Below are 144,179 nucleotides of genomic sequence, written 5' to 3'. Positions count from 1 at the left end.
TTCTAGATCATCCATAGTAGATAACATGACAATCCCATCACTTTTTCTTTTCTCTGACCCAAGGTACAACAAAAATCATACCAGTATTTAAACCACACTAAGAAATTATCTGTCATACTAAAGTTTACAATTTTAATATTTAGATAACTGATAAACCATGTAGCTTTGGCATGATCACAAAGAACAAGGCATGCATACTAGATTCCATTGTTAGATTGCATATCGGACACAGATTTGAATATGAAATTCCTTTCTTTGCCTGATTTTCTTTTACAGGAAGTGCATTCCATCAACATTTCCAAATGAAAGACTTCACTTTGGGGTCTATTTTGAGGGCCCAAATTTGCTTTCAGTGTTTCTTTTCTAGCCTTTGATCAGTAGGTGGTTGGGGTTGAGTAATAGGCTTATCTTCTTTCAAAGACTTGGTTACATGATAAGCTGATTTGACAGAGAAAATGCAATTTCCAGTCAATGTCCAGTGCAATTTGTCCGACCAGCTATCAACTATTAGGGGGAATTTAGAATGCTCTCTACATACACACTTAGGAATGTCTGCCTAATTAGTGTTTCATTCCAACTTCTCCTACCTTCTAGCATTAGATTTTTGACCAACTAGAGATTTGGGTTGTTTGATTTTGGCCCCTGGATTCTAAATTCAGGAATCTTTGGAAGCTAAGAATCCTCCCATATTCTAACTTTGGCCCCAGCATTGACCACCCAACAGCAACCTTGTATCAAGATCTCTCTGGCGGCTAGGAGACTTTGCCATTCTCAAGAATACTTTTTTATAGACTTGTGCAGAATGAGGCACAATTTTCAAAGCATAATAAAGTGTAATCAAGAGACATATTTTGACAGGGGTAAATAATTAGGTTTGCAATTTGGCCAGGTTTGGATTGGGCTTTTTATCAAAATTTGAGTGGGCCCAGTTCGAAGTTGCACCCCTACAGATAATGTTCTCAAATACTGTCATTAAATCCACCTAGGAGCGTTAATTTTCATCCCTAAAATCAAATTTCACACGACAATGTACTCATTCTGTATGTGTTTGTTGGGTTTTCTGATTTTATTGAGTTGTATTTTCGTTTCTATCCAAAAAATGTTGGAAAATAATAATAAATAGAGCATAGTGGAATTTATCAGTGAACGCTTTTCAAACCAAACTTTGGCAATGTTGCAGAACTTTAAAGATGAGACTGAGAATTTCAAAGGAAGCGAGGGTTGAGTCATGCCACTTAGTCACTCTCCTTAAAACCGAATTTGCCCTCCTATGGTACAACCGGGTGATTGCAAATCGGTCGCCAAGATAAAACAGCCTACAAGCAACTGGAAGACGTGCACTCATTTACTAGACCTCCTTGAACCACAAAAGAGAACGTTAACGAAAGAAGACAGATAGAGGACTATGAATTTGTTGGTATGTAACACTGGGTTGACCACCACTCTATTTATAGAGTGTTCTCAGTCACCCGAATGGATACAGATGTGTCCTTTCAGAGAGAAATGTCTCTCTAGAACAGTGCAATAAAGCACTTGTTTGAAGAAACACCAAGACAAAAAAAAAAAAAACTAACAAGTAAAAGAAGACAGAAAATGTTTTAAACAGAATTTTGAAATTCAAATGTCAAAATAGTTGAAACCGGTCAAAGGCAAAAACATTTCGGTGTAGCGCATGTATACACGTACATGTACATGCACCGACACCGACACCCAGACATGCATCCTATCCCGGCCCTACTCAACACGCGCATTTGTGAAAATTACCCCCAAACCCCTTCACATGCAAGTAGAGATATATATTGCTCTCTTCTTGTGGGTCCCTACACATAAGGAGAGCAATCCTAGTAATATACTCCAAACCAATTCTTTTCCTAAGCAATGTGGGCCAAGAGTCTCTTACATGCAAGAAGAGGGAAAGAGAGAAGAGAAAACCAAAACAAAAAATGAAAGAGAGAGAGGAGATTCTTAAAATTTTGAATCTCCCTCCAACAATTCCCCACAAGATTCAAAATTACAAAAAGATCGAACACTTGAGCATCGTGGTGAGAAAAGTATTCATGATGATGTCTTTTAGACTTCAATCAACACTTAAGTATGACAAACTATGTTACAAAGTACGAGTGCAATTAGACTCCTTCGACCTTTTCCTCTTTGTCATAACTAGCTAATCTATCAACCAACTCAACTCACAAATTCCTTAGGTGGTTCTTTTGTTTTGGAACATTTTGACCTTGTTTCCCTCTTGGAATCATGAGTGTTTTAGTGTCATCACTTAAATCTTTCATAGAAGCGGCAACACTTCACACTCAATTAGGTCGGTTATTTAGTGTGCACTGCACACACTATTCTTAACTGATTAAGAGTCTTATACTCACCCTCAAACTATAGTAAGCACTATCTTACTTCGGCATCTGTAATGGAGTACAAATTGATAGTGCTTTCCCAACTCATTTAGCAACTTGTTTTTACCCATTCAACCTAATTCCAGGGATCCCCTTTCACATAGGTGTCTATCACCAATGACTTTATGTAATGGGCCTCAACCCCATTCTTACCGATGCCTCATAAACCACTTTTTAACAAATCTGCAAGGTTCTTTTTAGACCTTACAAAGTTTAACTCGATTGTGCCGTCACTGAGGTATTGTCTTACCAAGTTATGTCTTATGTGGATATTCATTCTTTTACCATGATACATTTTATTCTTGACTCTGGCTATTATTGTTTGACTATCACAGTGGAGAGATATATATGGAATTGGTTGTAGCCAAAGTGATATATCTACCAGTAGTTCCTTAGCCACTCTACCTCAGACCTTACCAATTCTAATGCAATGAATTAAACCTCCATTGTCAAACTTGAATTACAAGACTGCTTTAATGATTTCCAATAAACTAAGACCTCTTAGGGTAAAGACATGCCCACTAGTGGAACTACTATCCTTTGAATTTGAAATCTAATTTGCATCAATAATGCAAACCAAAGTTTATGATTTCCTTTAAATATTTTAATAATCTTACTAGAGCTTCCCAGTGTTCGTTCCTAGGATTATGAGTATGCTAACTTAGAGCTTGTTTGTTTCCTCTTAACTCCTATTTCTTAAGAGGAATCTTTTAAATTTAAGAGAAACTAGTTGTCTATTTTCTCTTATCTCTTAAAGTGCAATTGTACAATTTTTTTGTTTTTCAATGATACCCCCAAAAAGATAAACAAAAACACTCATATATAGGGTCAAAATGGATATTTAATAATTTTCAGAATTCAAAATTTAGAATAACATTCTCCACATTCAGAATTCAAAGGAAAGAAAAGATCACCAATACGAATATACTTCTTAATGCAATTATTGCAGTTTTAGATGTCAGACTTCAGAGCAAACGAACAGGCCCTTAGTTTTCCAACTGCTATTGATATATCCGGTCTTGTACAGTTCATTAAGTATGACACAAATCCAATTATACTTATATATTACTTTTGTGAAACATGTTCATCTACATGTTTTTTTTTTTAAATGGATACTACAATCAAGTGTTGGCTTAAATGGTTTACATCCATAGTGTCCAAACTTCTTAAGTATAGTTTCCACATAGTGTAGTTTGGACATTAAAAATTATTTTGTTTCTTTTACTACTTCTAGACTTGTACCCATTGTTAGTATATCATCAACATATAAGTAGATCATGACTCCTTTATCATCTACAAACTTGCTATAGATGCATCTTTTAGAATCATTTCTACTATATCCATTTGTTATAAACACATTATCAAACTTTTCATGCCATTATTTGGGAGCTTGTTTTAAGCCATACAAAGACTTAACCAGTTTACATGCTTTATTCTCTTGTCTTGGTACTATGAAGCCTAAGGTTGTTTAATATATTTTTCTTCCTATAGTTCCCTATTTAAGAAAGCTATTTTTACATCCATTTGATTGACTACCAGTTTGTAAATTGATGCTATAACAAATAAGACTCTAATGCTAGTTAACCTTACAACCGAAGAATATGTGTCAAAGAAATCTACATCTTTCTTTTCTTTGAAGCCTTTAGCAACTAGTTTTGCTTTGAATTTATCTATGGTACCATTTGGTTTTAGATTCTTCTTAAATATCTACTTACAGTCTAGTGCCTCAGTTTAAAGTGGGAGGCCTACAAGTTCCCAAGTGTGATTAGTGACTAAAGAGTCTATTTCACTTTTTATGGCTTCTTTCCAGAATATTGCATCAGGGGAGGTTACAACTTTCTAATAGGTTATTGGGTCTTTGTCCACTAGAAATGTGAACACTCCATCACCCAAGTTTGTTTCTTTTCTTTGTCTTTTACTTCTCCTTAAGTCTAGTTCTTGATTCGTAAAATCAATGTTTCTTTGACTAAATAAAGTAATGACTCATTTAGCATTTAACTCTTGTTCTTGGCTTCTATTATAGACTTTGGGAGGTTTCCTATTTATTGTTTCTTTTCTCCATGGAAAGATGTGCTCAAAAAATTCTTTGTCTCAGGACTCAATTATTGTGTTGTACTCTATAATATTATCAATAGTTTTAATTACAAGGAATCAATAAGCTGCACTATTTTGTGCATATCCAATAAATACATAGCCACAGGTTTTCATTCCCAATTTCTTTCTTTTAGGTGCAGGTATTCCAACCTTTGCTAAGCAATCCCAAACTTTTAAGTAGTTTAAACTGTGTTACCTGTTATGCCAAAGTGCAAATGGTATTTATCCTTTCTTCTAGGGAGGTATTCTATTGTGTAGGTAACAATCTATTAGGATTGCTTCCCCCCACAAGTTCAGAGGTGCACCTGAACTAATTAACATGGTATTTATCATTTCTTTTAATGTTCTATTAAGTCTTTTTGAAACTCCATTAGATTCAGGTTGGAAAGGGGTTGTAGTTTCATGTATAATTCCATTTTCTTGAAAGGATTTCCTGATGGTTTCTTTAACATACTCAAATGGCATTTGATAGCATTTTTCAAATTCTGAAGTCTAAAAATGTTGCTTTTCATATGCCACCTACGTTTGGATTTGAGTCTGATTGGCAGATCTAAAACTCACTTTCATATCTAAATAGAAAAGAGTCAAACCAGGTGCTTAATAGACTAAAAGGCATTTCAAATGTGCATGAAAGACAAAAATGCTCTCATACAATATTGAAATGACCTGTAATGTTGTTCATATAAACTAAAAAAATTAGGTCATTCAACTCCTCCCCTAGTTCGAGTAAGGAGATTTTTCACACGAGGTTCTATTCGTAGGTATGTTCTTCAACTCATCATGTTTCATTTTTCTTATATTTTTCTAGGGTTCTAACATTCGAACATTTTCTGCTTATTTGTTTTTTTCTCCATTTTCGTTGTGGTTTTAGGTAGCATTTGATTGGTCAACTCTAAGCAATGTTGAAGTAGCGGTGACAGTGAGTATTTTGGCATTATCTTTTTCTCTGTTGTTCCTTTTTCATTGTTGTTTCATATAGCATTCGATTGGAGGCTCTAGGGTTTCTGGGAACATGCTAAGTTTTAGGTATAAAAACAAATTCTAACATTGTTATGTGTAATTGATAGGGAAACTTTAGAAGATTTTTGTGTAAATTTTTCTCTGATTCATGATTTGGTTTTGGAAGGATTTATAGATTTTAGTCCATTTTACTCTCATAGAATCAATAATATTTTACCAAACCCTTGAAGAAAAGCTTCCTTTGTATCCATTTAAAGACCATTAAGTTGATGTCATTGTTATATGAAATAGTGATTTTAGCTACGGATGGTTGGATATATTCTATGAAACATTAATAGAAGACTTTCTCTTATTGCTAGTTAAAATTAAATTTTAATTGTAAAGAATTGTTAACTTGGGTTATTCAATCATCATTTGGAGTTTAACTCAATCCCTTTTTACTTGCTTCATGGTTCTTGTATCTCACTAGTTGAGCTTGATGATGAAAACATTTTCCATGCATGTTTAGGTGGGATGCTTTTGTATTTCTAGTTCACAGAGATGTGTAACTATCTCTAAATTGCTATGATTTTGAATGGCTTCTGACTTCTGAGGACATCAAAGCAATAGTAAACATGAGGTCTCTTGAATTTCAATGCAGGAAGCTTCCCTTTTGCTACATGTGTATGAGTAAAGAGTACTGCTATGAGGGCAAAATTTGTAGAGATCTAGTGCACTTTGAAAACTATTCTAATGGTATATTTGGATTAGCTAGGGTGTCATGAATTGTGAACATGATTGAAGTTGAGGGATCAATTCAACTCTGGCATTTTTTTATTCATGTCTTTTGAGATATTGCTTTGGGTTCACTATTGTTAAGATTAGGGCTGGGAGATGTGAACTTCAAAGTTAGAAAGAGTTATTTGTAATTGTTTTAGAGCAGGATTATGTAGCCCATAGGAGATGTGTACTTCAATGGTTAGCTTTAGTCAAATTGAGATGTCAGTGTTCCTCTTTTAGAAATCAAACAGGGTTAAAACTTGGAAAGAAGTAACTCACTCATTTTTAAATGAAAAGTTGGCACATTATAAAATATGCTCCCTAATTGTCTTATTGGCTAAACTAGATTTAGCTTGCATTAGCTTTCATTCAATATTTCAATCATGGTGCTTCAACACCATGTTTTGCTGCTAAAGCAGTAGATCTATAGGCTTTTTTTTTTCTTGTGATCAATCATAGTTGATAACTAAAAATATAATGGCTTTTCATTTGTTTTTGACATTTTCTTCTCTTATTTTTCTACTTTCCTTTATTCTACACCATCCATTGTTAGAAATTTGATCCTCCAATGGCATTCATACACCATGTGAGCTCATTTGGGAGGGCTAAGTTGAAGATTCAGCTAAGATGAATCAACTGCTTTGAGCTCTCCCAATAAGCAAGACCACTTTATTTATAAATGTTTAAAAGAATATATTATAAAATTTTCAAAGTTTCTACCAAAGTGGTATCCATCCTAACATGTTCTATGAAATGCTACAAAGCTAGATCAATATGTCTTGATCGTTCATTTTATAGATTGATATAAGAGGATCCCAATTTAGTATATTAATAGTTTAATATTGCATTATCTATAAAATGTTAGTGATTCTTGAGCTTTGTGCCACAAAATCTATCCTATAATCTTCTTCACACTCCTTATTATCCCTCAATTCTTTTGACTTGTATATAAAATTGATAAAAACTAAAGAATAACAAATGATTGAAGCTGGATAGGTAATGAAAGATGTTAAAAAAAAACATAATTCTGATTTTGTGCAAGGACCCCTTGTATGACATAGTTAATTTGATGCTTTGATTGATGAAGAGGAGCCCAAGAATGCAAGGGGAGATAATCTTCCAGCCACACACAACAGAGCAATTCCATGGGATACATATATAATCATTCAAGCCACAAAGGGAAAATCAAAAGAGGCATATTCTATCAATTTATACATTTAGTTACTATGCTAGACATAGAGGATAATAAAGAAATTGCATAGAGCTTAATAAAAATATTCATAAGATGAAGAAAACAGATGATGATAACCCGTTCCCCAATTTACTTATTTTTATAGCCTTTTTTCTTTTATCAATATTTCTTTTGGTTAGTCTTGTCTAGAAGTTGAAGTGAAGAGAAGAGAGGAAGAGAGAGGAGAGAAGAGAGATTTGAAAGCTCATAGGATGCTAGCGGCACCAGCTTTTTAGTATTTATATTATAGTGACTAAATCATAACATAAAGAGAGGGGGTGCACACTTTCCCTTTGACAACCTTTTCTTTGATAAAATGCTTGTCTACCTCAATGTGCTTGGTTCTATCATGCAGTACTGGGTTAGTAGCAATGTTTATAACTGCTTTGTTGTCACAATATAAAGTTATAGGTCCATCAATTGTAAATCCCAGTTCACTCAATAGATTTTTTAGCCACATTATTTCAACCACTCCATGAGACATTGCTCTATATTAAGCTTCATCACTAGATCTAGCCTTCACATTCTGCCTTTTGCTTCTCCAAGTGAATAGGCTTCCTCCCACAAAGGTATAGTAGCCACTGGTAGACTCTATCATCCAGTGATCCTGCCAAATCTACATCAATATACACTTCAACCTTCAAATGTCCATGCTTTTGGAAAAATAAACCTACACTTGGGAATTTCTTAAGATATATGAGAATGTTTTCAGCTGCATCATGGTGGGTGGTCTTAGGGGCATGCATGAATTGACTAAGAACACACACTGCATAAGCCTCTAAAATTGCTTCACATCTTTAATGAATTCACCTAGGTAATCACTTAATTTGTTATTAGGATCAATAGGAGAATCAACGGGTTTCACTCCCAATTTTTCTATATCCTGTAACAAATCTAGGACAAACTTTCTTTGAGAAATGAAGATACGCTTTTGTGAGTATACAACTTCAATTCCAAGAAAGTATCTCAAAGGACCTATATCTTTCACCTCAAACTGAGTAGTGAGAAATCCCTTCAATCTTTGAAATAAATCTTTCCAATCACCAATGATAACTATATCATCAACATACACTATTAGGGCTACAATTTTTCCTTCCCCTCTTTTCACAAACAATGTATGATCAAATTGACATTACTTGTATCCCTTTTGTTATACAACTACTTGAAATCTGCTGAACCAATCTCTTAGTGATTGTTTTAGGCCATATAATGACTTTTTTAACTTGTATACATTTTGTTCATTACCTTGAACCCTGAAACCAGGGGGTTGTACCATGTGCACATCTTCTTCTAAATAATCATTTAGAAATGCATTCTTGATGTCCAATTGGTGAAGGTCCCAACCAAAGTTAGTAGTTAAAGAGAAGAAAACCCTAATGAAGTTCATCTTAGCAACTGGTGCAAAAGTTTCTATATAATCCACCTTATACACTTGAATAAACCCTTTTACCACTAGACGAAATTTATACATTTCCATTGTGCCATTACCCCTATGTTTCACTATAAATACCCATTTACATCCAATTGGTTCTTTTTCCTTAGGAAGATCTATCAATTCCCATGCACCATTTTTTATGTAATGCATTAATTTCTTCCTTCATTGCATCTATCCATTTAGGCACTAAGAAAGCTTTTGCCACATTTTTAGTAGTAGGAACACTGTCAATGGAAAAGAGTAATGCTCAAAAGGAATGTGAAATGTTTTCATAGAAAACAAAATGGGAAATGGGGTGCTTGGTGGAACAAGATCTAAGACCCTTCCGGAGAGCAATAGGAAGGTTAAGATCATCAGCACTAGAGGTATCAATAGCAATAGGGTCAAAAATATCAATGGGAACTAAAGTACCTCGTTGGGTAGGATCCATCCCTAGAGAATTTGATGGCATTGGTGGTACAACTTCTAGATGCTCCACAACTCTTGAACTTGGTTGGCTTTTATGACGATGATAGAAAACATGGAAGGGAGGAGGATCAGGTAGAGGAGGGAGCTGAATATGAGGTAAAGGAGGATTTTGAACCTATTTATCCTCATGCCTACACTCCCCCTAAGGAGAAACAAGAAAGAAATGTTCACTCTCAAAATAGGAGACATCCATAGAAACATGATATTTTCGGAGATGGGATCAAAACACCAGTAACCCTTCTGATTTGTAGGTACCCCAAGAATATGCAAGGAATATCACAAGGATCCAATTTCGCATGAGTGGGTGACAGGTTGTGAACAAAGCAACGACAATAAAAAACACAGAGAGGAATAGACAAAAGAAGAGCCTTGGGAAACATAAGTTGATGTGGGGCTTTGTACTCTAACCATCGAGAGGGCATGCAATTAATGAGATAGGAAACACAAAGGATAGCTTTAAGCCAAAAATGTTTGGGGACATTCATATGAATCAATAATCCCCGAGCTATTTTAAGAAAATGACGGTTCTTTCTTTCAGCAATACCATTTTGTTGTGGTGTTCGAGCATAGAAGCTATGACGGAATGATCCATGTGAAACAAAGAACTCTATAAGATCATTATGGAAGTATTCTTTTGCATTATCAGATTAGAAGATTTATATTTTGGTTTGAAATTGTGTGAAAATCATTCTTTGAAAATCTTGGATAATTTTTGGTACTCCATCCCTAGTTCACATGGGATATACATGTGTACCTGGAATAATCATCAATAAAGGTAATAAAATATTTGTACCCACTTTAAAATGGTAAAGTAACTGGGCCCCAAACATCCGAATGAGCAATATGGAAAGGAAATTCAGATTTATTATTCTTTAAATAAAAATTAGTTCTAATTGTTTACTCAACTAACAAGTTTGACATATCAACTCTGACACTGACATTGACTTAAACAACTTTGGAAACACAATTTTTAAGGAATCAAAGGATAAATGACCAAGACGAATGTACCATAAATAGGCCAGACTCTTAATAGACTAACTCAGACTTTATGACTGCAAGGCCAGCCCTATTCTCCAGCAAGTAGACACCATCCACCATACGCCCTCTACCAATCATCTTCCCTGAGTCCAAATCCTGAATTACACAATAAGAAGGGAAGAAGGTTAATAAATAGTTTAAAAAATTGGTTATACTACTATCAAAAAACAAATTAATAGGGAATTAAGGAATATGTAAAACATTAGAAAGTGTACGACCAAAAGGAAGAGAAATAGTTCCTTGACCAGCTATGGTAGAGAATGAACCATCAGTTAGTCTCACTTTGTCTCTTCCAAAGAGAAAATGGTAGGTCTGAAAGTAGGTACACTTACTGGCCATACGTTTTAACTCTCTAAAATCATTTATCCAAGGAGAGTAAGAGGAATGAGATGCTATGGCAGAATTACTTGATGTAGATGCATGTGAAGTTGATGGAGGAGGGGCATCCATTTGACGAATTGCCCTACCATAAAATTATAAATGATCATGAAATGAATTAATGATATCCTCCCTAGGTTTAGAATCAGTTGTGTATGTATGAATTGCAATAGTAGTAGGGGGATAGTTCTCTTGAGTAGCCATGTTTGTTGTAATGAATTTTCTTGAACCTTGTTGTCCTAACTTCTTATTCAGATCTGAACTATGTTTCTTACTCAATTCCTGAGCCCATTCAGCTTCCCATAAAGGTCTCAACATGTGTCATGAGTGTATCGAGGCTTCTAGCAATGGGTGCACCATAATTTTTCTTTGTCATCCACCCTTTTTTTAGTCCCCCATCTTAAAGGGATTTCCTCCACTTATAACAGCACTTCCTTTTGCTGCCAACACAATTGCATCTCCCCCAGAATTATTCATCATATTTCTTCTACTTTCCTCTTACTGTACTAGAACATATACCTCTTGAACAAAACAGAGATCCTTGCTTCTAAGGATCTGCACTCTAATTGATTCATATATAGGGTTCAAGCTAAGGAAGAAGGCAAAGACCCTTTGCTGAGAAACAAGAGTCTTATATGCTTCCGCATCTTCATTACACTTTCAATATACACTCTAATAGTGATCCAACTCTTTCCGAATGGAAGAAAAGTCTGAGTAGTACATAGACAGACTCCTCTCCCCTTGTTTACAAGTAGAGGATTCTGCCTGTAACTGATAGATATTGCATAGTGTCTCAATTTTGAATAGGTTGACTTGGCTTGTTCCCAAATCTCATAAACTGTTTCAGTTCACACAAATTTTTTTCTCACTTGAGGTTGCATAGACACTAAGAGCCATGACATTACCATGTTGTTATTCCGGTTCCATCTGTCATGCTTAGCACTCTTAGAATTAGGTTCTTTAATTCTTTCATTTATATAGCCTATTTTCCCCCTTGCAGTAATGTATAGCCTAATTCCTTTCGATCACTCTAAGTATTTTAGACCATCAAGAGGTATGACAGCCATAAGAAAGGATAAATCCATACCCCCACTCAGTCTTCATTATTCATAATAGCTGGTTTAGATCACACTAAAAGTGGTTGAATCTTCACCAAACAAAAAACAGTCTGACATGTCCAACTTATTTTCCCTTTCGCACACTGTGTTATTTCTAAAAAAAAAAATCTGCATCAGGAATAAACTACAGGCACCTTCTAAATCAACTACAGTACTTCAATCACCAAAAAAAAAACACTTTTATTGTTGTTGCAACACCTATAGGTAATCAACGGCCTACAAACTATGAAACTACCCACTACACCGCTGTCACAACACACACAGGTCATCTCCGACCTATACACACTCCACAAAGTTGTTCTCGAAACACATACGGGTCACCTCCAACCTACAACCACTACAAGGATCACTTGATCCTACAAAAAAGGAAGGTACAAGTGTTGATCACCTCACATCCAATTGATTTTTACCCTTTTTTGGGGTGTGTCCTTATACACGACTAGGAAAAAAAATAAAAAGAGGAGAACAAAGATTCTAAGATCAGTCCAAAAAAAACCTTTGTTCTTCAAAGAAAAATAAAACAACACAATGAGGAAGAAGATAGAGGACTCAATCTCCTTTCAAATCAGATGAACCCACTCTGATACCATCTTGTCCAGAAGCTGAAGTGAAGAGAAGAGAGAAGAGAGGAAGAGAGAGGAGAGAAGAGAGATTTGAGAGCTCAAAGGATATTGGCGGTGCCAGCTTTTTAGTATTTATATTAGGGCGGCTAAATCATAACATAAAGAGAGGGGAATTACAATAGTACCCCTACGACACTAATAGAAATAAAAACACAGAAAAACAATGGAGAGATGCTTTAGAATGAAATAGATATCAAAGGATATCTAGAAAATCCTATTAAGAGGGGCAAAGGGGTTGCTAAAGGCCTGTGGAGATCAATTGGCATCTTCAATGAGATTCTGAAGCTCTTGAGAACCAAGTCATCCTAAAATGGGTTCCAAGAGAGTTAAGATGGAAAAGCTACTATAAATCAAACATTGGAAGGGATTTTTTTTTTGTATAGCAATGACATGATATCCAAATAAAGTTTAGGGCACGGCCTTAGGATGAATTTTTTCTACAGTTACACTGTCACATACATTTATTCTTTAATATGAGGGGAGTAATGCAGTACTGTTGAGATCTCCAATTCTTTAATGTTCTTGTGCCAATGCTAATGCTAATGGATATCCATTATTAAGTATGATGTGATCAATTGATTGTTGATTTGTGTTGTATATTTAGGTTACCTTGTGATAGATGGAATTAACCATCCTTCTCCCTCTTTGCACTGCTATGGCTGCAATAGGAAGGTTCTGATCAATACAACTTTTTGGTTTTATGGTGGTTCTACATGTGTAATGGATAACTAATAGGAATGGATCCGCACCTAGTACATTGGATAGGATGATAATGGATAGATGGCATATTTGACTATGCCTAGTACACACCATTGCTGCTAAATAGGAGCCTCAAGAAATTTTTGTTTGCCCTTGGACATCACAAACAACTTTGCTGCCATATTATAATTTGCACGATCTGTTTTGTTGCAAGCCATGAGCCATTTGCTATAATAGGTGGATCAAAATAATAACAATAGATAGTCATCATTGGCAATGGTTACATATAGATTTGGAAGCCATATTTTGGGTTCCCTCAATGTCTTAACTCCTACACAAGCAGCTTTTTCAAGTTCCTTTCCATTAGTTTGAGCTTCACTACTTAAAAGGAAGCATTGATTTTAATCTATTCCAAACAGACCCGACTTTCACCCTTAAAGCTTTCCCATGCTAGAAAGCAAAGTTTTTTATTTTTACTTTTATGAACATTAATTATTAAATATTCTATTTTTATTAATTATTAAATATTTTATTATGTTTTAAGATATTATTATTTCTAATTATTAAATATTTTTCATTGCTTCATGGAATTTATTAGTATTTTCCATATTATTAACATTTTTAATAATTTATTTTTAATTTTTAAGAATTGAAATTATAATTTTTATTTATATTAATTATATTGTTATTGATTAATTATTACATATTTTATTAATTTTTATTCATAGTAGTTATTAAACACTTTTTATTCATTATTAAATATTTCATTACTTTTTAAGATATTATTTTTCTAATTATTAAATATTTTTCATTGTTTCATAGAATTTATTAGTATTTTTGATATTTTTTAATAATTTTTTTTAAATTTTTATAATTTTTATTTGTATTAGATTTTAAACATTTTATGATTTATTAATTATTAAATAAGTTAATACTCTTTAAGATATTATTTTCTAATTATTAAATATTTTTTATTTCTTCATAGAATTTATTCATAATTTTTCAATATTATTTGAATCTTTTATAAATTATTTTTAATTTTTTATTTGTATTAATTATTAAATATATTATTATTTATTAATTACTACATATTACATATTTTATTACATTTTAATATATTATTTCACTAATTATTAAATATTCTTTCATTCTTTATGGAATTTATTCGTATTTTCAATATTATTTTAATTTTTAATAATGTATTTTTAGTTGTTATTTTTTATATTTTATAACATTTTATTGATTTTAATATTATTTATTGTTTAATGATTTTTTGAATGATAATGTATGAAATAGTGCTAACTACATTCAAAATTATAAAATGGCCTATTTTAGGGGTAAAATAGTAAAACAAAGTATCCAAATGTTGCATAATTGATCCAATACAAACAACATTATCTATTCAAACCCTCTAAAAAGTAGAAAAAACATCTATCATGCTTTTTAAATTGCAAACACAAATAATATCTTTTTAACTTTTCATACTTCAGATTTCATATTTATCAAATGCCACCTCAGTCCCTTTATGTGTTCTAAGTCTTTTTATTTTCTTTCCTAACTGATTTTCTACTTCAATCGTGTATGTTATAAAAATCTTATTCAACATCATCCTTTGATCTGAGTAAAACAACATTTGCATATCTAGAAAAGTCATCTATGAAGGCTATATTCCTCCTCTAACTTCATGAAACTTAAGATCCCCTAGCTCATTGTATATAAGTTGCAGTATTTTGGATATTCTTTCTACACCTTTATGAGGCTTTTTAGTAAATTTTGCTTCCACACATACTTCTCATTTTTCACTTGTAAAATTTATCAGAGCATTCAACACTTCTAACTTGCATAATTGTTTTAAATAAGGAGCACTATGATGTCCTAATCTAGCATGCCAAATATCAAATGATCTAACAATATAAGCAGAAGAAAATTCATTCTTATTCGCAATACTATCAGAAATATTCAATACAAAAAATCCACCAACATTATATCATTTCCAAATAAATACATTATTTTTAATTAACATGGCTTTGTTTGCTTCAATTGTGAGACTCAGTCCTACTTTGTTGAGGAGTGCACCCGATACCAAGTTTCTCCTAATTTCTGGCACATTCAACACATCATTCAGCATCAGGATCTATCTTGAAGTTAGTTTCAAAAGCAGATTTCCTTTGCCAATGACCTTCAAAGTCTATGTGTTTCCCATGAAGACTTGGTCTCCTTCAGTTTGAGTTGTGTACTCATAGAAGGAGCCATGGTCTCCACATATGTGCTTGTAGCACTAGTATCCAATACCCACTCCTTCGTTTTATCAACCAAGGTTGCCTCGATAACCATTATTGCAATGACATCTTCATTTAAATTGACATTTGCTTTCCCAAAGTCTTTCTTATTTTGATAACGACAATCCTTCCTGCAATGCCCGGGTTTGCCACATATATAGTACTTTCCTTTCTTTTGTTGCTTCTTGAATTTCTAATCATTTTTCACATTTACATTCTTTTTGAATTGTATAATCATTTCCTCTACCAGATTGGTTTTGGAAATATGATTTTTCCCATCTTCATCTTTCTTTCTATTTTGATTCAGACCACTACTTAGTCCAAATGTGTTCTTTCTCTTGTGCTCCATACTTGCTTTGAAATCATTCTATGTATGTGGCAATTTCTTTATGAGAGAACTGGTAACAAATTCATCTGGCAGCATCATGCCTTCCTTTGCTAATTCCCCCACAAGCACTTGAAACTCATCTATTTGGGTGGACACATCCATGTCTTCTTTCATAGTAAAATGCAGGAAATTGGGAATCACATGTTTTTTATTTCCACCATTTTCTAGAGCGTATTTGTTGTCTAAAGCATTCTAAATTTCATAGGTAAAGTTGTAAGACAAGTAAACATTGTACAATTCATTGGACAAGCAATTCAGGATATGGTTCTTGTAGAGGTGGTCAATCATGATCCAATATTCTGCAACAACAAAATAGGTTGGTTCCTCCATGTTCAATTGGTTCTGTTCAGTTAAAGTAGAGACTACCCTTAATTGTTCTAAAGCAAATAGAAGGCGTTATCTCCAACGCTTGTAGTTGGTTCCATTGAAAGGTTCAATCTTTGAGAAATCGGGAACTGTTGATAGTATTTGGTTTCTCGTGATGGGGTTAGTAGAGATAGGTTCTATAATACGGTTTTAAGATTGTTGGGAAATGATAATAAATAGGGCAAAATGGAACTTATTAGTGAATGCTTTCCAAACCAAACTTCAGTAGTGTTGTAGAACTGTGAAGACGAGACTGAGAATTGTAGAGGAAGGGAGGGCTGAGTCTTGCCACTTGGTCACTCTCCTTAAAACCGCATTTTCCCCTTACGGTACAGTCGAGTGATTGCAAATCGGTCACCAAGATAAAACAACCAACATGCCATTGGTAGATGTGCACTCATATAATAGTGTTCTCAGTCACCCAAACCACAAAAGAGAATGCTCAAGAAAAGCAATATAGATCTCTCTCTCTCTCTCTCTCTCTCTCTCTCTGGGCTGCACAATGGGGTAGCCCATCCCCATACCAAGACCCCCCACCCTGGTGGCAACGGAATTTGATCCCAAGTCTCCATTACAATTCGTGGCAACAATTGGTAGGCCCTTGCTTAAGGAGGGGTCTTATGTTTACATGTCAACTAAATGAACTGTTTAATACATCCTACTCAGCCTGTCCAAGCGAGATATTTTTCATTTTGAAATACATTGTGAAGTTTCCGGAACGTAATTGAGTTGTTTCAGCTGCACTTTGGCACTCCGAATTAAAGACCCATATTTGTGGCTTGTGAAAGTTTTGTTCAGGACTTAGGACTTTAGGAGCACTTTTGGAGCACCTCAAGGACTATCTCTTTTTGTGAACCAATCCAATAGTTTGATATTTATGGTGTATTGCTTTGAATATCATTTTTTAAGTACCCTTCCACCCAAGTAAAAAGAGTTTGGGCCTGGGCCTGGACCTGGTTGCATCTGGGCGGATTAGGCTTGTTGGATAAAATCCTACACCCAGGCTCAAAAGTTAGCGGGCTGGACAAGCAGGCCTTCTGGGCCGGGATAGCATTGATCACCCTTTTCATGCTTCTGTGAACTAGTTAGTACTTGGTAGTTCAACCAATGTTAGCTACAAACAACTGTAATTGGCATCTCCAAGAATACGAGAATACTGGCAGTGGCAACATACTTGAAATTGAAGTACCACTGTTATTTATTTTGTTTTAGTTTTGTTTAATTTTGGAGGGTCATCTTGGGTCTGGAAAGAAGATCCCATATCGGTCTAAGAAAAGATTAACTAAGGCTATGTTTGGGAAGAATTCATATACAAATATGTACGGTATAAGTTTTTGCACTGTCCATATTTGTATTTGCTCTCTTCTCACACAGAGCCTAAGCACTTCTGCACCCGCTAATAGTTTGTTTAAAGTTTAAACTTGAACAAAATCCAGCTTTCTTTCTTAAAGAAGAATTTGCTACGAGGTGGACTTGTTTGTTGTATCGTTTCTTTGCAATGCAATTTCACCTTACTATTATGATGCAAAAGAATGGTATGAAAACAAGTTTGATTACAAATTCTTATTTGCTTTTAAAAATAAACATGTCGCAGATCCATATTATTACTAGATGTGTGTCCACTGACCTGTTTATTTCTAATTGGGTGTTCCTAGTCCATGTTGCAGTCTTGTTTCTCATAGAGTAGGACCTTTGTTTACCTTGAGTTCAAACAAAATAAGACGTGAAAATAGGGGCAGAGTCAGGAATTTTTCATGAGGGGGGCCAAAACTTATGGAAGAGCCATAGAGGGGGCAATCATTGGATGAGAAGTGAGGGGAGAGAGAATTTACATAGAAAAATGTATTCAGTGTGCCGATTTCTGATCAATAGGGGGGCATGGCTCCTGTTAGCGTATTCTATCCACATATATGTACAGCTAATTTCGATAGGACTATCTCTCCTATAATTAAGGAGATAATGATAGGATACTAATTTCGATAGGACTATCTCTCATTAATTCTAGAATACTAATGTGGATAAAATACACTAACAGCTCCGTTGGATCCCCCCCTTAGCTTGGCCCTGAAAAGTAATATGAAGTAGAATCTTAAGCAAAAGCAAACCACAATTTGTGCTCTTCATATGTCTGTTTTCGTGCAAAATTGCAAATGAAAAAGAGAAAGAAGGAATAGAAAATCATACTTCAACTTAATATAGAAAACTAAAAAAGAGAAAGAAGGAATAGAAAATAAAATAAAAAAGATTGCCCTGCCCCACCCTCGTCATCCTTTTTTGCACATTTATTTTATTTTTCTATACCCACCTAGAACTATATTAGTGGGTGGGAAGGGTTCAGCGACTAGAACGGGACATGGTGGACAAATACCATCCCCACCCATCTTAGAGATTTGGGTTCCCCGCAATCCACCCCAAACCCGATCATTGGTCAAAAATATTGTGTCAGTCGGGGCAAGACAGGACAAAACCACATGGAACAGGTCAAATTACCATCTTCAAGAGGGATGGAGGGTGGAGATAGAATCCATCTTCACGATACTTGCAGCCATGGATTGGGAGTTCAGGTCAAGCATGGTGATGGTTCTTAACTTCTAGGTTGTATTTGATACCATGGTAGTTTTTTCATGAATCATTTTTACTTCTTGGTCAAGCATAAGAGTTGTATTATGCATATAATCCAAAACTCATTCATTCATTATTGCTTATTCCGGTTAGAGAAATGTTCACTTAGGGGTGCAATTTGGGTGGATCCAACCCAAGCCTAGAATGATCCAACCAGCAACACAGGCTAGCTTGGGCCCAAAAGTTTTTTCTTTTTTTTTTTTAGGGGGTGGGGGTGGGGGGGCTCAGGCTCCTTACCCAAGTGTTAAATTGATACATTTATAAATATTTATCTGTAAATAAATAAAGTGCATTATTCTTTCATGGTTATATTTGTATATTTTCTGTGTTATCCCTTAAATTGGACACTTATGAGACCTATGTTAGTTTACAATATTTTCAGGCATTGGATAAATTTGGGGAGTTTATACTAACAAGGCTAACACTAGTGTGCTGCCAAATAGTTGAAACAACTTGTCTCAACTAATAGGGTTAGACCCAAAGCATAGGCAGTGGGTGTCTGGAAGAAATACTAAGCCTTGACCAATTTCCAATTATTCCTTAGACCTTGGAGATAGATGGGCAAAATTAGAAAGCTACACTATGCCCCAAACTTGATTATAGTATTACAGTAGGTGTTGGACTAGGCTGTTTTTTATAAACCAAGTTCCAACCAATGAGATTCATTAAGGGTCAAATTAAGGTTCAAAGTATCAAAAATGCAAGGTGTATCGAAAAGGTAATTTTTAAGAGACGTATCAAAATATGCTTTGGAAATACATAAATACAAATGAAAAATCAAAATACGCATGGATATAGTAGAAAATCCTTAAAAAATATTAACAACAATAAAACTGAGTTTTATGTGATTATAACTAATTTATTTGAACATAAAAACCATTCTTTATTGATTTATATAAAGTATCGGGATATAATTAATAACTGTTGAAAAATAATAGAAGAACTAAAATGTATGTGTCTATATATATACTAATATTTATTAGTTAATATTTTTTTGAAGTCATTTATTAGTTAATATTTGTTATATATAGATTTAGATAATATTTATTATGTATACAAGCTAATATATACTTTAATTTTTAATAAATAAATAATTTGTATTCATCTTATTATTATATAAGTATTAACAATCAAATTTTAGCATTTGTTGGGAAACATCCACCAAGGCAAGACAGATTATTTTAAGTATAAAAAGCATGTTCTTTTAATAAGCAATTAAGATTGGCATAATGGTTAATTAATTATTGTTGTAAGCAAATGACTTGGGTTCGAAACTTGTTTCTTTGAGTTTTTAACAAGTTATTTGACTTGAATAACATTTAATGACGTATTAAATGACATAATTAAAGGTGATTCAAACGAACATTTAGTCATGTTTCCAAATTTAAAACCTTGGGTCAAATAGGATCGGCCCCTTTGTTGGACAAAAAGAATATCAGAGTTTATATTATCTCTAATGGAAACCTAAACTATTGGCATACAATATCAGACTTGTGTGAGACCTTTGCAGGGTCCCACGTGAGCCTTTAAAAAAAGTGGGCCTAAGGCCCATTACTAATATTATTAGTTAAACTATCACATAATAACTTAGTTGCCATGTAATTTGGGTCAAAACTAGGCATGGTTCAGGGTATGGAGCACCTATCCTCTTAAGAGGATATCTTAAAAGAGTCTATATCTAAATCAAATTTGGATAATCTCCTAATGAGATTAGGAAAGTGTTTTATATAAAGTGGTCAAAAGGAAGAGGGCAAATTGAACTTGTTCTTTTCACTCTCTTGCTCTCTCATCTTCTATCTTTTCTCTCAGAAACTCTATCACAACCTAGCCATTACAAGAATTGATTTTATTAGTTTTTCCTCTGAATTTTTACAAGAAAAGCATTGGGGAAATCAGGCTCACACAACTCCATTAGATTCAAACAAGTTGATTAGTAGTTTTGTTGAAAACAGTGGTGTTGAACCGGCTTCTCCTATACACTGTACCATCTTTAGTTGGAGGTGGTTTTGGGACTGATATTGAGTGCAAACATTCACTCTGGGAGCTGCGATTTCTAATCTCCATATCAGGTACAATCATCTTTAATTTTGGTTTCAAATCTAGTCCGATTTAATACAAAATTGATCCAGAAAATTCAATTTTTCAAAATCATTAGAAAGCTGGTTCCCAAAATAGGTTAGAAATTTTTTTTTAAATTTATCCAACCATTGTCCATCCAAATGATGAATTCTAACCCTTCCAAGGAAATATCTCCCATATTACACATGACTGTGCAACGGTGCAATGGTGAGAAGAAAAAGCCACAGACGAGAAGGCAAATAAGACCCTTATTGCACGCTTCCCAATGATCAGAAGAGATTTCCGCTACAACCCCTCCGCCTCTATTCTCTTTCTCATTTCTCTTCTTCTTCCTCTGTTCCCTTGTCTGCATCGTTCTCAGACCTTGGGAATCTTAGATTCTTCGTCGTCTTCGATTTGAAGAGGAACGCTTCCTCCTGTCTCTCAGATTCTCAAAAGAAATAAGATTTCTCAAACGTTTTCATCATCCAACTAGAAGAAGAACGCAAAGCGGGGTTTGCCTTCGTCATCGTTTTCTCAAAAATCTTCATCAGTCTTGCCGCTGACGATGATACCGCTGCAAACCATGGAGTGTTTGCACGACGCAGGTCCATTGTTCTTGAAGAAAACCTACAATCCTGCAATAGCTTCAATTTTTGGGATTCCCACAAATTCTCGACCAATTTCCTTCCCAAATATTTCAAGAACAGTACCTTCTTGAGCTTCATTCATTTGCTCAACACATGTAAGTAACCTATTATCTCTCTCGTTTCCCTTCCTCTGTAATTTCTTTCTTTTTTTTTTTTTTAATTTTATAATACTCGTAATTTTTGTTGTTTCAAGCTAACCTGTGAATGATTAATTAATTGGACATATGCCAACAATTTTGGTTAATGATGAGTCTCAATGCTGTAATTGCAACAGGGCTTTAGAAAAGTTGATCCAGATCACCGGGAGTTTGCAAATGAAGGGTTTGCAGGAGGGCAGAGGCATTTGTTTAAGAATATGAGAAAAAGAAGACATGTCTCTTAGCACATGCAACAACCACCGCTTTTTTACGATGAAAATTGTCAAACTGAGGAGAACCACTTATTCTTTCTTGCAAGGTCTCAAGAGGCCCTGACCTTAGCTCCGACATGGGTTTGACAGTCACGTCGGGCTCGAGCGACAGATTGTCATGTTGCTTAGAAGTGGGTTTTAGGGAATCGTTTTCCCTTTGGGGGGTGTAAGGAGAAAGGGGTGAAAGGGGTGTCAGTCTAGAGGAAGGAGACGAGGGTAATAATAAGTTTAAAAAAATTAAATGTCAGATGGTGTCATTTGTGTGCAGGTTTTGACAGAATAAATAAGGGTACAACTAATCAATTGTCCAAAATAATAATGGTATCCTTAGACAATAATTCTTATACAATAATCAAATAGTAAGGATATATTTAGTAAGGATAATTTAAAAAATTTATCCTATATTTATCAAGTTTACCCCAAAAACTAGTCTATTCGATTTCGAGTTTGAATCTTTGGTCCCGATTCGTTAATAGTGATAACTACCATCGTACCGAATCCAGATCACCTACCAACAAAACAAGTTTTATACCATACATCTTATTGACAAGTGAGCTCAATTCCACCATACCACTCCTTTATGCAAAATTTTATAGGGAAGAAATCCCTAGACCCTACCCTACCAAATACCATGCTCATATCCACTCAAATGACCAATTTTTTAATCGAGACTGGATCTACACATCTCACACCGACTTTACATGCACATCTTACCATGCATTGAACATCTCTTGTACTTATAAATTATTATTTATAGGAAATGTTATGCACAGTAAATGTATGAGGCGCCCATGTGTAATGAGCAAATCTTATTCCATCTATTCGTAGAGCGACCTCACAGACACACCTCACGAAAGATGTTCCCACTTCCCAAATCCCAATACACGGGGATGTAGGTCGATGTGAGGAACAGATCCCAATTTTACCCTGGACGGGATCTGCTGCTCACACCTGGCGCCTCACACACATGTGCATGTGAGGCGCCCATTTGTGATGAGCAGATCCCGTTACATTCGAACCATTGCCAGTTGGATCGCAACTGACAGCGACAGGTGAATTAAGAATTGACGGTACACGTGTACATACATTGATAGCTTGTATGTATTCTGGTTCAATGGAGAACATCATGTAAGGATCGCAAGGGTCATGGGCTCATGGCATCAATCTCGTAGAGCCAGCCTCGTCAATTTTCTCTCGCTCTTATTCCCGTGCTCTGCTCGTCGTCGACTACCTCTGGTCGGAGCTTTTTGCATGCGGAGTTTGGGGTCTCGCCGATTTCATCCCAGCACTCTCCTCTTTTTGCCGGCCTGGCTGCATACTGTCTCTGCCTTTCTCTTCTTTTGATCTTTTCTACGGTATTCTCTTGTTTCATTCTGTCATTTGCGCCCCTCTCTGCTTTCTAGGGTACCTCAACTTATTTTAGCTTTCATTTTCTTTACCTGATCATCTATACTCTACCCTCCGTCCCTTTGCTCTATTCTTTTTAGTCAATTATGACATTTTTTTCTTGTAATTCTCGACTGGTTTTCATCTAAAATTGGAACTGTAAAACTTCATCTTGGTAAAAGAAACGTCAGAACTAGAATTGAGTATTAGAACGTAAAGATGAAAATGATTCTTTGTATCCATTCTTCCTAAGTTACGATTCCTAAGAGTTCCATATCATCGCCCTTTTCTTGATTAATACTTTTATGCTTTATGAAATGCATTCTGTAGTATGAAATGTTAACTAGATTTGTACTTCGGTTCTAGGTGATCTGACCAATGCCTTATGATGTGATGTCTCCGTATTGTTGTAATCTGCAAAATAAGCGCAGCGCGCCTTGGAAACTTTCATTTCCAAATGGATTTCTACCCTCAGTTTGGTGTCTCATTCTTTTTTTTTTTTTTTTTTTGGGTAAAATTTTTGGTGTCTCATCCATATTCATTTCTGCGTTGTAATTATTTAGGTTGCGCGCTTTGTTGAAAAAGCATCTGCCAGAGGCATTCATTCTACCGGAATGGGAGAAAACACGATTGTTCCAAGTATTGTCGTTTATGTTACTGTACCAAATAGAGAAGCAGGTTTGTCATTCTTAAAAAGCTTATACCTTTGACTGAGGGAGTTTAACTTTGTTTCTGACTCACAACGCTCTCATTTTTCGGTTGTTTTATTATTGTCACGGTAAAATTCTGTAGGAATTGGTATCTCTTTAGACTTCTTGATAGTCTTTATTATCATTGCCACTGCAAAACTTCTGTTGTTTTACCATCGTCATAGCTTCCTATTCTGGCTTCCCTTGTTAGTTCCGTGATCTTCCTTCCATGCTTTTTTTTCAGCTTTGTATTGGATATTCGAGCAATGATCAGATGTCATGGATTTATGTCTATAGTAGGATGGAATAACATGGTATTGAACATTGCCATGAAGTTCCATGCACTACATGCTATGTTGCTTATTTTGCTGGAAACTAACCTGAATTTGGCAATTTACGCTACACACGTTCTGTGTTATATGGGATGTCTCGACATGACAATCATGTGTCAAGAAATGAAGTTTTGGTGCGATTACTATTTGTTAAAGTTTAGGAGGCAATTTTGGTATTTGAAAGAAAAAACAGGTTATGGCATGTGTTTTATCCACCTTGATCATTGATCATTCTCTTCCCATTTATAAATTGTGCAAGCAAGAGAACATTTCCCATCAAAACGGCTGCATGTGGTCTATTTTGTTCAAAGGTTGGCTAATATTCTATGTTAAGCATGCCTTTTTCTGAACTTCATGATTGGCTTTCTTTCAACATATAATCAGCAAAGTGCTCTAAAATGGCATGTTTCTGGTGTAGAAATCCTAATCAATATAATGTTTTGTGCAGGCAGGAAACTGGCAGAGAGCATAATAAAAGAAAAACTCGCAGCATGTGTCAACATAGTACCAGGCATGTAATTCAACTTCTTGATGCCTTGAAGAGTTCAAGGGATTTTTCTCTTTGCTTTTTACAATTTCATGTTGCTTGTCATTCACAGAGTGTAAGACATGCTTTTGTGCATCATAGAAACCTCCATAAATATTTCTTGTACCACTTTTGATTTTTCCCTGTGATTATGAATGTAGTTTTAAAATGTTTTCATATTAACAAAAATACAAAAATGAAAAAGGAACTTAAAAAGAATCACTCAATTATGTGACATGCACTGAAAGAACTATGTTGGTTTTGTTGCTAAAGTTGATCATAGAATCAATGGATATAATTTTAAGGGAGAAGGAAAGAATTAATAGTGTAGCCAGATTATGTGGTGTGCCCTCATAATTCTAATGGGTTTAAGCAAGATTTTAGGACAGAAGAGACTTAATAGGGATTAAAGAAGTTATTCATAAAAAAAAGGGTTAAAGAAGTTAAACATGATTGGTTTGATTTTGGTTGTTTAGAGATCCTGTGAAGGGGCATGCAATTGGAGTTAGAACTAAACCAAAAATAGATCTAAAATAAAGAATAAAGACATTCAGACTACAGGCACATGCTACACAAAATCACAAAAACTTGCAAAAGGATTAGAGGAGATCAGTTGCGGAAAAGATCAGATGGTCATGCTTGTTCACCATCCAATCTGATGGTACATTGGTATGTGTCCTTCATTCATTAACTATTCCCTCCCACACGGCAGGCAAGCCAACACTTGAGTCAGACCTGCCAACTGGCCTCAATGAAACTTCCCTTGCCACTTGCCTTCGTAGCCTGGTTACATTTGGTTTGGGTACATGCATCTTGCCCATGTTAACTTCTTAAATGGCAAAATAACTAGGTCCTGCTGGTTTATTTAAGTTTAGATCCGGTTTTTGAGGAGTTCTTAATATTGGATCTTCAGTTCGACTAAACCTTCTTAATCAGTTAAGTCTATCTTCATGGAGTCAAGCTAAACTAGCTACTGCCATCATAGTCGCTTGCTGTAAAGCCTTGACGTCAATATGGATTTCTCCTCCCCTTATTCCTCCTACAGCGCGCCCCACCAATGCCTTTCTAGCTATCTATATACCCTAGATACCAACTTTTTAAACTTATTCTGATAATCACAAACAGATCTGGTTTGTTTTGAGTTTAGAGAAGTCTCATTGAAGTCTTTGAAGCCAGATTGTCTAAACCGAGCACACAGGGCCTCAGTAAAGTCAGGTCAAGAGATCTAAGGGTGAGAACACCTATGCCACTGAAGCCACAGTACTAGCTTCTTCCTCCAGGTGCATCGAAGCCACCGGCATGCATTGATCCAGGATATTGGATTATCACCTAAGAATGAAGGAAAGTCCAATTTCGCAGTCCTGTTAAGCAAGAGTTGGAGTGCCAATTGCTACTTTGACAAGAACCTTTGTTCTCACTTTCTCAGTTGCTGGAGGTTTCAATCTTATTCATGTGTGCCTCCACCACTGATGATAGAATATTTGTTTTTGATGTGAGAAACTTCTTCTATTCACTGACCTGGCTCTAATACCAGTTTGTGAGATACTTCTCACCTCAGGGGTCTCTTCGAGGGAACCCTGCCTCTTCTTGCCCGCCAATTATCATTGCTTGATTTATATAGCCTTACAAGGACTCATGTATTATATGTTTGATTTCTCAACTAGCTGATGTCATGTCCTTGCATAGGTATATTTGATTGGTGCGCTTGGATTTCTAGAAGAGTCTATTGTTTCATGGGCCTTGGGCATCAACTGTCAAGCTATGCTACTTGGTCTGATTTCCTGGTTGGTGGTGGACCAGAGCCTTATCAGTAGTCAACAAATGAATTACCACCAGTACTTACCATTTTCACCTTAACAATAAATACTTAAAGATGATGATGATGATGGAAATAATAAAAGACGATATTCCTTTTGTTTTATTGGTAAAGACAACGTTCCTTGCTAACCAGAAAAGCTTTAGTGCTTGATATGGCTTCCTCACCTTTCATAAGTAACGAAGCCGAAAATAGTATTTGAGGTGACATCTACAAAAAATTCAAAGATGGGGCATCTTTCAGATATCTAAGCTATGATTGCTTGCAGCTATCAGTTTAACCAATTAGGGGCTGCATTGGCATTAGTACTAACCATCCACTTCCAACATGTACCAGGGTGATACCTGACATCTAGTTGGATGATAATCTATGTCATAGGCGTCATTAACCTTTTACCTTTTATGTATCACGTCAACTGAACCTATGTTCTATGGATATGGTTCTACCACTTGTAGATCATCCTATGCAGTAATTCATTTAATCTAAATCATGGACTTCACTGCATATGTTGAGAGCATCTTAGTGAATCTTAAACTGTGTTTGTGATTTACACTAATTTCAGTTTGACCATTGATGCATCATTGCATCTAAACTGAATGAATTTGCAGTTCATAATTTGTGATGGAAACAGCTATTACGACAATCTGGTGAAAATGATTTGTTATTTTACTTTTGTTCGTAGTGTTTCATTCTTGTAGTTCAGGGGAACTCTCCAAAGAAGCTCCTTCCAAGTGTTAATTTGATGCCCATTTTAACTGTGGTTTCCTTTGGTTTATTGACCTCTTATTTGTGTCATTCATTCTGTCCTTGGGTTGCCAGTGATTCTAGTCCACTCAGTTTCTCTTTCTATAATCGATGCAAGTTTCTAGCTGACTTTCTTGATTTTAATTTGAACAATGCAGGAATTGAGTCAGTTTATCGGTGGCAGGGTGAGGTACAGGATTCCATTCTCTCAAGTTCAAAGAAAAATCAGTAAATCAATTTATACTATACATAATTTAATTCTTAAGGTTTTCAGAAATTAGTACTAGGTAGAAGATTCAGGTTTGATCATTAAACCAACAAGCAGGGAAGGCATGTGCATTACACTTAATGAACAGAAAATATAAGAGGTCTGCTTAATGTGTAGATTCTGTACGCTCTTTCAGAAGTGGGATATTCACTTTATGTTAGTAAGGCATATAGGTTAAGTTAATTTCTTCCAAGGTTTGATAGTATTTTTTGTTTTATTCCAGATTCATCAGGATTCTGAGGAACTACTTATAATCAAGACCAGAGAACCCCTTTTGGAAGCTCTGACAGAGCATGTCAGAGCCAATCATGAATATGAGTACTCACTCTCTCTCTCTCTCTCTCTCTCTCTCTGTGTGTGTGTGTGTGAGTGCGCGTGCATGTGTTGTGCATTCATATGCGCATGAATTGAAAGGCTGAGCCCCAAAACAACCCCAAACTCTTGGGTCCGTTTGGATTCATTGTCTCCACCTTTTCACATATTTGGGTGGGAAAGAACTAATCTGAGGTTATGTGGAGTTAGAAAGAAGGTAGCAATTTGGGCCATTCAATGGCTGTTCTTGGTGTATGCAATTTGGCTACTATGCTCTTTGGGTTCTTCTTTGTTGCCTTCTGAGAAATGCTTTTGGGATTCTCTTCTTCTTGGACTACTACCCAGATGTACTGATGGTAAACCAATCCCTGAGTGTCATTCTTTTGCCCTGTTCCTAACAACTCCAAAACATGCATTGAGATGGGTGCTCCAAAAGCACAGGTTGCAAGGTATCGGCTAACAATATTCGGTCCTCAGGCCTAGCTTAGCATTTCCTTGATGGAAATGGATCATATCGTAGAACCCTCCCTACTCTGTACCATTCCTGTATCACTCCACTGCAATGTATCCGAGATGAAATTTCTATGGTGTCTTCTACGTGGGGCCCATAGATGGGTGGTCTTAGACTCAATTACATGTGTAACATGGCTGGCTGGCGTGCAATATGATATTTCAGAGTTCTCTTGACGTAAAGGCCTTGGATAAAATGAAATATCATCGTGTATGTGACTTTTTCTTCTTTGTGATTTCTTCAGGGTTCCTGAAGTCATTGCCTTGCCCATTAAGGGTGGCAGCCTCAAGTACCTGGAGTGGCTAAAGAACAGTACGAGGGACTGATATCCCTGGCAGAGGGACGTAACGTAACCTCCCGTATTTGAAGATGGCCATGTGATTAGTTACTGATTCAGTTTTTTGGTGCTTTCTACTCGCTGCTGCATCTGCATGTTCTCATGTTATGCAGGTTGTTTACAGTCACTAGTTTTTGGACTAGTATGCATATTTGTTTTTATGTTATTTCTCTCTCGCCCCCCATAATTCTATGACTGGTAGTTGTGAGCTGTGACTTGTAATTGACCCCCATAATGCTCTTTGCGTCTGGAAGGTATCTCCACTGAATAATCTATTTACGTGTAGCATATACACGGGTTCACCAGGATATCACCAGCCTAGGTAACAAAATCACTTGTCATCCCTCCTCGTAAACTTCCTTACATTTTTTTAGCCCCCGTATGGTGGTGCTAATTCTTATGTATTTATTGGAAAAAGTGCTTATTCCAAGTCGGGACCATGCCAATATATAGAGCAAATTTCTTAAACTATCCTTGGTATTTAATTAATTGACAAATTGTAATTTACTCTGTAACTATTGTCTTTGAGTATTCCCATTGTTTCTGACAATTGATTAATTCTATCCCTGTTGTTAGTATTCTGTACACATAGTGACACTACTAACGTTTAAAACATTTTTTAAATCCAATATTACCTTTGTCCCCTTCTCTCGGGGCAACCACAGAACGCTGGCACTCCCTTATTCCAATTTCTTTCCCTCTCTCTCCATCTTCCCAAGAACCCATCGTGGCCAACAGGAAGCACCTCTGTCCTTCAAGGCTTTAACCAAATGAAATGAAAGAAAAACCTTAAACATGAATATAGAGTTTGGTTTAAAGTTCAATTATTTTCCAGACAACAACAAAACGAAACCTAAAGGAGCACATCTTCTCAAAGTGATCAAACCTTCAGTAAAACGAACAACATTTAAAAAAATGAGGGAGATTTGACCCGATCCCTTGACCATGCGACATGTGGAAGCAATCGAGGGTGACTTGGCAGAAGTGCCAGTTCGGCACGGTAGTGGGCCCACAACCTGAGCTCTGAGAAAAGGATTCTCGAGTTCCCCAAAGGAAGAACTTACAACCCGAGCTCTGAGCTCCGAGCTAGAGTCTTAAGCTCCCCAAGGAAGAACCTGAGCTCTCCCTTCGAGGTCCTGAGTCTTATAAAGAGCACAAAAGGCAAAAAACCTGAACTGCCCACCCAGGGGTAGTTCGGGACATACTTCTGTCTGAACTCAAGATTTCACTTTGCACACCACTTCGGCTCCAAGTCGCTTGACTGAACCGTACCTGACGCCCAGGAAGCCCGTACACGGAGGTGGCGCACCTGATTGATTAGGGATCTGGCACATGACAGTCGCCCTCCAACGGCCACCTGCCACCGCCATCTCAGACGTGGCAGAAACGGCCTTGACAAGGAACAGTGGAGGTTATGACACTTGAACTGGCAACTGGTAGTGGAGGTTATGACACTCGAATTGGCAACTGGTAGTTGAGGTTATGACACCCGATCTGGCGGAGGTAATGATACCTGAACTGGCAGAGGTATGAAAGTAAGTGTACAGGGTGATTATAAAAGGGCCCCATCTCTCAAAGAAGAGGTAGGTGATTCTTGCGCTTTCTGGTCTTAGAATTCCCCATTTCTCTTGCCTCCTGAAAAGCACTAACTTGAGCTTCGGAGTGTTCCAACCGGGTTCCTCCCCGGAAGTCTCCATTTTCTTCCTTGTTTCAGGCACCTCCAATCTCGTCAAAAGCGAGGTAACCAACAGCTAGGACTGACTGGATTGTGCATCACCATTTGGCGCTGTCTGTGGGGAACTTTCAAAAAGCCTCCCCTATCCTTTAACTCTCTCTCTCAAAGAAACATTAGCTTCCATGGCTTCCTCCAGTAGCAACAGGCACAATGCCGACTTGAATGTTGTAGGGGAACACCCTCAGTTCGCCACTGTATGCATCGGACAATTCACCGTCCCCTTCTCAACGGACGAAATCCCTAGCCTCAATGCACCAAGCATGGTGGCACCTGTGAATGTTCCCCTTCCCCTCCCTATCGAGACAATTTTCGCTGAACCTACTGCTGTCTCTCTGGCGACTAGCCAAAACCAATTCAATGACTTGATGCAGTGCATACGAGCAATGCAAGTCCAAATGCAGCAATTCAAGCAACATCAGCTCCATTAGCAGCAAGTACTGCACCACATTTTTCAGTATCACTATCAACAGCAGTTTCCCCAACTGCCTCTGAACCAACCACAGCTCCCACCTTGACACCTTGCTCTAAAGCTGGCCAAGCCCTCCCCTCAGAGCGGGTGCCCTCACCAAGGAGGATCCTCCCAACTCCAGGACCCTTCCAAGAGCCAGGCATCATCCCCGGGCAGGAGGGAAAGACTAATCACCCCCGCCTTGCAGCTCGCCGGCAGATCGGGAACCTCCTTGCCAGTCAAGTCAGCACCTTGGTACTCTAAGTTCGAGCTCCCACTCACAAAGAACCAGTTCGTCGTCCTGGCAGCGGACTACCAACAGTCCAGGCCGATCAACCTCGACAACACCGTGGCAAGTAGCGCCAACACCAGGCTCTCTAAGCAGCAGCGAAGATGCTGACGAAGTCGTCGAACTACCGCCTGCATCCTGCCCGAGCTCCGAGGTAAAGAAGAAACAAGCTCGGATGAGGTAAAAGTTGCCCATATTCTTTCAGTCCCTTCCCCCCTGTCATCAGAACTCCTTGCAGTCCCCATGCCCAAGGATTTTAAACTCCCTCCTCTAGACAAATATGATGGGTCTTTTGACCCCAATGACCATGTCGATGCTTTCCAATCCCAAATGCACCTGGAAAGGGCCAATGAGTCTTGTATATGTGTGGTGTTCACTACAACCTTCAGGGGAATAGCCCGCACCTGGTACAGGAACTGACCCCCGGGTCGATAAGAAGTTGGACCCAATTCGTACAGGTCTTCACCACGCACTTTGTTACCAACAAGCGGTGCCCCCGCACCGAGGAGAGCCTCCTTGGAATAGTTCAAAGGAAAGGAGAGTCCATCTGGGGCTATATCAAACGGTTCAATGACGCATGTTTGTAGATATTCGGGGCGTGACACACAAGGAGTTCAGGTGGCACATGGTAGTCAACCAGCCCGCGACTATAGCCGAGTTCCTCAAGCTCACGGACAAATTCATAAGAACAGAGGAGGAGAACCAAAGGACTGAAGGCGGGATCAAAAAAAGGAAGAGGGAAGGTGAGCCCTCCAACTCAGATGACAGGAGAAAGAGAGACCCAGCTCGGGCGCCGAAGCCAAGCCAGCCGTTCCGAGCTCCCTTAGCAGGTTGGGTGGACTACACGCCCTTAAACGCGAAGTGGGCCGAGATCTTAATGACGATCAAAAATGCCCCGTATGTGAAGTGGCCACCTTGTCTGAAGGGAAACCCGAACGAGAGGAATAAAAACTTGTACTGCAGCTTCCATAGGGACCACGGTCATAGCACCGGGCATTGTAATAATCTCCGCGATGAGATAGAGAAGTTTATCCGTCGCGGGTACCTACGAAATTTTGTACAACATAATAATAATAATAATAGTAATAAGACAAGTCGGCAGGGAGAGCACAACAGAGATGCTCCTGAGTCCAGCAACCGACCAGGCGAACCACAGAAGCAGCCCCTGGAGGAAAGACCAGTTCGGGGAACAATCCACATGATCGTTGGGGGATCAATCGTAGCAGGATGCACCTCGGCAGCAGCTCGGGCATCAACCCAGGAGGCCGCCAGAGAAGAACAAAATCCCCCAAAGCGGCCTAGGATGAAAGACCCCATATTCTTCACCGAAGATGATGCGCGCGGGGTCCACTACTCCCACGATGACACACTTGTCATAAAGATGAAGATCAACGACTTCGAAGTCTGGCGGGTACTCATTGACTCTAGCAGTTCGGCAGACATCCTCTTTAAAGCGGCCTTTGACAAGCTCCAGTTCTGAGAGAGTGACTTGAAGCCTGCGAACACCCCGCTGGTCGGCTTCAGTCACGATTTCTTGGTGGTCGCAACCCCCTCCCCCTACAATGCCATAGTAGGTCGGCCGATCACCCACGCTTTAAAAGTCGTGGTGTCCACTTACTATTTGGCCATGAAGTTCCCAATGGACTTCGGCATCGGGGTAGTGCAGGGTGACCAGCTTGAGTCCCGCAAGTGCTACATTGCCGCTTTCAAGGGAAAGGCCAAGGTAACCAGCGACATCGAACTGAAGCGAGCTGCACCAACAGAGGAAATTGTTCCCATCTCTATCTCGGCATAAGACCCCGCTAGATTACTTCAGGTCGGAGCATCCCTAGAAGAGCCCCTACGATCTGAACTGGTACACTTCTTACTCAGTAACTTAGATGTTTTCGCTTGGTTCGCAGCAGAAATGCCCGGCATAGACCCTATGCTCATAACTCACAAGCTCAATACTGACCCTGTAGTCAGACCCATTAGATAGAAGAAACGCAACTTAGCCCCAAAACACTAGAGGGCAGTCGATGACGAGATCGAGAAGCTCCTCGCAACAGACTTCATAAGGGAGGATCATTACCTGAACTGGGTAGCCAACCCAGTTCTAGTAAAAAAGGAAAACGACAAGTGGCGCATGTGCGTCGAGTATACCGACCTGAACCGATCTTGCCCAAAAGATTGCTTCCCTCTCCCTAGGATCGACCGCCTAGTGGACGCAACCTTGGGACACAAGTTGCTAAGCTTCCTGGATGCCTACTCCGGCTACAACCAAATCAGGATGGACCCATTCGACGAGGAAAAAACCACCTTCATAACCGAGTTCGGCCTGTACTACTACAAGGTTATGCCCTTCGAACTGAAAAATGCTGGGGCGACCTTTCAAAGGCTTGTGAATAAGCTATTTCAGTCCTTAATTGGCACGAAGATAGAATGCTATGCAGACGACATGGTCGTCAAGACATAGTTTTCACATGAATTAATACAAGACTTGCATTCTGTCTTTCAAATTCTATGTCAATTTAGCATGAAACTAAATCCAAACAAGTGTGTATTCGGTGTCACCTCGGGTAAGTTCCTAGGGTACATCGTCAACCGGCACAATATTAAGGCCAACCTGGACAAAATAAAGGCCATCCTACATATGAGACCACCCCGAAAAGGAAAAGACGTTCAGAGGCTAAACGGCAGAATAGCCGCTCTGAGTCGTTTCATGTCTAAGTTAGTAGACCATTGCCTGCCCTTCTTCAAGGCAATAAAAGGCAAAAGGTTCGAGTGGAACCCGAACTGCCAGCTCGCATTTGACGAGCTCAAGAGATACCTCGCCAGCATCCCGGTGTTGACCCGGCCTGAAGAGAGCGATGTATTAGAATTGTACCTCTTGGTAAGCAACGAAGTGGTCAATTCGGTACTGATAAAGGAAGCAGATTGGGTCCAACGACCCATCTACTATGTTAGTAAGATATTGCAGGAAGTAGAAACAAGATATTCAAAGATAGAAAAGCTAGCATATGCGCTGGTCATTGCGGCCCACAAACTCCGCTTGTATTTCCAAGCTCATACCATCATCGTCCTTACCGACAAACCCTTGAGGCAAGTATTACTTAGGCCCGAGGTCTCTGGACGATTAACGAAGTGGGCCATCGAACTCAGTGAGTACAATATCCAGTACAAGCCCCGAACCGCTATCAAAGCTCAAGCCTTGGTAGATTTTGTTGCAGAATGCACGTTCAGCTCTGAGGTACTCAGCTCGGTTGAGCACGAGGCTCCCAGTTCGGGTGAGCTCGGTGCTCCCAGGCCAGTTGAGTCCGAGCCCCATGAGATCGCACCCAGTTTGGTATCTCTCCTGGTTAGGCCGATCGCGAACTAGGATGAAGAGCCCTGGATCCTTCACGTAGATGGCTCCTCAAATCAGCAGGGCAACGAAGCCGGTGTAGTTCTTCGCAGTCTGAGTGGCACGAAACAAGAATACGCACTATGCTTCGAGTTCGCGACATCCAACAATGAGGCAGAATACGAGGCGTTGATAACAGGGCTAGATCTAGCGCAAGAGGTAAAGGCAAAACACATAGTTATCTGTAGCGATTCCCAGCTTGTGGTCAACCAAGTTACAGGGGAATACGAAGCCCGCGAGCCAGCTATGATCGCCTACTTGGCAAAGGTAAAAGAGGCACTGCTTAGCTTCCAATCACACTTCATCAAGCAAATACCGAGGTTAGAGAACATTGAGGCCAACACCCTGTCCCGGCTAGCCAGCACTAGTGACAACACCACGAGAACTGTGTACATAGAGGAGTTACCTCGGCCTAGCATTCTCTGGGGGCAAAGGAGGTCGCTCCTGTCGCCCAAGCATAACCGAGCTGGATTGATCCACTCGCAAGCTTCCTGCTACATGGAACCCTCCTCGTAGAACGCAACGCCACCAGGAGGGTAGTGCGTCAGACAACCAAGTACATCATGATGAACGGACGGTTGTACCGAAGATCCTACACACTCCCCTACCTGCGCTGCTTGCGACCTCCCGAAGCCGAGCTCGTACTCCGCAACATTCATGAAGGCCTATGTGGCGAACACCTGGGGGGCAGGGCCGTCGCTCAAAAGGCACTACGACAAGGGTACCACTAGCCAACAATGAAAGCAGATGCCATCGGGCTAATCAGGAAGTGTAGAAGTGCCAAAAGCACACCAATATTCACCATCAGCCCGCCACCGACCTCAAGTACCTCACCAACCCATGGCCCTTCGCACAATGGGGTATCGACCTACTCGGACCATTCCCGCCAGCAACAGGAGGAAGGAAGTTCCTAGTAGTGGTAGTAGACTACTTCACCAAGTGGGTTGAAGCCGAAACTCTCGTAACCACCACAACTCGAAATGGTTCCAGAACTTCTTCTGGAAGAACATAGTGTGCCACTTCGGGCTACCTCGGGTGCTGATCTCCAACAACGACAAGCAATTCGAGGACATCAAATTCCAAGAGTGGTGCCAACGCATGGGGATCTAGAAAAATTTCACGTCGGTTGCGCACCCACAAGCAAACGGTCAGGCAGAAGTCATGAACAGAGCTATCCTCCGTAGGCTAAAAGCCAGGCTAGACCGAGCTAAAGGGTTATGGGCAGAGGAGTTGCCCAGCATCCTATGGGCATACTGAACTACAGAGAAGACCGCCACTAGAGAAACTCCCTTCAACCTCACCTACGGCATGGAGGTAGTCATCCCAGCCGAAATCGAAATCCCCTCACTTCGGTTGGAAGCATACAACGACAATACTAATAATGACGAACTACGTACCAACCTCGACCTACTTGACAAGGTGAGGGACCTCGCATACATCAGAATCGTAGCGTACCAGCAAAGGGTAGCTCGGTACTACAACGCCAGAGTTAAGAAACGAAACTTTCGCGTCGGCGACCTGATCCTCCGCAAGATCATGGTACCTGAGCCCGACGTTGGCAAACTCGGGTCGAACTGGGAAGGACCCTACCGAGTAAAGAGAGTATTCGGGGGAGCATACGAGCTCGAGACTTTGGAAGGTAAACAGATACCCCGGGCATGGAACATCGTCAATTTAAGACGATTTTACCTATAAATTATCAAACTAAACAGGCCATGAAGCCACTACCAGAGCCAAAGGACCAGAATGCCTAGCTAACAAGGACCTCGGCACCCCAAGGCCCAGAATGCCGAGCTAAAGATGACCTCAGCACAGTAAGCTCAGTGCATAGCCCAGGGCCCAATTCAGCCTATGTTAACTAACCCGGGCAGAGAACAGATCGGGCACATAGCCTTACTATGTTAACTCGCCTCGAGGCTTAAGTCTAACAGTTCGGGCATATAGTCACTTCGGCAAAAGAAGAATATTTGCACAACACTTGAACAGAAAAAGTACTTCATTGCTAAATGTTCGCTTTACAGTATTTAAAAAAAAAACAACAAACGAGCTCACAAGCCCAGAGGTCAATCTTCCTTGCCTTCAGAAGGGACTCCGACAATACCCGATGGTCCTGCTTCGTCTTCGGAATTCGCGTCATCATAAGCTACAGCAGCCATTTTCGGGGTGATGCGCAAAGTGGTTATGGCACTAATATCGAGCTCGGGGTACGTGTTCCTTATCATCCATCGGTTCAGCTTGAAACCCCTTCTGTACGAGCCCACCATCATATCATCAAAGCGCGGCGAAGTGATGTAATCCTCAACGGCTTTCACCTTCGCCTCCTCAACGGCCTGAGAAAAGATCTGAGTCTTCTCCCTAATATCTTCTTGGAGGTACTCAACCTGATGCTCCAGGTCCAACTTCAAGTCCGCCATGTGCCTCACCACCATTCCTAAGGCCTCTTTGTCCCTCCGAGACCTTGACAGCTCAACTTGCGCAGCATGAGAAGCCTCTTTGGCAGCTTGTGCTCGCTTCAAGCCCCTTTCCGCCTGGATTACCAAAGCGTGGATAGAGGAGTTTACCTGCCAAAACAAGGACAAATCAGCTCGGTAAAAAAAAAAGACACTACTTCAACTTACCACCATGGCGTGAGAGGCAGCCTGAGTGCCTATGAGATTTGTAGGAAGATCGGCCCACGCTACGACCTCCTTGGGGCAAGTAGCCTTCTTGCTTTTTCGGAGAGAGTAGCTCGGCGTCAGCACGCTCCAACATCATCGTGACTTCCCGAGTCCGAAGGCATAGCCCGAGAATAAGCAGTGTCGGCATAGGGGACCCTTGCCACTTCCTGAACTGGAGGGGGCACCTTGGGCTCCCCAAGAGGCTCCATTCTTGGTGCCTCAGACTCTGTAACCCGGGAAGGATCGGCATGGACCCGCTTAGCAGCTCGCTTCCTCCTTTTCATGCCAACAAACAAGTTCGCACTTCGAGTCTTCTTTGCCTCCATAACACCTACAAAAAGAAGCTCGGCGTCAGAAGACGAAAATAAGAACAAAAGCAAGAGTATCTTCATTTGAGCAAGAAACCTACCCAAACTCAGACCAGCCTGAATAAGCTTGTCCTTCGTCAGGTAGACTTCGCATTTGAGCCCTTGTCGGGCCCAGTCCTGGAGGCCCTTCACCGTATCTTCGTCTAATGCGACACTGGGGTCAGGAGCAGCCAAACCCCACTCAGTAGGAAACGGCCACCCCGTAGCACTTCGAACCACGAATTAGTCCCGCTTCCATGCCAGGACCTTATTTGGGATATCGTGTAAGAGCTTGAAGCTCGGGCGAGGTGACAAGTAGTACGCCCTCCTACACCCAGGCAGGGGACATGCTTGTTTCTTAAGCATGAGAATAGCGAAAAAATTTCCAAGTCCAAAAGAAGGCAGTGCTCACAGCAAAGGGAGATGGTCCCGACAATGTTGCAGATAGAGTTCGGGTGAAGCTGACCTATAGTGACGCCGAAGTGGTTCATGACCTCAACGATTAGGGGATGAAGGGAAGGTGTAGCCCGGCAACAAGCTGCTCCCGAAATATCACGATCTCATCCGGACCGTGCTCCCAAGGAAAGTCGCCCGAGGGTAAAAAGTAAGTATACTCCCCGGGCAGGTTGTACTGGACGATAAGGGACCAAAACCTCTCGGACGTCACAGTGGAAGGTCCGAACTTATCTGACACCCGACCTCGACGGGAGGTGGATGCCAAACTACCCGGGGTGACTCGGCCTACGAGCTCTTCCTCGAGCTCTACCTCAGGCCTCGCCTCAGACTCACTAAAGCTGTCGGGGGCAGCAGTTCGGTTCGTAGAACCAACATCGGACCTCCTCCCAGGAGACTACTTAAACTACCCGAACTAGACATTGGAACAAAGAGAAGGTCGAGGACTCACCAGGAAAAGCTACCGGACTACAGAAAGTGACGCGAGCTGATAGCCTGAGACGCGAGCTCAGGGAACGAACGCTGAAGGATGGCAACGGAAAGTGACCAGGGGCCCCCACTATTTATAGCCACTGTACTCACGCATCAACGGCCAAGATCGAAATCATCCAACGGCTCCCCATGAAACCAACCGCGTACCCCCCGAGGAAAAGACAGTTTGGCGCACATTTTTTACGTTCAAAAATTTGAAATCGTTCACGCGCGTGAACTACACGCAACCCGGGATTGACCCCTGGCCAAACCAAGCCGACCCTGGTTGAGCCAAAAACACAAGCAGGTCAGACCGGAGAAGTTCCAACCCAAGGCCAAGACATCCTGAGGCAAATCCACCTGTCATCTTGTGAACTCCCCACACCGGGTCAGGACCCCGAGCATGGGAGTGGGGGGCAATTGATGGAGGGAGATTTGACCCGACCCCTTGGCCATGCGACACGTGGAAGCAACCGAGGGTGACCTGGCAGAAGCGCTAGCTCGGCACAGCAGCGGGCCCACAACCCGAGCTCCGAGAAAAGGAGTCCCAAGCTCCCCCAAAGGAAGAACCTACAACCCGAGCTCCAAGCTAGAGTCCCGAGCTCCCCAAGGAGGAACTCGAGCTCTCCCTTCAAGGTCCTGAGCCTTACAAATAGCACAAAAGGCAAAAAACCCGAACTGCCCACCCAGGGGCAGTTTGGGCCATACTTCTGTCCGAACTCAAGACTTCATCTCGCACACCACTTCGGCTCCAAATCGCTTGACTAAGCCGTACCTGACACCCAGGAAGCCCGTACACGGAGGCGGCGCACCTGACTGATTAGGGGTCTAACACATGACAGTCGCCCTCCAACGGCCACCTGCCACTGCCATCTCAGACATGGCAGAAACAGCCCTAACAAGGAACAGTGGAGGTTATGACACCCGAACTGGCAACTGGCAACTAGCAGTGGAGGTTATGACATTCGATTTGGCAACTGGCAGTTGAGGTTATGACACCCGATCTTGCGGAGGTAATGATACCCGAACTAGCAGAGGTATGGAAGTAAGTGTGCAGGGTGATTATAAAAGGGCCCCATCTCTCAAAGAAGAGGTAGGTGATCCTTGCGCTTTCTGGTCTTAGAATTCCCCATTTCTCTTGACTTCTGAAGAGCACTAACTTGAGCTTTGGAGTATTCCAACCGGGTTCCTCCCCGGAAGTCTCCATTTTCTTCCTTGTTTCAGACACCTCCAATCTCATCAGAAGCGAGGTAACCGGCAGCTAGGACCGACCGAATTGCACATCATCGGTTATAATTTAACAATGATGACAATTGTTAGAAACGGTAGGTGTACTCTAAGACAACAGTTAAACAATAAGGGTATATTTTGTCAATTAATTAAACTGTGGGGATAGTTTATGAAATTTGCTCTAAAAACTTATATATTTGGGAAATAAACCTGAATAAGCACTTTTTTAATAAGGGCTCAAGTATGATACCAGAAAGACATGATATTTGAAAAACTTACAACCAAATCAACCGGTATCATAAGGAGGGTGACCTATCATGTGGTATTTAAGTACTTAATGGAATTTAGAAAAAGTGCTTATTTTAGGTTGGGATCATGCTAATAAACATTTATTTGTATTTGGGAAATAAGCCTGAATAAGCATTTTTAAATAAGGGTTCAACTATGATTTCAAAAAAGGCATGATATATGAAAAACTTACAGCCAATCAACTAGTATGATAAAGTGGCTGACTAATCAGGTGCTATTTTTCGATAAACCCGTTTTGATTAAGTTTAAATTTTTGGTTTTTTTAAAGTGCTTTTTTTAAAAAAAAAAAGTTAAATGTGTTTCTTTCCCATCATGTGGTTCTCAAAATACCAATTCTACTCTGTTTGAAAGAAGTGCTTTTTCGCTTAACACTTGTACTTCCTAATGTAAGCACTTATTTGATATTTGAAGCCCATTCCTACACCTACATCAGACACATTTTGCTCCCATTACGTAAACGCCGTTCGCATACCCCAACCAGATAAAGAAACGCATGGGCGGGCTTCCGTGTATTGCCATCAGTCTCCAAAATTAGAGATTTGGATACTGAAATACCAGTCTCTAACATTAGAGATCTGAATACGCCTAGAAACATCACAATTCTTACAAATTGTATAGGTACTTTGGTAACACTAAATCTAATAATGCATTGATCAAGAATTTTAGACACATTACATGGTATTTTACAAATTATTACATTAATTGGGATCAATGAATTTGATAAATCTTTATAGATCAAACTTATGGTTGTTTAATGAATAAATTATTTTTTTATGAATTTTGAATTTTCCCAAGCCATTGATCTACTAATGTAATCTAAGGTATCTCAAATCTAATTACATTATTAATATATCCTTACACTTCAAATCAATTTCAAAATATCACAACATCGTACATATCAATTATATATTTAGAGTTTCAGTATAGCAGCATATTGACCTTCATCTTTATCCTTTTCTGTCGACCAATGCGGGCTTGATACAATGCAATAAAGAATACAATGGTCAAATGGGTTCTACAAGGGGTGAGCATGAGTCGATTTGGTTTGGCTCCAGGGCAGAACTTAGAACCTACCTTTTAAGAATTCAAGTTTTTGGAACCAGAACCTATCTTGTAAAAAGTAAATACCAAGGTCATTTCTGGTCTTGGAGGTTCCAATGTCAATTATAGGGTCTACCCATAGAACCTGTTTTTTATTTAATGAAACATGTTCTTTAAAAACTTCATTTTTAATAAATACATTATATATTTTATAACTTATATTATTTTTATGGGAAAATCTATGATGTGGAAAAGATATGGTATGAAAAGTGTTTTGACCAATCAAAACCCACCCATGAATTTTGATAAATAACACTTTATTGGTTACCGCGTTTATGATTCCAGTTTGTTAGCCAATTGTTTTTTGGATATCTTTTTCATGTCATAGTCGGACCCTATTTTTATTGATGAAAATGAGTAATTTAACATGTAGATTATTTTAAAATATTAATGTATGGTTCAAAACTTATTATTATAATTTAAAAATTTTATAAATATTACCTTTTACAATACTTTATGCACATTCAATTATTAAAATGAAAACAAATGATCAAATTACTTAAGTAACCACGAGTACTTGGGTTCAAATCTTCACATCCTCAAAAGTATTTTGAGACAAGTTCGGTATAAGGTCGACTCCACCAAGGCTGATTCATCAGGTCAGTTCGGGTAGAATAAACCTTAAACCCAAGAATTGGCTTGGGTGGGGATCGATTCCAAGAATTTGGAAGCATACCCTACTCTATAAAAGATCGATTCATAAGGTCGATTTAAGTCCAATTCCAGGTTGGTTCCATTCAGTTCAAGGTAAAACCTACCCATTTGCTAACCCCTAGGTTCCACTATGATGCATCATAAAATTCACACTAGAGGAGGGGGGGTTAATGATTAGTCAAAGCCTTTCTAGTATCATGCCTTTCCATCATAGATTTTCCCATCGAAAATAGCATTCATATTTTAAACCTTGGTTCTATGCTCTTTGTTGCACACTTAGGGTCCATTTGGTTTGCATCCTCAATCGGAATGGTCTATTCTCATAGTCTATTCAGTTCAAACAAGAACCAGAATGAGAATTGGAATCAACTGGAATGGGATTTTCATTCCCAAGAAGGGGGAGGGAATGGCCCATTGCTCAAATTGAGAAATGTCATTCCACCATAACTGAGAATGGGATACTAATTCCACCCAACCAAATAGATGAATAGTTGGAATTGGAATAACCTATTATGGTTCTGATTCTGATTCCTGACCCCTACTCCCACGAACCAAATGGAGCATCTATAGGAAGTAAACCAAAGCAACACCTAGGCTATGTTTGTTTGCAATGTAAATCGGTATCAATGTAAAACTCCACCATTGCTTCGTTTTTGTCAATATGTATTTGCAATATAAATCAAGATCGATGTAAAATTCCACTACCAATTCAGATTTGTCAACGTTTTGATGGAGTAGAGTTTTACATTATAAATCAATGTAAAACTCCCCTTACATCAATAACCAATGTAAATAGATTTTAAACCATCGACTATCACGTTTTTCAAAGCACAACAATTTATAGATTTTAAACCATGAGTTTTTAACTTTATCGGTAGAGTTTTACATCACTTTCAGACACAGCTCTAAAATTTCACCACCTCGGATGAGGAATCCCTCCATGATTCATATTACTTGTGAATCATGGACAAGTCGTCATATATGCAAACATTTTCTCCAAATGATGCTATTGATTTTTTACAGGATCTGAAGATTCAATCAGATCTAATAGGACTCTATTTGAATCTGAATCCTATCAGTAAATCAAATATTTGAATCTAATCCGATTTGACTTGTTTTCTTTAAAATTTAATAAATTATTAAAAGAAAAATAAAATATACTAATTTAAATAAAGTAAAAACAAAATAATACAAGTATCTTTAATTATTTTCATCATATATATACATGTTTTTATAAAAAATAAATAATATAACAAATTTATAAAAATATAATATAAAAAATATATTTATAAATAAATAAATAACATATATATATATATATATATCAGATAGCGGGTGATCCAAATCCAATCTAAAGGTCAAAACAGGGATGACCCGAATTCGACCAAATAGGATCAGATCGGATCAGTCATTTGCACCCCTACCAGCAACATGCATTTTCACCTTTTTCCGTTTGGGTGGGGGAAAAGATCAAACTACTGAAAGACTATGCCCTCAAAAAATGCATGAAGCTTGATTCAAACCTATTTTAGGAAACTAAAAATAAAATTTCTTGCCTTTTTTGTCTTGTCTTCACGTAAAAAAATGCACATCCAATCAAACGGTCTATGGGCTGTCGAGATGTTATGTAAAAGCTCACTAAGTCTTTTAACTGTCAAATCTTTAAAAAAGACTTGACAAAGGGTACCTAAGTGTTTTTAAATTTTGAAAAAGTAAATCTAATTCGAATATTAGAAACTGCATCAATTGATGTCTCTGTTGAGTTTAGATTACACATTAATCAGTCGTATATGCAGATTACAGAGAAAATGACATTTGCGCCCACCTCCTCAAGGAGAACAATGAATCACCAGCACCCTGTAACATCTTTCTATGCCTCATCCAACTGATCCTGCATATACAAATATTGCAATTTGATTAAAACTCATATGAATATGGTAACAGTGCTGGCCCTATACTACTCAATTGTCATCTGATTATCTGACATATTTATTTTTACCTGAGCATCAGAAGTCCAGAGGGTGAGATTGTCCCTTAGGAGCTGCATGATAAGAGTGCTGTCCTTGTATGACTCCTCGCCCAAGGTATCGAGTTCGGCAATGGCTTCCTCGAAAGCCTGCATATAAAAAGATAATAATAATTGAAAAATGCAAGGAACAGAAAAAGGAAATAGATTCACATGTATAATAGAAAATAATATGGGCTAAAAAAGTTGCTACGCCATAGTGGTACACAGTGCAAATAAAAAAAAAAAAAAAAAGGAACAATCCTTGCCAATATAGTGCCAATACTTGGCTTCACGTCAAGAGGATCATCACAAAATCTTAGTTCATTATATTCATCTCATGCATGTGCATTTGCACATGCTACCCAGCTAGTAATATTAAAAGGAAAGGAAGAACCCAAATAGTGATCTACTGGTAGTGGAAGAAATAAGAACTAGAATGACATGCTCAACAGGATAGCCTGGAAATGGAAGACTAGTGATCTACTGATAGTATTCTGATCTTCTATAAAGCCATTATCTCTTTATCCATCATGATATCATGATGCATCTCTCACTTCTTGAATATCCATAGAGTCAATAACTCGTTATCCCCAATGATATAATGATGCATCTCTCACCTGTCGAGTATCCTCCCAAAGTTGGTTCTGCATTCTCCTTTTACCATTGGGTGACTGGACTTACCAGAAAAGCAGAAGCACAGTCCAAAGTCCAAACCAGACATGAAATATTTATGAAACTACATCCTCTCTTATCTTTGACCTCTTTTACAACTAGCTAAGAGATGAATATTGCAAGGACTCTTAAACAGCTCAAGTTTCCACATGTCGGACAGTGTTCAGTGCCAACAGAAGGCCATTACTAACTTTCAAAAACAAAAAAAAACAAAAAAAAGAAGGCCATTACTAAATGTTTGTCCCTGCTATCAACGGCCTTGGGAGGGGTAGACTAGATATGAACCTAACCTTGGGTATTTTCCTACATTGTTCAATGCCAACAGTTTGGATTTAGGGCCAGTTTTGCATAACTTGAAATTTTCTGCCTATTTGATATAATGAATTATAGATTCCATTTCCTATACAGCAAGTCAGCAATGCAACATAAGATAAACTTCTACGTTTATTTATCGCCTTTCTATCATAACACATGGCTCTGCACTCTTCAACCTAATAATAAGAAAGGCATCTGAATTGGTCCCAGCTATCTGGGGTCTTGGGAGGGGTAGACTAGGTGGTCCTAATCTTTGGAATTTTTTCACAGAAAGTGGCTGCCCTCAGACTTGAACCCATGTTCTCATGCTTGCCAGCCCAAGAAAGGCACCTTGCAAAACTTATTTTCTCATCTTTTAAGGCCCATACAATCTAAGACTGGATCTTTGTGCATCTAGCCTGATGCCTATTGATCATAGCTATCCAATCTCATCAATCAAATTCATCAAATTGATATCATGTATATGATTGTTTATTGTAAGATGGACCTAACCATGAAAAAACATAATATACCTATCCTATGAAACCAAGGCAATTACATAATTTATATAACTAGGAAATAGTCCTATGTGTTACCATTATAAATGGATCCAGAGTTTCAGAAACACTAAACTCAACAAAATGATAGGCCAACACATCAATCTAGAATGCCCAATTGGGTTAAAAGGGAAGCTTTATGGGACAAGCCTACAAAATTGTCTGGAGTAAAGCATCAAGCAACCAAAAGGGCAACATAATTAAAAAGAAGTGTGGCAGAAATGCAAATGGGAGATGGATGAGTGGTAAAACCAGAAATGCTAGAATTATAAATGATTGTATTAAGAGTAATCTAGGAGCAGCTCCAATAAGTGACAAAATGAGTCTACGCTAAGATAATTTTGCATGTACATGAAACCACCTAACAAACCAGTATGAAAAGTGATATTTTGCAGGTTGAAGAGTTTAGATGAGTTACGGGTACCGGGTAGGACAAAAAGAACACTGGTCTAGGTTGTAATAAATAATTTAGAGCTCAAATTAACAATGGATGTGACCATGCAATGGTGAAAAAGGATTCATGTAGCTGACCTCATATAGTTGGGATAAGGCTTTGTTTGTTAGGTTGAGCTGAGTTGAGATTAAGGGAGTAGGGGGCATGTTCCAAAAATAGTTTAGTTTATTAAAAGAAATACAAAAATATCTCAAACAGTTAGCAGTCAAGACATGGCAATAGAAGCTTTGCCATTTTGAATGATGTTTAAGGTTTTCCTAGGACATGGTTATCATTGCAACTTGACCTAAGACTGTCCTTGGCTATAGCATTTCATGGAGAAGATAAATTATGGATATCTCCTTCAGTCAAACATAAATGGACTTACGATTGAAGCAAAAGTTTTTTTTATAAGTGAATTGAAGCAAAAGTTACTCTAGCATATAGCAATTAACCAACATTCTTAACCATAATGGACTTCACAGATTCTGTGGGCTGCTGAGAAAAAGACTTTTTTAATCGCTAACCATGCACAAATAGACACATTGATTGATCAAAAATAAATAAATAAGAACCAAATTCATCCAATCGAGGTTTTTGCAGTGTTCTAAAAGCGCAAGACACAAAAAAAAAGCACAAGGGCCAACTTGCGCCCGAGGCGCACACCTTTTTGAAGCAAGGCACAAAAATACAAAAAAAAAAAGAAAGCTAAAAAATAAAAAATAAAAATGTTAGAATATTCAAAAAATGCCAATTTTTCAAAAAAAATCAAGAAAGGTTAAACATAATATTAATAAAAATATAAAATTAAATTTCAAAACAAATGTTTTATAAAACCTATTATATAAAATTAAAATACATAAACATGACATGTAAATAGTATTCAAATGAAAATTTAAAAATAAAATCAAACATGTAAAGCATTTTCAAGCATGTAAAACCCACAATCTCTTTCTTTTTCCTTCAATTGCATTACGATTCTACAAGCCGCCTTTGTACCACACCCTCAAGGCAAGCCCAAACAAGTCCATGTCAAGATATTAAATTCTTAATTCACACATAAAAAATAATGATTTATAACTTTAATTGCCTTTTAAAAAGATATTTTATTAAAATGAATGAATGAACAACATTAGCAAAAAGGGGGTTCTATTCCACTCCAGTGCCTAGTTGCTAGGTTCAAAAAAAAGCAAAAAAGCATAAAATTTTAAAAAGGTGCATGCCTGGGCTAAGGCGCATAAGGCGCACCAGGCATGCACCTTTTGAAAGGGCTACACTTAGGAGCTAGGACCTAGGCGAGGCGCATTTTAGGGTATGTGCCTCGCCTATGCGCCTAGGTGCACCTTTTAAATCACTGGATTTTTGGGAGTAACCACTAATGAACCATCTGTGGTACCCTCACACGAACATAAAGCTTTTCTTGCCCTCCTCATTAGCCTTGTGTTCTTGTCAAGGGAATGAAGCTCGGTATCAATCAAATAAAACCCAACTCAATTATGAAATCATTGACCTGATGGTTTGTGATCTTCCTCAATTTTTATTACCTTTGCAAAACTGATGTTTGTGCTTCAGTAAGGCTAAATGAAGGGTTTGAAGATGGATTTCCTGAATCTCAAAGTCTGATTCAAGAACCCCTTAGCTAGCTATAGATTCACCTAGGGATGTCAATGGGTCGGGTTAAATGGTAAACCTGGCTTGACCCGACCCAGGTTAGGGTCAAGCATTTCAGCTTTAGGGTCAGGTTAGGGTTTTGATTCTTCAAGTAGAGTTGGGTTCGGGTTTTAGCTGACCCGCCCCACCGGGTCATGATACCCTACATATATACACAGTATTCTGTACCTTTTTGACTTAGAACTCTATAGCCCTAAAGTTTAAGATTTATTTACATGTTGATATTGGTTTTCTTCTTTTTTTTTTTTAATGGGAAAAGTGACACCTTAAAATTTATAAAACAATTTCCCAACTTAAATTAATGGATTTTAGGTCTTCAAAACTTGTTAAAAAAATATAGTTGAAATGTTACGGGTTGGGTCAAGTCGGGTTCAAGAATTATGCTTTTTGAGTTGGGTTGGGGCACTGGAGGATCAGATTTGGGCTTTTTGAGTCGAAGTTTTGGGCCTTACCACAGATTTGAAGTTATGATTTACATCAACTCTTTTAAGCTATTTCTTGAGTTTAACGAAAACCAAAATACCCAAAAAATCCCTCTTCGCTAGCAAAGCCTTGTTAAAACATCCAATAGGCTTTAAAAAAGTTTGAATTTTTGAAAGAAACTAATAAGATCAAACCACGAATATGTACACACTCCCACATCATAAAATAAATAATAACTATATAATTTTAATAGACTTTTACACCGTCACTCACACTAGAAATCAGAACAACCAAGCACAAAGGACATAAGGGGTAAAAAGGTTCGAATCATAAACAATTGTGGAAATCCTAAGGGATGAACAGAACCTGTTTTGCCATGCTGCAAGCTTTCTCTGATGAGTTGAGTATTTCGTAGTAAAACACAGAGAAGTTGAGTGCCAGCCCCAATCTTATAGGATGCGTCGGGGCAAGATCAGCAAGTGCAATATCCTTCAATCAAAATAAATAAAACAGCAATAAGCAAAACTCATTTACTTTTACTGACATGCATCAACCTGCAAATATGAAGCCCAACCTCATTCAGGACCTTATTAGCATTTGATGGAAAAACAATCATTACTGAGATCAGTTTAAAATTTTGATCCCGGTAATACTTATGGCTCAGTTTGTATTCCTTCCAAACTGAGCCTATAGATCAAACCCTAAAAGATCAAGCAGGGCCTTAGAAAAAATTAAAATCCCTATAAATACCTGAGCAGCCTTGTAAGCGAGCATAGTATCTTCCGCGGCCTCCTGACGCTCATTCCCGACCTTGAATTCAGCTAGGTATCGATGGTAATCCCCCTTCATCTTGAGATAGAACACCCTGGCCTCGCTGGCGGAGGCCGATGGAATAAGGTGTGCATCCAGGAGCTTCAGTATACCAGCGCATACGGTAGAGAGCTCGGATTCAACCTTTGATCTGTAATCTTTGACAAGAGCTACATGTTCCTCATTCTTGCGCCCCTCTTCCTTCTGCTCGATCGAAGAGACGATTCGCCAGGCGGCACGTAGAGATCCAATCACGTTCTTGTAAGCGACAGAGAGAAGGTTTCGCTCCTCGACCGTGAGCTCACCAACCGAGGAAGATCCAACTACCAGTTTCTCCATGAAGCTAACCATCTCTTCATATCGCTCAGCCTGTTCGGCGAGCTTGGCCAGGTAAACATACTGTTCTCTAGTTAGATTATCTCCTATAATCGACGCCATTAGAAACGAAGTGAAGGGAGATGAATTACAGAGAGAGAGAGAGAGAGAGAGAGAGAGAGAGGAAGGGAGGGAATGGAAGAGGTTCAACAATCAACAGGCGGGATATGAGCTTTGAAGGGCCTATATTTTGATGAACTGGATTTTGTCCTTTCCATTTTTTTGTCCGAACGCGCACAGCAAGGGAATTTGTCTAAAACTCACTGAGTTTCATTTCTCTTAAACCACCACAACTTTTTAAAATGTGTAAAACTCACTTAATCACTAATTTATACGTTAAATAAATTAGCGGGTGTTAATATATTATCATTTTAATATTTAAACATTAAAAAAAGAAAAAATTCAAAAAAATATATTTTTAAATATAAAATACATAAAAATATAAAAATTATAGACAAAAATATAAAAAATTATTTTCAAATTATAGAAACTATAGAAATTAAAAAATAAAATCAGAAAATAAAAATTGTAGAAAAATACCAAAAATTATAAAAAACACAGATACTGTAAATAAATAACAAAAATGCAAGAAATTTTTTAAATTGTAGAAAATAGAAAAATTTAAAAAAAAACAGAAATTATAATCAAACACTAAAAATATAAAAAAAAATAAGAAAATTGAAAACTGAAAATACCATTTTTCCTCTAACTCACTATTCAAGGGTAATTTGGTCATGAAAATTATTATGTATGTTGACAGGGACATCTCTGTTAAGAAACAGTAACGATGCACTAAAGATGAGTTTTGAAAATAAAAACTTACTGAAATGGTGAGTTTTAAACATTTTGAAAAGTTGTGGTGAGTTTAAGAGAAATATTGAAAATTCATGATGAATTTTCGACAATTTCCCAAATAATAATAATTTATTAATATTTAAGGGAAGAAAAAGAACCAGCCAAACCAGGCTAGATTCTTTTACCAAAAATAAAAATAAAAAAAAGGCGAGATATTTACTGCTAATTTTCGCCTGGGCTTTTTCAATGGTATTCCACGACATGGGCTTAACCCAAAGAATAATTTCGAAATTGCCTTGAATATCGGCCTAAGCCGAAGAACGGAGTCGGAGACACGGCTGCAGTTGATAAATCTAATCTTAATAATGCGATCCTAACACCTATAGAGCCCACAACTTTGGAGGAATAGTGGATATTATTTTTGAGGAATTGGGATTTGCTCTTCATATAACGCACCACATCACATCAGCACATCCTATCGTGTATAACAACACATAAGTTATAGAGATATCCATGATGTCCGGTTGAGACATGTTGTAAAGTTAGTATGAGGAGGGCTCTCTAAGGAGCACATCCAGAGTCATTTTTGAGTGGGTTCTCACGGCTGGCTACTGGTCCAATTGATTTGAGCTGATGATGGGACCCGAATGATAACAATTTCCTCTCGTCTTTATCTTAATTCTTGATCTGATACTTCCAAGCGAGGAGAGATGAATAATCTGAGAATCACATGGGTCGTTTGGTCCCACTAAGATGGATCCCGCAACAAGCCAATGATATACCTAGTTTTTCTTTTTTCTTTTTTGAAGGCTTAAAATATATTTCATTCATTCAAGAAATTGATACAACTACATATATTTGTCAAAAAAGCCAATCAAAACCCAAATACAATTTTCATGAAAAATAAAATACAGAAATGGATGTAGGAGAACAAAAGAACTTCTACAATCAAATAAAGGTGAAGAATCACCAACAAAAGTAGAACAACACAACTCCAATCCACCATAAACAACAAGAGAAAAGACAAGAAAGGTTCACAAAAGAGATTGCAAAAAGTCGATAATAGCATGGTTGGGGTAGATCCACAAAAGATGATAGAGCCCTAAACATTACAACCGATAACAGATACTGTAACTGCCCTCCATAATGGCATTCGCCGGAGAATTGCGAATGGAACTGATCATGAATTGTTTCTATCAGAGAACAGCGATTGGACTTAACCATGGACGGCAAAACAAAAAACAACACCCACTGGTATAGAAAGCCCAATACAGGATCCAAGAGCAAGTAACCCTTTGTCAAAACTCCTGCAAAAAGAAGAAAAAAACAAACAAAAAGAAAAGAAAAGATAAAGGAAAAGGGAGCGAGAGAGAAACTCTCTCTAAACAGAGAGAGAGAGAGGAAGTGGTTGTGTGACTTGCAGAGAGATCTCCAAGTCGCGACATGCAAAGAGGGAGTGGTTTCAGAGAAAGAGCGGTTTCTATACCTAGTTGCTAGGAGTAATACTTGTGTGTGTTCATCATGGATGATTCTACTTGTAAGACTTTTTTTTTGAAGCCTAAAAGACCATTTTTAAACAGTAGGCCATTCAACATATCAAAATTTTCAAACTTTGAATGAGCATTGGAGGTCGTATTATTGATAGGGGAACAAAGATGATCACGTGTGTACACGTCATCTCTTTTTAATTAAGCTCGCTGCTTGCAGATTAGCATCCCTGGGATAAGCCGATAAGGCTAGGGTACTTATAAGAAACTGAAAAAACGCGAAAAAAATTAAGTTGAGAAAATAAAATCGAAAAATCTAGTTAATTTAAGTGGTGTTTGGCATTGATGATCAGAAATTGGCACTATTAGGGGTGGCACGAGCTGAGCTTTACATGAGCTATTCGAGTTCGGTTTGGTTTTAGTCAAGCCAAATAAAACTTGGCTCGTGAGGCTTGTGAGCCAAGCTCGAATAGCTAAATAATAATAATAATAATAATAATAATAATAATAATAAGAATATATAATATATATAATATATATAATATTTTTATTTTTATATATAATAATAACTAATTATTATAATTCTTAATTTTTTAAATATCAAATAAAAAAAATTATATATAACTTTTTTTGTTTTTATAAAACAATTTTCTCAAGTCAAGCTCGAGCCAAGTCGAACTCAAGCTTGTGCGCTTTTGACTCGAGTCAAGCTCGAGCTCAAGGTTCTAGCTCAAATCTCGTACTACCTTGGCGAGATGAGCTCGAATAGCTAGCTATTCGGCTCAACTTGGCTCGAATCCACCCCTAGGTGCCATATAGGATCCATAGTAGACTTTGAAAAATAAGTGATTTTTTTCTTATTTGGTTGGCCAATTATGTCAATTTTTGGGAAATCAACCAAAAAACAATTATTGAAATCATCCCATTTCAGGGATCACATTTCCAAGTGATTTCTTGATTTTTAATTGATTCCAATTTTCCAAGGATGACATGGCATCCAACATGACATTGAATAATAACTCTAATACAAAAATAATCGGCCATTGAAATCATTGATTCCTGAAATCACCGATTTCTGGATAATTAGCAAGGAAAAATCGTTATCGATGCCAAACATTACCTTAAGGGAAAATTCCCGATTACTATGTTTTACTTTGGTCCTAGTGCCACTTTGGTCTTAAAAATTTAAAATGTAACAACTCAATATCTAAACTTTCAAAACGTACCAATCTAGTACCTATCATTAACAGACCATCAGTTATGTGTATCACGTGGCATCATCTGCAACTTAAGATTTTTTAAAATATCAAAATTACCCTTGAAAATAAAATGCAATCCTACAAGTAAAAATTAAGAAAGAAAGAAAAAAAAAAAAAAAGGAGGAGGCCGAGGAGAAGAAAAAGAAACCCGTTGATTGTATTTATAAATACTGTAGCATTGAAAACGGGAATAAGAGTTGTTCCATCGAAGTTCTCAAGCACTCTGTTTAGTTGGGGCTCTGGATTGCCTAGTAATGTAACCTTTTTTCAGTCACCTTTGATATATACCACTAGAAGAAAATAGAAAATCAAAGACTCAAAGCTCAGATTTGGATTCATACGAAAACGTGTGAGATGGATGGATCAACGACGATATCTTTTCATGGAACTGCTTTAAGAACTTTTGTCTTAAATTTCGTCAAAAAGGCAATGGTAGGTCGTAGGCCATAAAAGACATATGGAGAAGAAAAGGATAATCTCAAACGCCATTTGAAGACTATACTCTGACTCTTTAACGAAATAGAGGGAATTTTCTCTTGCTCTTTTAAAAATTTTAAATTGGGCATAGTAGATCCAATTCCAACTCCAGAATAATGAATAGAGAATACAATTGGGGTAGCGTAGGGGAAATCAGCCTCTAGAAAGATGCTATATATATATATATATTAAAGTAAGGCTTTCAGGAGGCTACAGTCCCCATCATTCAAACAAGTGGCCTTCTCATTTTTTAGAAAACTAGACATGTGCCAACTTCTGAGAAGTTCCTGCTAAATCCCATAGCCCATTACCAGGCTACAGTTCCCCACCATTTAGACACATGGCCTTCTCATTTGTCTAGAAAGCTAGACACATGGCATTTTCTTAGAAGTCGCTGCTAAAGCCCACAACCCACTACCACTATTTTCAATCCATTCCTAAAAAAATGCAAAAAATGCAGAAGTTTCCACTTTCAATCCGTTTTCAATCCATATTCTAATAAATATTGAAAAGCTATTTTTTAAAATAAATATTTCTTAAAATTTTAATAATTATTTAAAATATTAACATTATTGATTCCATAATATAAATTGAACATTACTGATTCCCCATACTTAGTACGGGGTCATTCACTAGTTGAGTATTGATAGAGGGTGACAACAATTGATTTGAGTAATTATGAGGCGAAAAAGAGAATCAAAGCCAAAGCCAAATGAGAGAAGTAGTGGGAATACAATCAAGGATCAAGGAGCCAGCCGTCAACCAAGCTAAATGGAAATGGCATAGAATATCGGAATTTGAAATTTTGAAATGTAGGGAATCAAGATATATGTGCGTAGCTGGGCAATTATTACAAAGATTATGCTTGGAAGAAAATGGGACATGATCTAGGCATAACATAAGTAAGCACGTTAAATGAGCACTAGATACATAGTTTGACACATCTTTTTCGAGGGCGGTAAGAGTATTTTAAGGGACAAATATAAAAAAAAATAAAAAATCAAGTGCTCATTGAATATGCTCATTCAAACAAATTTTAAGGGACAAGGTTGTGCTTACCTGATCCAAACGGGAGAAAATACCCAATTTTTTAATCTTGGAATGAAGATTACGCTTTAGAATTGCTTTACGTAGCTTTCGTCGAAAAAATTGGAAGGACACAACTGCTCAAATCTCTTAACTATGGATGTAGAAAAATGATTTGATTTTAGAGGGAAAAATTAAAAGGGACAAAAAAATTAGCGGTTGGTTCTGATTTGAGCGAATGATTGATAAAGAGAATTAGAAATCACCCAAAGGGCATTTGTGTCTTCTCACATGCCACTTAACAGTTGGTTAACGGTAGGTATTAAACTAGTATGTGTTAGCACCTAATTTTTGCTCGGTCCCTTCTTTGACCCATCTTCTACATTCCGGATACCCGATCAAACCACGCCAGTCACTTTAAAACATGCTAAAACCCTAAGAAACCAAATTTTAATCCAAATGCCCATAAATCCACTGTTAAATCTACATGATTCCCTTTCGATGGTCTTGATTATGCCACATCACCATACTTGATTCCCGATCAAACTTCATCACGTGAAACAAAATCCTTAAACAACTAATCACACAAAATTTCAACACTAAATTCTTGGGTTTAGCCAATCATCCATCATAAATTCCGTTTCGATGCACATAACATTATGACGCTCCTCGAACCTAAAACACGTGATCTGCACATCATAACACGATCAAACACTTCTAACAGCCTCATTAGCCCAATTCATACCTACCCACCAAATTTATCCCAAAATTCCCTTGTTTGACCCAACATCAAGCCTTGATTCTATTTTGACGAATTTTATTGATCAAAAGCTCACCTGTCATGAATCTCCATCATCCAGGCCTTATTTGACCAATCAGACCCCGCCACCATGTTCAAACACCTAAAGAACCTCAGTACATCAAATTTCACTACCAAACACATCCATTTGATCATCGAAAAAGTATGATTTTATTTTAGACCCTCTCGTTGATTGGAAAACCATAAGCTAAGACCATGATATAAACTAAATCAGCCAATCTACACCTTTGATCAAAGATCAACCACTTTCATCATATTCGGGATGATTAAAAATGCCTATCCACCAAATTTCATCCCAAACTTCCCCTTGTTTGACCCTTCATCAAACAAAGATTCTATTTCAGTAAGTCTTATTGATCCAAACTTATCAGTCATAGATCTCAATCATCCTAGCCTATTCGGCCGATCAGACCTCACCACTATGTTTAGAGACCCAAAAAATCCCAACACGTCAAATTTCATGACTAGATTCATCTATTTGACCGTTAAAGTAAAGATATACCATTTTAAGGCACCAAATTGAATCGCTACATTAACTGTTCAACCTAGGATCTTAAGAGGGTGGGGACTGATGTCAGCTCCTTACTTGACCCACTAAAACACCTGGACCAATGAATTTGAGCTTAATAGGCTTAAAAAGATCAAAATACCAAAATAGACCCCCACTGGAAACTAAATGTTACAAAATTATAGGCTGTAAATATGTAGTATTAGCCCAATTAGGAATAGCTTTATTATAAGAATTATTCTTTCTTTGATTTTCTTCCTTTTTTGTATCTACAAGGCTGTATGATTTTCTTCCTTTTTTATATCTACAAGGCTATATGATTTTCTTCATTTTAGTATCTACAAGGCTGTATATATATGTACTATTTTCTAAATTGAAATATATCAATTTCTTTCAATTCTTATTCTATCACATGGTATCAGAGTTGGAGACTCCAATTCCAGTCTGAAACTAATTATTGGTTTTCTTCCCTCTGCTGCCCAAATGAGCAGCTTTGAATTCTTTATGTTGCCCAAGTGAGCAGTAGCTGCGATCTCTAGGTCACCCATTCCGAGTGACATTTGCATCTCACCACCCCTACCAGTGGAAGCAGAATCCCAGATCGGCCCACCCACCTTCACCGGACTCTTTTTCGACGATCGCCTCAGCCTCGGTGTTACTCATGTGGTGTTTGTTTGCCCATTAGGAAAGTCTTTCCTCTTTGTTCTTTTTTTATATAGTTGATATTTCGGTGCCGCCAGTTGTGGTTTCTTGCTGTTTAGGTGTTGCATCTACTGCCGATTATGTTTAAGTGTGTTTTATTAGCTTTGCTAGTTGTTAAAAGTTTATTTTCATGTGTTTATGATGGCGGCTGAACAAAAGAACTTGGCTATGCCTAGTATTATCCCCATTCTATCTAAAATCACTGAATAAAAACTAAACGGAACTAATTATTTAGACTGGAGTAAGATTGTTCGTTTGTATTTATGGAGTATCTCTAAGGACAACCATCTAACTAAGGACCCTCTTATTGATGAGACCCGCACTGAATGGCTAAGGATTGACGTTCAATTGTTTTTGCAAATCCGCAATTCTATTGAGAATGAGTACGTCGGTCATATCTCTCACTATGAGTTTGTAAAAGAACTAATGGAGTATTTGGCTTTTCTGTTCTCTGGTAAAGAAAATATTTCTCGTATTTTTTATATTTGCAAGACATTTTATCAGGCTGAACAATAGGATCAGTCTCTTCAGACCTATTTCATGAATTTCAAACGCACTTATGAGGAATTGAACACCTTGTTACTTTTCAGTACTGATATCAAAGTTCAGCAAACTCAACGTGAACAGATGGCTATTATGAGTTTTCTAGCTGGCCTTAATCCTCAATTTGATGGTGCTAAGTCACAGAATCTGTCTAATCCTGAGATTACCTCTTTAAAAGAGGTCTTTACTAGGGTCCTTTGTACAAATACTGGTTCTCATACCTCACCTGTACAACAACGTAGTGCACTTGTCAGTCGGAATAGTGGATCAACTGGCCGGTCTCGTTCTCAGAATAGTAGCAGAGGTGGCAGTAATAGTGGTCGAAATGATGGAACTCAAGCCACAGGGGGAGTAGTTTGGTACTATTGTCATGAACCAAGATACACTAAAAGGACTTGCCAGAAATTGCTAAAGAAAAACCAAGTCTTTTGGGTCTCAGTCAACTCATATTGTAACTACGAGTGATGCTCCTCATCCATCGTCAGATCAGACCATTACAATTTCTGCAGATGAGTATGCAAAATTTACCCAGTATCAAGAGGCATTAAAGAACTCCTCTCAGTCCATCACTGCCCTTGCTGAGTCAGGTGAAACCAATACATGTCTTCTTTCTTCTTCCACTTATTGGGTCATTGATTCTGATGCAACAGATCATATGACAGGTAATCATAGTTTCTTTTCCACTTTCCAATCACACACTTTTCCTTCTTCAGTCACCTTAGCAGATGGTTCTATTTCTTTTGTCCTTGGTTCTGGCACTATCAATCCCACACCAACACTTTGTTATCCATATTGAGTTTACCAAAATTTTCTTTTAATTTGGTATATGTTAGCAAACTCACTCGTACTCTTAACTGTTGTATCTCATTCTGTTCTAGTACTTTATCTCCTTTTGAAGCTCATTGTCGGTTGGGGCATCCATCTTTACCTTTGTTAAATAAGTTATCTCCTCAGTTTCATGATGTATCTTCTTTAGATTGTGAGTTTTGTCAGTTTGCAAAACATCATCGTCTATCGTCTGTTTCTCGAGTTAATAAAAGGGCTAGTCATATTTTTGAGTTAGTACATTCAGATGTGTGGGGACCTTGTCCTATTATGTCTAAAACTGGATTTCAATATTTTGTTACCTTTGTGGATGATTTTTCTCGTATGACTTGGCTTTATTTAATGAAATCTTGTTCTGAGTTGCTTTCACATTTTAAAACCTTTTGTGGTAAAATAAAAACCCAGTTTGATGTGTCTGTACAAACATTGCGAAGTGATAATGCCAAAGAATATTTCTCTGATTCCTTCCAAACTTACATGGCTCATAATAGAATTCTCCATCAATCATCTTGTGTTGATACTCTATCTCAAAATGGGGTGGCTGAGAGAAAAAATAGGCATCTTCTTGAAACTGCCAAGGCTCTTTTATTTCAAACACATGTTCCTAAACAGTTTTGGGCTGATGTTGTTTCTACAACATGTTTTTTTATTAATCGCATGTCTTCCACTGTTCTAAATGATCAGATCCCTTATAATATTCTATTTCCTAATAAATTTGTGCTTCCAATTGAACCTCATATCTTTGGATATTCTTGTTTTGTTCGTGATGTTCGTCCGCGGGTTTCCAAATTGGACCCCAAGTCATTAAAATGTGTCTTCCTAGGATAATCTCATCTCCAAAAGGGGTACATGTGTTTTTCTCCTCTCTTTAACAGGTATTTTGTGTCAGCTGATGTTACATTCCATGAAAATCTTCCTTTCTTTACTACTCCATCTACACCTGTGTGTCCACAAGAGGATGATGATCTACTAGCGTACCATATCACCGGTCCAGATGCTAGTGTTGTTCCAATACCCCCACCACCACCTTCTCAACCAAAATTACCTATTACTCAAGTCTATTCTCAATGACCTAATCCTCCTGTGACAAGTCCAGCACCGATCTCTTCTTCGTCATCAGATCCAATGCCTAGTGATATTGATCTACCTATTTTTCTTCGGAAAGGTAAACGTCAGTGTACTTATCCAATTTCCTCTTATGTTACCTATGATCGTTTGTCCTCTACTTCTTGTTCGTTTGTTGCCTCTCTTGATTCTGTAGGGATTCCCACAACTGTTCACCGGGCTTTATCCCATCCTGGGTGGCGTGATGCCATACTTGAGAAAATGAATGCCTTGACTGAGAATGGTACTTGGGATCTGGTTGATTTACTTGCTGGTAAGAAAGCATTTGGATGCAAGTGGGTCATTGTAGTCAAATTTAATTCTGATGGATCAGTGGCTCGTCTAAAGGCTCGCCTGGTGGTCAAAGGCTATGCATAGACATATGGAGTGGACTATTCTGATACTTTCTCCCCTGTGGCAAAATTGACTTCAATTCGATTATTTATTTCTCTGGCAGTTACATAAGATTGGCCACTTTACCAGCTTGATATTAAAAATGCTTTCCTGCATGGAGTTCTTCAGGAGGAGGTTTATATGGAGCAACCACTTGGGTTTGTTGCTCAGGGGGAGTCTAGGAAAGTTTGTCGTCTTCGAAAATCATTGTATGGACTAAAATAGAGTCCTCGAGCTTGGTTTGGAAAATTCAGTCAGGCAGTAAATAGGTTTGGGATGAGGAAGTGCAAATCAAACCATACTGCTTTCTATAAGCAGTCCACATTTGGCATCATTCACTTGTTGTATATGTAGATGATATTGTTATCACTGGGAGTGACACGAAGGGAATCTCATCCTTGAAATCCTTCTTGCAGAGCCAGTTCAATCTTAAAGATTTGGGGCACCTAAAATACTTCTTGGGGATTGAGGTGGCAAGGAGTAAAAGAGGCATTTTCTTGTCTCAGAGGAAGTATGTTTTGGACCTGTTAACAAAAACTGGGAAAGTGAGAGTCAAACCATGCAGTACTCCAATGCTTCCTAACCAGCAATTCACAAAGGATGGAGATGCTTTTGATGATCCTGACATTGCTTACTCAATTAGTATTGTAAGTCAATTTATGTCCTCTCCTACAGTGCATCATTGGCCAGCCTTAGAACAAATCTTGTGTTACTTAAATGGAGCTCCTGGACGGGGGATACTGTATCAGAATCATGGTCACAGTAATATTGAGTGTTTTTCTGATGCGGACTGGGAAAGTTCCAAGATTGATCGAAGGTCCACTATTGGCTATTGTGTTTTTGTTGGTGGTAATCTGGTTTTGTGGAAGAGTAAGAAGCAAAATGCGGTGTCACGATCTAGTGCAGAATCTGAGTATAGAGCAATGGCACAAGCTTCATATGAGGTTATGTGGATTTCTCAACTCTTAACTGAGGTCGGTCTTAAAGTCTCAGTTCCAGCGAAGCTATGGTGTGATAATCAAGCTGCGATTCATATTGCTTTGAATCCAGTTTTTCATGAACGAACTAAACATATTGAGATAGACTATCATTTCGCTCGTGAGGAAATTCAAAAAAGCTTGATCTCTACAGCATATGTGAAGACTGGAGAGCAGTTAGGAGATATCTTTACAAAAGCTCTTAATGGAGCTCGGATTTCTTATATTTGTAACAAGATGGGCATGATTGACATCTATGCTCCATCTTGAGGGGGAGTGTTATGAAATTATAGGCTGTAAATATGTAGTATTAGCCCAATTAGGAATAGCATTTATAGGAATTATTCTTTCTTTGATTTTCTTCCTATTTTAGTATCTACAAGGTTGTATGATTTTTTTCCTTTTTTGTATCTACAAGGCTGTATGATTTTCTTCCTTTTTTGTATCTGCAAGGCTATATGATTTTCTTCCTTTTAGTATCTACAAGGCTGTATATATATGCACTATTTTCTCAATTGAAAGATATCAATTTCTTCCAATTCTTGTTCTATCACACTAAAAAATGACAACCTTTTAAAAGTTTATCAAATTTATGTTTTTTGCCACTGTCAGCCCCAAATACGAGGCTGCAACATCTAGAACGCCCCAATCCCTCATTGGGTGCATGAAATCCATAAGAAGCCTTCTAAAGTTAAGAAAATTTGTTACACAAAGAATGGTTGACTGTAGACTCTTCTCTCTCAAAATCTTTGCCTATTTCAGTGAAAGAGCTCTATTGAATCACTTATACCGCAGCTAGATGAATTTCAGACCCATCTTCATCCCTTTTCCTCTATAAATAAAGGCCCAACTCAAGCTTGAGGGGAGGAGGGCAGTTTCCCAACTTATGTGATACACTCATTCTACTTGAAATCCCGAAATCCCTAATGCCAATCTCAAGCCTCATCCCTTGTTTCCAAATTTAACACCAAAAATGATCAGCCAGTTCCATTCCTTCCTCAAGTTTCGTTTGAAGTCCTTTCAAGGTTGTACACAAGAGGTAAGCCTCTCATTTCACCATCTCTCTACTTTATTTTATTTTTCAGATTGCTTAAAGTCTTAAAATCCCGGAGAACTTGCATTCCCAGCTTTCTCCAGATTGAGAAAAGGAGGTAGAGAGGTGAGGGTCTTAGGGAAACCAGTAAATAAGACCTGATAACATCACCTCAAATCAATTATGGGCGAAGTTGGGGACGTTTTTGCCAGATTTCAGGAGCTTTGTGTAATCCTTTTAATTAGTGTTTTGCTAGAAGTTGAGCTTGAATTTCTTCCACTTTGGGCAACTATAGCAGCTTAGAGAGGGGTGCCTAACACCTTCCCTCTCCCAATCCTTTAAATCCAAAATCTCTCCGTTAGGTGCATTCCTTGGCAAAGAACGGAGTCAATATCAATGCAAGTAAATCGTTTTTCAAATCTGAAAATGATGGCCTATTTCCTCTAAAAAATGGGTAGCGATTCCATCTCTTTGAACCGACAATGAGCTTCCTAGAGCTCACAATTGGTGACTCCACTTGGGAGTTTAAGGACCTTTATAGGGAGACGTTTGGGCTCAAGTTCGCACTTACTTATTGTGCGTTGTAAGGCTTAAAGACTAAAAGTTACTGGATTGCGACTCAAAGTCACACCTCAAGAAGGTCGGGCGTGATAGACCTTCCCAACGCAATCACCCAAAGCCATTTCCATGCCAAAATCAAACCTAAAGTTTCACTCAGAACCATACCTTTGTTGAAATCGCAATATGGTTCAATTCCATTACAGCCCTGAACTTTAAAATTGCAACCTCTTACAACTCCGTCGCAACCTAAAAGTTCAAAAATCGTAACCCAAAAGCCCAAAATTGCAACTCAATTCAGTTCCATCGCAACTCATAAATTTTGTTAAGAACAAGAGGTTAGGGGAGGAAATTTTGTTGTTAGAATTTCAGCCAATGATATAGTGTAATACCCTTGCCTAGAAAGTGTAGTACCATCCTAGGCCTTAGCAGGAAAATGCAACCATCACACAAACAATAAAGTGGTGTCATCCTAGAAGAAGTCATTTATTTGGTCTTAAGATGGGCATAGGATGAAGCACAAAAGAGGTCAAAATTGACATTTCAATGCAACTTCCCAAGAGCTGATCTCATAAGAGCATGCACCTACTTAGCCTTGAGATAGGCACAACATGAAGCACATAAGAGGTCAAAATTGGCCTTTTTGATGCTACTTCCCAAGAGCTAATCTCATAAGGGCATGCATCTACTCAGCCTTGAGAACAACAATCTTGAGTGGCAAGATAGGGTTCTTTAATTATTTCAAACTAAAGCTTTAGATTCATAGAATTTATTGGATTTTGGTCTTGATTTCAGATTTGATTGAGTTTTTTTTTTATTACCACTTTTGATCTTGGGTGTAACATTGATACCTTAAAGGGTATTTTGATGTTTTTAGATTAGGTTTTTTCTTTTAAGGGATTTAAGGTTTATTTTGATCTTACCTCCAAGGATACAAATTGCATGTTGCAACACCCTTAGTGTCCTAGTCTTAATTAGGCTAAGATTCTACTATCCTACTTCCATTTGAGGCTCCTATGTATGGGTACTTTAAGTGCAATGCATGAGGTTGTTGGAGAGTTCTAAACCCTGAGGTTCCAACAAGGTTGCTAACCTTCAAATCTCCACCCATGGACAAATGGGCTTCTCTGGTTGGTGGGTAGTTTGAAGGTTTTTCGTAGAGCCTTTGAGGACCAAAATCCAGGGGCACACACCTACTATCCTTCCTCTAATAGGTGAAATGTAATTCTAATTCTATTTACATGAGAGTGTGTGACTATGAGTGTTCAAACATGCAAGAGACATGAATATAAAAGAAACAAAGAAGGGGAGAATGCAACCACATGTTTAAGTTTGCAAACATCCTACCAGTCGACAGCTGGCCACATTTGGGGATTTAATAGAAGCTAAGTTCCCTTAATGCATTTTTAATTAAAATGAACAAATAGGAAAGAGGGTATTGCACTATATCAACTTTGACCTTGATTGAATTCCATAAGCAAAATTTCCTTCCTTAACCTATTGTCTCTCACAAAATTTTCAAGTGGTGATGAGACTGAACTAAGTTGCGATTTTGGGCTTCTGAGTTACGATTTTTGAACTTCTGAGTTGCGATGGAGTTGTAAGAGGTTACAACTTTGAAGTTATGGGTTGTAATGGGATTGAACCAGATTGTAATTTCAACAAATGTATGGTTCTGGTTGAAGCTTTAGGTTTGATTTTGGTATGGGAATGGCTTTGGATGATTGCACTAGGAAGGTCTATCACACCCAACCTTCTTGATGTATGACTTTGAGTCACAATCTAGCAACTTTTAGTCTTTAAGCCTAACAACACACAATAACTGAGTGCAGACTTGAGCCCAAATGTCTCCCTATAAATGTCCTTAAACTCCCTAGTGGAGTCACCAGCCGTGAGATCTGAGAAACTCATGGCTGGTTCAAAAAGATGGAGTCGCCACCCATTTTTTAGAGTAAAAGGGCCCTCATTTTTATATTCGAAAAACGATTTACTTGCCTTGATAGTGACTCCATTCTTTGGTAAGAAATACACTTAACCGAGAGATTTTGGATTCAAAGGATTGGAAGAGATGAGGTGTTAGGCACCCCTTTTTAAGCTGCTGTAGCAGCCCAAAACGGGAGTAGTTCAGGCTCAAATTTTGGCAAAACACCAATTAACAAGATTGCTCAAAGCTCCTGAAATCTGGCAAAAATGTACCCAACTTCGCTCAGAATTAATTTGAGGTGATGTTATTGGGTCTTAGATACTAGTTTCCCTAATACCCTTGCCTCTTTACCTCTTTTTCTCAATTTGGAGGAAGCTGGGGATGCAAGTTTCCCAGGATTAGAGTTGTTCAACAAATGGTAAAAACCAACCAAACCGACTTGACTCGATTCGAGTTGGTCGGTTTATAAATGAGTTAGGTCGGTTTCGATTTTATTCATTGTAAAATTTGATTTATAGGTTCGGTTCTGGGTTTTGATTTTGTAAACCGATTTTAAAACAAATTGACTACACCTATCATCATAGTGCTAGATTCTTTTGTTTATTTCTTTTGAAATCTTTTTATACCTTTTCACTTTTTCAGTACAGTAATCAATCAATAGCTATCTATCATCCTAATGATAGATTCTATGTTAGGTTGTACCTTTTCCTCATCCCATAAAAATCTAACAAAAGACCTGAAGAGATGAGAAATCCATCATATGGATGGCCGAACCCTGCAGAAAAATTGGGCGAAATTTCAAAAATTTCTCTCTCCCATCTGGGAATCACATTCCCTATTTTAGAAAACTGTATTTTGAATGATCAATCTTAAAACAAATTAGACCAGATCTGAAACCAAAAAGGGAGGAGAGGGATATACCTGATATGGAGTAACAATAACTTCTAATGAAGGTGTTCACGCCCAGAGAGAAAACCAAAATATGCTTCCACTGAAGATGACACAATGTAGGTGAAATAGAATCAACAGCACGACTCTTCAGCAAGAATGTAGTAAAGGGCTGGTGAGCACAACTTTATATTGCATCTTCTAGCAAGAAGCATTATCAATAACGATTCTTGATCACTTCCACAAGTGGAGATCGAACTGGGTAGGGATGACAAGAACAGGAAGAAAAGAGCAGAAGACAGGAACAGTCAAACTGTGTGTTGTCTTCTCTCTTAATTCAGTAGACTGAGTGTTTTTGGAGGTCTGCCCTGCTCTTCTATTTATAACCTTAAAAAGAGGTTTTTCTAATCCTATTAAGAGTTTCCTAATCTAAATCTTATATTTGGATTAGGACTCTCTTTAAGAGATAAGGATAATCTCTTGTCTTATTTGCAAATAAAGATCAAACTTCCTAATCAAATTAGGAGTTTCTTGATCCAAATCTTTATTTAGATCTGGACTCTTTAAGTGGATAGGGATAATCCCCTAACCTATCAGCTGATCCAAATCCTAGAACCGCCCCTTATTTAATTAATCTTATTAAGCCAGTTCGAATGGGCTTTCAGCCCATTAAGTCTATGTGCTCACTTAACCCCTTAACCTGCTGCCCAGTTGGCTATTTAATTAATCTTATTTAATTTCAACGGTTGAAATTATTTGTTGGTAGTTTAGGTTTTCATCAGAGAGAATGCATCCCCGATCATTCACTTTGTCTCACAAAGGGGTTGATCTTGTCACTATGATCACCCACTCAGATGAATTCTCGGACTATCCCAACATACCAAGGTTTTGACCCCCTCTAAGGATCTCACTGATTGGCATATCAAAGATAGCCCAATCCAACAACTAGTGTAGTATCATAATCGAGTGTAGGAGTCAGGTGTAACATTCCAGTTTTGCCTATTTATCTCCAAGGTCCAGGGCAATACAGGAATTTTGGTCCGGTTTAGGGTTTCAAGAAAACCCGCACTGCATGTACCTCAGGTCTCACCTTGGCAACTGAGACAAGCTGCCCCAACCAGCTTGGGGTGAAGATTCTAAACTAACACGAGTCTCACAAAGTGTCCAACTTAAGGGTATTACACAGAAATATACCACAATGACATGAATCAATTATGTACTTTTATTCATTTACAATAAATGTCAAAAAGGTACATCAATCTGATTGGAGCTAAAGGGCATAACTGTCTAACAAGACCACCATCTCTTGGTCTAAGAGATGGATAGCTATTGATTATTGTACTGAAACTAGCACTAGGATGAGTTGAGTGATGATGAGAAAGTACAGCTATTAATATTGCAAATTTCAGTACAAAGAAATATCACAGTTTTCAATACAAAATTAATAAATGTAAAAGATTGCTATTAATATCTCAATACAAAGAAATACCTCACCGCCACAGTCGATTAGCTTTATCGGTTAATCAAGTAAACCGACCGATGTACTAAACAATATTATATTCAGTTTTAAGAGTATGTTGGTCGGTTTCGGTTAATACAAATGCCAACCCAACAGTATTGGTTTTGTTGGTGTAATTAAGTAAAACTGAATTGAACCGACCCGTGTACAGCCCTACCTAGGATTTTAAGACTTTAAGCAATATGAAACTAAACTAAAAGATGAGAGATGGTGAAATGAGAGGCTTACCTCTTGGACACAACCTTGAAACAAACTTTCTTGTAGTTGAAAAGACTTCAAAGACTTGAGCAAGGCACGGAACTGGCTGAGTGTTTCTGGTATTAAGTTTGAAAAATAAGGGATGAGACTTGAGCTTGGCTTTATGGATTTCGGGGATTTCAAGCAGAATGGGTGTATCACAGAAGTTGGGAAATTGCCATCCTCCCTTCAAACTCAAGTTGGGCCTCTATTTGTAAAGGAAAAGGAAGGGAGATGGGTCTGAAATTCATCTAGCTATAATGTATGTGATTCAACAGAGATATTTCACTGAAATGGGCAAGGATTTTGAGAGAAAAGAACATACAGTTGACCATTCCTTCTTTGTGTAACAATTTTTTTTCGAGTTTGGAAGGTTTCTTGAGGATTTCGTGCATCTAATGAAGGATTGGGGCGTGCCAGACGTTGTAGCCCCGTATTTGGGATTGGCATTGGCAAAAAACGTAAATTTGATAAACTTTTAAATGGTTTTGTCCTTTCTTAGTTTCAAGTGTGGATCTATTTGGGTATTTTGAGATTTTTAAGCCTATTAGGTTCAAATTCATTGGTCCAGGTGTTTTAATGGGTTCAAGTAAGGAGTTGACGTCAGTCCCCATCCTCTTAAGATCCTAGATTCGATTACTGATGTGGCGATTCAATTTGGTGCATCAAAATGTTATCTCTCTAGTTTAACGATCAAACGAATGAATCTGGTCATGAAATTTGGTGTATGGGGTTTTTTGGGTTACTGAACACAATGGTGAATTTTGGATAATAGAGATTCGTGATAGGTGAGCTTTTTATCAATAAGATTCATCAAAACAGAAATAAGGTTGGATATTGGGTCAAACAAGGGAATTTTGGGATTAAATTTGGTGGGTAGGTATGGGTTGGGCTTATGAGGTTGTTGGAAATGTTTGATCATATTAGGTATCTGCAGATCACGGGTTCTAGGTTCAAGGATCATCGTAGTGTTATATGTGTCAAAATGGAATATCTGATGAATGATTGGCTAAACCTAGGAATTTAGGATTGAAATTTGGTTGGATTTGTTGTTTAAAGATTTTGTTTCACGTGATGGAGTTTGATCAGGGATAAAGTATGGTGATGTGACATAATCAAGACCATCGAAAGGGAATCATGTAGATTTAACGGTGGATTTATGGGCATTTGGGCTAAATTTTGATTTCTTAGGGTTTTAGTATGTATTGAAGTGATTGGCGTGGTCCAATTGGGCATCCAAAATCTAGGAAATGGGTCAAAGAAGGGACTGAGCAAAAATCGGGTGCTAACAGAGTATTTTGAAAGTTTGGGTAGTGAATAGTCACATTTTAAAGTTTAGGGACCAAAGTGGCACTAGGCCCAAAGTACATGGTACTAATTGGAAAATTTACCTTAATTTAATTCATCATTTAGATTTTAATTCATTTTTTTATTAGGGTTTGACTATGATGTCAGAAAGATATTACACTTAAAAAAGTTTTTTACCAATCAACTGGTATCATAAACGTGGTAGCCAATTAGGTGTTATTTATCGAAATTCATGTGTGGGTTTAGATTGGTCACAACTCTTCCCATACCTTGTCTTTCCCACATCATATATTTTCCCTTTTTATTAACCTAAAAAAATGGTGGTTACACACAACACTAGTAAATGAGTACATGAGTTGCATGTGGTAACTTTAGTAATAACTAAAACAAGTGATAATTCCAATATGTTCATCTAAAACCATTATAAATTGTCTATTTTCATTTTTCTATTGTTAATAAAGATACTACTTAAGAAATTATCTTTGTTTAATATGATAAATGTATGATATTAAATGCCTGCATAATTTTTTTTGACAACTTTTCATTTTTTATATTTTTATTTTTATCAGATTTTAAAGTTTTATTACATAATTATGAAATTCTTTTTTGGCCATTTGACTTGAAAGAAAAAATGATGTCATTTTTGGGCAGCCTTAATTTTTTTCTTCCATTTTCATAATTTATTTATAAAAATAATTATTATTTATCCCACTTATCTTTGTTTAATATGATAAATTTGTAATGTTTGAGATATGTTAATTAATTTTTCTATAAGTTTCTTATTTTTAACTTTATTTAAATATATTTTATTAGTTATATTTAATTATGACATCATTGGTTTACCATTTTATCCAAGTAGTTAAATCATTGGGGGTGCAAAATGGATCTGATCATGATCTGATTTGAAATCAAATACAAGAGGATTGAAAAATATGATTTGTTAAAAAAAAATAGGATTGAATTCGAACCACCTATACATATATTGCATTTTTATAATTTCAGTTTTATATTATTTATGTTGTTTTATAAAAAATACATGTATATATAATAAAAATAGTTGAAACAAATGTTTGTGTTTTTCATTTTTATTTGTATAGATTGGTTTATTTCTTTTTTCCTATTAATAATTTGTTAGATCTTACAGACATGTGGGTAATCAAATCAGATTGAATCATATTTAGGTATTCGACATCTTTAGCAAATTCAAATTCGAATTGATCTTTGTGATATCAATCAAATCATCAAATCATATATAAGGATAAGATTATTAGGATATTCCCCTATTCAAGTCTGATCTGATTCATTTCCATCCATAGCAAGTTGTGTGGGTGATGCTTAATTTAAGCTCAACCAGGGTCCAACCCTAAGAACTAGGTCTAAGGCTTGAACCCAGGACTAATCTATCCAATATAGGCTTAACTGCACCAGAATTTGATGCACTTGGGTTAAGCTCAGCCAGGGGTCTGGGCTCATGTTGTTAAATCAGCCCAAACTATAATTTGGCATAAATATATGTGTTTATGTATGTATATATATATATATATATATATATATATATATATATATATGTGTGTGTGTGTGTGTGTGTGTGTGTGTGTGTGTGTGTACTTAGTCGGGCTAGGGTTGGGCTCAAACTACCTAAGGCTAGGTTCAAGCAAAACCCAATAAATAGAAAAGGCCAAACTTTTGGGCACACCCAACCCAAGGACTGAAAATCCAAGCTTAGCTTGTCTTAAATTGCAAACTAAGTCAATCCAGGCTTGCATTGGGCTCACCTAAGTAAACCCCTTTGGACCATTGATCACTACTTAGAAAATAATTTTCTTGGTGAGTTTGTTTCACTTTCTATTCTATTTCCATCATTAATAAAAATAACATTATTTATCACACTTATTTTTTGACACAATAAATACATATTTTTATTCAAAATTCTTGTATCTTTTAGTAATTCTATGCTTTTAAAATTTTTTATTTTACCCACTTGACCTAAAAGTTTGAATCATTAATCCACCACTTGAATAGGAAGACCGTTTTGTTTTGGGTAGTTTTTAAAGTATGTATTTCGTTTTAACAATTAATAAAGAATTATTCTTATTTATCATACTTATTTTTTTAATATGATAAATATATCAATTAGAGATGTGTTAAAATTTTCATTTCTTTGTATATTTTTCAATTTTATTTATTTTCTAATATTTTATTATTTAACTATGACATCATGGATTGACCCATTTAATTCGATGATTTAACTACTTACCTACCATCATGAAGGATGGTTTCATTTTCATCTCAATTTTAAATATATAGGCTTTGTATTGTTAAAATTATTGGATATTAATTTAATTAGTATAATTTATTAGTGGGAAATCAAAATACCTCAAATAAAGGATATGCTGATAAGGAACAAGAATGAAGACCTTAAATATAGGGATTGATAAGAGGGAATTAAATGAAGTGAAAAAATAATAGTTTCGGTGAAGGGAAATTTGGCCCGACCTCATAACAGGGAGACACGTGGATGTGACTCGGCATAAGTGACAACTTGGGGTGATCAGATCGGCGCATGGATGTGGCTAGACACAAATGACAGCTAAGCATGATCAGTTTGCTAGAAAGCAACGTCGGATACCCTGTTACCCCGAACTAGAGTTATTTCGAGCTAAGATCATCCCGAACTAAGATCACCTCAGTACCAGTTTGCAACCAGGATAACGGTACCAAGACCACTACAGATCGAGCTTGGACAGCTGGGCCCACCTTGAAAAGAGTTCACCTCGGGACAAGCCTACCTTGGTGCAAGATCATCTCAATATTAAGGCACTTCAGCATTCAGAGCAGGTCGGGCCTAAAGAACACGAGCTCAGGTAGCTCGCCACCAAGTAGCCCGACACTTCACAGGCAACTCGCTACCTAGTCAGGTTGACCTCCGCGTGTCAACCCTGAGGAGTTCACCACCGTACCCCGCATCTTACGGGATTGTACCTTAATGGCTATATTAGCTCACCCACTCCGCGATTCAGGCAGAGATGGGCAACCTTACCAGTTGGTGGCATTATCCCCACCTAACACGAAAGCGGATCCCATCACAGCGAGGATCCAGGAACTGCTCCACCAAACCCATAGGGACTCCAGTATATAAAGACCTCACCCCCTAGGGGCGATGGTATGATGTGTAATCTTTGCTCTCTAGCTCTCTAATTCTTTGATATCATCTTCAGACTCTCTACTACGTGCTAACTTAGCCATCGGAGTGTCCCCGCCGAGTAAGCCACCCCGGGATCTCTGATTCATCTCTTGCAGGTTACTCAGTCCCCGTCGTTGGTGGAAGCCAGATCGTCTCCAGCAGGGAGCAGCCGGATTATGCTACATCAAGTTAAAATTACATTTTTTTTTATCCTCATAGTGAAAGAGCAACCAAATTCAAAAGTATGGGTGCTTTAGTAAAGAAAAAGTCTACTGAGTTTGTTTCTTGTTTAGAGTGAACCAAGGATTAAAGTATCGGTATCAGGTATCGTATCAGACCACTTGGATATGGATACACTTTGGAAACGCATGGATATGGATGAAAAAACACAGAGACACTTGGATACATTAGGAAATGCATATAAATTCCATAAATATATTAATAACATTACATTTAAGGTTATAATAGTCAAAATTAATGTATAAATGCATAGGAAATGTATATTCTAATGGTATTTGTGAATACATATATTACAATTAATATAACAGGATGCATAGAAATCATATAATTTTTATTGATAATGTATCAATCTAGAGTCCTAAAACATATTATATAAATTTTCACAAATTAATACATGTACAAAGCTATTATTTATTTTCAATTGAAGTTCATTTCACAAAACACATGCAACTATTATATGTAATTATTATATCAATTATTTTTTATTTTTATTCTTTAACATTAACAAAATAATCAACTAAAAATTAATCATTTTTACACTTTAAAGTACCAATGTTTACTTACAGTTCTCTGGCCAGGAATAATCTTTGTAACTGAGGTCAACCTTAATTGTTTTTCCTCCTTTCCGGAATACCAAATTAAAAGTTTTTCATCCTGAAACTCATGACAAATTATGTCAGAAACAGTTGATTATAAAATTCTCCGTATCAAAAGAGAAATAGCTTAATAAAATGATAGGTAAAGATTAATGATGGTCCTGAGACTTAAATTGGCCCCAAAATGAAACTAAAACCATACAATCCCATGATACCCTTGAAACCTTGAAAAATCACCTAAATTGGGCTCGATTGGGCCTTGATCCAGGCCCATGAAGGTCTGAGCCAAATTAGACCAGACCAATCTGGGTTATTAGAGTCTGGTCAAATCTGGATGCGGACTGGTTTTGATCTGGTCCCAGATCTAGGTTGAACCATACTATCTTGGATGGTTTTAAAGGAATAATTACTCATGCTCCAAGTATGCATTCCCTGTATGTGCTCATTTAAAAATGAAGAGCTATGCAAAACAATGAAGTCCAGAAGGATGCAGTAAGCTAATGGTATCCATCCTTGTCCCTAAATACAAGTCAATGTAGTCACAGGAACCATTATTAAGGAGCACCTAGGAGGACTAGAGTTTTAGGATTTTCACTGATACTCCAGAGAAGGCTGTAAAGTTTACTACCAAGGTTGCTTGTTGTATCTTGAGCCTTGACCAGAGATGAGTTTAGGGATTTTGCTGTGGATATCATAGGAGATAGCAGATTGTTGCATGGTCCTAGATGCATAGACAAATCAAGTCTTTTAATCACCACCTTATAGGGCAGTAAATTGCATGGGTCAAATCAGATATACCTAGATCCTAATTTTGGGCTCAATTGCTAATTTTCTTGTTTTTCGGTTTGTACCTTTCTGGGAGAGCTATATCTCTCCCTATTCCTTTCTTGGCTTTGTTTCTTAATAAAGCTATTGTTATTGATTAAAAAAAAAAGATTCACCTGGAACCAAATTTTAAGAAAATCTTATCCATCAGATTTTAGATTAGATTCAGATTTTTCGGATAAATAGACACCAACATCCCTACCATCCTATCTGTTTTCTTTTTTCCTCAAGGAGTGATTGGGTTCAACTTTGACTTGTGTTTCCTTGGGATAGGAGAGACTATATTAGTCTTCTCATAGACGGTAGGCTCCAGCAATTTGATCAGAAGAGGTTTTGGCCACTTTTCAGATGGCACTTGTATTGATGTTTGCCTTGGAATTTGCTAGGGTGGAGGTGGAAGGTTACTAATAGACATTGTGAGCCACTTCGGTACTCTTGATGAATACTGCTTATGAAATGGCCTGCTAGCTTGGACGTTACATTATTATATCACACAGTGAACAGTCACTTGGATTCCTAGTTTGGCAGATTCTCTAGTAGTCAGTCTTGCTAGTGGTAGTGTAAGGAGGATGCTTTGTATTGGGGAGAGTTCCTAGGGTAGGGACCTTTACAAGAGATTGTGGATTGTATTCTAGTGCTACAGTTTTGTGTCTTTTCATGCACCCCACATCCTATGGTCCTACTCTCTCTTGTGGGCATGTCAATAATGAATTTTAGACCTTTTAACAGTAAAAGATGTATCAAACAGGGAGAAAATGGAGGAGATGATATAGGACTGGAGGCAAGAAACAGAGCCTGTTTACAAGTAGATAGTTTACGTTCTAACTGTAAGTCCCATGTCCAACTGGTCCATTATACTTCCACAATAGCTATCCCTCATTGAACTTGACTAATTGACTGATATAAAACCATTTATCCTTTTCCCTCAATTTCTGTTCAATCTGAACTTTAAAAACATCAAGCTTCTTGGTACATGACATCCATCTATGACCTCAATTCCCAATTCAACCATGTGGAACCCTGTTTACACCAAAAATAGGTCTCTGTACCTGCATCCATGATTTTACCTGGGTTTAAAGAGATAAACTAACATCCATGCTTAATCCATCAGTCTGAAATCAAGATGTCCAAGGTATAAAACTTTAATTTCTACCCCACGAGAATCATCATCTCCTCTTTGTTGGGTGCATATACAGCACTTTTTGAGTAAAAAAAAAAAAGAAAAAAAGAAAAACTTAAGGCTATGTTTGGTTTGATACAAAATAAGAGAGAAACAAAAAGTTAAGAGGAAATTCTTAACAAATTTTGTGAAATTCCTTAAGAACTTTCCCTCAAGTTTCTATTCCTCTCTCATGTTCTATCAAACCAAACACGGCCTGAGAGTACACAAGGATGGAAACGAACAGAGAACAATCTGAATTTGAAGTACAGAAATCGGAATTGAAACCATCTCTTTATGAATTAGCTGATTTGAACCATCTCTTTATGAAGTACAACCTAAGAGTAAACATAGGGATGGAAATGAACAGAGAACAATCATGATGGCTCTGTTTTCCCAATTTTCTTTTCTTTTCTTCGTCTTCCTACTCATTTGGAGATGAAAACGGGGCACATGAATCTATCACGAGGAACTAATGTTGAACATAATTGTTCTACACTAATTTTAGCAACGAAAACTTGGTCGGAAAGAATTAGGAAAACAGAAATCTGAATAGAAGAGCCCTGTTCTTGGTGTGATATGTTGAAAGCCTAGGATTGTCAATGAGTCAGGTCCGAATCGAGACTGGGACAAGTCCCAAATCAGTTATTAATCAGGAAGATATCATAGACCCAGAACCATCCCAATTAATAATCAGGAAAATCAGGTATGACCCGATGGACCTGGTTACAATAATGGTACATGCATATTATATGAATAACAAATCAAAACTTGATTTTTGATAATATAATATTAATAAAAATGATAATAAAATAGCAAATTATTCATGATGTTTATAACTAAAATGATCTTATATGTTATTCAAATTCTCTTATTAATTAGTAAAAGGGGTTCAATAGCATATTCTTAATTTGTTTCATCATTCATGCTGCAAGAAATATGTTTTAAGTTCATCTAAGATAGAAGGGTGACTTGAAATTCTCTTTTGCTTAATGATCAGTGGCTAGCTTTGAAAAGGCTGATAGATGTGAGTATGGGGGTTTTAACCCCTCTTTTAGAGCAACTAACAAAGCCATTGCCTAATGCCATGGTCCTAATAACTCTCAAGGAACTATCATCTGGGACTTACAAGCTTTTGCTAGAAGGTGCCAATTTGGATTTTTTCAGAACCTTGTTAATTGAATTAGTCACATTTTAATTCTGCAATTCCTATCATTGATTGTTTCATTTTAAACCCTTATTTCTCAGGAACACGCTTGGCCATTTCTGTCTGTGGGGGTGAACCCTATGAGGAGTTGGACATTCTCAGGAACATGCTTGGTAATTTCATATCATGCAAATCCTTACGTATATATATATATATATATATATATATATATACACATATATATGCATTTACATATGCCTGTATGCACACAAATGGAACATTATTGGTGTAATTTCTCATGATATATTGCATTTGTGTGATCCTGGTTGATGCTATAATAGTTAACAATGGCTCTGATTGGTCCTCCAAATTTATTTATCTATTTATTTCTTGGAGTTAATATTTCCCTTGCAGATGTATGGACTGCTTTTAGGATTATCCAATGTGTGATAGATATTTTCCCATTCACTGGATGCTTTTTTCTTACTATACATGTTAAATTTCAGCTCAAAAAAAAAAAAAAAAAGATCACTGGTTATATCCCTTGTTTAGCCAATTCTTGACTAAACCATTTGCCAATCTTTGAACTTAATAAAATGTTGCATCTAGTTCCCTTGCAAAAAGTCAGATTTTCCTCATAGCATGTCTATACTGCCACAATGCTTGGTTATTTTTCTTCATCCAGCTAACCAGCAGTCCCATGAGCAAAAGTTGAGATGAATTAGATACAGGTTGATTCTTGTTATAAGATAAAGAGAAGAGGGTTGGAAAGAAATTCCTCAAAAATGATATAAAATGATATGGCCCAACAAATCATACTGAAGAACATCTGTATCTACTAAAATTTAATTAACTTGGAAAGACATAAGTATTAAGAAATGACAATTAGCTTCAAAATCTAGATATAGAAACATGATAGTACCATATTAAGTGAAATACCAATATCTCTATCCGTGTCCATGATCTTAGGAAATAGAGAGTTCTCTCCCTGTTTGTTAAGGGAGAGTGGATACTTGATATTCTTTTCTCTTTTCGAGTTCTTGGCTTACATTGGCCTTAACAAGTTTGTTTGCACCATTTTGTTCATCACCCTGCTGCAGTATGATGAATTTTTTTTTCAAGAATCAAGAAAAAAAAAAACTTCTTAAAGCAGTATGCAGTATGTTGGAATTTATGGTCTATCATGGAATAAAAAACATTACTTATTAGAAAAATGGTTTTAGTGCTATTACCACCATGAAGTTTTTGGATCAATCTAACAGATTTTACAAAGGCATTGTGCATTGATACACATTATTTTTTTTTCCTTTTTCTCTTCTTTTTCCTTGGAAAAGGTAGTTTGTTGATAGTAGTGGTTACTGAGGGTTTCCTACATGTTATTAGATCATATATTATATTCTATCTTATCTATGTGAAGGAACACTGTTGTCAATCCTTAACATCCATCAGATGGTTTGTCATCTTATATCATTGCCAACACAGTTTTCCATAAAGAATGTCATTAAAAAGAATACTCCAAATTCTGAGTAGAATTTGTGAGCCTAATTTCTCAGTCCAACCATTGGATTGAGTTAAGCTTTTGGTATGTTTTAAAGGGAATAGAAGGATTCCTCAAAGAAGATAGGAGACTATTTATAGACTACAACATGGTAACAACGAAGATAGATGATCAGGTGACTTTATGAGTGAGTGGAAATAAATAAGCTGCCTAGTAGACTGGTTCAGTTGGAAAGGTCATTGGCTAGTTGAAACAGAGACTTGGGATATTGCAATTAGAAGATTGAGTTACCATTTTCATATGATTCAATTAGTAAGTCTGAATCATTTCAATCTAATAGGATCAAAACACACACACACACACACCACTATTAGGCTTTTGTCTTGCACTTTCAGTCCAAGTTCAAATCAAAAGGTCTACATCAATATGGCAATAGGCCTATACCTTATAGCCGAACTCCACAAACATATCTAAAAGTTGTCTAAGAAAACCAAAATATATAGTATAACAAAACATTGAATACTATATATACAGCCAGAGAATCTGGTGTCACACAGCAAAGTGGGAAGGATAGAGTAAATCAGATCTAGATGGATTCATTTCCACAAATTGAGTGTTTGAAAAGCTAAGACCTAGTTTATAGAAGAGTTTTAATATAAAACATGGATGATAGTATATACAATTACTGGATTCAACTTGGTTTAATGAGTTCAATAGAGCAGAATTCTTTTAATGGTTTACTAAAACTTTTGAAGGAATTTACTTGTTTACAAGCATTGGAGGTGCATATTTTGAAACTAACATGGTTGTTCTATACATGTAAAGGAATAACTCATCATATTTAATATTTATTTTATTTTCCAAGTCGATATTCTAGGATCATTTATGGCTTCACTGAATACAAGCATATTGACAAAGCGCTCTTGATATTTGATCAAATGAAGAGCCTAAAATATAAGCCAGATGTGATAACTTCTAATACAATTTTAGCAATGTTGGGACAAGCAGGTCAGCTAGATGAAATGTTGCACAAGTCTGCAGCCATGTAAGAGGTTGATATGGTCCCAAATAGCGTCTCTTACAACACTTCAACAAACAGCTTGGGGAAGGTGGGCAGATCGGATTTTGGGAGAAGACGAAGAAGTTTTTGTAAAGAAATCTTTTGAATGGAGTTTGATATTTTTAAGAATAAATGGACGAAATGTGTATTTTTGAGAATGAATGAATGAATTAATGGAATTTGTGTTTTTGTTTTTTGTTTTTTGTATTTCATTTCAATTTGGATGATTAAATATAAAATAGGTTATTTGAAACAAATTAAAACCTTATTTAGTATTTAAAAATAATTACAGGTTATTTTGAATGAATTTCAGGTTATTTGGGCAGGTGTGAATATATATATATATATATATATATATATATATATAATAGTTTTAGCGGCAGTCAGTGCATGTCTTTAGCGGCAGTCGCGGCAGTTTTGAAGCTTTACCGACAGTTAGGAAAACTGCTGCTATAACTTTTAGCAACAATTGTTTTAGTGGCAGTTTGTCGACTGCTGCTAAAAGTCAATTTTCTTGTAGTGAATCGGGTTGGGTTAAAACACTTTCTGGCTAATTTAAGGTCAGGTTAAATTTTGGTTTGGGTCAACAAATGTTAAACCTTACTCATAAACATTTTCCGGTTAGGGTAATGCCAAAATTAAAGGAATTAATCTTAAAAATCCAAATTTAAAAGAAATTTAAAAATTCAAAGAATAAATAGTAAACAATAAATATTAAAGAGTGAAAATTTTAACAATACATAAATAGTCCCAATAAAACTCGACAGTCGGGTTAGTGGGTTGACATGTGACCAAACCTTGACCCAACCCCAAAATTTCTAGGTTGGGTCATTCTCATATTTTGAGTTGCTAGATATTAGACTTTGACCTTGTTTTTCTAGTTGGGTCTAGTTGGGCTCACAAGTGGGATCAACTTTTTTGCTATGTTTTTTTCATGGTAGAGATTGCTCCTTCTTGGTCTGACGTTTTAATGGCTTATATGCATTTTTGGCTAACGTTTTAGTAGTTTTAAATCCTAACATCACAATAGGTTTGCATCAAAGAATGGAGGGGAGGGGTGAGGAATTAAAATAGGTTTCACTTTTGGAAAGCAATTAGAATGGGTTTAGAAACAAGGAACAAAATAGCAAAATACTATGGTGGCACAAGAGGTTAGTGAAGAAATGGAGAGAAGAGAGGGGAGATGAATTATAATAGGCTTCTTTTTTGTAAGCAATTGGAACAGATCTCTTGTGGAAAAGAAAAACCAAGTTAAGATAAAAAATATTGACACACCCCAATACTCCAAATGGGGTGTATTTAGTGTTTCAACCCCATACACCTTGTCAGCACCCAATTTTTGCTTGACCCCTTCACCCTACCTCTTTTATACCCTCCTTTCTGACCAAAAAACTTGGAATCACAACCAAATCAAATTGAGACTTTACAAAGTCAAAAATCTCTCTTTTGACACAATCCATAGGATAAATGAAAATCTCAAGACCAATATCGACATCCAATTAAATATAGCCTACAAACTTAGGAAACTATAAATTATTCACACATCCACCATTCGTTACACCAACTTCTTTTCTAATGGCCCTAATCCAACACACCCATCGCCTCAAGATCACTAGGATCCAATACTATTGCAAGTCTACAATGACCAATATCAAAAGTGCCAAGATTTCATTCTGATGGCACAACTAGAATTAGAAAGCCTAGATTAACCATTTCTTTCTCATATCATAACTATCCACTTGACTCATCACCTTAATCCATGCATACCCACCAAACTTCATCACAAAATCCCCCCATTTGACTTGCCATCAAGCCTATATCATATTTCAAAAAATCTCATCGAGTAGAGCTTATCATCCACCATCCCAATTTCATATGATTGGTCAGACCTCACCATTGTGTACAAAAACCCAAAAAACCCTAGAATGCCAAATTTCATCCCAAAGTTCCCCCCATTTGACCTTTCATTAAATAAAGATTCTATTTCAACTAATCTTCTTGATCCAAACTTGTTAACCATAGGTCTCCATCATCCTGACCCTTTTTGGCCAATCGAACCCCACCACTATGTTCAGAGACCCAAAAAAACCCTAGCATGTCAAATTTCATGACCTAATTTGCCATTTGATCATTAAACAAGGAAAGTGCCATTTTGACGCACAAGATTGAATCACCACCTCATATGTCCTAATATGAAACCTCAAAAGTGTGATGGTTGATGTCAGACCCATTCTTAACCTATTCAAATAGTTGGACCAGTGAAATTGAGTTTAATAGACCCAAAAAGCCCAAAAATCCCAAAGATACCCCCATTTAAAACTAAGAAGAGACAAAACCACTTTTCGAAGTTCATTAAATTTACATTTTTTGCCAGTGTCAGGCCCAAATACGGGATTGCAATGTCCACCACACCCCAATCTCCTATTGGACGCATAAAACCTATGAAAACCACCCCCAAATTGAAGAAAACATTTCACCAAACAAGAAGGCTTGACCAAACACCATTTTTTTAAAATCTTTACCTAATTTTGTGAAAAAATTGTCTTCAAGCCCAGGTCCTTTGATTGGACGAATTTCAAAACTCTCCCCCTTCCCTTTTCTATAAATGTTGATCCAACTCAAGCTCAAGAAAAGGAGGGGATCTAGAGAAAGGAAAGACAAAAAGAAAGAGCTAAAGAGGCATTCCCAACTCCTATAGATGCCTCATTCATAAGAAAACCCCCAAACTTGTTAGATAGTGTATGCCCTTAGCTCTAATTAGATTGATGTACTTCTAACATTTATTGTAAACGATTAACAATACATAACTTATTCATGCTATATCTGGTGTTTTTCTGTGTAAGACCCTTAAATTGGAAACTTATGAGAATCGTGTTAGTTTAGAATTTTCACAGCTATTGGATAGACCTAGGGAGGTTTATCCTGCCAAGGCTGACACTAATGTACTGCCAAGTCGATTGGGGTGACTTGTCTTTGTTGCCAAGGTGAGACCCGAAGCACATGTAGTGTGGGTTTGTTTGAAACCTTGAATCAGACCATTTTCCAGTTATACCTCAGACCTTGGAGACAGATAGGAAAAACTGGAAAGTTACACCTACAACTAGACTCAATTATGGTACTACACTAGGTGTTGGATTTGACTGTCTATGATATGCCAATCAGTGAGATCCTTAGAGGGAGTTAAAACCTGGGTATGTTAGGGCAGTCTGAGAATTCACTTGAATGGGTGATCACAGTGACATAATCAACCCCTTTGTCGGACAAAGTGAATGATTGGGGACAATACTCTCTCTGATGGAAACCTAAACTGCCGATAGTGGATTTCAAACATGTTTGAAATTTGTTTTGCAAAATATATTTATATATAGATATACATATATTATGTTTTATGAAAAAGGTTTGCAAAGGTTTTAATTCCTGAGATCCATCTTGAGTAAAGAGTGCAGCATTGTACCTTGCAGCCAATAGAGAAGTCCTCTCTTGTCGGGCAGTGTGTGATCATTATGGGCTGAGAGGTTAAGTGTAAGACCATTTAGGGCTTTTACTTGATGGGCTAATCTCACATCTAGCTACAGTCCTTGGGCCTTCATAAGATGGCTAGACCCAATGACCATTTAGTGTAAATGTTGGGCCCATTAAGAGCCGAACTGATGGACTTAGGGGGGCTTACTGTATTCAGCAGTGAATTCGGCTAGACCTTGTAACAGAGGCTAGCCATCACTTAAAGGGAAATGAGCCTGAAAGCTTAATGGGCCTAAAGCCCAATTCAAACTGGGCTTAATTATCCACTTAAAGAGTCCAAATCCAAATAGAGATTTGGATTAGGAGAAGTTGATCCTGATATACAAATAAGACAAGGGATAAGCCTTATCACTTAAAGAGTCTAGATCCAAATAAAAATTTAGATCAAGAAACTCATATTTAGATTAGGAGGTTAACTCTTTAAAGATTATATAAAAGGAGGAGGGCAAACTGGAAAAAGGTTATATAGTTTCATAGTTTTCTGCATTAGTTCTCTCTCCCTCTACTTTTGCCGCTCTACCTTGTTCGATCTCCAATTCTTGGAGTGATCAAGATTGGATCTTGATATTGATTCTTATTGGAAGAGTCAATTTTGAAACTGTGCTCACATCCCTGCTTGATTCTTGCTGAAGAATGGGGGTTCTTGCTGAAGAATCTCTTTGCTGATCCTACCTCACCCTAAACTGTGTCATGTACAATGGAGGAAGGATTTGGTGAACTCTTTGGGCGTGAACACCTACGTTGGGAACTACTGTTGATTCCGTATTAGGTATATCTTTCCCTTAATCTTCGTTTCAGATTTGGTCTGATTTGTTTCAAGAACGAACCTTAAAAAATGCAATTTTTCTAAATCAGTGAATATGATTCCTAGAAGGGAGAAAGAAATTTTTGAAAATTTGCCCAACCACTTTGCATGGTTCGGCCATCCATATGATGGATCTCCCTTCCCTTCAAAACATTTGAACCTAAAATTCCAAATCCACTCACCACATTTCAGATCTAAAACTGGCACAACATATCCAAACTTCCAACTATCTAAAAGCTTTTCCAAGCTCATTCAAGCTATCGCTTCATTCAGTTCAGTTGTAGGAATCTCAATAACAAGGCAACATACGAAAGGTAAGCCTTTCACCACATTTGTAACTTGAGTTTGTTTTTTTGGGTTGTTTGAAAGTTTTGAGACCTCAGAGAATCATTGTTCTTGACTTCTTCGAGATTGAGAATAGAGGCAAAGAGACAAAGGTCTTAGGGAAGTCAATACCTAAGACCCGATAATATCACCTCAAAATCGGTCTTAAGAGAAGTTGATAGCAAGGATTAAAGTGTTGGTATCGGATATCGTATCAGATAAGTCAGATACGAATATACTTTGGAAACACATGGATACAAACGAAAGAGATAAAAACGCTTGAATACGCTAGTGAAATGCATACAAATCACATAAATACATTAATCATACTAAACCAAAAGTTGAATTATCTATGAATAAGATATAAATGCATGGGAATTACATACTTCAATAGGTTATATGAAGAGAAATATTACAATAAACAATATCGGGACTCTAGAACATTCAAACATTATACAAAAATTATCACTCTTTTCAATTATATAATTATAATTTTCAATTTTTATTAATTTTTTGGTATATTTATTAATTTAGTATTTTATTTAAATAACAACTATTTTTTAAATAATAAATATGTCTTCATTTTTAACATATAATGTTTTTACTTTACACATAATTGTAAAATAAAACAAATAAATCATTTAATGTGGATAAAATAAATTATATTTAATTTTTGTTTTTATTAATTTTTTGGGAAAATTAAATCTTAAATTATTTATTTCAGTTTTTATAATTATAATTTTTTGTTTTCCATTAATTTGTTGGGAAATTTTATTTATTTAATATTTTTATACAATAACTCTTTTTTTTTCAAAAAATAACTATGTTTTCATTTTTAACATATAATTATGTGTAAAATAAAATATATAAATCATCTAAGTTAAAATATATTATTTTTATAATTTTTTTGGAAAAATTAAATCTTAAATTATTTATTTCAGTTTTCATAATACTATTAAACTTGTATTAAAGATGAAAAACAATCCAAAAGTACTCAATATACAATTTTTTCAAAGTAGACACGGATACACCTCCATGTCAGTGTGTATCAGACCGTATCCACCGATACAGTGCGATATGACCCGATGCAAAGGCATATTGTACCGATAGGCATGACTCGTAGGATATGTATCTAGTCGTAGCATATCCTATATCCATGATCATGGATACGGATACAATACGCCCCATATCGGGAGTATCATATCAATACCTTAATCGTTAGTTGAGAGCATGTTTCTCCATATTTTAGAAATTCCAATAACTATTTTTATTGTTTTTTGCGTGAAATAAATCCTAGACAACTCCAATATTGATCTGCTACAACAGGTTAGAGAGAGGTTGCCTATCACCTTCCCTCTCCCAATCCTTAGGATCCAAAAATCTCTCAATTTGATGCCTTTCCTGGCAAAGAACAGAGTTACTATCAAAACAAGTATATCAATTTTTGAATCTAAAGATGAGGGCTCATTTCCTCTAAAAAAATGTGTGGCAACTCCATTTCTTTGAGCTGACAATGAGATTTTTAGAGCTCACACACCCTATGTGTATGCTTTTTTATAGGGTGAAATACTTGAAGTACCCTATGGTTTATCAAATGGACAAAAACTTACCTTAGTGTTTGAAAAATTACTTAAGGGCTCTTAAGTCTTTTGACAATGGACAAAATCCACTCCTACTGTTAGTGTGTCATTACAATCTATTCACATGTGATGTCACGTGACATATAATTTTTCTTAATTTCAAAATTACCTTTTTGTGGTCAATTTTTCCCTTCATTGTCATTTAAAATTTCAAAATAAACCAATTTTACCAAAAATAAACCGAACCAATTTACATTATGAAATTCAAGGCAGCCTTAAGTGTTTTCTACTTTGGTTCCAAGATCTAACCACTATTTCAAAATGGCAAAAACAAATTTTAGAGAATAGGCTTGTTCAATAAGGATAAAGCACTTCCAGGACAGAGCTCTCAATGGTGGAGCAGGTGATGGAATGTGGCCACTAGAAATAGGGGATTAGTGTTGAGTGATAAGGACAATGCCCCTAGTTGCTACTTACCTAGAAATGCTTAGTGTTGGTTTCAATCTAATGGTAAGGTTCTATGCAAGAAATGGAAACAAAAAAACAAAACTAGAAATAATGAATAATCTCTTATAAACAAGAACAACTCTATCTTAGGTTGTTCATTGCCTCATTCATCTTTGGCACTGGTAGAGAGTGCGTAGAAATGATAGAAGATTGTGTAGATGGCTATGGCTGATGGTGATTCTCAAACATGACATGAAATCAGTCATCTCGTATGTAGAGAGAGAGAGAGAGAGAGAGAGAGAGAGAGAGAATCATTGTTTGGAACAATGGAAAACAAATTTCAACAGGACTTTAAATCATTATTTGAAAGTACAAAGGAAAATTTATCTCTTATTTGGGCAATTAGATTTCAGCATATTCAACAATGAGTTTTTTGTGGTTGCGGAATCCAATCTGAAATAAAATACGAGGGACTAGCCAATCTGAAATGAGTTTGAACTTCTCGAGGCTTTTTCGTAAAACACTTTTTCATGTGTTGAATATAAGTTGTGTGCCCCTTATATAATAGGTTCAGGCTCTAATGTTCTCTTATGCATTTAATGCTAATAGGAATGTTTTAAAAGAATCATTTGGTTGACCACTAACCAAGGATCTTATCACCTAACCATCTAGACTATACTAAGCCAAATCGTCTACCATTGACCTAGTAAGAGCTGGAGTGGATATGGTTAGTATTCTAACAATAATACCTTTATGCAAAAATATTTCAATAAAAACCAAAAAATCAAATATTTTTTTACAATAAAATAGATAAGTAATGATACAAGAAAACTTAATTGTGTGTGTAAGAGTGCAGCATAAAGATGGTTTTTTTCTCCATCAACATGTGGCTTATCACATGGCTATTAGATTTCCCAACATGTTGAAGATTAGCAAATGAGGACCTATGGCCACTTTTCCAACATCTCCCACTTGGCCAGTTAGGCCCAAGATGAATACCTACCAATTAATCCCATTAATTTTACATGCCTTGCATAATCTGAAACCATGATGGGTTTTGTCAATGGGTTGGCAATTATATCTTTTGTGGGCATGTAGCCACCAGGATCTCATTTCATTGGTAGACATCATATAAATACTAGAATTGGAGGTCAATATATTTTCCTTTAGGACTAATCTCACCATTCTTTATTGTTTCGATAGCAGCTTGGTTGTCATTGAACAACATTAGAGGTCCATTTGGCATACCAAGAATCTAGAGCTATTCTAGAAACCTTCTAACCCAAACTCCTTTCGAGGATGCAGAGCTACATGCAATGAATTTAGCCTCCATAGTGAACTTAGCCACATAACTTTGCCTTTTGCTTATCCATGAGACAAAAGCCCCTCCTATGAGGAATATGAACCTGATTGTTGATTTCCTATCATCCCCAAGTCTCCTACAAAATAAGCATCACAATAGCTTAATAATTTTAAATCGTTTGCATGATAAGTCAATTTAAAATGTTTGGTTAGCTATAAATATTTGAATATCCTTTCAGCAACTTTCCAATGGGGTTTTTATATTGGATTACTTTGGAATCTATTGACAAGACCAACAACATAAAACAAATCAGATTTTGTACAAAGTGTTGCATACATTAAACTTCCTGTTGCTTCAACATAAGGTTTAGCTCCCAGTTTTTTGTATTTCTTCTTCATTCCTACGAGCCATTTCTTTACTTAACTTGGTCCCTTTGCAAATTGGAGTTTCAACTTTATTTCAATCCTTAATGTTAATTTTTCTCAAAATCTTTTCTAGGTAATGCACTTATGAAAGAGTTAATTTTTTTTTTTTGTTTTTCTACCTCTTTTTATGTTGATTCTGAGCACATAACTAGCACCACCCAAGTCTTTCATTTCAAACTTGGTTTTTAACCAATTTTTCTTTTCATTAACCATAGAAACATCATTACTAGTAATAAGAATATCATCCACATAAAATGAAAGAGTAACAAAGCTACTCCCACTATTTAAGATATAAGCACAATGGTCAAAAGGATTGGAAATAAATCCAAGTTTTGATATTGCATCGTGAAATGTGTGGTACCACATTCAAGAGGATTGCTTTAAACTATATAGTGATTTCTTCAATCTATAAATCTTATCTTCTTGTCCTTTGACTCATAACCTTTTGGTTGGGACATGTATATTTCTTCATTAACTTTTCATTAAGAAAAGCAATTTTTACATCTAGTTGACACAATTCTAAATCTAGGAATGCAACAAAGACATTATGATCCTTATTGAAGTAAACCTTGCAATCGGGGAATAGGTTTTTTCATAATTAATCCCTTCTAATTGAGTATATCCATTTGCAACAAGTCTTATTTTATATTTTTTATGGATCCATTAACATTTAACTTTCTTTTTAGTACCTATTTGCACCCTATAGGTTTTCTATTTTGGGGTAAACCAACCAATTCCCAAACTTGATTTTTATTTATTGAATCTAGTTATTATTTTATTGCTTTACACCATTTTTCTTTATCATGTGCTTTCATAGCATCTTCAAAATCAAGAGGATATCGTCAAGACATTCTTCATCAAAATTAGTGTAAGAATCCTTTAATGTTGATGAGAGATTTCTTTCTCTTTGTATTCTGGTTAATGTGCTATATTAGATAAATTTTGTCTTTCAAATGTGTCTTCACCATCATTCTTTTCTTTAATAATTTCAAATAGACTTGGCAAATCTTTGTTATCCTAAATTTGGTCATCTAAGAATACAATATATTTGCTTTCCATTAGCTCAATGGTTCAATTTGATTTGTGATTAATGAATTTGTACCCTTTGCTATTTCCACTATATCCCATGAAGGTGCATCTAATACTCTAGGGGTGTAGATCAACAGAAACACAACTCTGTCAACAGAAGCTCATAGCCTACCCTTGCTACCTAAAAACTCCTAGACTTTCTTCGCCCTTCAAGGAGACCACCGCACTTAGCCTTAGCACACCACCTACACTCAGAGAACAATTCAAATTCCCATCTCTAGAAAATCCATATTCCTATTTTCTCCACTAGAGAGATGCCGGTGGTCGAAGGGAGTGGCGTTTCCAAGTTCGCTTGAGACTATGCTCAGGCTAAGACACTCTTTGGATCCCAAAGCCGGTCACACCATTGTTGAACTCTAAAGCTGGTGATCTTGAGGCTGAAGTTGGTGGCACAAGTTTGGGGGAGTTGGTGGTGCCACCGCTGGGGGAGGAAAGAAGTTGTTTGACCTTGGGGTTTGGGCGTGTGAGGATACCCCTTTTGATCCCTCTCTTCAACCACTGCTACATCCCTTATGATTCTTGTCAATGAAGAAAATAGGGTTTTTTTTGAACGTGAGGGGAAGGGGCGGAGGAAGAAGAAGATCTGGAAGTTCTTCAAGTGGCAACGGTTCTAGAGAGTTCTTTCACTGCTTTTATTGGATTTCCAGCCACTCAAGCAATGGAACTCCTCCAGGAACCATAATTCGTGGGTGCTGCAGATCCAGAAGTTCTTCAGGAAGCAATAGTTCCGGGGAGTTATTTCACTACTTCTTGGACTTCCGACCACTTAAGCAATGGGACTCCTCCAGGAGCCGCAATCCACCAAGACTCAGCCGTTTCTAGCACCAACATTCTTGTACCATTTTATTTTGCTTTTGATGAGTTAAAACAAAAATATTTTTGTTTGTTTCGGTTAACACATCAAACAGGGTTCAATGCATCAACCATGGATAGTACCCAAATGGCTACTTTTAATCGATTTTTCCTTGGAGGATTCTTTGTGAAAGGGCAAGTGATAAGAGAACAAATGCAACCATGGAGAAGTCATGGAGATTGCAATCATGCATCACGCATGAAGACACAATTAAATGTCAAAAATCCCAATGAAAGAATGGATAGTAAGTTATTGTCTGGGAACTAGAGCAACTCTTATTTATTATTAGCAGGGTAGCAACTTGCTTTTGATGTTCAGTTTGCTTCAGTTATTGACTTAAGCAACTTTGGAGTTATTTTGTTGGAATTATTAATTACACAGAATTTCATATTGTGTGAATATTCATGAACGCTGCTCTTGTCCATCATGGACACTACAAGATCAGAAAACAAGGATGCTCCTCATCATTGTCTTCATCTTCGTTGGAAGAGAGGAGGATCGAGCACACCAGTTCCAACATGGAAAATGAGCTCTAGATCCCCTAATTTTGTGGTTGGAATCGTGGAATATCATTGAAATCCTATAAATCCCTAAAATCATTGACAAGGGCAAAAACTTATTTGGTTGGGCATCTTCCAAATCAGTTTGGGGATACTTTAAGACAATATGTTCAATTAGCATTTAATGGCAATGTTAATTGTAAAAAAGAGTAGGGATACTTTAAGACAATATGTTCAATTAGCATTTAATCCCTAAAATCATAGTAAATGGAGGGTATATTTGATATTTTGTTTCTTTCCATTAGCATTTAATGGTAATGTTAATTGTAAAAAAGAGTAGGGATACTTTAAAACAATATATTCAATTAAATTTTTTAAAGACAATATGTAAGCATTCAATTAAATTCTTTAAAAAAAAAGGGGTAAATTTCCGTTACTGTTGGACTAAATTTATCCTTACTGTTTGAAAAATGATTAATTCTACTCTTATTGTTTCTTACGTTAGCATCCGTAACGGTGCTAAAGGAGAGGCGGCTCTATCACATGATATCCGTTACATGTGATATCATGTTATTAATATATTTATCAAAAATTCCAAAAATACCCTTCACATCTCCCTTCCTAAAATTCTCTTTGACCTCTCCAACCGCAGGTGCTAAAGGAGAGGCGGCTCTAGCTCCATCAACAAGAAACATCCTTGCTTTTCTTCTTTGCCTTTCTGGTTATGCCTTGATTATCATTCCATATGGGTTACTTTGAGATGAGCCAGTCAAGCTCTCGGCTCCTTCTGGTTATGCCTTGATTATCAAGTTTAGAGTGGAATTTACGGGTGACTAAAACCTGCTCCTTCTACAGAAGCCGATTAACGTGAAGGCTACAGTTTGATCCCAAACCAGTTGCCTGATGCGGAACTCATAGGATGGGTGTGGTTTAGAAAAAGCACCTGAAGGGGTCTCCGATGGCTGAACGAGATGTGGTATCGGCAGATAACACTGATGGAGATGGTGCCGGCGATGGTGATGATGATACCGAAAAGCCAGTCCACAGATTTTCACGGGTGAAAGGTCTCGGATTTTGGACTCTTTTCCAGGAGCCGCAAACCTCTCTGAGTTCATTGAGCGATCAGGGACGCATTGAGTTTGGCCAAAATCCAAACTGGATCGAATAGAGTTGTTTGTCTTTTCCCCCTAGAATTTAATCCACGATGAAGCTTCATGGGTCCCCGTTTTCTAGGATGTGGGCGCCCCTTTTCCTTCCTTTTCTTTTACCGCTTATTATCCCCTCATAATTTAATCTACCACAAAGCTTCTAGAAACAACAAAACTCACCTCCCTCTCCTCTCTCTCTCTCTTCCCCTCTCCACCACCCTACCTTCTCGCTAGGGAAGGTAGTTGATTGTGCAAAAGCGAAGAGCCTCCTTGAATGACTTTAAAAGGTTTAAGCTCATGCTTGCAAAGATCAAGATAGGTGGTTTGATTAGGTAGGAGCTCGCAAAGTTGAAGAAGCAAGCTACAGCTAGTAAATAACGGCTGCCGGCGTGAATACAGCTTTCCGAAGTGAAAACCCATGGATCGTCGCCCCTGTTTTCGCCATTGTGGTCGTTTCGTTGAGTGGTCTAGGAAGTTGGTGTTCATCACTTCGGGTGCAGATATCTGAGACAGGATGGCCGTCGAAAGGGGACGAAGATAAGGCTGGAGCGACGCTAGAGAACGCCAGAAAGTTGCCGGTGCTGTATACTCAAATCGATGCCGTATACTTAGCACCGATGCCGGAGTACTGCCGGTGGCAGTTTGGTTCTGGTAATGTGCCTAAGAAGAACGGCGGTTGTAGCGGTTTCAAAGACAACAAGAGGGGCGCCAACCTCTGCTGTTCCAGAAGAGCGGCAGTTCCGACGGTTCTGAGAGATCTACAATTCTGGCCGTAAATGAAGGAGTCCTTATTGTTATCCGATCTACAGTTCCGGCGGTTTTGGTAGTTCCGGCGAAGAGGATGAGAGGGGGAGAGGAAATCGAGTAGTAGAGGGGAAGGGAGGGTAAAATAATCTTTTTTATATTTCCGTTGATGCACGTTAATGAAGAAGAAGAATTAGTTAATTGTCAGTAAGAATAGTATTAATCAATTTTAAAACAAAACAGTAAAAATACATTTATTCAATTAACTAAATTATAAGAATAGTTTAAAAATTTTATTCAAAAAATGATTTAATCAGCTAAATCATTAAGGGTAGAAGAAATTTTCCCTTTTTAAAACATTGAGATGCGTTTGCATCCTTAGAGACCGTACGTCCGTAGATCAAAACACGTGTATTGAAGTCGAACTCGAGAGTGGAGAGTTTGGAGACAATAATGCTAAATTGCTAATCAATTCGGCAGTGTAGGCCGTAGCCTGTAGAGCTTAGAGCAAACCCGAAACAGTTCAGCCTCGTTTAATTTTGTAGCAACCGCTTCAAAATGGAACTCTGTACTTCTTTCGCCACCTCAAATCTTTCTCATCCCAAACTCTTCAGGTCGAACTCCTTTCTCCTTCGCTCGACGACATCTCTCCCTCTCAAACGCAACACAATCTCTCACAAGAATCCAGGTACATTTCCCCATTTCTGCCATCTTTCTACTCTTTACTTTCCACTATAAATCAAAACCCTAGGCTTCATTTCTCAAAAAACAAATAAACCATCTCTCTAAATGCCGATATCAGCTCTGCATGTGGAGTTTCTTGTTTTGATTAATATGATCTATTCGTCTGTATTTGCTTGACGTCTTCTATCATTGCTCTTCCTATTCAGGACTATCTGTTATCTGCTATTGGATATTTGTTGCTATCGTTTACAGAAAAAGCAGTTTCAAGACCCTAGAATGATTTAAACAATGATTTGCAACATCAGACTTCTGTAGTTGAAGTCTTGGATAAATGCCTAATGAAGAATATATTAACGGATTGAGCATCAGACTTCTGCATTGATTTTGAATAACTTTTTATTCTATGATTCGTTTTTTTTTTAAGCCTTGGGTTTTTCACGTGAGGGTCAATTCGTTATTTTGTCAAAGTTCATTTGAGGCTAGCATCTATATCCTTTGTTTGAAACGTATAAAGAATGGTGCAGTTGATACTATCTCTTCATAGCATTTTGTCCCTCGAATATGCTCCTTCTCTGAGGCATTAATTAGTTTGTTTCCTTGAATATTTGAACTTCACACTATATAAATCATTATTTCATTTATGCTATTATCTTTTTTTGATCTACCACAAGGTGCCAGTACTATCATGATCTTTTTATTGCAACAATGGTTGTAGACTTTTATACTGTACTATGATGTCAAAATATCTAAGTCTGACCTATTTGCTGAAATTCCTATACTGGACTCTAGTTACATAGTTAATATATATGTATGTGGAAGACAATAATATGATTTATTAATTATGATGTTAAGTTTTAGATAGAGATATGGCCTTTTTTCTAGTACACAAGGTAACGAGAACATAATAGTTGCAAGACATTTATGGTATTGCTTAAGAAATCTCTATTAAAGCTCAAATCTGTGGTCCAGTTTATATGGCATTGATTTTCTGATCTATGTGCAGAACTCAAAAGAAATACATGGTAAGAGAAGATCATATTTCATATAGAAGTTTCTATCTTCAAGTAATGGATTTAAACAACATTTCCAAATATCTTCTATACAAACTACTGAAAGAAATTAAGGATGCCTATGCTACCCATAAAAAAAGGAGATTGTTGAGAATGTTCCTAAGTTAATTGAATTCCAATTTTTGTAGAAGTGGTGATTTTAAGAAGTATAGAGATGCGAGCAAGGAATCTTGTAAGCTGACAATTTAGAATGAATAATTATTGAAGTTAATCTTGAATCTTCACAGTCTGTATGCTTCTTAAAATGACCACTGGCCTAGTAATTATGGTATGGTTTGTGCTTCATCCTCCTCTTTCTTTTTGGAGGTTTGATTTGAGCAAATCCCATTCTGATAAACCAAGAAAACCCTAGTGAAAAGACAACAAAACACTGTTTATGATAGTAACAAACGATACCTAGGGTGTTATTTCTTTTGCAACATGTGCATTTGATTAATTATTAAGGGTTTGCCCCCATACAATATAATGCTCCTAATTTACTCCTCATCCATCTGTTCTTTTCAATTTTTTTCCTCAATGGTTTGTCATGGTGGAGGCTGTTATGTGAAAAGGAACAAGATAATGTTAACTAATCAACTGATTTTATTTCCCTGGAGGCTGTTATGTGAAATCAATCTGGTGTTTAAGGATAATTGTATAATGCCGTACCTACTAAAGAATATTGTTGAATGGAAAACTTAAGGATATTGTGTGTTATCTATTTCCATTAATCTCCAATTGTGGTCGACTTTTCTCTTCATTGCTGCATAACTTTTGGATTTTTGCAGTTTCTTTAGGTTTTAGGATAGCTGCATACTGTTTCCCCATGCGGTTGGTTTCAGTTACATCTCTAGAGAACACATATTCTCCTAGTGACCCAGTGCACACCCTAACAAACACCCCCCCCCCCCAAAAAAAAAAAAAGTAATAAAAAAATTGGTCTATGTCCATTTGTTGAAGTTTCAATATTATTTCTGTACAAATTTATAGGCTACTGCTCAGAATTGGAGTTGATGCTCTGTTGGTGGGATGACCAATTGGCAATGGGTAGTGGTACTGTTGCCATCACCTGTTCTGGTAAACGGACATTACAATATAAAAAAAAACAACATTCTAAAATCCATTACAACTTTGAAATATTTATTTTGGTAAAAATAAAAAATCATTAAAATAAAAGGTGAAGACAAGATCAGGTAACTTTAACACAAATCTCTAAAAATAATACTTTTTGATGGATAACTATAAGTGTTTCAGAAATAGTTTCTAAAAATAATATCATATTAAATATTAAAGCTAAGAATACTGTTTAGAAACTCAAATTATAAAAAAATAAGACCTATATAGAAAGATAAACCCACATGTTGTCCATATTCTGGCCATAGCTATGTCAGATTGTGTCCAAGTCACATGAACCACTAATTTTCTAAATAGTGGAATGATTTTTTTGCTGTTACTTGAACAAGGTCCGGTTTTATGAGCAAAAGAGGAAGAAGCACAGAGGAAAAAGAGAAGGAGAGAATATTGATAAAAAAAGTGGAGAGACTAGAAAGCGGTTAGTCAGTCATATAAGTAGAGAAAGGGGTGGACTGCCGATTGGAGAGAAAAATCTACTACCCCAATTGATTGACCTCTATTTATATTGAACTTTTAAAATGGTAAAAGATTATAAAATACTCCCTGCTTAAGTAACAAAACGGGATAAACAACCATACATCTTTCTAACCAACTTATTCCTGAATATAACAGTACCAAGTGTGAGGTAGAAGCAGATATAACAATCTAAACTTCCAACAAAACCAAAATTGAGGCATTCATTCATGAACTATGGGATAATGAGGAAGTGAATGATCTAGCAAAGTCAGTCATTTCTTGTTTCTGTATTTTTTTGTGTGTGTTTGTGCTTGCATTGGGGATGGTGTATTATGCATACTAGGGCAGCTTTAGTCTTCTAATAGTTATGGGAATTTTTGTCGTTCTAGTGTATCTACCATTGTTTATTGGTTTATCACTTATTCACCTATTTTGTGAACTATCTTCTGCCTGCAAGATCTTCTTAGTTATATTTAAATAGAATGTTTCTATACAATTTACATTGCTCTCAAACTCAAGATGCCTGCATGTAACAAAACAACCGCAGCATGTCATTCTAAAAGACAGGTAGATAATGTGTTTGTAAGTAATATTTTGCTAATTGTGACTTTTTATTGTTTCTTTTAGGTTTGCATTATTTTTCTACCCCTTTTCTGAGAGCAACCACTTCTGAAGAGACTTCAACAAGTGTGAATGAACAACTCAAAGAAGCATCTGATGGAGTAACACTTGTTGAAGAAACTCCAATAATCCTGAAAAATGAACAAAATGCACTCTACGAAGCACCTATGGGTGAACCACTGCAACCTTTTGAATTCCTGGAGAAGCTCAATATAAAGGTTAGTATAAATCTTTATAATGTTATTCTGCCTTTGGAAGTAACAGCAATATCCATTGTACCCATGTGTACAAATATCTAGACCCCCATATGAGATTGTTAGCCAAATTTGGTAGCTGTTTTTGTAGCTATGGGAGTGTGGGACCAATCATTTTATTCCATGCCAGCCATAAATGCAAGTGAGAGATTGAATTGTTGCAGGTCACATGCACTTTATGGTTGGCATGGAACAAAATGATTGGTCCAACAGCCAGTAAAACAGCTATCAAATTTACCTTTTCCCGTATTCTGTTTCACATCCATGATATATCTTTTGCACTGGTAGTGTGGTTAAATGATGACTATATGGTTGCCATCTATGTATGTGCACAGAGAAATGTGTTATTTTTCGTTTATCTTTTTTTGCAGTTCTTAATGCTGTGGTGGCCCTCTGTGTCCTTAACAAAAAGTGTTTGAGTATATTAAGAGTTAGGGGGAGCAGCATTAGGCTAGCTTGGCTATACTATCTGTTGGGATGTACATATCACCCCAATCTGATTCCAGCCATTTGTTTGGTCGGAATGGGTTCTGATTCCCATTCTTGGTGGAATGGGATTCCTCTGTATGGGGGAATGGGGGAATCACCAAACAAAAGGTGATTCTTTTGATACTACCATTGCTTGGATTTCTTACATGAATGTTAGCCTACTTCTTGGCATATTGGCCTTGTTTCGAGCTAGAGAAATCTCTTCTCTATTATATTTATATTGTTGTAACTCAATAAAATCATGTTAGTTGCTAAAAAATTGCTTTAAAAAATCTTGTTCTGCACTGGAGGTATGTGGTAAGTGGTGTTGGGTGTTTAATTTTAAAAATTGAAGTCTGTGGAGGCAGGTTATAATGGCAAAATATGGATTGAGAAATTTTGGGTGTGTCCCAAGAGAAGCAAGTGGTTCCTATTGGCTGCTCTATTTGAAGGGACATTGAGAAGAACCACCGTGAATTTAGTAAAGGGATAAAGTACAGGGTAGGGTAGGGGATGGTGGCAGAGTGAGGTTTTGAAGGGACGTATGGTGCAGCAACCATCCATTAATAGTTATATGTTGTCTCTTCTGTTTTCTGTTTTCTTCTTTCTTATTATTCTGTGTTGAATCTCCTTAATTGGAGAGCTGAGATGTACACCGTTGCCTACTGTCCATCTTTTTGAGCAGTATGGTGGCTTCTTTCAATGAAATTTTTTCTGTTATTCATGTCATGAGAGTTTTGTCAAGTTTTACTGCAGGGTGCCAACCTTATGCAACTCCCTCCTTTATCTGGGATTGGGACTGACAATGTAAGACAAGCACACACTAGTGAAGTTATTTTCTGTTATTCATCAAAAGAATTGAAAAAAAGGAGTTTCCAGAGCTGTATTTGGTAGCTGGCAACAGGGATGCCACAGTGGTCGAATATTTTAAAAGGCATAGTGATCAAGTGGTCTAGTGTCCCCGCTTGAGGATGAACCTGAAGCTGAACGATTGGGAGATTGAAAATTTGACAGAATTGCTGGACTCATTGAGAAGAGTGTGATGTATCAATTTTTTGTGCTAAGTACCTCGTCATTCGGTCTACTTCCAAGTGGCCAATGTCTTAGAGGTCGAAGTGGAGAATTTTGCTAGGTGAGGACTTGGATGCCGAGCTGACCAGGCCGAGCTGGGAGTGGACTAGGTGCCGAGCTGACCAGACCGAGCTGGGGGCAGGTTAGGTGCTGAGCTGACTGGAGGGCCGAGCTGCATATTAGGTGCCGAGCTGACCAGAGGGCCGAGCTGGATTGATTGTTGAGCTTTGTAGTTCTTTAGAGACCTACAAGGAATCAATGTCAGAGACCCGGGGTGGCAAACCCGACGAGGTCGCTCCGATGCTTAAGTTAGTACTCCCATAGTAGATTGCAAGCTAAAAATCATAAAGTATGAGAACTAGAATATGCTTACTTGCCCCCCCCTCCTATGTCACTGGGGTTGGTGCCTTTATATAGGCATTGTTTAGTGTGGGCTTCACGCACCTCATCCTAGATTTCCGAGAGGTTGTCTAAGTGGTCCGAGATTCCCAGAGGCAATTGCCATACACGTTGACCACCCTCCGAGATGTTCGGTACATGGGCCAACTTCCAAGGACCGTGGGAGTGTTGGGATAGGCATGCCAAATTTGTCGGCAAGCACGTCTTGCAGGTCGCCACCTGGACCTCAATTAGGTTGGCACGCCCTCGAGGAAGGTCGCTCCTTGCGTCGAGGTCACTTCGACTAGTGATGAGGTGTTGCAGGTCGGCCCTGGACGAGGTGCTTCTTGCCGACTTGAATTGTGGTCGAGGTTGCCATGTCGGCGCCTGTGCCAGGTTGCTAGTTCGCCATCATCTTGGCTAAGGTAAGTTGTTTCCTAAGTGGTTTCGGGTGTCACCCAGTTGTTTCGAGATGCCATGTGTCACAATGTCACTAGAGGGCCAAATCCGCCCTCATCAATTGCCCGCCACTCCTGAGCTAAAAGTAACTTGGTGAAGGGAGTAGATTGCTCCTTTTGGCCTGGAATGACTAATTCGATGAGCTCGTAAGCGTCGATCCAATTTGCTTCTCAGGTTGGAAGAGTTCAAGTGCTTGCAACCTTGTGTAGGACCTCTCCATCTTTATTTTCGAGGCACGAGAGCGAATTCATCTGCTCGATGAGAGGTGGAGCAGGTATCTCGAGGACATCTACCTTATTAGGGATGTGACCATCAAGAGGTTCTGCGGTCCAGCTAAGTACCTCAAGAGTGAAGCTCATCATGCCGTCCTTAAGAGGAGGTTCTGTGTGACTACTTTATCAGGTCGCTCCACCTAGGTAGACTTCGGCGCTACGTTTCTTCGAGCTGGCCCTAGCCAGTGAGTTTGATGCGGAGCCTTTAACCGAGGTGGAGGTCGACTGTGAAGAAATCAAGTTTGCATCCATCATGGTGCTGAGAGCGAACTAGTCTTTCCTTTGTTTTCTTGTGCTGAATACGAACTGCTTTATATTTTGCCCATGCAAAAGAAGCGACTGGGTCTCACGTGGTGCCGAGGTCTTTTATCAACTCGGCACCTTAGCCCTTAGGCTTTGGGAGCGACTCGCAGTCCACTCTCCTTACCCTTGATTTTGCCCATGCCGAAGAGGCAACTGGGTCTTATGTGGTATCGAGGTCTTTTACCAGCTCGGCACCTTAGCCCTTAGGCTCTACTCTCCTTGATTTTGCCCATGTCGAAGAGGCGACTGGGTCTTATGTGGTGTCGAGGTCTTTTTATCAGCTCGACACCTTAGCCCTTCGGCTCTGGGGGAGACTCGTAGTCCACTCTCCTTACCCTTGGTTTTGCCCATGCCGAAGTGGCGACTGGGTCTTATATGGTGCCGAGGTCTTTTACCAGCTCGACACCTTAGAGCTACGGCTGCGTTGCATCAGCCTCGTTAGTGACGCCGGTCACTCACTCCTACAAGAAGCTACTGGGAGCTCGACATATGGGGGCAGCACTACTGACTTTAGGTCACCAGCTTGCACGGGAGCCTTGGAAGGCTCGATCGGCAGGGCGTCCATGCCGTCCATTGGCTGCCAACTCCCGCGGAAGCCACGAAGAGCTCATTTTTGTAGAGGGTACCTTGTGAAGAGGACTGATGAGGCTTTAAAAGGTGAGAAGATGAGAACTTAGTTTCTAAAAGGTGAGAACTTAACTCTGTTGGCCATCAACTTCCTGCTTAGTCTTTGAGTTCATAAAAAATGGAAACTAGAAAGTGAGAGCTTTAGTTTCTAAAAGGTGAGAGAACTTAGCTTTTTGTAGCATTTCCCACAGACGGTGCCAGTTGATGTATCAATTTTTTGCGCTACGTACCTCGTCATTCGGTCTGCTTCCAAGTGACCAATGTCTTAGAGGCCGAAGTGGAGAATTTTGTTGGGTGAGGACTTGGATGCCGAGCTGACCAGGCCGAGCTGGGAGTGGACTAGGTGTTGAGCTGAATAGACCGAGCTGGGGGCAGGTTAGGTGCTGAGCTGACTGGAGGGTCGAGCTGCATATTAGGTGCCGAGCTGACTAGAGGGCCGAGCTGGATTGGTTGTTGAGCTTCATAATTCTTTAGGGACCTGCAAGGAATCAATGTCAGAGGACCCGGGGTGGCTAACCCGACAAGGTCGCTCTGATGCTTAAGTCAGTACTCCCATAGTAGACTGCGAGCTAAAAATCATAAAGTATGAGAGCTAGAATATGCTTACTTGCCCCTCCCCCCTATGTCACTAGGGTTGGTGCCTTTATATAGGCATTGTTTAGCGTGGGCTTCACGCACCGCATCCGAGATTTCCAAGAGGTCGTCTAAGTGGTCCAAGATTCCCGGAGGCAACCGCCATGCATGTTTACCACCCTCCGGGACGTTCGGTACGTGGGCCAACTTCCAAGGACCATGGGAGTGTTGGGATAGGCATGCCGAATTTGTCGGCGAGCACGTCTCGCAGGTCGCCACCTGGACCTCAATAAGGCGGAGACGCCCTCGAGGGAGGTCGCTCCTTGCGTCGAGGTCACTTCTGCTAGTGATGAGGTGCTGCAGGTCGGCCCTGGACGGGGTGCTTCTTATCGACCTAAATTGTGGTCGAGGTCACCAATTCGGCGCCTGTGCCAGGTCGCTAGGTTGGCGCTTGTGCCAGTTCGACGCCTGTGCCAGGTTGCCAGTTCGTCGTCATCTTGGCTAAGGTAAGTTGTTGCCTAAGCGGTTCCGGGTGTCACCCAGTTGTTCCGAGATGCCACGTGTCACAATGTCACTGGAGGGCCAAATCCGCCTTCATCAAAGTGCAACTTGGTCTATTAAGTCATGACAATAGAACATGGTGATGGGGCAAGTTAAGGATTATTTTCCACTAACACTTTTTTAGAAGGTTGCGTCATTGAATTCCCCAGCAGCAAGTTTGGATATCTCACGATACCCTCTAAGGTATCGTTCCTGGTGTGGACTGCAGTGCTAAGAAAGCCTCACTAGGGACAGTCTGATTAGAAGAGGAATTCTTATTGATTCTGATTTGTGTTATGTGTGGGCTGGAAAAATAAACTGAGTTCACCTTTTTATGTATTGTGAGGTGGCTGGATCAGTGTGGGTAGGATTCTTCAGCAGTTTAGCCTTGTTAAGATTGTGGGGCACTTTCTGGAATTGCATACCAGCTGCTGTGGTTTGGAAAATATGGAAGAAGAGAAACACCTGTATATTCTCGAACTTGATTGGGAGTGAGGAGGAGTTGCCATCTAAAATAATGGGGACTTCAACATCCTGGAGCTTGGCTCACTAAGAAAATTTTGGATCGGCACATAGTTTGGTTTTGGTTTTTGAAAATTGGTATACAGATACATATAGATAGAATACCAAATACTTGTACATCTCATTGTACACAAACTTTTTGTACATGGGCTTTTGATTTATATTAATTAAATATACTTTAACATTTTCCAGAAAAAAATATTGTTTAGCTGCACAAGATCCACTATATGTATCCTGTTTCCTCTTACTTGGGCTCCCTTGTTTTACTATAATTTGACATTTCATAATATTGGATTAACTATGTAGATTGGATTGTATCGTCATACAGAGGTTTTATTTTCATTTCCAATTCGAATGCATGAACATTAATTTTTAACTGTAAGTTTTTTATTCATTTGTAAGCCATAACCTTTTATGTGGTACATGATGGTTATAAATTAAAAATGAAGTGAATTACAAGTGCAATCTGAAAAGATTTTACAGTTACCAGTTTACCACTAGCACCATAGCTGAGGAATGTCTTTCCATTTCTTGTTTGCATATTTTCCTGCTTTAGAAATTCAATGTACTGGCAGTTACTTAAAACTTAATAATTATTTGCAGCTGGACTTGGAAGATGCATATCCAATCCTCTTGTATGGAGGTGGTGCGTTGGTAGCTGTGTGGTTGGCATCAGTTCTTGTTGGTGCCTTTGATTCGATTCCTCTGGTTGGTATTTCTACTTTTTCAGCTGGAAAGCCTGGAATGACCATATTCCATCTAAGTGCCTCGTCCTTGGCTGAGATTACTAAGTTACTATTATTTTGTGAAACAGTTCTCGAAGATGATGGAAGTTGTTGGTATTGCTTACACAATCTGGTTTACTACCCGCTATTTGATCTTTAAGGTAGTCTATTGCATTTCTAAAGATTTATCTCTCAACAGATAATACTGTTATACAGAGCTGCACTTACTGACTTATGCTTCCCACATCTTGTAGAAAAATAGAAACGAGTTGTCAGAAAAAATTGAAGAGCTTAAGGAGCAGGTTCTTGGATCAATTGATGATTAATACATGCCGAGTCATTTTTATTTATAGCTTTTCTTTCTTTCTTTCTTTCTTTAGTTCTTTAGTTCTATCATAGTTTTTGCTTTCTGTGTTAGACGGAACCATGTATGTATAGTTTTAGTTAATCATATGAATCTAGTTAACATTGTTGAATCTTTACCCAGCTAAGCGCTTAAACCTTCTAGTCACCAGTTACTTGGGGTATCAATGGATCGATTTTAGGTTGGATCTGTCTAAATCAAAATCAATTTGGATGCATTGGACGGATCAATAAGACGTATTGAATTGGGACAGTCCAGACTTAATTGTCTAAAGTATTTATTGAATTGGACTGGACCTGGTGCATTTATAAGATAAAGAATATAGATGTTGATAGACTAGGTTTGGGTGGAATCAATCTTTGGACGGTCTAAGCATTGAATTGGATTGGTCTAAAATGATCCAGAGTATTCATCAGGTTGGATTGGATCTGGCCCATTTGTAATGGAATCATACGGATCTGGTTCGGATTGGAATATATTAGGTCCAATTAACCCCCTACCAGTTACTGCGACATTTGGTGCATGGGTGATGGTGTGACGTGACTTGTGACTTTTTTGCCTGACACGGAAATGATTGGTAAAACGTAAACCTGCCTTGGCCCGACCTTTTGGATCGGGTTGGGTTAATCTTAGACCATGAACCTTCTTCATTAGCTTAGATACTTCGCATAATTTTTTTTAATGAAACATGGAAATGATGGAATTACGTTTACATAAACCTTTGTGAATGCAGGACAAGTGACATTAGAAATACTCGTCAAGCTTCGATAACAAACACTGACATTATAGTATGTAGGAATTAGAACCTCTATTTGATGACATACATGTAAATATGTAATCAATCAATTGTGTTAGTGGGTTGGGCTAATCCCATATTGCCTGATCGTATGAAAAAAGGTATAACAAATAGTTATACACCAGTTGACATTATATATGTTCATTACTTGTATGTTTGGGATTAGGGATGCCAACTAGCTGATCTTCATGTCAGAGTATTCCAACATTAATGAAATCCCAACTAGCTGATCTGATCTTCATTACTTGGGAATGAAATTTCATTCCTGCTGACTTTTATTTCTATTCCCATTTCTGATTGAATCAAATAGACTATGCAAATGGACCATTCTAATTCCTATTCTAAAGAATTTTAATTCAAATTCTGATTATAAACCAATTGGACCCTTAGAGGTTTGTCATATTTGCAATTTTCCACATCAATGATGATTGAACAGAATACCCTGAACACTAGATTGGAATTGAATTCCCTTCTAACGGTTATCTTTCCGAAAGGTTAATTATTGGTGCTTCCAAATGCTTTTTCCAAATCAGTATCGGTGCTATCAACCTGTTCCGTTGATACATAAGTGATCATTTGCAATGCATCCCATGGATCAAAGCCATCCAAGTTATTTTTGATTGTTGTAGCATTTTTCTCTTTAGATATCTCAATTCATCCCATATTCCATATGGTGATAATGTTTGCAGACAAAGAAATATGAACTGAGTCAAGTCAACAACCCACTACCTGTCGGCTGCTTGATTTTTTCTTTTTGTATTCAATTTGTAATGCTGTTAATTAATTCATTTGACCCGAACCGCTTACCCACCAACTAAGAAAAAAACAATTTGATTTTGAATCATTTTCTAAAATTATATATTTTATAGCATTGCAATCACTTTAATAATTCTGTTTTTTTTCCTTCAGCAATTCTATTTATACTAAATCAGGTCAGGTTAGGTTTGGAATTTTGGATAACTGGTCTCAAGACTCTCAAATCTCAACTGTGGAGACATAATATCTGGCCGAAATCAAAATCCTTTTCTAGCTGAAAACACAAGAAGGTTGATGATCCCACTGTGTAATGGGGAGATGCTCCCAACACATGGTGGGATGGTAGAGGTGTAAATTGTGCTGAGCCGGGCTGTGCTTTCCTCCTTGGGATGCTTTGGGGGGTCAGCCCAGCATGGCCCATGTCCTGAGCCTGTGTGGGACTATGCCATGCCAGAGACTTAGATCAGGCCGGGTCATGGATCGGGTTAAGTCATGTTTTTTTTTTTAAGAATTGAAAAAATAATGAAAATTTTATTACAAACTAACAAAATATCAAAATAGACAAAAAATTTTAAAAACTCTTAAAATTTTATTTTATATAAATTTTGATGTATTCCACCTACCAATTTACACCTCTAGGTGGGATGAGGTTATGTAAGAGGCTCCGGATCTCTCCCTGTGCATAATACTATATACGAAGATGGGATATTCTCAATGTGTAGTTGCCATTTTTGTGGGACGAATAAGTGATACGGCATTCACCTGAGAAATTATCCCCGTAGCCAAACACTCCCCTTCCATTTTCTGTTTTTTTGATGGAAACCAGAAAAAATAGGATTTAAAGATAGGCGTCGCCCGGACTAGAACCGTGAGATCTTCAGTGTGTTAGAGTGACATGATAACCAACTACACCACGACACCGTTGATTAACCCTCCTTTTCACCTATGCAAAAGACCAATGTAAGTCATTTTCGTCTCATATGGAGTACAAGCTTACATTAACTGCGAATCTGCGACTGCGGACACATTAACGTGGAAATCGACACGGAAGGCGGGTGGGCGTCTGAATATTCCATAAGGGCATATTAGTAATTGTTGATCTAACAGCGGCGGACATCTCAAAGGATGCGTGCGAGCCTTCCTTACCGTCGTCCGCACAAGTACGGCTCACGCTATCCAGGAGGAGATTCAAATAAAGTTCATTCATACACATAATACACCAATCACTCAAGCTTTCAAGCCTCAATCCAGAAAGGAAAAAACCAAAAATTAATTAATGGAGTGAGGGGCTTCTCTCTTTCATACTCTCCCTCTCTCTCTCTCTCGTTTTCTTCGTCAACTAGCTGTTGCAATGGCGTCCGCCTCGGGCGTCTGTACTTCTTCTTCGTCGACCTTTAAGCCCGAACAGGTCATTGTAAGAGCAACGAGAACAGCAACGACGGCATCATCTTCTCTTGCTCCATCTCCCAGGTTTCCTAGAAATGATTCTGTTTCATGTCCGAACCGTTGCAAACTCGTGGCTCGGTCTTCCTGTCGTTCTTTTCATTTCAGGCCAACTCAATCCATTGCTCGAGAGGTTCCGGCGAATTTGTTGAGGCCGGACGTCGTTCAAAAGGAATTGGAGAAGGATCCGGTAGCTCTATGGCGTCGTTACATTGATTGGCTTTACCAGCACAAGGAGCTAGGGCTGTATCTTGATGTCAGTCTGATTGGATTTACGGACGAATTCGTGGAACAGATGGAACCGAAGCTCCAAGCTGCTTTCAGGGCCATGGAGGAGCTTGAGATGGGAGCAATTGCTAATCCTGACGAGGGGCGCATGGTTGGTCATTACTGGCTTCGGAACTCTCGGCTTGCTCCTACCTTGTTTCTCCGCTCGCAGATTGACAACACTCTCGAGGCTATCTGCAAGTTCGCAAATGATGTCATCGGTGGTAAGGTCAGGTCCTTCTTTTGTTTTCCTTTGAGCTATTTCGTTTGACATTCTTTTGTCGATTGACTTAGGGCGTTTTCTAGACCACTAAAAGTTGGCTTTAGCTTCCGATGCGAGAAGCAAATGGTATTATGGTAATTAACAGTCACGCAATGTAACTAACCAAAATTGGCATTATATATGCAAGTTTATTACAAAAATATAGCGAAATAAACAGGCTACTTTGCAGATCCCTCCTCTCTCTTAAGAAAAGGAAACCTGAAGAAGCAAGATGACATGTTCTAAACGCATTAATATCTCCTTTTTTTATCAGTAACTTGAAACTTTAAGAAGAGACACCTACAAGGTCTATGCAACGTATCACTATACGTTATATCTACAAGCAGGCTGTTAGTGTTATGGGGCTAGGCCATTGCTACTCCCCACATCTACCCAAGGTAGCCGCACAAATAATATTTGCAATCAGCTAAGGGATAACCTCCCCATACTAAGCAATCTATGTCGACCCGTTCATGAGACAGGGAATCCACAAGAAAGTTAACAGACCAAGGGATCTATGTATATGCTGCCAGTAAACATTGAACCGGGAATCTGACCTCCATTTCACTTTTCATCCATCCTACTATATAGTCTTGGAATCTCCTTTAATAAGCATGTCCCTGAAATTTGATGAATTTGCCAACCTCAATCCTTGAATAACTGTAAGTAACTAAGCTCTATTGAATTTCCAACTCCTACTGGTTCTGAGAAAGTAAAAAATAACGTCTTTTCCAAGATCATTAAACACACCCCAATCCTCTAACAGATCTTTCTTTAATTTGAATACAATGTGAGGAATCGTGTATTGAGAGTTCTGGGAAGCCCTCTTTATTTATTTTGTATGGTGTTTGGCATTGTGCAGCGGATGAAACATAGCATTGCTTACCATGATATGTAAGCTTTTCAGCTAGGTATTACAATTACCTTTTATTCATGCTACATTTGCATTAATATTGGCTAAAATGCCGTTAATTTTATCACCCACCACCCCTACCATTTCTATATATATATATATATATATATATATATATATATATATATATATATGAAATTAGAACCTCTAATGAATGGCTCAAACTTCTTTGTCCTCAAAAAGAAAATCATTGTTAAGGCAAATAAATAGAAAAAAAGTTGCCTAGTTAGGTAATCAAGTATTATTGGTCGCTATAAACAATACTACCACATGTTGGGAAATGTTAATATGTGTTAGGATCAAGGTTCAAAATATCAATTGGGCAAATCGATACTGTTTTTTTTTTTTTATTTTTATTTTCTGAAACCAGTTCAGGGAGGCTGGTTTAGGGCTCCTTCACCCCCTAAACCGGTCAGATCCCTGATGCACCCACTATAGGGGCATACCGGAGGGGTCCGGCAATGATACGTATCAGCCCATATCGGCCGATACGTGTCGATATTTTGAACCTTGGTTAGGATTGTTCATACTTCCTAACTTTCTGTTATTCTATGTCTGACATTCTTTGTTTTTTATTTTTTATTTTTGGAAAATGTTAACCAAACATCCAACGTTCTTTGTTGTAACAGATTAAGCCCCCATCATCTCCAGCAGGTCGCTTTACTCAGGTTCTTTCTGTGGGGATTGGAGGCTCAGCTCTGGGACCACAGTTTGTTGCAGAGGCTTTAGCTCCAGATAATCCTCCTCTTAAGGTATGCCTGAAATGTTTCAAGACGCTGTGCCATTCTTACCCTCTTTGTTGGAATGAGTTATTTGATTCTTTTGCACAGATGGACTTTCTCTTAATCAAAGGTTTCATTCTTAACCAAGTGATTTTATTTTAGTGTAGATGTTTTCCATATGCAGTAGGTCATGATTTCTGTTTCTCACTTAGCTGCTGCTTTAAACTATGGACATTTGGCAGAATATGTCACCCACCACCATTATTGTGTCAGACTTTTCTCAATGATTTTGAGTTAGTTATATTAATTTATTATATTCTACTGTATCCAGGATCTTTTTTTTATCTTTTTACTTGAAGCACTCACTTTTATGATTTCAATAGTTGCCTTTTGAATTCGACCAAGGAAACTTATCTAGTTTTCTGTTGGACATGTTAATTTCTGATTTTCCCATTACTAATGTTTTTTCTCATCCATTTTGGCACATTTTTGTACTGGTTGTCCATATTCAATGAACATTTTATTTCTCAATTGCTTATAAATTTTATTACAAGCTGCTAGGTCATAAATAAATGATTGATTTGTGTGTCCATATTTAACAGGCTATAACTGATCGAAAAAGAAACTTTGTCTTGTATCATTTTCCTGTCTGGCCCCTCCCCCTGTTTACAAGCAGTTTTAATGAATATAAGAAACAAAGCTGAACAATATGAGTTTCAATAAGTTGTTAATATGCTATTTGTTTCTTTGTTAGTGTTGCTATAAAATCTGGTTGGTGGTTGGCACTTGGCAGGGTGATGAGGGTGAATGCTAGTTTTGACTGTATTTTGAATCAGGTTTTGCTTTATTATTGGTTTTAAACTTTTTATTATTCTTAGTTGTATTTCTTTTTGTCTTCTTTTTTTACAATTGTATGTTATATGATATGAAATTATGTTCTTTAGGTCTTTAGGTAACAGTGGTTGAACAATTTGTTAAACCGAGTCCTTGGAAACACTGCTAATTTTGTCAATTTACTTTCTAGATTTACCTTAAGAACTAAAGAGGTAGTTTCATGCATTAAGGATAATTCCCCTTAATTTGTAATGGATTAAGAACCTTCTTTGTTGGAGTTCTTTAGCTTAAGTTTTTCATATCTGCTTTGATCTTTTGGTTGGTGGGGGTAATGGGCCTCATGGCTATTTATTTCTTTTTTGTGCTTAGTGCAGATAAGATTCATTGATAATACAGATCCAGCTGGAATTGATCATCAAATTGCACAGCTTGGATCTGAGTTGGCTTCAACACTTATTATAGTGATTTCCAAGGTAAGTTGCTTAGGTTTTGATAACCTCTGCAGTCTGCTCTCTCATATATATATATATATATATATATATATTTATTTATTAATTTATTTATTGGCTTTGAATATATGTCATGAAAATTTGCACTCAAAACTTGCTCAGAGTGGTGGTACCCCTGAAACTCGGAATGGTCTGTTGGAAGTACAGAAGGCTTTTCGTGATGCTGGCCTTGATTTCTCAAAACAGGTTTATAACTTTTAGTTTCTAATTCTAATTTTAGTTTTCAGTTTATTTTCTTGCCAATTAGATGTAATCTTATTATCTATTACCAAATTTCAAGCTCAAGGCTCGATTTGATAAATGATAGCTGCTGAATTGGTTTAACAGAGTTGCTTATTAAGTTGTCTTTTAGTAGATAAATATGACTCTTTAAATTGATATGACCCCTTAAAACAATTAGCCCTATTTCTAAGACACCAACACAATGGAAAATAAATTCCTAAAAACTAAAGAATACCAAAAATTACAAAGTTGCCACTCAATAAGGAATCTAGAGAAAACTGGTTCCTTTCTGCATGGGCTCTTACCTGTTTTCATGCATCAGTAACTGATATAGGCTTTTCAGTATAATATATTTTATAATCTAAATAAATTGGAAAATATCCTTTTATTATTATTTTATTATTATTATTATTATTATTATTATTATTATTTATTAGTAATAAAAACTATCAATGCTTATTAATTTTTTATTGGTGTTTTTCTTGTTTCTTTGGGTGAAGTGAACTTAATTTTTTGAGAATCTAATATATATTTGCATATTCCCACACATTTTTCTATTTGGATTGAAAGAAGCCACTTTATTTCTTCCAAGACAACTTAGGGGTTAAAAGAGATCTTGCAGTTTTCAAATGCTTTTTCCCCATTCACTTGATGTGCATGTCTCTGGCTTTGAGGTGTAGGAACGGCTTATGCTGTTTGCCTCGTGTTAGGTCTCAAGCCTATGGGAATGCACCTTAAATGCAGTTCCAATTCTCAAGTGCGACAGACATTTTCTGGATGATCCTCTTGCACAGTCCTTGCATTCTCCTTAGAACCTTGGTGCTATTCTGGAGTTTGGTGACCATTATGATGTATGTAGAAGGTTGACTATGCTCCCATAGACTGATTTGAAATTGTATCACCAGGAAGAATTCTAACCCTATTGATGTGTATCAACATAGATTGAGAACTCGTGCACCTAAATTTAATTTTGGGAATACAAACTTATCTTCTTGATTTTATATAGGACTTTTAATATATCTGTTGCAACATGTCCATGCATAGGGCGTTGCTATTACACAAGAAAATTCTTTATTAGATAACACAGCTAGGATTGAAGGGTGGTTAGCAAGATTTCCAATGTTCGATTGGGTCGGTGGTAGAACCTCTGAAATGTCTGCAGTTGGTCTACTTCCTGCAGCACTCCAGGTATGTATTTGTTATATTGAGTATCCAGAAACTTTATTTTTTCATATCTTGGCTTTGATTTTTATTCTTAAATTATTTTTACCTCAGGGAATAGATATTAAAGAAATGCTTGCTGGTGCATCCTTAATGGATGAGGCAACTAGGGCCAGTGTGGTAATGTTCTGGATCTGTTTCCTTATTTTTTTCCCTTTTCACCCCATCATATGTATGATTTATGTTTTGTCACTTTTTACAAAACTTAGAGCTTGACTTATGCCATTACTAACATATTTGTTTTTATTTTAATTTGTTCAGGTGAAGAATAACCCTGCAGCTTTGCTTGCTTTATGCTGGTATTGGGCTTCTGATGGAGTGGGGTCAAAGGTTTGTATTCCATTTCTTTCTATTCATAGTTGCTATACTGCTTGAGATGTTTGCATACTTTGTGTTTCCCCAACAGATGGAGGTGCATTGATTATGTTTGATTTTTCACAGGATATGGTTGTACTTCCTTACAAGGATAGCTTGCTACTGTTTAGTAGGTATCTGCAGCAGTTGGTCATGGAATCACTTGGGAAGGAGTTTGACCTCAATGGTAATCGGGTATGCATACAAGCAAACCATCTTAAGGCTACTACTGCATTAATACTGGCTGAATATGTTTGAATTCTTGGATGGATACACCTTGGGTAAAACTTAGTTACTGAGAGCTACAAACGTAGCCTTAACTGGATTATGATTCAGGATCTTTGTGATTTCAGTACTATTTTTGCAACTAAGCTGAGGTTGCAGATGCGCAGAATAGAAACAAATATCAGGTTAAAAGAAAGAAGAGAAGAGAAGAGAAGATGTAAGAGGATAACCCTAGGCAATCACACCCTAAATTTCACCATCACACCAAAATCTATAGAGAAGTTTTCTTCATCATTGTCCAAAAACTGTTCTCTGAAGGAGCCTTGCAATTTATTATCTATTGCCTTTAAAATGCTGTAGAGGGAAGTGAAAAAATTAGAAAAACTGATGTGGGGTTTTTAATGGGAGCCTAATGAAGGACCACTTGATTAAATGGGAATTAGTGTGCAGAAGTAAAGAGCAAGGGGGTTTAGGGATAGGTAATTTAGGGAAGAAGAATGTCTCTTTGTTAGGCAAATGGCTCTGGAGATGGCCGTTGGAGAAGGGGAGGCTTTGGCAAGAGTCTATTGGTAGTATTCATGGATGTGCAGGCAATAATTGGGATGCTGAGGTATCTGCGAGGGCTACTCTGGCTTCCCCTTGGAAGTCCATTTGTTGAGTGCTTCCTCAGTTTCTTAGCCTTATCAGGTATGCCGTCTGCTCTGGAGATAAAGTTCTCTTTTGGATAGGAAACTCTACCCTTAAAGATCTCTTTCCTTCTTGTACACTCTTCGTTATTAAAAACGAACCAGTCCACTGGTTTGTGTCCTCCTCCTTGTTGACTGGAGTTAGTTGGAATTTGGGCCTAAGGAGACATTTGAGAGACCATTAGCTTGTTAGGGTAACCTTGCTCCTACAAATCCTTGATTTCGTGCTTCTAGATCTCTCTAAACCAGATAATTGGGTTTGGACTCCCCATCCTAAGGGATTTTCTCCTGTGTCTCTTTTTTCTCTTCCTTGTGTTCATCCCCTACCCCTCAGCCTTGTCTTGTGAAAGAAATCTGGTCCAAACCTATTCCTCCCAAGGTAGGGTCCTTTTGTTGGGAAGCCTTTCATGGTAAAATTAACACTTTGGATGTATTACACAAAAAAAGACCTAATTTGTGTATCTCCCCGCATTGGTGTACCCTATGCAAAGTAAATGGAGAAAGTTGTTACCACCTTCTAATCTCCTCTCCCTTTGTTGTAGGTATCTAGGAAAAAGATTTTTTATCTCTTTGGTAACAGGTGGAGTACCCTCACAGATTGGTAGTCTCTTTGACTCTATGACCTTCAGCTAGCTGAAGAGAAGAGGTAAAGTTATGTGGAGATGTGGCCAGGCTGCATTGATTTGGACAGTGTGGGAGGAACAGAACAACAGAATTTTCCTTAGTACTGAAAGGATTGAGGAGGCAGTGTGGTAATGCGTTGTAAGTAGGGGCATGCATTGGACCAAATCATTAGACCTCTTCTCAGACTTCTCTTTTGATGATATTTGGTGAAACTGGGAAGCTGTAGCAAGAAGTTCTATTAGGAAACCAATTGCAGTCTGGACTCCCCTGGGATAAGGTTTTACTAAATTAAATTTAGATGGAAGCTATTTTGGAAATCCAGGGCCAACTGGCATTGGAGGAGTCTTTAGAAATTCTGATGGGCACATTCTTGCTGTCTTTTCAGGCCCTGAAGGGGATTCAGTGTGTGCTGAATTCAAAGCAGTCTTGCAAGGAGTACAAATTGCTGGAGACTTAAACTTTGATATATGGGTAATTGAGGGCGACTCTAAACTGGTACTAGGATGGATGAAGGAACCAGAAACAGTGGTCTGGAAATATAGGGATTCTATGAATGAAAAGATTTAAATGGCTAGTTATAGATATGACAACTAGTGTTCAATGGGAAAGGAGGTCAGTAAATGGGTTAGTTGATTTTTTTTTTTTTTTTTTGCAAAACAGGGGCTGTATTAAGTCTGAATTGTTTGTGGCTTAAGTGCAATTCTGATTATGTAATGGGGGCTGCACCTCACACCTCTGCTTGAAAGTTGTCACTGTAACTTATTTTGTGCTATTAATAAAATTTTTTGTCAATTATCAAAAAAAAAAAAGAGCCTCCTGCATGTCAGTTGCCACTTACAAAAGTAGCTAAATTAGACTGAACCTGCCCCAAACAACATCAAACATAAAAGCCAAACAAGGAGAAATTACCAGGCTGGGACCTCCGGACCTGTCCCCAAACCCAAACATGACCTTCAAACGTGCAAAATTATAGAAATACCCTTGGTGTTCAGAAATGTAAGAAAGCTAAATAAGGCAGTACTGCAGTAGTCTTAATCACGAGAGAGCATCTTAAGGTGGGCTGAAAATTCTAACATCTTCCCAAATTTATCCCTATGCTAATCCAGCTCCCATGTGGGCCCTACATCATGATAATGATGCCAACTAAGCATGGGAGCAGCTTTGGTTCTCCTTTGAAATGCCTTAAGTTGATTCCCATCAGATTGTACTATAACCATGAAGTAGATTATATAAAATTGATTGCATATTTAAGCATCAATGTTGCCCTACCATTTTTTTGGGGGGATGATTGGTTCATTTTTTGGGGTGAATTAATTGGCTGAAAAAGGTCATGTCTTGTCTTGTTAGCAATAAAAAAGATGATGACATGTTAACAAATGAAATTTTATTGAAAGTTGAAACAAAAAATGCAAAGGGAAACAAAAGTACAAAACCTAGAACCCATAAGAGGGAAGAGCCAGAGGCCTAAGCAGTGAATGCAAATAAATGCACAAAACTACCAAAAATTTGAGGAATCACCAGTTCTAACCGCATATTTATACATGTTGAGTCTTTTATTTCAAGGAGATATGTGTGGGGAATTTAACAAGACTACAGGGGAAGGGAAACAACCTCCCTTGATACTAGATTATAGAAAGAGGACTATCTCAAAATTTGTATTGTGTAAAATAAGAGTAAACAGAGGAAGAAGAAGAATTTGTTGTATTATTCATCAATCTCATATGTATATATACAAGTTACAAATTCTATGTTAGGAAAGAATATATTAGGAAAGAAGACTAATCTAATTCCTACAAATCAGTCCTACAATCAAGGTAAATCATATCTCCCTAGTATTTACTTCCTATTTTAATTATATAGTCTGTAACATCATATCTCCCTAGTATTTACTTCCTATTTTAATTATACAGTTTGTAACATCTTCCTATTTTAATTATACAGTCTATAACACTCCCCCTCAAGCTGGAGCATAGATATTAATCATGCCCAGCTTGTTACAAAGATAATCAACCCTAACCCCATTAAGAGCCTTCGTGAAGATATCTCCCAGTTGTTCTCCTGTTTTCACATAACCAAGCTGAATCTTTTCAGAACGAAATGGCAATCAATCTCGATATGCTTTGTTCGTTCATGAAAACAGGATTAGATGCAATGTGAAGAGTAGTTTGGTTATTACACCACAACTTGGCTGGTACTGAAGTTTTAAGACCTACTTCAGTCAGAAGTTGATATATCCACATTATTTCACACACAGACTTGGCCATAGCTTTATATTCCGATTCTGGACTCGAACGTGAGACAACATTCCGCTTCTTGCTTTTCCATGAAACTAGATTCCCTCCAACAAATACACAATAGCCTGAAGTAGACCTTCGATCTTCATTGGATCCTGCCCAGTCAGCATCTGAAAAACATTCAATTCTAGTATGACCATGATTGCCATACAAAATTCCTCGCCCAGGTGCACATTTTAAGTAGCACAAAATTTGTTCTACGACTGTTCAGTGATTAACTGTTGGAGAGGACATGTAGTGACTCACCACACTAACTGAATGCGCAATATTTGGACGAGTTACAGTAAGATAATTCAACTTTCCAACCAATCTTCTATATCTCTCAGGATCTTCAAATAATTCACCATCTTTTGTGAGCTGCAAGTTAGGAACCATTGGAGTTCTACATGGCTTAGCTCCCAACTTTCCCGTCTCAGACAAGAAGTCAAGTACATATTTCCTTTGAGATAAGAATATTCCCTTCTTGCTTCTTGTTACCTCAACACCCAAGGAGTATTTCAACATTCCCAAATCTTTGGTATGAAACTGAGTGTGGAGAAAGGATTTAAGGGATGAAATCCCTGTAGTATCACTCTCTGTAATGACAATATCATCCACATACACAACTAGCAAAATGATGCCGACAGCAGAGTGCTTGAAGAAAACAGAATGATCAGACTTACTTTTCTTCATACCAAAATTCTCGACTGCCTAACTAAACTTTTCAAACTAGGCACGAGGACTCTGCTTCAACCCGTAGAGAGACTTATGAAGATAGCAAACTTTCCCATACTCCCCCTGAGCAACAAAGCCAGGCGGTTGCTCCATATAAACTTCCTCTTGAAGATCCCCATGAAGAAAAGCATTCTTGATGTCTAACTGATGAAGGGGCCAATTATAAGTAGCTGCCATAGAAATAAACAACCTGACAGAAGTAAGTTTAGCAACAGGAGAAAAGGTATCAGAATAATCCACTCTATAAGTCTGAGCATATCCTTTAGCAACAAGATGGGCTTTCAATCGGGCAATGGACCCATCGGGATTGACTTTAACTATAAACACCCATTTACACCCAATAACCTTCTTATTTGCAGGTAAATTTACCAAGGTCCAAGTACCATTGTCATCTAAAGCATTCATCTCTTCAATCATAGCATTACGCCATCCAGGGTGAGAAAGGGCTTCTTTAACAGTCTTAGGAACAAAGATAGAATCAAGAGATGCAATAAAAGAACAAAAAGAGGACGACAAATGATTATAAGACACAAATAAAGATATTGGATAAGTACACTTATGCTTACTTTTACGAAGAGCAATAGGAAGATCATCATTAGAGACTGGTTCTGATGACGAAGGAACATGATCAATTGAGACTGGATCTGTCGGCGAAGGAGCTGGTGCAGGACATGGATCCGGAGGGGTTGGTGATGAGACAAAAAAGAACCCTATTTTTATCCTCTAATATTCACTCTTTTATATTTATTTATCACTTAAATGAACTCATTACTCTTGTCTTTCGATCTAGGGCAATAAAGAAGGCAATTGGAAGAAAACAGGACAAATCGGGTGACTTTGCACAGTTTCGGCGACAGTCAGTAATCTGGGCCTAACTCTCAATTCCGGACACCGAATTGGACATTTCAAGAAGCATTAGAAAGATGAAAGGAAGGCCCACAACTTTTATGTTTTGGGTTTTGACAGATTCGGCCCGCATCGAGTATGAAAACGAGCCCAAAGTCGGAGCAAGTTCGCAGTTAGGCCCATTTCACAACTTAAGCCCAACTCGCAGAAGTACCTTGAAGCAGCCCAACTCGAATTCAAGAGTTAAGAGTCCGAATTTCGAATGTAATCTCCAAGGAGAGAGTTTTATCAGATCTAAAGTCTTGAATGTAATCCTAGAGAGATAAAAAGATTGAGATTAGAGCATTAGATAAGAGATAGGATAGGATTAGTTCAAGATAAGATCAAAACTCCCTAAGGATAAGATGATCTCCTAGAAAGAGTTGGAAAACAGCCATCTCCTTTGGCTATATAAAGAGGGGGGTGAACCAGCTCTAGAAATCACTCATTCCAAGATCCAAGAGATCATCAAGAAGACCAAGAAGCAAGAAGGCAGTTCGGCTATGGAGAAGAAAAGCATGGAGATTGCGCAGATCATGAGTAGCTAAGCTTCTTTTTCTGGTTCAAGTGGGGAGGTTCGATTGTGTCATTGTGAGATTCTGTAGTTACTTTATTTTCTTTCTTTTTAATTCAAGTATTCATTGGTTCTTGTGCACATTTTTATTGGATGTTAATGTTAATTAGTCTGACAAACTGAATTAATGTTGATTTTCCTACTGCTATCCATGATTTCGGTGATCCGTAATTGTCACGAATAATGGTACAAGTAGCAATTAGGTTGTTATCTTTTTGGGTCAATTGTTCGTGACAGCCTTTGACCAATGTTTTAACATGGTTAAACCTTAAAGAATCGATGGAACAAAATTCAGTAATTGCAGTTATCTCAATTATTGTTATTTTGGTTTAACTGTTTTCACAAATCTTAATGCTATCATTGTTTAACATGGAACGCTATCGTACCCAGTTGAGTGGTGATAAGTGTTGATCGAATGCTGGGTTTGGTCAACTGAATTAGGAAAACACAAGGTTTATTATGGCTATCCTAATAAATCTAAGGTTAAATGCTTGAATTGCAAGAATGTTGAATTGTACTTAGGATCGATGGCCAATCGATTCAACCCGAACCCTTGAACCAGAATTCGGTAAGACTGATTTTCTCTTGTTTGCTTAGTTTGTTATTCTTTTAATTTTATTTATTTAATTTTTCCACACAATTACTTTATCCATTCGGCTAAGAAATTACTGATTTGCTCCCTGTGGGATTCGACCTAGAACCACTTTTATTGCAAATATTTTATTGTGGGACTAGTAATAATTTTGAGGGCTTCGACAAACCCGTCAAAATTTTGGCGCCGTTGCCGGGGAGCAACTTTAATTTCTTAGCTATTACCTTCCTCTTGTTAACCTCTTTTGTTTTATGACTCTTGCTTCTCAACGAGGTGAACTCGAGTACAATCCCGAAATTGAGAGGACCACCCGTCGTTTAAGAAAGGAGGCGAAGCAAAGGAAGGATCGTTCACCAAAGAAGGTGAATTCAGATTGTGATCTTCCCATATTCGAAGAAGTAGAAAGAATGGCTGACAGAGAGAGGACATTAAGGGAGTTGGCTGCACCAATTATGAACCAACAACCTTTATGCATCACGTACCCCACTCTTGAGGTAGCCTTTGAACTCAAATCTGGTTTGATTCAATTATTACCTCTGTTTCATGGTTTCCCAGGTGAGGACCCTCACAAACATCTAAAGGAATTTCATGTCGTCTGTTCAAGCATGAAACCCCACGGTATGACCGAGGACCAGGTAAAACTCATAGCCTTTCCATTTACTTTAAGAGATAAAGCAAAGGATTGGTTGTATATTCTTCCTTCCGGTTCAATATGCACATGGGATGAGATGAATTGGATATTCTTGGACAAATATTTTCCTGCATCCCGGGCTGCAAATATAAGAAAAGAAATATATGGAGTTCGGCAATTTGGTGGTGAGACACTATACGAATATTGGAAAAGATTTAAACAACTTGTTGCTAGCTGTCCACATTACCAAATACCTGAACAACTGTTAATCCAATACTTCTACGAAGGGCTGCAGCCCATGGATAGAAGTATGGTCGATGCAGCCAGTGGAGGAGCCTTAGTGAACAAGACACCCGAAGTGGCCAGGGAGTTAATCTCCAACATGGCTGAAAATTCACAGCATTTTGGTGCAAGGACAGACGGTACCATTAGAAGGGTTAATGAGGTAAGCAATGTAAATTTAGAAAATCAGATTTCTGACCTAACTGTTTTGGTAAGACAACTCGCTGCAGGACAAGTACAAACTGCCAGGGTGTGTGGTATCTGTTCGATTCCTGGCCATCCTATGGACATGTGTCCATCATTGCAAGATGGTTCGATGCAGCAAGTCAATGCCGTAGGAAGATTCCCGGGCCAGCCCCAACGAAAGTATGATCCCTACTCCAATTATTACAATCCGGGGTGGAGAGATCACCCAAACCTAAGCTACGGGAACCAAGGAGGACAGCAGCAATACCAGCCCCATTTTTTCAGTCGACAGCCCTAGTTTTCAATATCCATCACAGCGCAAAACCAACCATCGAATTCATGTATGTCATTAGAAGATATAGTTAAGGCTCTAGCTACTAATACTCAGCAATTTCAACAGGAAACAAGAGCCAGCATTCAGAATTTGGGGAACCAAATCAGCCAACTTGCCACTGTCATTAGCAAGTTGGAGGTGCAGAGCTCCAGGAAACTACCATCACAAATGGTAGTCAACCCCAAGGAGAGTGTAAGTGCAGTGGTGCTAAGAAGCGGGAAGGAACTGCAGCTAGAACCTACCTCACCAAGGAAGGTGGATAAAAGACAAGAAGAAGACAAGGTGCAGGACTCAAGAGTTAGAGAGAACGTTTCAGCCATGATCAAGAGGACCTTACCAGAAAAACATGCTGATCCAGGTATGTTCACCCTACCTTGTGCGATTGGCAATAAGCAAATCGAGTATGCCATGCTAGACTTAGGTGCATCTATCAACGTCATGCCATACTCGATTTACTATGCTTTGAGATTAGGTCCTTTAAGGGAAACTAAAGCTGTTATCCAATTAGCTGATCGTTCTAACGCCTTCCCAGAAGGGATTGTTGAGAATGTAATGGTGCAGGTTAACGATTTAATTTTTCCAACTGATTTTTACATTCTGAAGATGGAGGAGGACACGATCGAAAGTTTAGCCCCACTTCTATTAGGCAGGCCATTTATGAAAACGGCCAAGACCAAAATAGATGTGGATGAGGGTACCCTCTTCGTCGAATGTGACGGAGAGACTATTAAATTTAATATTTTTTAAGCTATGAAGTACCCAAATGAAGACCATTCGGTTGATACTATTGATCCAACTATGCAGGAATTTTTTGAAAAAGATATGAATGAGGAGCTAGAATCGAGTGCACAATTGGATACGAAGGCCCCTATTCCAGATTTGAACCCGCCCATGATGGATGGAAGGGGAGCACACCGAAAGCTGAAACCACGAGAGCTAAAGTAGCAAAGGAGGATGTCGAGCATAACGATGTTAAACAATTGCGCTTGTGGGAGGCAACCCATTGTGTTTAGTTAATTTTGTTATTTTGTTTGGTTTTGATTTTTGTGTTTAGCAGGAACCCAACAAGACAAACAGGGAAGTACCCCCAAATCCTTCTACTTTATGCATAATCACATACATTGGGGACAATGTATAACTTAAGTGTGGGGGAATTACGGAAATCTGATGGAAATTTGGGATACCTTATCTTCTTGAAATTTCTGCTCCCTGGGAACTTATCCTTGAACGATTTCAACTTATTAGGAATCATGTGCTTAGGCTGAATGGATAAGATAGGATGCAAGTATGACTAACTGAATCTTTCTTGGCTGCATATGGTACCTCATGATTTTAATCGATCAATAGGCAAGATGCATAAGGGTTTGATTGATTTTCACATAATTATCTGTCAAACATGGGTTGATTATTCTAGAACTTGCTGTGTTAGGCATATAGAGACCACGATCAATGAATTCATGGATCAGGCGGTGAAACCCTGTGATTCTTGTGAAAAAAAAAAAAAAGAGAAAGGGAGTTTGAAACTAAAATCGTGACTAATGTGAGATGGAGCATAAAATGCACTTACATCTAAAAACAAAAAACAAGTGTGAGACGGAGCATAAAATGCACTCACATTTAGAAATGAAAGCAAGTGTGAGATTGAGCATAAAATGCACTCACATCTTGAAAAGAAGGCAAGGGTGAGATGGAGCATAAAATGCACTCACCCTAGAACCCCAACCCCATTCTCACCTTCAGATCCTAGGAATTGACACTAAGTGGTGAAGATGTGATACATAGCAAGCTTATGGCAATAAGCACACCTTGTTTTGATTCAAAGGAAAGTAATTGCATCTGGCTGAATTGGTTTGTTAAAAGCAATGATCACCCATGTAGTCCAAGGAATTTCAGCCCTGGAAGGCTTGTCTCCTTGACTATCGATTTAACTTGGGACCATGAGGAATGGTGATTTGCGATCACTCTTGGACAAGAAAAAGGGGAGAAAGAGATGAAAAGGGAAAGGTTACCAAGTCTGAACTAAAGTATGAAATGAACCAGGCCTCATGTAGAGAAAAAGAAAGATTGAAAATCAATAGTTAGTCTCTCTTGTGTTACTTGAGTTTTTGCCTTGCCCAAGGAGGACAGCAGCAATACTAGCCATTCTTTCTACTTCTTCGAATATGGGAAGATCACAATCTGAATTCACCTTCTTTGGTGAATGATCCTTCCTTTGCTTCGCCTCCTTTCTTAAACGACGGGTGGTCCTCTCAATTTCGGGATTGTACTCGAGTTCACCTCGTTGAGAAGCACGAGTCATAAAACAAAAGAGGTTAACAAGAGGAAGGTAATAGCTAAGAAATTAAAGTTGCTCCCCGGCAACGGCGTCAAAATTTTGACGGGTTTGTCGAAGCCCTCAAAATTATTACTAGTCCCACAATAAAATATTTGCAGTAAAAGTGGTTCTAGGTCGAATCCCACAGGGAGCAAATCAGTAATTTCTTAGCCGAATGGATAAAGTAATTGTGTGGGAAAATTAAATAACTAAAATTAAAAGAATAACAAACTAAGCAAACAAGAGAAAATCAGTCTTACCGAATTCTGGTTCAAGGGTTCGGGTTGAATCGATTGGCCATCGATCCTAAGTACAATTCAACATTCTTGCAATTCAAGCATTTAACCTTAGATTTATTAGGATAGCCATAATAAACCTTGTGTTTTCCTAATTCAGTTGACCAAACCCAGCATTCGATCAACACTTATCACCACTCAACTGGGTACGATAGCGTTCCATGTTAAACAATGATAGCATTAAGATTTGTGAAAACAGTTAAACCAAAATAACAATAATTGAGATAACTGCAATTACTGAATTTTGTTCCATCGATTCTTTAAGGTTTAACCATGTTAAAACATTGGTCAAAGGCTGTCACGAACAATTGACCCAAAAAGATAACAACCTAATTGCTACTTGTACCATTATTCGTGACAATTACGGATCACCGAAATCATGGATAGCAGTAGGAAAATCAACATTAATTCAGTTTGTCAGACTAATTAACATTAACATCCAATAAAAATGTGCACAAGAACCAATGAATACTTGAATTAAAAAGAAAGAAAATAAAGTAACTACAGAATCTCACAATGACACAATCGAACCTCCCCACTTGAACCAGAAAAAGAAGCTTAGCTACTCATGATCTGCGCAATCTCCATGCTTTTCTTCTCCATAGCCGAACTGCCTTCTTGCTTCTTGGTCTTCTTGATGATCTCTTGGATCTTGGAATGAGTGATTTCTAGAGCTGGTTCACCCCCCTCTTTATATAGCCAAAGGAGATGGCTGTTTTCCAACTCTTTCTAGGAGATCATCTTATCCTTAGGGAGTTTTGATCTTATCTTGAACTAATCCTATCCTATCTCTTATCTAATGCTCTAATCTCAATCTTTTTATCTCTCTAGGATTACATTCAAGACTTTAGATCTGATAAAACTCTCTCCTTGGAGATTACATTCGAAATTCGGACTCTTAACTCTTGAATTCGAGTTGGGCTGCTTCAAGGTACTTCTGCGAGTTGGGCTTAAGTTGTGAAATGGGCCTAGCTGCGAACTTGCTCCGACTTTGGGCTCGTTTTCATACTCGATGCGGGCCGAATCTGTCAAAACCCAAAACATAAAAGTTGTGGGCCTTCCTTTCATCTTTCTAATGCTTCTTGAAATGTCCAATTCGGTGTCCGGAATTGAGAGTTAGGCCCAGATTACTGACTATCGCCGAAACTGTGCAAAATCACCCGATTTGTCCTGTTTTCTTCCAATTGCCTTCTTTATTGCCCTAAATCGAAAGACAAGAGTAATGAGTTCATTTAAGTGATAAATAAATATAAAAGAGTGAATATTAGAGGATAAAAATAGGGTTCTTTTTGGTCTCATCAGTTGGTCGCCGAGAATAAACCTGTACTGTAGGTGGCTTAGGTCTGGCAAGAGCAAATTCAATAGGATGTGAATCAGATGATGTGACAGTATAGATTAACAAATCATCATCCTCCCCCTAACTTGAATGAGGAGTAGATGGAAAGAAAGGTGTATATTCTAGGAAATTAACATCACTTGACACAAGATATCTGTGAAGAATAGGACAATAATATCTATACCCTTTTTGAACACGAGAATACCCAAGAAAAACACACTTCAAAGATTTTGGATCTAATTTGGTAACCTGAGGACGAACATCCCGAACAAAGCATGTACACCCAAATACCCTAGGCTCAATAGGAAACAATGTTTTATTTGGAAACAGAACATGATAAGGAGTTTTACCCTGAAGGACAGATGAAGACATACGATTAATCAAAAAACATGCTGTGGAAACTGCATCAGCCCAGAAAGGTTTAGGAACCTTCATTTGAAATAACAAAGCTCTTGTAGTTTCAAGAAGATGTCTATTTTTCCGTTTAGCAACCCCATTTTGAGATGGTGTATCTACACAAGAAGTTTGATGAAGAATGCCATGCTGAAGCATGTAAGTTAGAAAGGATTCAGACAAGTACTCCTTAGCATTATCACTTCTCAATATTTGTACAGAAACATTAAATTGAGTTTTAACTTCAGCACAGAAAGCTGAAAAATGAGAAAACACATCAGAACGATTTTTCATTAAGTATAACCATGTCATACGAGAGTAATCATCAACAAAAGTAACAAAATACTTAAACCCAGTTTTGGACTCAACTGGACACGGACCCCAAACATCTGAATGGACTAATTCAAAAGGAGCACTAGCTCGTTTATTGACTCTAGGACTCGAACTAAGATGATGGTGTTTAGCAAACTGACAAGACTCACAATTTAATGACGACAAACTCTAAAATTGAGGACAAATTTGCTTTAACACATGGAGAGGGGTGGCCCAACCGGCAATGTGCTTCAAAAGGGGTTACAACTCCAAAACAGGCTATGGATCTTGGAACTTGTGTATCAAGGATGTAGAGACCTCCAGACTCATGTCCCTTACCAATATTCTTCTTCGTCGTAAGATCCTGAAACAAACAATAATTAGGAAAAAATGAGACAACAATTAAGAGTACGAGTGAGTTTGCTAACAGAAATTAAATTAAATGATAACTGAGGTAAACTAAGAACAGATGACAAAGGAAGTGATGGTGTTGGACTAATTGTGCCAGACCCAATAACACAAGATGTTGACCCATCTGCTAAAGTAACAGGAGAGGTAGATTTATGTGACTGAAAAGTAGAAAACAAACTTGAATTACCTGTCATATGATTTGTAGCTCCAGAATCAATGACCCATTTTGAAGAGGAGGAAACAAGACATGTATTGGGTTTACCTGACTTGACGATGGCAGTAACAGGAGTAGATTGAGGTTTCAATGATTCTTGGTACTGATCAAATTTGACATATTCATCTGTAGATATCATAACAAACTTCTCAGAAGTATCCATGGTGGATGCAATATGGGCTGACTGAGTTTTCTTATTCTGCAACTTCCTGCAATCCCGCTTCATATGCCCAGGCTTATGATAGTAATGACATACTATCTCTCCTAACTTCTGTCCACGAGTATTAGTATTCCTGTTATAGTTACTTGACCTACCACTACCACTCTTGTATTGTTGTCTCCCTGATTCAGATGTATTGTTGCGGCTGACAAGGGCACTACTAGGATGAATAGGTGGAGAACATTCTGTACGAAGGACCCTATTGAAAGCATCTTGTAGAGAAGAGATCTCTGAACTGGAAAGAATCTGAGATTTAGCAGTCAAAATTCAGAAGGTAGGCCAGCTAAAAAACTCATAACAACCATCTTTTCTCGCTGAGCTTGTTGAACAGTCACATCAGTACTAAACGGAAGCAACATATTAAGTTCTTCATATGTTTTCTTGAAATCCATGAAATAGCTTGTAAGAGATCTATCGCCTTTGTCCGCCCTGTAAAAGGCTTTGCACACATCATAAATGCGGGAAATATTCCCCTTTCCGGAGTACAAGAACTCTAGATAGTTCATTAATTCCTTAACAAATCCACAGTGAGTGACTAAACCAACCACCTCACTTTCAATGGAGTTGCGTATCTGCAAGAACAAACGGGCATCCTCCCTCAACCAAGACTTTCTCGAGTCATCATTAGGAGGGTCATCATTCAAATGGTTATCCATAGCAATACTCAACAAATATAGTTGAACAGTTTTACTCCAATCTAGATAATTAGAGCCATTAAGCTTATGCTCAGCTGTTTTTGACATCACTGGAACAACATCCGACATAACTACTGATTTCTTGTCTGCCATAATCTCAAAATTCAAATAAACAAAATATTTTGAACACCGAAAATCAACAAAGCACACCTGTTGAAAACATTGGAATGGATATGCACGTAACAAAGCACAAATATGTGCTATACAGGATGAGACGAGCCAAAAGACAACGACCGAAAAAAATTTTTCGGCGACAGATGCGCCTCCACGTGCCGGCGTGTGACTGGCAGAATCTTCAGGCGATGTGTGAGACACACGCGCAGGGCTGCTGATTGCCGGACTTTGTAGAGACTAGATGCTTTGACTGCTCCAAGGAGGTGACTCGAAACACCCAGAAATTTTCCTCTACCTACCATTTACTTAAAAAAAATAATAAACAAGGGCAAGCAGAGACTAGATGCTCTAATACCATGTAAAATAAGAGTAAACAGAGGAAGAAGAAGAATTTGTTGTATTATTCATCAATCTCGTATGTATATATACAATATACAAATTCTATGTTAGGAAAGAATATATTAGGAAAGAAGACTAATCTAATTCCTACAAATCAGTCCTACAATCAAGGTAAATCATATCTCCCTAGTATTTACTTCATATTTTAGTTATACAGTCTGTAACATCATATCTCCCTAGTATTTACTTCCTATTTTAATTATACAGTCTGTAACATCTTCCTATTTTAATTATACAGTTTGTAACATATTGTAGCCTTGCAAGTGAAGGAGAGGCTAGCAATTTGTTAGTGTTGGTGTGAGAATTTTTATAAATTCTCATGCAACATAATTCACTCAATCAAGTGTTTGGGTTTTTATTATTTTGGGTAAGGCCCATTCAAGGAATCACATGGATTATTCCCCTTAATTACATCTCCACAAGAAAGTAGAGAACACCTTTTGATTCTGACTTAGAGAAATGGATGTATAGAACAAAAGAAAAGAACAATAGAGTACTTCTTAAAAAAAGAACTTTTCATTTGCATTTCTTTTACATCAAGTGTACAAGAATGAGAAGAAAAAAAGAAAATACAATCGAGAAACTCTACAACAATACATTTCTCTCTTTCTTTTCTTTTCGATAAAAAGAATATTTCCTTCTCACTCCTTCATCCACAATAACTGTTGTCAACCAGATGAAATTCTGCTTGTAGACAGCCTTAATCCTCTGGATTTTGTATACAAGAAGGGAACCGTAGTCAATCAAGTTGAATATTTGATTGTAGATGTTTTTTATCCCTCTGTTTTTCATTTTCATTTGAAGGGAACCATAATCAGCCCTTACGAATTAGACTATAGAATGTAGATGGTTTAATCCCTAACTTGTCTTGATAAAGGGACCATAATCAACCAAGTAAAAGCACCTGGTCGTAGATGATTTATTTCTTTCTATTTCCTTTCTTAAAAGTAAAAATCCAAGAGAGGAAGAAGGATATATAGCAGGAGAGTTTTCACGGAGAGGACTTTCCTTTTCCTACCTATATTAGTGAGATTTCTTTTCATTCCCGGTCTTCCTTTGAGAACTTCTCTTTTCTTCTCTTTTTCTTGGCTTTTCTTAAGAATCTCTAGAGACACAATTTTCTCTGATAAGGGTGAGCCTCTAGCTTCCCCTTAAGGAGCTTAAAATAGGGAGTGGGGTTGTTATGCAACTACCCCCTCTCCATAGGTGAAGGACACCTGTCCCTCCCACTTAAAGAGAGGGAACTCCCATACGGAACACCTATTTTTTAACTTTGATAATTTGCCAGCAGATTAGCCAACCCACTTATTTGGGTTATAAATTATTTAAATATTATTTGGAAAAAATTCCTCCAACAATCAGGAGGAGGTTGAAAAAAGTCTAGGTTGTGAAGGATTCCTTTTATTTTTGTTTTTTAGAGAGAGTAACAATTTTATTCAAAAAAATGAGAGAAATACATGAGAGAATGTACAAAAAAGAAAAAGGCTTTCTAACTCTCTGGCAGACACTTTGACTAAACAAGGGGTGGGAAGAGCAAATCTTTTTTGGGCATTGTTGTAATTTGATTTTTAATGTTTGGGAGGGTTAAGAGTTTTTACCCCTCCCTTCTTTTTGTAATTTTCTATCATCTTCTTAATAAAAGTTGCTGTTATTGATCAAAAAAAGAAAACAACAAAAGAGAAAAAAGAAAAAGGCTTTGATACAAGAAAAAATCCAAAAATCCACTCAAGACATAGGTAAGCTATTTGCACTATACAAAAAAATTTCTCCAATCCATATTTAACTAAAGAGAGCCATTTAATTTAGTTCTCTTGGAATCCATCTATAGTAGTAGTGAAGGGAAACAAAAATCTCTTTAATTTCATCAAGTTGGACAGCCTCCAAGGACCAGTCCCAAAATTGATAGCTCAACCAAGACATTCCTAGAGTCACCCTCCACTAGCAGAGAAGCAACTTGGTCTTTGGCAAATTTGAGACCCGAACTTCAAGTTTAGAGGTAATGAGGTATCCCTTGCTTTTTTTTTTATTTTTTATCAGCCAAAAATCTTTAAAAATTTATTGAGTGATGCTTGTGAATGATTCGATTAACCCTAGTTCAGTTCTAGGTCTGAAGTAAGTAAGAAGAGAATAGAAGGAGAAAGGGTTCAGTCAGAGAAGAAGAAAAGTCGCCCTCTTCAGCTGACCCAGTTTGCATTAGATTACAAAAGACAGATTTGTCCCTTATTAAGTACGGGACACAACTTAAACCTAGAAAAAATAGACAATTTAACCTTAATTAGATAGACAAAAGACTTAATTACCCTTGTACTGTCGATTCTAACGCTCCCCCTCAAGCTGGAGAGTATATATCATATAGTCCCAGCTTGTCACATATGTAATCCACTCTTCCCCGATTCAAACCTTTTGTAAACAGATCTGCCCATTGGTTTCCTGAACTCACATGAGCTGTATTTATCACTCCACTTATCACCTTTTCTCTTACAAAGTGGCAGTCAACTTCGATAAAAGACTAGATTAGAAGAAATGTGGGCAGCAGCTTGATTATCGCAGTACAACTTCATGGGTCTATCAACTGAGAACCCAATTTCCTGCAAAAGATTTTTAAGCCACACTAGTTCACATGTAGTATGAGCTAGCCCTATATTCAGTTTCAGAATTGCTTCTTGCCATCGTTGTTTGTTTCTTGCTCTTCCAAGTTACCAGATTGCCACCAAGGAAGGTACAATACCCTGTAGTGGATCTCTTATCAGACACAGATCCGACCCAGTCAGCATCTGTATACCCCTATATCTCAAGAGTTCCTCCACTCTTGTATAACAATCCACGACCTAGTGCTCCCTTCAATTACTTAACAATTCTTAGAATTGCTTCCCAATGTGGAACTCGAGGACGTTGCATAAACTGACTCACCATGCTTACAACAAATGATATATCTAACTGAATAATAGTCAGGTAGTTCAATTTACCCACCAACCTCTTGTACCTCCCAGGATCATCAAACTCTTCACCTGCATCAATACTCAACTTAACATTCGGTTCCATGGGTGTTTCAGTTGGTTTGGCACCCAACAACCCTGTTTCTTCAAGTAAATCAAGGACATACTAACTTTGGCAAAAGTTAATGCCATGCCTTGACCTTGCAACTTCTATCCCCAAGAAATATTTTAGCTTACTCAAATTTTTTGTGTGGAAGTGATCCTGTAGAAAGTTTTTCAACCTGTCAATCCCATCGTTGTCACTACCAATTATGACAATATCATCCACATACACCACTAACAAGATTTTCCTAGCTTCTGATTCACGGTTGAACACAGAATGGTCTAATTGGCACTGTTTCATGCCAAAGTTCTTCACTACTTCACTGAATCAACCAAACTACACACATGGAGATTGTTTCGGTTCATAAATTGCCTTCTTAAGTTTGCAAACTTTACCATCCTCCCCCTGAGCAACAAGCCCTGGTGGTTGCTCTATATATACCTCTTCAACAAGATCACCATGTAAGAAGGCATTTTTTATGTCATGTTGAAAGAGAGGCCAATCATACATTGCTGCCAAAGAAATCAACACCCGAATTGAACCAATCTTAGCCATAGGAGAAAATGTCTCCATATAGTCAACACCATATAACTAAGAATAGCTTTTGGCCACTAACCTAGCTTTCAACCGCTCCACACTCTATTTGGAAGATATTTCACTGTGTAGACCCACTTATATCCAACAACATGCTTACCAAGAGGGAGAGTGGTAAGTTCCCACGTGTGATTGTGTCAATGCAGACAATTCCTTTTCCATTGCTTGCCAACACCTTGGAGAAGTGATGGCTTCTTGGACAATCTTAGGAATGAAAATAAATGATAACAAGGATAGAAACTGTCGATGGGAAGCAGAAAGGTGAGCAACAGAAACATAATGAGAAATAGGATGAGATGTACAACTATGTTTACCTTTCCGCAATGCAATAGGAAGATCAAGGTCAGAAGGAGGAGGTGCAATTGCAGGATCTGTTGACGAGGGCTGAACTGGAGGAGGGGCCAATGCTCTTCTGTGAGTATACACTTGTGTGATTGGTGGACTCTCAGTATTAACCTCCATTGGAGAAGAGAGCGACTGAGATAGAACAAGAATTGTATGAAGAGGGTCTTCAACTAGAATTGAAAGTGGACACAGAAGTAGGAGGAGGGACATCAACACTCGAGAAGAATGGAACTGACTCAAAGAAAGTGACATCATAACACACAAAGGACTAATGAGAGCTAGGGTTATAATACTTATACCCTTTTTGGGTTCTAGAGTAGCCAAGAAAGATGTATTTTGTAGCACGTGCATCTAACTTGTCCAATCTAGGTCCTAAATTTTGAACAAAACAAACACAACCAAAGACTCTAGGTGTAAGAGGGAATGGAGAAAGAGTAGGGAACAAGACTAAGAAGGGAGATTGACATCCAAGGATGAACATGGGCATCTGGTTGATGAGAAAACATGATGTAAGGACATCATCACTCCAAAAACGCTTTAGAACATTCACATCAAGCATAATGGACCGAGCAATTTCAAGTGTTGATTCTTCCGTTCAGCCACGCCATTCTGTTGTGGGGTATAAGAACAAGAAGTTTGGTGAATTTACCCCATGGTGCTCTACGTATTGCAGAAATGGTCTTGATCTGTATTCTTTTGCATTATCCGAGTGAAGAATTTCAATATGAACTCCAAATTGGGTATGAATTTCAGCATAAAACTTTTGAAAAATTGAGAACAATTCACTTCTGTCTTTCATAAGATAGAGCTATGTCATCCTTGAATAATCATCAACAAAAATTACAAAATACTTATAACCATTGTATGGCACTATATTTGGACCCCAAACATCTGAATGGACTAAAGAGAAATGACTCAAAACACGACTATCAACTCTAGGACCAAAAGAGACTCTATGGTGTTTCCCAAGCTGACATGGCTCACAATCCAACGATGAAAGGCGACTTAAAGATGGGACCAATAACTTCAGGGCCTTGAGCGACGATATAGTGCCGTTGGAGAGGAGTAAGAGTGGACTGAAGAGCTACTTTCAAACCACCATCGTCAAGATAATACAATCCACCTGCCTCATGCCTTCCACCAATCTTCATCCTTGTCTTGAGATCCTGAAACACACAAGAAGAGGGATAAAAGGTTATAGAACAATTAAGTGACGGTTAATCTACTAATAGACATAAGATTAAAAGGGAACTTTGGTACATATAAGACAGAGGATAAAGATAAGGAGGTAAGATCAACATCACCAACACCACAAATGGGAGAGGTAGAGCCATTAGCAAGGGTAACTGTTTGGGATGTAGAAGACTGAAAAAGTGAAGAAAACACACCTTGAGTCCCAGTCATATGATCAGAGGCTCTAGAGTCAATAATCCAATGTGAGGGTTTGGAAGCCAATCAAGCCATACTTGAATGTGCAAGAGTAGATGTGTTCTACTGAGAAGATGTCTGAAGAAACTTCTTATACTCCTCACGTGGGATACTCACCATTTCTTAACTAGAAGCACCAGTAGATGTAGAGGGAGTCTGATCAGCCTGTTGGTTCTCACTAATTGTACCACTACCACTAGTCATGGCATGATTGGCCCAAGTGTTGGGTGGACCATGTAAGTCATAACAGAAGTTAACAGTACGTCCCTCTAATCCACAGTATGTGCACCTCCTAGTACCAATACTTCTTCCTCTGCCACAACCTCCACTACGGCCACCAGTACGATTAAACATAGGACCACCTCGGGTCCCTAGAAATCCACAACCACCTCCACCACCTCTATTTCCACAACCTCCCCCTCTTGTCACTACAAAACTAGACCTGTTCAAGAGAGAGAGGAAGACTCCATAGGTTCAATAGAAATCCTCCGAAGTTGGGCAAATACTTCCTCAAGAGAGGGGAGAGCAGATCCACCTAATATTTTTGCTCGAACAGGTTCGTATTCGGGTTTTAAACCCACTAAAAACCTTGTCACATCAAGTTGCTCTCACTGTTGCTGCTGAATTTGAACATCTGGAGTTAGAGGGTGATACACATTAAGCTCATTACGGAGGTTTTTCGTGCTTGCATAGTATTATTCTAAGCTTTGATTACCCTGTTTCTGGTTAAAGTACTCCTAGTAAAGTTGGTACACTCTAGTGGTATTATCTTGGCCAGAATAAAGTTTCTTAGTATGGTTCCAAATTTCCTTAGCTGTATCCAGGAACATAAAATTCACACTAATTTTAGGTTCCATACTATTCCACAACCAGGTCATAATCTGTGCATCCTCCTATGCTTATTCACTAAACCCTAGAGAGTCAAAAGAGGGTTTCTCCTCTCTCACATGTTTCACCTTTTTCTTGGCTTCAAGAACACTTCCACTGATTTAGCCCATTACACATAGTTCTCACCATTAATTTGATAGAGGTCATTTGAACATTCAGGTAACTAGGAGAAATCATAACACCTGTCTTATTATCACTACCCTCTCCAGTTGTTGCCATTATAACAAAATCACCTCACACCACAAAAAAAATCCAACTACGATAAGCAAAAATCACTCTTTACTATTCAGCACTACACCACACACCACACAATAATGTACTGTTATGATGACACTGCTGCTGTCATGGGTTCAGCACCTGAAAACCCTACTATCACCATTCATATCCAGGCATAAACAGAAAAAAAAAATAAGGTTCATATGCATTCCTCCCAATCAACACTGCAACATGGACGAAATCCAGCCCAAAAGAGAGAGAACACACTCCACTATCAACCGATATAGATTTCTGTTCACACCTGCCCACAACCAGCTCCCTTCGTGTAATCGATTAGAGGGTTTCTACTAAACCACCACCACAGCAACTGGAGGCATATTTACCTCCAAGAAGGAAAAACAACCACTCCTTTTTGGTCCCTTATCGATCCTCCAATTCATTTACGAGTTACTTCAAAGAGAAGTTCTGATATGGCGATCTCAGGAGGACGGAGGGAGAAAAAAAAACTGAATCCTAAACTGATTTTCTAGGGCTCTGATACTATGTGAATGATTCGATTAACCCTAGTTCAGTTCTAGGTCTGAAGTAAGTAAGAAGAGAAGAAGAAGAAGAGGAAGAAGAGAATAGAAGGAGAAAGGGTTTGGTCAGAGAAGAAGAAAAGTCACTCACATGTTCTCTCTACCGGATCTGCATGATACACCGAACATTCCTTTCTTTTTCTCAGTTGTTACATCTTTTCTTATACTTGTTTAAATCAGTTTTTATCAGATCATTTGTAAGTTGGGGCTTCAGAGGAGTCCTTCCAAGAAGACCAAGGTGGGAATTGTTTAGAAGAAAAAGTGGAAGTTCATTTGCCATGTTTTGAAAATTTGAAAAATAATGAGGGTCAATATAGACATTTGTGCACTTCCATCAGGAGATAACGGTGATCGGTGATGTCCTATTTTTAGGAAACTGAAGGGTACTTTAAGGGATTATTGAAACCAGAGGGTGTTACTTAGTCCATTTTGCAAAACTTATGGGTACTTTAAATGTTTTATCCTATTTTGTATACTGTCAAGGAATGACCAGAACGAAACTTAATCATATGCTATAATTTTAAAAATTTCTAGAAGTTGACATGGGTAAGGGAGGCCTCATGGGTTAGTGAAGTTTGTAAATGCATTTTGGTGCTGTTAAACATGGGTTTCTTTACTGTAGTAGTTCTAGGTATCCCAGGGTCTGAGGTCTTATTATGCTGGCTTGAGTTTGCACTGCATGTTTTCTTACTATGGATAAACAATGTAAGAATATTGTCTGGGTGGGGCATCCCTATGATGTGCCCTGTACTGGGAAAGATGGATTTCTTTACTGTAGTAGTTGCTGGTGTCCCAAGGCCTGAAGTATTATTTTTCTGGCCTGAATTTGCATTGCATGTTTCCTTCAATTACTATGGGTGAACAATGTATGAATATTGTCTGGGTGGGGCATCTGTGTGATGTGTCCTGTACTGGGAAAGATATGGATGTTCTTACAGGGCCATGCAAGATGCAACTAGGTGGGAAACTACTTCCAATATTCATACTATTTCTTACATTCATGATGCTTGGTTCTGGTAGAACCTTTTCCTTTTACTTTTCACAGCAGGAATTTTCTCCATATAGAAATTCAATAGCATGTGGCCCTCCCTGTAATGTAAAGTTCATATAGATAAAAACTTCCCATAGAGTTTGCGCTATATAATTTTTTTTTTCACTTTGGCAGGTGAATCAAGGGCTTACAGTCTATGGGAACAAAGGGAGCACTGATCAGCATGCGTAGGTTTTTTCTTGCATTTTGTTTCCTACAATATACATTTTATATGTTAAGATTGGTTAAGCCTACACTTGCAGTTCCCTTCCTGTACAGCTACATTCAACAACTGAGGGAGGGGGTACACAACTTCTTTGTTACCTTCATTGAAGTATTACATGATAGGCCCCCTGGTCATGATTGGGAGCTGGAACCAGGTGTCACATGTGGTGATTATTTGTTTGGAATGCTACAGGTCAGTTTTCTAATATTTCATGGTTTAATATGTAGTTTTAAATTTTCTGATCCAAGAAAGTAAAAAGGTTAAGTTTTCAGAATCTCATTTACAATGCATATTTGTGCATCTATCATTGCATAATGATAGGCACCTATTTGCACATTTTTTCAGTAATATGGTTATGGCTTTATCATACTCTTCCTTGTCTTGTATTGGAGCAGGAAAGGGAGGAAAACTAAGTAGACTGAATTCTGAATCCTTTCTATTAGAAGATAATAATCCTTTTTATTTGTATTGAGGGAGGGGTAAGAAGGGATTTTATAATGTTCATCTATAAAACAAAGCAATTTCTGGTAAATAATTTTTGGATCTTCTCAATCTGGTTTTAGTTAACCTTGTGGATGAGTCAATTGATTGAGTGGGTAATAAACTAATATGTGAAAATATTGAAGTTAATTTTCAATCCTTTGTAACATAAAAGTTCTTTTGTAGTTAAGGCTGAGTTTGGGAAGAGTGCAAATACAAATACGTACTGTGCAAATCCTTGTATGCAGTATTTCTAAACCTTGTATTTGCACTCTTCCCAAACTAAGCCTAAGGTAAAGTGATTGAGAGATGCTTGGCATGCCAAATTTTCACTTTTTTGAGTATTTAAAATGCATCCAAAGGGAGGAAAGGAATGTTTCCGAGTTTTTTTTTTGGTCACTGGATTTGATCTCAAAGCTCACAATCTGGATTCTATGGGTCATATCGCTGCTAAACTGAAATTATCTAAATCCTAAGTTAATCCCTTTCAATAGGAATTCTATGAAGTTTCATTTGCTGTTTCTTATTTGTGATTTGAATTTTTAATCCTATGAAATCTCTCTGGTACACTGTCTTAAGTAATATCATGTGAGATCCTTGCACTGCACACATCTCAATTATAAATAGGCAAACTAATTAACATCATATGGTTGATAATTTGAAATATATGATTTAAACTTGAACTGCTTACAGATTATATTCTCATGCAGTTCACAAATTCTTCAAAAGCAAAGAAATGCACTTGTAACAAGATGGTTCATGGTTGTTTGATTGGTTTACACTTTACAGTACTAGTTATTCCCATATTTTGGTGTCTTTTGGGACCTGGGCAGAGAATTTGTTAAAATGTAAAGGGCCCAGCCAGAGTATCCAGGCCTAAATGCAGTAGAAATTCTTAAAATCAGGTATCTGATTTGCACCCTTAATTTGTACAATTTTGCCTCATCATCCAACCATTGATTTGGCTTGAATTTTGGATATATGGCAGGCATTGTGTTGCTGTGCAAACTGTTTATCTGTCTCATGGCTCAATAAGTATTCTGTTCAAATCACCCTCTATATTGATCAAGTCTATAGGGTTTCGGTTGTCTTTTTCCTTGGGAGTTAGGGTTCGTTTAGGAAACTAACAATACAAATTTTCAGGTTATTGCTGGGATTTGAGTCATTGGACCATTACAGTTTCTGTCATCTGATAATCCAGTAGGAGTTTTATGTGTATCTTTTGAGTTTTAGTAGGTTTTGGAGGGATTTATATATAGTTCTGTAGAAATAACAAGCTAACAACGTGCACAATGTTTTGTAAATAAAAAATTCATTGTTCTATTTGAGTGAAACATTTTCTTTTTCTCTTGTGTGGTTCAGCCAACCCTAGACCTATTCATTGCTGTCCTATTTATTGCTATATTATATACTGCTCTTACTAGTTTTTGTTTTAGTACACTGGTTGGAATTCATCTTTATTTTCTGTCACAACAGTGAAGGCAATCTACCATTTTAGCTTTAGATCTCTTAACTGCAAAATGAACATGTTACTATTCTAATCTGATAAGCATGACTGACTCACATATGCCATACTAGAATTGTGCAATTTCCGGATGGAAATTACTAAACATTTTTTGTTCATCCTGCTATCCTGCTAGATGCCTAATGTTATTGTTATTAATTAGCATTGTCAATTAGTAGGGGTGTCAGCAGTATCCAAAAATCTGAGTTCAAATTCGATAGTCAACATAATTGAATTGAATTTGGATATGACCTGATTCAATTTGATAAATATCCGAACTGATTACATACATGTGTATAATTCTTATATATAATCTAAGATATTTATATTATATATACATTAATTACCTAAACTAATAAATTGTTCAAATTCAAATCAATTTGAACATTCAAATATTTAATTGAATTTGAATTCAAATATTGCTTGATTTTATTCAAATTCAATCTGTTTAAACCCCTAGTAATGGTTAAGTTGATCTATCAGATATTTTCCTTGTTTCTGCTACCGGTTAATGTTATGCACGATCATTTAGCATAATTGTAAATCTTATAAGGTTTTCCTGCCATTTGGTCTTTTTATGTAACTTGATATAAATTTTTACAGGGGACAAGATCAGCCCTTTATGCCAGTAATCGAGAATCTATTACAGTCACAGTGCAAGAAGTGACTCCGAGATCTGTGGGGGCCTTAATAGCATTGTATGAACGAGCTGTTGGGATCTATGCTTCATTGGTCAACATCAATGCTTATCACCAACCTGGTAAAATTTTGCTTCTTTTTTTCTCATTCATTATTGTTTTGGAACACAATTTGGGAAGACTTCTGATACATTCTATATTGGTAAATTGTACATCCTGTCTAGATGCATCTAACGAATTTCTCCTCCTGTGTTTTTAATACAAATTTCAGGTGTAGAAGCTGGGAAAAAGGCAGCAGCAGAAGTATTAGCTCTTCAGAAGAGGGTTTTGGCTGTACTAAATGAAGCTAGGTATGCTTCAAATCCAAGTCAACAGTAAACTAGGATTGAAGTGCATTTCTTCAAAATTAAAAGGTCCTCCTTATAACTATAAAAAAGCGCCCCCCTGATTTTTGTGATGATAATCAATTTTACAATTTTCCTTTCAGAGAAGCTAAATTCCCTAAACTTTAGGACATGAGAAGTCTGGTTATCTGTAAAGCCCCATCAGGGTTGAGAGCCCCATTCAGCATTGAAGCTAGGTTTCTAGGATGTGGGTTCAACTCCCAAAAACTTCTAAGTGAAAATATTTGTATACATTTTATACTATGATACCTCATTTGACCTGAACCACAACCTATCTGAAACCCAACCCAACCCTACCAGGGCAGAAGACATCTAATAGGCCTCTTCATATTGGTCAGTTTGAATTTTTATCTCTTTGAACTTGCTTGACCTACACTGACCATACACAATCCAGTCCCTGGATTTTGAACCCTATCAGAAACTAAAGACTAGCTCCATAACTCACTCATTTTGTCTGTGGAGTAAATTACAGAAGTTCTATCTGAAGTTCCTAAACATTTACCTCAGGTTTATGAAATTACCCTACATTTACCTCAAGTTACTTTGCACTTGCAACAATATCCTCACTTTGTAAGATTAACATGATATAGATTTTCATGATGGAAAATTTAACCTTGACAATCGTATGGTATACTCAAACCTCTTTTAAGGACCAAACTGTCCTTAAACACTGTTAGGATGGTTTAGATCAGTAGCAAAAATCTTTAGATTGGCTTATTTGTAGGACATTTAACTTGCTTAGAATGGCACACTGAAGATAATGGAGTTCTCTTGGACTTAGGTGAAGTGGTCCTATGTTAAACATGCAAGAGTGGGAGAACTATTGGTAATCTAAGTGGGGGCATATATTTACTTGATATTTGGGTATATGCAGGGGGTAATTGCCATTTTGTGAGTCAACTGGCACCTTGTAATGATCCTTCTAAAGTTAACTGCCATATAAGTAACCAAGATTAGAAATATCCTACAGTTGATACACCTCTTTGTCTATCTTCCATTTGGGGAATACCCCTTGTATTGGATGCAAGATGCCAACCGGTGGGTTGGTAAGGTCTCCTGCTGGTTGTAGCGGAGACTTGGGATTGAATCCTGCCTTCACCTGGGCTGGGGAATGGGCTACCCTCCTTGTGTAGCCCTTCAAAAGAAAAAAAAAAAAAACCCTTGTATTGGATGATTGACGAAAAAGAAGAGAACCAAAGAAAAGTTACAAATTCTAGAGATAAAATATGCAGGCCAGTAAAAAAATCAATCAGCTTCTTAGCTATCCTATTTGTGATTTGTGAAAGGCAGCTCAAGAAATTTACTAATAGCTACTCAATTTTCAGGTTGATTAATGATTATATGCTGTGAGTGGTCCTTCTAGAAGATCTACAGGCTACAAGTTCAATTTAAATAATGGGAAAATTGGTTTAAGTGGTCAAGTGTCAAATATTGACATTTGAAGAGAGGCTTTTGACCCACACTATGAGTTACGAAATTTACTTTGTGTGTGTGTGTGTGTGTGTTGGACTTACCTAGAGGCTTGACTAATTTCTTTGTTTATTCTATTTCAATATTTTTGTTTAGTCTATATTTGAGTTGGAAGTAGGAAAACCATGGAGGGATATTGAGTGTGAATGCTAACATAAATAGTGACATGTGGCATTCTTTTAAATAATAAACTATTGTTTTCTCCGCCCCAGTGGTATCTGTTGCCCTATTTTTGTTTTCATCTTACACATAATTCCTCATTCTTGGAATCATTCTCATCTAGTTCATTGCTTTAAGTACTTATTGTTTGTACATTTTTCTGTTCAGTTGCAAGGAGCCTGTGGAACCTTTGACAGTGGAAGAGATAGCTGACCTTTGCCATGCTCCTGCTGATGTATGTATCAAAATCCCAACAGATTGAAATGATATTCAAGATTGTGTATAGGATTGCTCTCTTCTCATTGTTTCTTTCTTTATTCTCAACAGATTGAAATGATATTCAAGATTGTCGCGCACATGGCAGCCAATGATAGAGCACTTATTGCTGAGGGCAACTGTGGTTCACCTAAGAGCATCAAAGTTTTCCTTGGGGAGTGCAACATCGAAGAACTGTATACATAAGCTGTATCAAAGAATTCAATTATCAATTTACATGGCTTGTATTTGTATTCATGGTTGTAGGAAGAGTCCCAATCAGTGGGCTCTAGCCATGAATTCTGTTTGAACTAGTTTCTCTTTCACACAAGCTGGAATCTACCAAGGCAATAAAATAAAGTTCTGTTTATGGGAAACCTAAGATGCTCACCACTTTATTCCACAGAGAGTTGGAAATTGAAATAAAAAATTATTGAGACGGATTTTATTAAGCCTTTTTGTATCATTTAATAGATCAATTACTATTTTCATTGGAATTTTTAAATTTTGATCAAGTGTACCCTGTTTGAGTTTGATCAATTAATAGAAAAACCAATATTTACTGCCGGAGTGCTCATTCACAGAAAGAAAATGCCAATTTTTTAGTATTTCTCGGTGCAATGGTTTGTCTCCATTCACAAAAGCCGACTTTTCCTGGCACCTTTTTTCTTTTTGGACATGCTTATCCTTAGGCTTTCCTAACAACATTCCTTGTTATAACGTCATAACATATTCTTTCATTCTTTGCAGCACTCTTCCCAGTCCCTTGTGATTTATTTTACCATGAGTTATTCTTTTATGGTGTAGACGATGGAAGTGATAATGACCTTGGTAGCTCGAGTTAAGAGACGATGTGTGTGTGAGAGAGAGAGAGGTGACAATTCTTTTTATTTCACAAATCATAATTATAAGACTTTATATCAGCTCCATTGCCGATCAGTTTGCAGTGACAGGTTCAGTTCATGACATAACGGCAATAACGATGATTTTGTGATTGTGACCGTTTTTCTCTTTGTTTATTTCTTCTTGGTCCATGCTGTTCCAAATTTCTAATCAGAGATTCAGAGGGTCTAATAAAAAAGTGTAACAGTTCGTATGTGCCCTGTTGAGAATAGTTTTTTCTTGTTCTACAAATCCAAGTTGTGTTTATCGAGGTGCTTTGTATGATTCACTTAGATCTAATAGCTAACTGGCTGGAACTTCTAACATGGGGATGAGAAATTTACGAGTATGAGTTAGACCATGTGTATCACCCAAGGTTTAAAATTTTGATATGACACGCTTGATATGGGGCGTATTGTATCGCATCTTTGAAAAAACGATATAGGATACAAATAAGGTTCAAAGTATCAGAAACGCTAAGTGTATCGGAAAGACAATTCTAAAATAAGTATCGGGATATGCCTTGGATACATATGCGTATCGAAAAAAAACTAAGATACACCGATATGCTTGGAAACACTATAAAAACTTTAATAAATTATAAAAATACATCAACAACACTAAATATAAGACCTCAATGAGGCGTATATACATTAAATTAATATATTTTAATGGTTTTATGAAGAAATATATTATAGCTAATTATAATTTCATTAAAAACCTATGCTTAACTATAATTTATAAATTATAATTTTTAAGTTTTAAGGTTTTATTAGATGAGAAAAACCCAACTCTCCTATCAAACCATAAAACATGCATTGGCACAACTTCTACATGAAAATATAATTAATAATTATTTATTGTTTAAATAATTATTATTTATTATTCATTTCCAAAAATTATAAAAAATAAATAAACATTATAATATATTCATAGAATAGTTATTAAAGTAGAAATTTCAATTGTGGATATGATAGATCATCCATATAATTATAATATATTCAATCATTGTGATCAAATGATAAAATATAATTAATTAAATAATTATTTTTATTTATAAAAAAATAATTATTAAAGAATATATTTTAATTGGTCTATGGATATGATAGATTATCCATATAATTATAATATATTCAATTGTTATGATCAAATGATAAAATATAATGAATTATTATTTAATTTTTTTAATTCTAAAAATATAAAAAATCAAATAAAAGTTAAGGAGAAATTTCAATTGCTCTATGGATATGATAGATAAATCCATAGATCTAAAACATATTTTGCCTTGATAGTCAGAGAAAAAACTTACATTTTCAAATTTTTTGTTAATTTATATTTTCATGAATTTTTCATAAATCTATTGATAGCACAAAAAAGAATTGTGATTTTGAATGTAAGAAATGTAGATCAACATAAATTTAAACATTCAAGAAAAAAAACCAGAAGATATTATAAAAAATTGAAAAAATTTACCTTTCTTTGCCATATTTATACAAAAATTGAAAAATCTTTAAAAAATTAACGATTCACACTTGTTTCTTGAAAAATTTTACAAATCTAGCACTCTAGGAATGAAGTTTGGAGTTTTAAAATCATTTGAGGGTGAAAGAAGGCTTATTTCGAGGAAAAGAAGCTTACTTTCCCCCTTTAATTTTTTTTTTAGTTTTTGGTCGTATCTTTTTTGTCGATACGCCCCGATACACCCCCGATATGCCCCGATACACCCCGATACGCCCCAATATGCCCCCGATACGGGTCTGATATGCATGAAAAAGATGAAATGTCTGATTTCCATGTGTATCTTGTATCGGTTTTTAAACGATACGACACAATACACCCCATATCGAGCGTATCATGTTGAAATTTTAAACATTGGATACGAATAGAAATCGGACATTGTCTTTTTTTAGGAGTATTGGACTTGTATTGGGGGTATATCGGGGGTATATTGGGGATGCATTGTGGCATATTGATGAAAAAGATATGACCAAAAACTAAAAAAAAAAAAATAAAGGGGGAAAACAAATTTCGTTTTCCCGAAATAAGCCTTCTTTCACCCTTAAATGACTCTAAACTTCATTCCTAGAGTGCTAGATTTGCAAAAGTTTGCAAGAAACAAGTGTGAATTATTAGTTTTTTTAAAGATTTATCAAATTTTGAAAAAATATGGCAAAAATAAGTAAATTTTCTCAATCTTTTATAATATCTTATATTTTTTTCTTGAATGTTTAAATTTATGTTGATCTACATTTTTTACATTCAAAATCATAATTTTTTTTTTGTGCTATCAATAGATTTATGGAAATTTCATGAAGATATTTGGGGAAAATATAAATTAACAAAAAAATTTGAAATGTAAGTTTTTTCTTTGCCTATAAAGACTAAATATGTTTTAGATCTATGGATTTATCTATAATATCCATAGAGCAATTGAAATTTCTTCTTTAATATTTATTTTTATTTTTTATATTTTTAGAATTGAAAAATAAATAATAATTAATTATATTTTATAATTTGATCACAACAATTGAATATATTATAATTCTATGGATGATCTATCATATCCATAGACCAATTGAAATTTCTTATTTAATAATTATTTTTTAGAATTAAAAATTAATTAATTAATTAAACATATTTTATCATTTGATCACAATGATTGAATATATTATAATTCTGTGGATGATCTATCATATCCACAAAGAAATTGAAATTTCTTCTTTAATAACTATTTTTTGAATATATTATATAATATTTATTTATTTTTTATAATTTTTGGAAATGAATAATAAATAATATTTATTAAAAAATAAACAATTATTAATTATACTTTCACATGGAAGTTGTGCCAATGCAAGTTATATGGTTGGATAGGAGAGTTGGGTTTTTCTCATCCCATAAAACATTAAAACTTAAGAATTATAATTTATAAATTATAGTTAAGCATAGGATTTTTAATGAAATTATAATTAGCTATAATATATTTCTTCATAAAACCATTAAAATATATTAATTTAATGTATATACACATTGAGGTCTTATATTTAGTGTTGTTGATGTATTTTTATTATTTATTAAAGTATTTATAGTGTTTCCAAGCGTATCTTAATTTTTCTCCAATATACATGCGTATCCAAGACATATCCCGATACATCTCTTAAAATTGCCTTTCCAATACATTTGGCGTTTCCAACACTTTGAACCCTGATACCACCAACTGAGAGCTGTCTCGTTGGTGTGTTAGCTGATTTGTTCCAGCATTGTTGCAAAATCAAATCCCACACCCAGCTTTGGGAAAAAGGGGCCAGGGAGAATAATGATGCATAGCACCAAACAGAAAAAAAAAAAAAAAAAAAAAAAAGTAGTTAGACCATTAACTGGCGGGGACTTCTAACATCGGCAAAAACATCTCATTGTCTCAACACCCACTAAGACATTAAATCACGTTACATATGGTTTATCAACTCTGTCTGGGTTTCTGGTATAGTAGAACAGTTCCTAACTCATGTGCAAGCAAGAGCGAGAAGAAGAAGAAGAATGATGCGTTTCTGGTTAAACTATCTAATCTTTTGTTTGGTAAGCCGTTTCTTAAAAAATGCTAAAAAACGTACCATCCTAGAACTCAAGAAAGTCTTTTTTTCTTGCTATGGCTCACTATTACAAGCAACTGAAGTCTCTTGGGAAGCGCCAAAGTCTGTAGTAGAGTTATTTGGTACACCCCTCCCCTCCTCGCCCCGCTTTGTCTCTCTCTGTTTCTAGTGAGGTTTTCTCTCTTGTTCTCTCAAGGTTTGTCTTTCTCTGTTTTCATAGAGGTTTTCATATGTACTATTTTTTCCCCTTCTCTCTCTCAAGTTCTCTGTTTCCCCTCTTCTATGCTTTCCTCTCTCTCTCTCTCTCTCTCTCTCTCTCTCTCGCATCATCCCTTTCTTTCTCTGTTTCTCTCATCTTCTTTGCTTTTCTTTGTTTATTTTCTTTCTGCGTGCATTTTGATGTCCTAGTTGACTGACACAGTGATAGATGACCGAGATAGTGCTCAAACGATAGTTTCTCCGACATCCTAGATGGCTGTGATGTGATCCGACTTCCTGGTTGGTAGTTTCAGTTATTCGTCTTTCCGGGTGGTAGTTACAGTTTTCCAGCGTTGTGTATGGATGTTCCGTTCTCCGACATTGTGGTTGGATATTGCAGTTCTCCAGTTTTCTTTGGAAGATAGTTTGCAGTTGGCAGTTCTTCGGTGTATTGGATGGAAGTTACAGATGATGCGTACTCTGCAGTTTTTTAGAGTAGCTAGAAGTTACAGTTCTTGGCTTGTGGCTGTGTAACCTCATTCGTCAGTTTTCGGTTTGGTTGGTAACTCCTATTGTTAGTTTACTTGCCAGTTATGGTAGTTTGGAGATGTTCTAACTCACCTTGCTTGCCAATTATGGTGGTTTAGTTGCAAAAGTTATTCTGATTCTACTAAATTCCATTTATTCCTTTTATTCTTCTTGAGAATGTATCTCTGGTCTTATTTGGCTTGATCGGCATCTCTTTGTACCAATCTCTTGCCTAGCATCGATGTGGCAACAACACTATGCCGCCTTTTTACCAAAAAGAAATTTGTGTATAGTTTTATTGCATCTGCTTAGGTGACAGCAACACTACCAAACAATATTCATTGTTGTCTTCTCAGAAAACAACAATGCAATACTCAATGGTACCAAACACCACCTTAGTGAGCACATTGAGTAATCACCTTATTAAAGCAATGAGTAATCACATCGTATATTGACACCTATCCCTTAAATACCTCCCAGCCCACGTTTATATGCATTTTGCATACAAATGTAAATTACAATTAATACATGTTTATTGTGTTGATTGCAATTCATTATTCTTCACAAAAGCTGTGAATATTTTTGTTATACCTTATTTATAGCCAATTGACTTAAAGAATTTGTGTTTCGACTATGATATTGGATGACTTATACAACTGTTATCGTAAAAGTGGTAACCAATCAAGTTTTATTTATATAAATCACTAGGGGTTGATTGGTCAAAGTTCTTCTGGTATCATGTCTTTCCAGAACCATAGATTTTTCCCAAGATTTATATGAAGAGATATTAAGATTCAGGTTTGGTTAAAATTTATTATATATATAATATTTTTATAATATTTATAGTTATTAAATCTAATGTTTCATATTTATATAAATATAAATTTCTCATATAAGTAAAAAGTAATTAATTTTTTGAAAGTTAAATTTTCTTTATTTTAATGACAATAAAGTGAATTTGGATGTAAGTCCGATATTCTGAATTTCAAATCAGATTGGATGTGGCAGGACCCAATATGGATAAAACCCAATTACAACCCTAGGTTTTCTCTACCATATCAATTGGTGCCTTAATTGCTCCTTAGTATCCTACTGATTTCTAAGCATATTATCATCATCATCCAAGCCTTATCCCAACCATATAGGATTGGTTATATGAATCTTGTTTCACCAATCTGTTTTATTTGATGTCATATCCATTCTTAAATCATTACTTTATTCTTTGTTGTCAATCCACTTGTTTAGCCATATTTCTACAGTGGTAAGTCAATGGTAGATGTAGTTTTCTTCGACCTATGTGCTCTGCAGCTTGAAGTTGGTATTGTGGCTTTACAACAATCACCCATAGGATAAGGTCACAAAGTATTTGAAATAGTAACTAAGAAAAATCTTAGGAAAAAAAATAATGAAATCCAAGCAAAGATAAATAAAAACAAACACCTTGATGTTGATCTTTCTTTTTCGCATTTAGTAGATTATTTATCAAATTTAATAAATTTTCCTGTACAAAAGCCATTTAAGAGGCTTATTTGATTCTGTATTTTACTGCAAACCTTTCATCTTTGGATAGTAACTTTGCATCACAGATGCAACAACTGCTTGGGAATACACCGCAAGAGAACCTTGAGCCACCTTGATTGATCATTGAAGTGTACTCAATGCTTTGCAAGGAGGCCCCTAATCACAACTAAGGACAATAATAATTACCACTAACCTGCAGATGCATCCTAATTGACAAGGCTACTCAATGCTTTGCAAGGAGGCCCCTAATTAATAAGGCCTTGTTTGCTTTTCGGTAAGTCACTTACTCGAGTAAATGCAGTTTATTTGTGTAAGTTTTTCCTAGAAAATACTTACCCGGATAAGTGCATTTACCTATGTTCTTTTATTTTTCATGTAAATAAAGCAATGTCTATTTTAACCATAATAATTTATTATTAAAAGGTGTAATTTTGTCCCATTCAAGTGTTGGCAAATTTTCCCTTACGTGAGTTATTTACCCACTTAGGAGATGGGTATAACTTGCACGGATAAATGGTACCCAGAAAAATGAACTTTCCCTGATTCCCATATAAATTTGAAAAAAGAACAAGGGATTTTGGTCAATGGAATCAAAATCCCATTAACCAACTTTCCCCCCTCTCAAAA

General features: G+C 37.4%; 5 protein-coding genes across 7 annotated transcripts; 4 read left to right on the top strand and 1 right to left on the bottom strand.

Annotated features, from left to right (window-relative positions):
- The first annotated feature begins 20,615 nt into the window (after nt 1–20,615).
- On the top strand, nt 20,616–29,155 carry LOC148876645 (protein CutA 1, chloroplastic-like). 2 transcript variants are annotated; one of them, XM_088947794.1, is made up of 9 exons: nt 20,616–20,929; nt 21,104–21,663; nt 21,843–23,332; nt 23,730–23,837; nt 23,927–24,041; nt 24,833–24,895; nt 27,629–27,660; nt 27,962–28,056; nt 28,806–29,155. In XM_088947794.1, the coding sequence occupies exons 4-9, from the start codon at nt 23,742–23,744 to the stop codon at nt 28,885–28,887; spliced, it is 483 nt and encodes a 160-aa protein (XP_088803920.1). In that variant the 5' UTR covers nt 20,616–20,929; nt 21,104–21,663; nt 21,843–23,332; nt 23,730–23,741; the 3' UTR covers nt 28,888–29,155. The 2 variants fall into 2 exon arrangements, with proteins under 2 accessions (XP_088803920.1, XP_088803992.1); XM_088947866.1 differs by lacking the exons at nt 20,616–20,929; nt 21,104–21,663 and having other exon boundaries at nt 23,104–23,332; nt 23,927–24,695.
- Nucleotides 29,156–43,676: 14,521 nt separating this feature from the next.
- On the bottom strand, nt 43,677–49,377 carry LOC148876644 (14-3-3-like protein G-BOX factor 14 kappa). The gene is made up of 4 exons (XM_088947289.1): nt 48,783–49,377; nt 48,399–48,521; nt 43,974–44,090; nt 43,677–43,865 (listed from the first exon to the last, which is right to left on the bottom strand). Exons 1-4 carry the CDS (start codon nt 49,278–49,280, stop codon nt 43,845–43,847), a joined length of 759 nt encoding a protein of 252 aa, XP_088803415.1. The 5' UTR covers nt 49,281–49,377; the 3' UTR covers nt 43,677–43,844.
- A 39,432-nt stretch (nt 49,378–88,809) lies between these two features.
- Nucleotides 88,810–100,667, top strand: LOC148876643 (protein CURVATURE THYLAKOID 1D, chloroplastic-like). Its single transcript, XM_088946135.1, has 5 exons — nt 88,810–90,737; nt 94,000–94,211; nt 100,064–100,168; nt 100,275–100,346; nt 100,440–100,667. Exons 1-5 carry the CDS (start codon nt 90,608–90,610, stop codon nt 100,509–100,511), a joined length of 591 nt encoding a protein of 196 aa, XP_088802261.1. The 5' UTR covers nt 88,810–90,607; the 3' UTR covers nt 100,512–100,667.
- A 2,458-nt stretch (nt 100,668–103,125) lies between these two features.
- On the top strand, nt 103,126–137,285 carry LOC148876641 (glucose-6-phosphate isomerase 1, chloroplastic-like). The gene is made up of 14 exons (XM_088944738.1): nt 103,126–104,040; nt 105,616–105,738; nt 106,917–107,015; nt 107,154–107,237; nt 108,318–108,461; nt 108,549–108,614; nt 108,756–108,824; nt 108,936–109,043; nt 131,833–131,885; nt 131,977–132,115; nt 134,511–134,667; nt 134,817–134,895; nt 136,747–136,813; nt 136,906–137,285. The coding sequence occupies exons 1-14, from the start codon at nt 103,453–103,455 to the stop codon at nt 137,038–137,040; spliced, it is 1,911 nt and encodes a 636-aa protein (XP_088800864.1). The 5' UTR covers nt 103,126–103,452; the 3' UTR covers nt 137,041–137,285.
- LOC148876642 (uncharacterized) lies at nt 114,521–118,954 on the top strand. Of its 2 annotated transcripts, XM_088944937.1 has the most exons (3): nt 115,550–116,077; nt 116,942–117,233; nt 117,680–117,814. In XM_088944937.1, exons 1-3 carry the CDS (start codon nt 115,694–115,696, stop codon nt 117,688–117,690), a joined length of 687 nt encoding a protein of 228 aa, XP_088801063.1. In that variant the 5' UTR covers nt 115,550–115,693; the 3' UTR covers nt 117,691–117,814. The 2 variants fall into 2 exon arrangements, with proteins under 2 accessions (XP_088800978.1, XP_088801063.1); XM_088944852.1 differs by having other exon boundaries at nt 114,521–116,077; nt 116,942–118,954.
- Nucleotides 137,286–144,179: the final 6,894 nt, after the last annotated feature.

The sequence above is a fragment of the Nelumbo lutea genome, chromosome 1, assembly GCF_056320005.1.
Source record: "Nelumbo lutea isolate HS-2025 chromosome 1, American lotus-T2T, whole genome shotgun sequence".
Classification (NCBI taxonomy): Eukaryota; Viridiplantae; Streptophyta; class Magnoliopsida; order Proteales; family Nelumbonaceae; genus Nelumbo; species Nelumbo lutea.
This window is presented reverse-complemented; position numbering and strand designations above follow the sequence as displayed.

Excerpts from the sequence above, each read along its gene's own strand:
- LOC148876642 (XM_088944852.1), top strand. The coding sequence starts at position 115,694 with ATGACTCTTGCTTCTCAACGAGGTGAACTCGAGTACAATCCCGAAATT. Across the intron at positions 116,078-116,941 it reads ACGGTATGACCGAGGACCAG|GAAACAAGAGCCAGCATTCA; the intron begins GTAAAACTCATA and ends CAATTTCAACAG.
- LOC148876644 (XM_088947289.1), bottom strand. The coding sequence starts at position 49,280 with ATGGCGTCGATTATAGGAGATAATCTAACTAGAGAACAGTATGTTTAC. Across the intron at positions 48,522-48,782 it reads TCGCTTACAAGGCTGCTCAG|GATATTGCACTTGCTGATCT; the intron begins GTATTTATAGGG and ends TTTTGATTGAAG. Across the intron at positions 44,091-48,398 it reads CTTGCAGCATGGCAAAACAG|GCTTTCGAGGAAGCCATTGC; the intron begins GTTCTGTTCATC and ends TTTTATATGCAG.
- LOC148876645 (XM_088947794.1), top strand. The coding sequence starts at position 23,742 with ATGCCTTATGATGTGATGTCTCCGTATTGTTGTAATCTGCAAAATAAG. Across the intron at positions 24,896-27,628 it reads ATGTGTCAACATAGTACCAG|GAATTGAGTCAGTTTATCGG; the intron begins GCATGTAATTCA and ends TGAACAATGCAG. Across the intron at positions 27,661-27,961 it reads TTTATCGGTGGCAGGGTGAG|ATTCATCAGGATTCTGAGGA; the intron begins GTACAGGATTCC and ends GTTTTATTCCAG.
- LOC148876643 (XM_088946135.1), top strand. The coding sequence starts at position 90,608 with ATGGAACTCTGTACTTCTTTCGCCACCTCAAATCTTTCTCATCCCAAA. Across the intron at positions 90,738-93,999 it reads AATCTCTCACAAGAATCCAG|GTTTGCATTATTTTTCTACC; the intron begins GTACATTTCCCC and ends TGTTTCTTTTAG. Across the intron at positions 94,212-100,063 it reads TGGAGAAGCTCAATATAAAG|CTGGACTTGGAAGATGCATA; the intron begins GTTAGTATAAAT and ends AATTATTTGCAG.
- LOC148876641 (XM_088944738.1), top strand. The coding sequence starts at position 103,453 with ATGGCGTCCGCCTCGGGCGTCTGTACTTCTTCTTCGTCGACCTTTAAG. Across the intron at positions 108,615-108,755 it reads AGGCAACTAGGGCCAGTGTG|GTGAAGAATAACCCTGCAGC; the intron begins GTAATGTTCTGG and ends TAATTTGTTCAG. Across the intron at positions 136,814-136,905 it reads TTTGCCATGCTCCTGCTGAT|ATTGAAATGATATTCAAGAT; the intron begins GTATGTATCAAA and ends TATTCTCAACAG.